The following is a 137,812-nucleotide window of genomic DNA, read 5'->3' as shown; positions in this document are numbered from 1 at the left end:
TTTTTTCGGTAATTATCCCAATAAGAAGTTGTGTATGTAGCGGTAGCGATTCTTGGCCTCCATCTCCATCAGCATGGTATTTTCGGTCCTTTGACCACTTGTCACCAAAGGCCATTTTAAGTAGGCTGTCTTTTGCTTTGTACAAAGGGAAGGTCTAAAAGAGGCCACTCACTAGCATTCGGCTGTCCATGCATCAATGTGGTAGAAACATAGTTGTTAGCACACATTTGGTCGATTCCCAGGGTGATTTGGCATGCTTTTGGCCTCTGGCATTTGGCTGCGCATGGAATACTTTTTGGTCTCTAGCATTTGGCTGTCCAAGCATCAATTTAGTATAGGCTCTTTACCTCGTAGAATTTCCGTTGGTCGATTCTTAGTTTGCTTTGGCGTTGACAAATTTTTTTTTTTTTAAATCTTTTTGAATTTTGAATTTTTTTTCTTTTCGTTTTTTTTTTCCTTCTTACTATGGCCGGCGAGAGTCATCGGGCCCTCGTCTACAGCCGCAATGGCCTTGCCTAGGGCTCTAACCCTTGCCGGCCACTTTAAAAGAAAAAAAGAAAAAGAAAAAAATTTGAAAATTAAAATTAAAATGAATCTAAAATTGTCCACATCAGCTCCGGGCGTGCCACACAGCGTCCCCGTCAACAATTTCATGTTAAAAGTCGCCGGATAGACTAAATTAACACAAATGCAAAACGTTTAGAACTCAATTGGCCAAAAAAAATAAAGATTTAAAGTTAAATTAGTATAATTACAATAAGCCTATGTAAGTTTTTTTGATAATTCTCCGTATCATTTGCGTAGGGGCATTTCGACAACCACCGACACTTCGCACGAAAGGGCATAACATGCTCGCTGACCCTTAAAAACATGCAGGAGAAGCGGATAACCAAAGGGAGAGCCGTCTCCTCCTCCGTCACGAATTGAACTAATTTTTCAGAATCCGGTACAACCCCGTGTTTCGATAGCGTGAAGGCATCGAATGATGATGATGATCGGCAGTTGTGCACAACTAAACTAACCAACCAAGGAATCGACGACATTCCATGTTCGAACGTGCGGACAGATTTCATCGTTTTTTTTTTTTTACATTGGATGCCCCATAAATTAATCCCAGGATTTCGGATATGCATATTTGAGTTTTGGCTGTACAGTCTTTCTTGACCATGCCACGACCCTTGCTCTATTTCATCTTAGATAAGGAGTCAACAGCCATTCGCGGCAATAAATCAGGCAGGCAGCACAAGAACTATGATTTTTTTTTTTTTCCTTTTACAAGAACTTTCGGAAAAATGTTTTAATTCATCTCGAAAAAACATCAAGATAGGGGTTTGTATCGGCGAAACCTCGAGATCTGATTACGGTCCGCATCAAGTCGAACGGTAGCTTTGACCGGACCGATGAAAGCGGCCGGTATATCCACCCGACCGCTAGGGAAAAACTAATGGACTAGGTTAAGGTGGGTAAATGTGATCCATTGACCGGCTTTAAGGACCAAAATCCCGAATCGATGCTCGAAAAGCGTTCAGAATTTCTCCAAGGAATAATAATAACTGGCGCACCGATTTGTAAAACGCGAATAAAAAGGGGAGGAAGGCAATCTTCTTCTAAACTTGAGCAAGCAACCGCCAGGTGTTGCCCGACACTCCACAGCTGTGGTCTAGTAAGCAAAACGACGACGAAACCTCGTACGGAAAAAAACCAGCTCTTTGACCCGCTTCCCCACGTTAAAAAAGCGGGGTAGCGCCACGTGGATGCCGACGTGGCTTTGCATGTTTCTCGCTTCGGCCGAACGCAAGGCCAAACATCTATTGCCATGCACGTTCCGACTTCTCCTTTTCTCCTTTTCTCCCTTTTCTTTCCTTTCTATTCTCTTCCGCAGTTCATTTTGACTTGCGTTAAAAAAAAAAAAAAACGTCATTTAGCGTCAAAAGTAGGAAGAAGTTATGAATGAGAGGAAAGCAGTTTGCTTTTTCCCTCGTTTTAAATTTTTTTATTTTCTGTGATTAAGTCGAGGCTGGCAACGTCATCAAGCGTATGGGATCTCGGGCGTGTATTGATTTCTCTAGCTCATTGGATACGTGGGTATTGAAAATCGTTGGATAGTCCAATCCGAAATCTTAATCTTAGGTTGATATGTTGCCCTAAATAAGTAACGTGGAAATCCTTTGACACCCCCATCTAAATAACCATATTAGAAAATCCAACATAAGAACTTATAAGTTAGCCGGTAAAACAATATCGCGTGAACATGTAAGTTCATACAGGTATCGTGGGCAAGTGATGCGAGATACTTTAAAATCATCGCTCAATCAAGTCGGCCTCGAGTATCGAAAGGGTATTGTCTTGAGTCGAGTCGATTTGAGTCGGGGTATATCTCTTAAAGCGATCCTTTCCTCGTGTACTAAAATCACATCTATGTCAAAAACAAAGGAAAGAAAGAAAGAAACAGTTGTTGAGGAACCTTTAGGTGAAAGATTAGGTCAAGAAAAGGAATAATTTCATCATGGCTAGATTCCCCGGTCCTAGCCACTTTTATTTAAATCAATGCCTAGCACCATATAATAATCGAGTGGCCAAATCCTTGATCTTTGCTCAAATATAATTAACATTTAGAAAATTTGTGACCCTCAACGAAATGATAAATTCTTTTCGGTGAAATTTAATAGTCTATTCGGACAACCCGAAAAAAAAAAGATTTTTTTTTTAAATTTTTACATATTCCGGAAAAAAAAAACCATTTTTAATTACCCATTCTCGAGTACATCTTCCTTAAAACAAGCAAATTCTATCTTCTCTCATCATTGTCCAAAGCAGGCCCGTTAAATCAGGGGAGCCATTGACGGCCAGCTGCACATTCTCTTTCAATCCTTTGTCACCAAATTTATGGACAGAGTTGATTATTGTCTTTGATCGAATTGAGAAATTATGTTTTTGAGATGGCCTAAATTCATCTCGCTCATCGATCCCGACATGTCATATGAATTTGCGAAAGCGGCTCCATATAATACTTATAAAACGCGTTTCGATTCGCATGAGAAATATTTATCTGTATAGTCAGCTCCTCTGATCATCACATCAAATGGGAATTTCGGATTATGCAGGAAGCTTTTCCATTACTCGGGGACTAATAAAAATGGATTTGCATGTGATGATCATCTCAGAGTTAATTAAGTCGGTGGTCATTGTCTATTTCCCTTGATATTAAGGAAAAAATTGTGGTCATTAATATTCTTACTTAATAAGTTAATACCGCATAGAAATTGCAAATTAAATTAAGCTGCTTCCTTTTTAAAAGAAGTAGGGAAAAAAAAGAGCCGGTACGTCTGCCAATAAAGCCAACGGTCGATCGTTGGCCTTTCCTGCCGGCGGTTTTTCTCCAGCCTTCAACTTTGCCTTGCACTTCCCAAAATGCCCTCGTTTTGCGCGCCACAAGTATAGCCTCCCCCCCCAAATCCGTAAATTCGCCTCGCCGCTCCTGGTCCATGAAAGGCGCCGAGCTCTGTTTTAGCGCGAGAGAGGGACACATGTCCGACGTGGCAAGTCACACACGCTCTCTGTCTCTCTCTCTCTGCCATGCCAGCTTTCGATACTTTCCTTTTCAGATTCTGCGTTTCTTTACATTGACGAACCAGACCAATTCTTAACTTCTCTACTCGCCACAATTCATATAAATCTTGATCACCAAGTTCTTTTCTGACGTTTTGGCTCTCTCTCTCTCTCTCTGTGGGACGCTTCGCTTTCTCTCTCTATCTCCTCTGCTTCTTGATTTTTCATGCCATATTCTCTGATTCTTGAATTGACCACCCATCTCTCTGCTCCTTGTTTTGAGCTTCTTGGGTGCAGAATCTTGGCGTAACTTGGTTGCCATTTATAAGCCATGCACCTGTTCTTTCCTTACCTTGGCCATTAGCCGAATCTCCCATTGGGCGATACTTACCTTTTGTTTATCAATCTCTCTTCCTCTCGCATCCCTCCCCATTGAACCCCCCAAAAGTTTCCTCCTTGTTTCCTCTCCCCCTGTTCTTCTTTTCCCCCCCTTTGGAGACCTCGGAGCTAGAAGCGAACATCGACGATGTTGGACGGTATATTGAAATCGAAGTTCCATAACAAATGGTAAGAGGAATTTCTTTTCCTTGTTCCGCCCGCCCCTTTTTTTTTTTTTTTCTCTTTCTTGCATGTGAGCTTCTTGTTTTCTTTCTTTCGAATTCTTTGTTGTCGACCTCTGCTCAATCTGACCTTCTTGGGATCCTTCTTCTCTTTTGGTTTTCTGGGATTATAGCAAGACGGCGATAAAGCTCACAAAGACGCGGTTGGAGACGATAATGAAGAAGAGGAATTCTGTGGAGAGGTACTTGAGGAAGGACATTGCCGATCTCCTCGGGAATGGTCTGGACACCAATGCCTATGGCAGGGTAATTTTGAGTTTTGACTTTTCCTTTTCAAATTCTTAAGTTCATTCCGCGGCTAGCTCTTTTTGCACGGTGTCAAAAAAATAAAAATAAAAAAAAAATAAAGAAGTGGGTTATGACTCAACTCCTATGCTTAAGCTGTGAAATCAGCGACATGTTGTTGTGCTCTGCGTGGAGAAGATGACGGTTTGACCATGTCTGTATGATGCTCGATAGATCTTTCTTTCATTTTATCTTCCGAGTGCTGAAATCAAATTTTAATGGGTTTTGTTCGATCTTTTTCGTTGTATCCTTTTGGGACTCTTATGGACAAACGTTATCAGACATCGGTTGTTTGTCCTGTATCACAGTAAATCGAATCACCTTGTGTTTGGAGTCTTCTTCTTGATCAAATCATGCGATCACATATTTGGAGAATGAGGGCTGTTTCTTTGGAAAAATCATTCTGAACGTGCTGGCTATCCGATGAATGAAAGCCACATTCGTTTATGAAACACGAAACTGTTGCTTAAAATGTCATGCTATTTCCAGTTAGATATAATAGTTGTGACTGTATGCGAACATTTCGATTCGATAAGTCTGGACTAATAAGTTTGAGGTGAATGAGGAAGCAGGCCGAGGGTCTTCTCATCGAGCAGAACATGACCTCGTGCTACAATCTCGTCAAGCAATTCTGCGAGTGCATATCGGATCAAATAACAGCAATGCAGAAGCAGAGGTATGTGCGGATACTGATCTTCATGTTCATGATCTAATTCCAACACGTTCAAGTTTGATTTCGCTCCAAAGTACATTTGTACGTGAACTAATTAGCTCACACCGTTTTCTGGTCTTCCCAGTGAATGCCCTGAAGAATGCCGAGAGGCCATAGCATCTCTAATGTACGCCGCTGCTCGATTTGCTGATCTGCCGGAACTACGTGAGCTGAGAAGTTTATTTGCAGATCGTTATGGAAAATCTCTTGAACCCTTTGTTAATAAAGAGGTAGAGTAATCATCTCCTTTGTCCGGCGCAGTTTTTGTTGTTACATTATACATTGTTGTGACTTATTAATCAATCCCGAACAGTTTGTCGAGAAAATGAGGTCGCAGCAGCGCACCAAGGATATGAAGCTTCAGCTGATGCGCGACCTTGCTCTCGAGTTCTCTGTGGACTGGGATTCCAAGGCATTGGAGCAGAAGCTGTTTAACGCGACTCCACATCAAGTAAGCCTGTTGCAATTATTTGCAGCATCCATTCAACACCAAAATAGCATTGCCCTTCCTGCTTTTGTTGGGGAATCATATAAGTACCCCGGCTAGAAAGCAACGATCTAGCACAAATTGGAGTTGTAGGCCTCATACTGCCAAGAAAATTGATTCTTCACCTCATACTAATGCAAGCCGAATCGGAACTTTCATCTTTTGTCAGGAGGAATCCAAAGTCAGGTCTTCAGGCAATACCGCTGACAATGACTATCATAAGCAGCATAAAAGCGAGGACCATGCTGACTCAAAAAGGGAGAGTGACTATGCTGAAGACAAACCACAGAAGGACATGCTTGACCCTTTTGCATCCAAAAGAAATGGTAGGGACCTTCCCTTCTACGGAAGAAAGGGAGTCACAGACGACACCGATAAGCTGAGCAGCAGCAGCAGCAGCGAGGCCGAAGTGATTTCTCCACCTAAAAAGGAATTTCCTCGAGGAGACAAGCCTAACTACAGTTCAAGTTCATCTGGAAGCCCGTCAGAGGACGACACAAGTCGTAATAAGCCATTAAGCTATAGAGACATCCCTCCCCCTTATGTCAAAGCCAAGATAGAAAGAAACAGAGGCATTACCGATGAAACTCCGACAAATACTGCTTCTGAGCTTGTTGACAAGAACTGCGAAGCTAGGAACCCAGTAGGTGTAGCCAAGCCAAAGCCGAGGTCAGTCAGGCAGCGCCCATTACCACCGCCCCCAGGTCGTGAATCCGAGCTGACCCGAGCCACAGAAATTGATGATGAAGAAGAAAGGAGGTTAGACGGGCTCTTGATGCACTACAGTAAGAAGCAATCGCCCTACGACCTGAGCGAACCAAGGGGGTCTATAAAACCGCCTCCTAAGCTAAGAACGTACCAGGAAAACGGTGAACCTGTGCAGCACAAGAGCACGAAATCTGATGTGTTTGCTGCACCAGCTAGAGGGGCTTCTCTTCCGCTGGAGCCGACGACTCCAGCCGAGGCCACCGAGTCGGCAAAAGGGCACTGCCGGTCCACTTCTCTACAGCCGGACATGTTGGCCGGACATGTTCATCCTAATCTTCCGGACTATGACGATTTGGCAGCGCGGATTGCTGCTCTCAGAGGGAGATAAAAACAGGACACGGTCGAGTCTTTAGATTCTCTACAGTTCTTCCATTCAATATGTTCTTGAATGCTTCTTATCAACATCAGAACATTGTAACATTACTGGGGAATTTACTAGGTGTAGTACCTTTCTAGGTAGGTCGTCTTCTCTCTTTTCCGTTCTTCTTTTTTCTTTTTTTAGAGTTTTACCTGTAAGATCATCCTCACATTGGACAGGTGCTGCGTGGGATGCTATCTTTTTACTCTGTTCTCTTGTACATGTTTCAAAGAGACTTCGTGAATATGACATCCTAATCTAACAGAGAGAGATCATTTCTTTCTTAACACTCTCCATTGGTGACAATTTCGTGTTGGTGCGGCTTCTTGTACAACTGCTGACAGATCCTTACAAAGCGAGCGAGTGACTGAAGTGCAAATAATTTACACGAATGCGAAAAAGTACAAGAGAGCGGGACACCACAAGAATGGTGTCTGAAGATAAGGCACACATGTGATATGTACATAAACCTTGGTGATCCTAACACTCCCAGCGCAGCTGTTGGGTCACCCGATGCAACAGAAACGTTTTCTTCGCTTCTCTTCTTTTTCGCTGCTCAAGTTTATCCCCGCTGTCCTTGGCGGTAAGGTTCTTGCCAATCTCTTTGCTGCAAAACAAAAATAGAAAAAGAAGTAAGGAATCGTGAAATAGTGTAGAGATGTAACCTGAGCCTGAAATAAAGTGAATTCGCGACCAGAAAAAGAAGATAGAAGGGCGAGCGCTGTAAGCAAGATAAGTATTTCGACAGTTCTAGGAGCCTAGCAGTTGCAGTATGCATTGTGTTTTCACAAGGTAAAGCTCACCAATTTCGAAGAAAAGGTTGTTGATATTTCGTGCAGTTTTCGCTGAAGTCTCGATGAAGAACATCCCATTTTCTTGAGCAAATTGTTCTGCATCCTGCAGAGAAATTATCAACAGAGATGAGTATATAAATCCAATCATATCCCTGAGTAACTTCAAGCACCTTTGAAGTGCATTGATATCAAATGCAACACCACAGAAGGTTATCTTGGCTACTTGTCTTCATAAGATGGTCATAGTTCGAAGAACTTTTGCATGATGCCTTAAAAAATTTGGTTAAAGAGCCAGCTCTGCACTTTTCTCTCAAAAAAATTTACTGGTTCCCAAGTAGGTTTTATGTTTAAGTACGATAAACCACTATACTTTTTAGACACACATGGCTATACATGCGCAGACCCGTGCATATACATGTGTATTCCAGAAGATATATGAAGAAGTTGCGTCTGCTGCGCTATCCCTTGCATAAAACCCCGAATGAGATAGTGAGCATTGTGTAAGAAGGGAGATCAATAATAGACGTCTTGCAAAATCTGGGCTCATTAAGCCTCCTCTTTTATTCTTAAGCATGGTAAACAAAAACTTTGAGCACCTCATTTTGCACTTCACGCTTCGGATCCAGGTCAGATTTGTTTGCCACCAGTGCCATCACTAGATTTGTGTTTCCTATAAGAGAAACAAGCATTTGATATGATTGAGAAATAACAAATCAATCACAATTCTACTATCAGAAGTAAAAGTTGATCACGAATTCCGCTATTTACTTATATTTTGCTCTGAGGAAAAGCAATACGATGTATTCTTATTGGATAACAGACGGAAAGGGCCAAGTTAAAAGCTGTACTGTCACAATAATAAGTAAATCCTATACTGGTAAGAGATCAAAATGCTAAGAGAGATAATTCATATAATTGTAAGTTGTGTTCTGGATTTTGTGAACCGTCAAGTTCTATAAGAGCCAAACAGAAAAGGAAAAATGAAAGGTGATATTAACACTAAACAGGATCATTCGGCACTGAAGGACCTACAGTTCGGTCTTGTGAACCTAAGTAGTATACACAAATCGGTAACTTAAATGAGAATAAGCGTTGCGGCCTTACCTTGTCTTTGCAGCTCTTCAACCCATTTTTTGGCTCGAACAAATGTGTCCTGGTGCAATGGGTGCATGCACAACCATCATTAAAGACAAAAGTGCAACTTCCTATTCTAACTCAAATAGCAGAAGTTGCAAGTTTACAATTGTAAGAGCCTAAACAGATGTTTCTTTGTTTTCAAGCATAACTGACAACCTTAAGGCACAGTGATCCATGGGCTGCATGGCAAAATAATTTACAAGTCTAGGGACAAAAAAGTACTATATTTTTATACTTCCTCACTTCACTGATTGCTCATCCAAGGCCTGTATGGCGCGAAGGTTAATGATGTAGCCCTAAGAGATCAGAGCCTGATTATTGTGGAGGGCCAGTTCTTAAGACAGTCAACTCTATACCCATGCACTGCTAAAGGCATCGCTTGGACGACCGGGTTGCATCTCATATATCCTTCGATGACCTAGAGGACTAAAAGCAGAACCCTCAATGTAACTGCTAATGCATAGCAGATTGTCTCAAAGCTCAAGGCACTCCTATAGTTAGATGATGGCGGGTTTATGACTCGCTTTTAGTTGCATGAAATCAGTAGTGCTAAGAACATCTAGAAAACTCTGCAATAACAGGACTGTAAGTAATCTATACCATGCTTGATATGTCATACACAACAACTGCAGCTGCCGCTCCTCGATAGTACATAGGGGCCAAGCTGTGATACCGTTCCTGTCCTGCTGTGTCCCATATGTCGAACTTAACTGTTGCTTCAGATAATGACAATATCTGGGTGAAAAATGCAGCTCCAATTGTTGGTTCCTGCAATTGGGTTTGGATGAGCTGTAAGATTTTATAAGACAAGTGAGACCAAATTCTATGTGAAGAGACAGAAAGAACCTGACCTGGTTATCAAAGAATTGGCCTTTTATGAATCTCAGCACCAAACTTGTTTTCCCAGTTCCCATGTCCCCCAGGAGCACCTAAAATAGACGAGCGTGAAATAGTGTAATTCAACCATAACCTTGGGAGCAGATGGTATTCAGGTCACAATTTTGGCAGTTAGTTAGGCCCAATACCTAAGCAACACTATCAGTTACTATGAACTCTTGACTCGTAGATTTATTTCCGAAAAATCAACATGACCAAGGAAAGAAAAACTGCAGAACCAGATTGCACCTTGCCATTGCAAAAACCAGAAGCGCAGGGAATTGAATGGCAACATGGCAGAAAAGATTTTGTCCGAGCAACGGATTTTCATTCGATGAGCTTAGTGTTGAAAATTGAAATCTTAAATAAGCTCAAAGAAAAAGTATGGCAAAAGAGAGTAACCCAATGTGGACGTGATCGTCAATTATTCTCCTCTTGCTTGTATTAGGTTAAAGGCCTGGAGTCAGGATTCTGCTGCCGACGGATTCACAATGGCATGCACAAGTACATGCACAAAACAGAGTACTAACAGCAATTTTTGAGTAAAAACCCCAGTATTCTAGATTGCGGTATTTGCAATTCTAATCAGGAACTAGAACCAAAAACCAACGTTTCAAATGAACGAGGAACCGAGAAAGAACTCCGCCATTATAATGCTATGGAGCTACATAGAAAACATGCTATCGAAGTTGGAACCCTCCCAATTCAGTTCTAAGAACGCATCCCTTCAAATGCAACTCAACTGCCAATCTACTTTTCCAGGCGATGCGTTGTGATTTCATAGACGAAGCATTTAAGAGGGGTTCGATCCAATTGCATGGATCAGTCCTCATAACAATGAGAAGGTCAATGGACACAGTGTTATCCACGATATACTTATTCCGCACCGTTCTTAACAATCGGATCTCATCCTTGACATGAGACTATCGTCTGGATATCGCTGCAAACCCACCCGCACACAAAAAGAACAAGAGCAAAAGAACATTCTCAAGCACAGAAGCAACCGAGCTCGATGAAAGTTTCGAATTTTAGCTGGATTAGTGGATCCCGTACCCATTTCTCAGACACACAGAAACTGCGCAGTATGAAAGAAGTCGAAGACAAGAATGGAGGGGCGAGACGTACCCACCAGCTTGGCATTAATAATCCTGTTCGCAGGCCTCGCCATTGTAGTCCTTGGGATCGATTGATAACACCCAGAAACTCTCTTCTTCTTGTTCCGCGGAGAGAGAGAGAGAGACGAGGTTAGGAAATGGAAAACGGTGAGCCCGTGGCGACTCTAACCACGGCAAGTTACGAAGAATGACTTGCCGAACAGGGAAAGCTAAAGGGAGTGACGAAGACGAATCTCTTCGGCCGCTTCGCAAGGAATGGTAGTTGGTTTGACCGGTAGGTTCTTGCTGCCGAACCCGAGACCATCGTCATCACCACGGATGAAACCCAGTTTGTCTCAATTCATGGGAGAGAGAGAAAACGTCGTGTTGCGACAAATGAGAGATGAACCTTACGTCGTTGATGGGTGATTTTCAGTCCCAAGTTTCAATGTCAGCTTCTTCCGCCTGCAACGTAGAATCTTCTTATCCCCGGCCCTTCATATAGGACGATGCATATTCTGCCGTAAAAGCACAGCAGAAGCATCTGCTCTCGGATTTAGAAAAGAATTCGCCAAAGCGTCTGCGTCCGCCTTCCCGAATTAATGGAAAAAAAACAGTAATTTATATCCGGGCGGTAAATTTTCACCGATGAACATATTCGTACCGGATTAAATGATCAAATGAGCATGCTGCTAAGTATAGTAATGATCAGGCTATTCTATAAAGTTACTCCCTGAATTGATCTAAATGGTTTGAGAATTTGATCACATTTCTGCCCTCTTTTAAGTTTGCCAGTATGTCTTGTTGATTCTTCAAGTTAATAGGCCCAACAAATTTACCACTTGCAATGATGTCAAAAGCCAGGTTTGGAACTTGGGTTTGAAGATGGCTGGTTGGGCCTTTTCCCTCCAAAAGGAGGCCCTTCATCTGGGTTTGAACCTTCAACATTTGATAGCTTTAAGGTACGAGTTCCTTTTTAGTTCCTTTCGACGTTTTTTTTCATTTAGTTATGGATAAGCAAGTCAAATTGCAGTTTAATACATCAATTTATATGTTATACAACTGAGGAAATCTATTGGTTGATTCGTATGCGTAGTGATATGAGTTGTCTCTATTGCATAAAACACTTTTTTCAAAAGAGTAATATCACGAGAAACTCAAAAAGAAAAGAGTTTCGATATTTCAAACACTCGTGCATTAAATGATTTAATAACTCCCCTCCAAAAAAAAAAAAATACAAGTGTCAAAACATTCTCGTCACAAACTGACAATCCCAATTGCAAAATAATACTACCAATCTTTTTGCATCCGTCAAAATTTTTTATCATAATTTGACAAGACTAATCGTGTTTTTCACTGATCAATCTTGGTACATCAATAACGATTTGACATATCATCGAATCCTCGATTTCTAAAGTAAGAAATGCGTTCATCATTTTGTGTGGTTTCATTTCACAACTCAATTTGGTTGAAATTGAACAATCTTCAAGTGCAAGTGTATCTATCTTCCAAGCTGTCCCAAGAGGGTAGAAGCAAACAAACTAAGGAACCTTCCTTCCCACCTCACCACATTCCATGCCCAGAAATCCTTTACATACACTTTAAACTTTTTTTTGGTAACTATAGACTCAAAGCCATCACGCCCTCTCTCTCTCTTGATCTCCCATGGCCTCCTCCAAAGCCAATCCACCACCGCCACCCCTTCCCATCTACTACACTCCCTTGCCAACCCAACCCGATGCCCCGAGCTACATCCTTTTGCCCCTCCACCGCCCCGGAACCGCTTCCCCGCGGCGGTTCCGTACAATTTGTGCCGCGTCACTAGTTCTTGTGGCCGCAGTCGGCTACATACTTTACCCATCCGAGCCGGACCTCGATGTTGTGCGGCTCCGACTGAACCGGGTCCATTTCCGCACCGTCCCGCAGTTGCTCGTCGACATATCCCTGCTCCTCACTGTCAAAGTCGGCAACGCGGACGTCTACTCCATGGACTATAGCAAGCTCGACGTGGCGGTCGGGTACCGGGGAAAGATGCTGGGGCACGTGAAGTCGGACCACGGCCACGTGAGGGCGCTCGGGTCATCCTACGTGGACGCCGAGCTTGAGTTCGAAGGGGTCGAGGTGTTCAGCGACGTGGTGTTCTTGCTCGAGGACTTGGCCAAGGGCACGGTTCCACTCGACACGGTTACGACGGTCGAAGGGCGAGTCGGGTTGCTCTTCTTTGGCTTCCCTTTGAAAGTAAGGGCATCAATCTTAACTTAGATTAGGTTTCCTATATGTATCTAAAACTCGCTCCGGCGGTACAATAATATCGAGTTCTGATATAACACACTACTTATTCGGATGGTAGCATTCAATAGCATCATAACCATCTTATCTGTTCTTCTCTCACTTAAAGCAAGACTCGAGATTACCTTTCTTTTAAGTTCTTTTTGGTGGGTTTGGACATCATTTACAGGCCAAAGTATCGTGCGAGGTCTCAGTGAACATCAAGAACCAAACCATTGTGCGCCAAAACTGTTACCCTGAGGTTAGATGGAAGTACTCATCTTGCCTTGATCATCTAGGGTTGTTTCTAACTGTTCATACTGCTCTATCCTTTCAGTGATGGATTTGCATGGCCATGATGAGTCAGAATCAGAACGGCCCTGTATTATATTGAGCTTCAGTATGTACTTATACTTCGCGAACAGCTTGTGTCCGCAATATATGTAGCGGGCGAATGAACCATGTGCGTACGAAGCTCGTTAGCTTGTAACGACATAAGGACCTGCAATACTTTAGTTTGTAATACAGCGATTGTAAGATCATATGGTCGTGAAGGCCAACATGATGCTAAAATCACTGTATGGTCCGCTAGAAGATATAAAAACTTGTGCCGGATGTTGTGCGTCAGCACCTACAGCTTGAATAATCACTTGTACAATCATATTTTTCGAACAACCACGTACTTAGAACTGATGATGTCTAACACCTGAATGAGCCCGGGTGTGACAGCGGGCGAGCACAAGCACCACACTCTCGCGCCTTTCGCATCTGCAGTGGTCATGGCAGCCGACGAATGCCGACTAGGAACTTCTCGGGCGGTCATCAAACTAAGCAAGCTGCTTCTGATGGTTCGTGGAGCGACCGGGCGAGGACGGTTGAGGAAAACTAGGGTGATGCAGGAATTGATGTTTGAAAAACTAGGAGGCATCAGTGATTCTTATGGAGGAAGTGAAAAGGCAGGTACTTCGAAGGGTCTGAAGGAAAGCTTGGTGCAAAAGAAATTTTGGAGTTAAGCGACGCGAGGTGCAAAAGCTACTTTTATTAATGGGTAGTGGGAGGATGAGGAGCAGTTTCTTCTCTCTTTTCGTCCTTCTTTCTTTTTGGTCGTGAAACTTTTTTTATTTTCTAGGGTAAGTAAGAGCGCGAGTGACAAAAATTCTCTTTCTTAGCTCTATTTCTAGTTTAAAATAGAGTTTTTTTATTTTTACCCTCTCGACTAATTTTTAGGCCAAAAAACGTATTTGATAACTACACAATTCGTTTGATAACAGCTTAAAATTTCTATTTCCTGAAATAGAAATTCGTTTGATAACAACACAAAACAAAATTTATAATTCCGAAATTTTATTTCCACGTTATGTTATGCTTATCCCAACGTGTGGTAAAGCATGTAAATTGAGAAAAGGTAATTGCAAATATTGAAGATGAAGAGTATACAAATCATTTTGAATAATTTTGCCAATAACACATCAGCATTGGTGTTAACGAATTAATTGGACCACATAGTTCGTCATGAACTCGAGCACAAGTTTTTTTTATGGCAAGACATCCGAAGTTTGTCAAAAACGAGTCAAGTTATAAATGATTCGATTCAAATTAACTCAATAACCCGTTTATGACCATTTATATATAATGCGAATTTTTCGACTCATACCCAATCCGATTCATATTGCTAAAACAAATTTATGAGAAAATTTGTTTCTTTTATATATATATATATATATATATATATATATATATGTGTGTGTGTGTGTGTGTGTGTTAATATATTACTAAAACATTGGACAATTTTTACATTCTTTTTAAAGAATTATGAATTTTGTATTTTGATTTTGATTTTGATTTTAATCTTTATTGCTTTTTCTTTTTTCTTTTTCTTTTTTCATTGGAAGACGGGTGAGGGCTGTGAGCGAGGGTTTGGCTCTCACCAGCAATCGGCGAGGACTTCGCAGCCCTTGCCTTGTGGCCGTCAAGGACCAAATTTCGGAAAATAAAAAAGAAAGAAAAAAATTAACAATAGAAAAATTAGAAAATTCAAAAATTATAAATAAAAAAAAAGTATTCAAAACAATGACATAACGTGAATGGATTGACTCAACTAATAACCTTGATAAGCTAAATGAGTTAGGCCCATTTACAACCCGTATACAATTAGACTTACAACTCAAACACATGGAACTTGACTAACACGTTTGCTACTCATCTCATTGAATATGAGTTAAAAGTGGTTTTCAACCTATTCTGACACCTCTCAGTGAGACTCGACCAAAACGTAGGCTGAGAGTCATGGCAAATTATCGTACGTATTTGAATCTAAAAACCATGTACAATCACAACCATTGAAATTGCAAATTCCACATATATGGATCACGAGAGATCTACATAATTAACGTGGTTTTAAGAATTTCTTAATAAGAAATGGGTCACATAATTAACGGAGTTTTAAGAGTTTCTCAATAGGAAATGGGTCTGCACGGAGATCATTTTAGAGGAGAACTAACGGTTTGGAGTTTGAAAATTGCGAGGAGACAAACGGGCTTCGTCCATAGTTGATGGGCCGGGTCAGAACAGGCCTTTCGCTGTATCCAAGCCCAGCCCATCATGCAAGAGGAATTACCACGTACAAATTTCCATTTCCACGCATACTTCAGCCCAGAGAGGGTCCATGTTATCGGTCTTAACCTTATTCTCTCTCTATGTTTTTTTTTCCGACATTCCTAGAAATGTTGGCTAGAATACAAGGACGCCCTTGTAATTAGAGCAAAACGACCGGGCAAAACCACGACAAAGTGTAGCGATTTCTCCAATTCAAGTGGTCCGAGATTAACTTGAGGAGGAAGTTAATGTGGAGCATGGTCCTCCATCTTCCCACAACTACTCGTGCACCAGAAACCCCACTAAAAGACAAAGCTTCCCCCAGGAGTTGCGTCAGTTTTTTGGGTCGTCCTTTAAGTGGCCCTCCTTACATCAGAGAGTTATGGCATTTTGAATTTATAGTCATAGTGAAGTTAGTAGGTGCTGCAGTGTCTCTCTAAAGCCTCCCCGTCTTGGCTCTCTGCTTTTGCGGCTAGCATGAGCTCGAGCAGGTGCTGCAACATCAACCAAAGCCAAAGACACCACCCGAAGCGTGGGTTTAACATGCTTGTTCCCTTCAATGTGCTGCTGGCTGCCGGATCGAAATTTCCAGCGTGGAGGATTTGGTGGAGGAAGCTCAAGAAGGAATGCAGGAGGATCTTCGATTCCTCTGCTCCGGCGTGTACCCCCTATGATCCCTTCTCGTACGCGCAGAACTTCGATCAGGGACAGACGTGGACCGATCCGGATAGCCTCTCGAGGACGTTCTCTGCTCGGTTCGCTGTTCCGTCGAGGATTCTTGAGAAGACCGAGTCGGTGGGTGGAGGCAAGTTATGACGTGCATAGTTACATAGCAGCAAGGTTTCTCTGTTCAATGCTCAATATTACAAAAGGGAAACTAGAACAGGCCTCTTGATGTGTGTTATTTGAGTACTGTAGCCTATGACAGATTTTCCCTCCTCCTAAATCTCCATCTTCTCTGAAACTCGGTATCTGTCGGGACATGACTTATTTTCATGGGAACGCCTTTTACAATTTGCCTGGCCTAGAAATGTCTCTGTTTGTTTAACCATGAAGCAATCAACCATAACTCTTAGAACCAAGAGCTTTCTTCTTGTGTCCACTCAACAGTATTTTTCTTCAGAGAATCAGAGTCACTTGTGCAACATGAAATAATTTGATTCGAATCCACCCTCGGAAAAAGTATATTTACAGCTTCCTTACTACCTTACATCTGTGTATTAGTAATAGGGTGGTGCTCGAATGTCATCAGTGAATGTATGCGTAGGGTGTATCAGACTGTAAATGTTACAGCTTTCTTCAATTTTGCATTGAGACCCTTGAAAACGTGGTTAGAACTTAGATGGCCCAAACGCAAAAATCTGGAGACCTGTTGGGGCCACAGCTCTGGCTGTTTCACATGTGCCATGAAGCAATTACTCTGCAGCTACTTACCAGCATTAAATCATAGTACAACCGCATCTTCTATAGACAAAAGAGGTCCAAGCTGCTTCGATGAGACGTAAACGAGTCGCATTGGTAGGCCCCTCGAAAAAACCGTACCTCAGAATCGAGTCCTGCTGAGAACTTAAAGGTCATTATTTTGGAACCAACTCCGGACCAATAAATCTCCCCCGGATCTCCATTCTGTTTCCCCATCTTATGGCATTTCTAACAACTCTTTAAGAGCAACAAGAACGGTACCATTTTCTTAGTCGTGCTTGGTCTATCAGTCATATAGATGTTTCAGATTCTTGTTCATCGTCTGACTGTTTTAGAGCCAGAGATTAACAGGATCTGCCTTTTCAAATTTAACAGATTCATCAGTGTCCAGTCAAAGACAAACATTCAGGTCCAACATCTTATCAAACAATTTCACAGGGATCTCTGGTGATCTTGGTTAAACTAGAAGATTTCTTTGAGAACTCGTCACGTGTCCAAGGAATCCAGCCAGAGGAGTGAAAACCATGACTAATCAGAGTCATGGTTACTGACTTTTGTGGAAGGGTCAATTTGGTGTTAAATTACTAAAACATGGAAACTTCAGGTGACTGATCAGCAAAAACCCCTGAATACCGATGGGATGGATACCTCTTGATATCTCACTAATTTTGAAAGGGTGATTAACAGAACGAAGAATGGTCAACAGAAAATCTACAAAATTAGACAAGTTGCACTGGCTTTTTCATTCAAAATAGATCCAAGTAATCACAAAGCATCTCATGATTATCACTTCATCAATATGGTCAAGCTCATCCCATACGCAAAACGAGTCAGCGAAAGACTATACAAATGCCTGGAGTAAAAAAAAAAAAAAACTTACTGCTAGAAGCCCTTGAATGTTAGCCTACAAGCACGGTTTCAACTTCAAGTAGTTGCTTGAGAAGACTACACTACGGAGAGGCAGCAAATAACTATCGCCATGTAAACACTGCAATCTATAAAAACTCCACGCACAGTCTGATACACCGCCAACCCTCTCTCCAAAACTTTAACTGCTCCTCCCCAGTTATCACTATCCTCCTGAGATTCCCCGCTTTCATCCACACTCTCCTCAGCATTTCTTTGCATGTCAAGGTACATTCGGACAAGCACAATTGTGGCATCTGTCACCAGTAGTATGTACAAAGGCCTTGAGGATATCACACTGTCTGACTTTGCTACAATTGGATAACCACTGCAAGATAGAACTACCAAGACCGCAATGATAAGAGCACAGCAAGCGCGTGTGTTCTCTGATTCTATAACGCATGAGTTCAGCCTTTTTGAACTGAAAAAACGAGGCTGGTTCTTCTGCTTTGAACTGGACGAAGATTGTGAACCTGTAGGGATTCTTTGCATCAATGGTGCTTGTATGTGGTGCCCGCTAATCTCAGACTTGCGTAAGTTGGTCTCAGCAAAGGATTCTCCAACATGAGGAAGCTCTTTAGCTGAAGCCTCAGCATTAACATATTCTTTGGAGGATCTAGAACTGACGGCATGATCGCCACCCACAATGCCGCCTATAGAAAGCAAAACAGAAATTACACTTGTAAAACAGTATCAGATTTTACACAACATGTTTGCCGAACTCTTGATTCGAGTTTGCAAGCATTTTTAGCATTACACATGAAGAAAATGGGCGAAAAAAAAAAATAACTTTTCGTGATAGATTTCACTGGAGAAGAGGCAGCCATCTCAAAAAGAAAAGCAGGAGTAACTGTTGGTTTCTTTGTTTAGAATCAAAGAGGTTAGTCCGGTTGGATACATCACAACTATATCTCGGAAACTTTGGATTATAAACAAAGGAGTCACAAAACATCTCAATGCGCGACATGCATATAGCGGGACGTTCCTTCTCGACAAGTAAACCAACACATTTAATTGAAACCCAGGACGAAAGCGTAACATCATTGAATACATCATTTGTAAGCAAAGAGGGCTTTGACACCACGACCAATAACCTGAAGCAAAATAGGAAACATGGGGCAACACATAGTCCCGTGAAACATGTACTTAACAGGACATCTGAAAATCTAAGCAAATGAGCAATCGGGGCATTCTGTCGCAATAAATCCCCTCTTAGAATCGAAACTAATGACTAGAAAACGGAGCTACGGAGCACGCCCCATACGACGAACAGCGCCAAAAATGTCGCAGTCCCCAATTGATCTTAAGCTGCATCGAACGTGCGTGTGCGGACATCAAATCGAGAGTTTACGCCATCGGCGTGGAGAGAAAGAAAGAAGAAAGAAGAAGAAGAATCGAGTCGATCGGGAAATTACCGGCGAATTGATCGTGGGGAGGAGATGGAGTGCGACCGGTGATGAGAGCCAAGCGATCCGATCCTCTGTCCACGATCTTCCTCCGCCTCTCCTCTCTGCTCGTCTCCGTCGCCATTCTCGCGGGACAACAACAACAGAAAGTTTTCCCTCGCTAATAAGCTTGGCCCACTGAATAACCGCAAGAGTCGCGCATTTTCGTGAAAGAGGGAGAGGGGCTCAAAAAAGTCAACGAGACTCGACTGCCTCAAAACGACGCCGTTTCTTCAGGTGGGCTTCGGCCTTGCCTTTGTCTACGGGGATTCGGACCAGACAGAATACGAGGAGGACCGACAAGTTGTTCATGATGTTCGGGCTTTGGAGTAATTTAGACTAGGGTCTGGTTTGGGTCGAAAATGACCAATCTAAACTGATCCATTTAATCCGTCTTATTCATTTTCATAGAATATTAATCTAGTGACTCGTACCCAACTTAACATATACTGGGTCCGTGTCCGACTCGATTCATATTGTTAAAACACTTCTATATCTAACTTAATCTAAGAAAATCAAAACTCAAATTAAGGCGAGCGCGCGGAATGAGCGAGCCTGAATAAAAAATCATATAAGTGAATTAGATCTGAGTAAGTTATGAACCCATTTAAAAGACATATAATTTTAGGATTTACCATTCCAAACTCATTTATAACATATTTATTGAATGTAATTAATTCATATAATAACTTAGTCCATCAAATATGAGTTAAAAAATAGATTTATGATCCGTTTCGACGGGTCGAATTTGAAATTACATCTAGGCCGTAAGCATATTATACGGGCATGTCCTGATCTTTAGTCTAATTCATCGACAATCCTTCCAGTAATTTTTAAAAACGCTGGTAAATCTCCATTATCGAATGCCTTTAGATTTAAAAGGCGGGCCCGTCAATTAGTGAGGAACTTGCTAACAACATTATGTTTTTTTTTACCACACTCTCGTTTTGTAGTAGATTACCGGACTACCCGTTGCTCTAATTTTACAGGTGGACCCAATATTTATCAGCAACGTATTAACGAAGTTACTATTTACGTTCTTCAAAATCTAGTTGTGAATAGTAGATTCTTGTACTTCCTATGATGACAAGTCAATTCAAGAATAATAATCGATTACACTAATGCTTTAGTAATCTATAATTAGTCTCATCGTAACTTACCGGTGAGATAACGAATTTACCACCCCTCTTGAGCAGTAAATTTTCGAGTGCGTTAAAATTTTACTAATGGATATTGACACCTAAATTTTGAATTCTTATTTATGGCATAAAAATTAGGGATTAACATTAGTCCTTAGCAAAAATGTTAAAATCATTTTTATATAGTTATTACTTAGATTAATTTATTTTAGCATGCACTTACATTTGCATTTGAGTGGGACCGACATCGGATGAAATTAATTCAGTTTGGATTAAGCTCGCAAGAATGTGAAAATCAATCAAGCCGATATCCTCCATGTGGTCAAATATCACGAAGGATTGCACGACAAAATGGGACCTTTGGGGCGTGGAATTTTTGAAAAAAAATGATGATAATGAAAGGGGGGAGAAGCAAGATTTTCGGGAACAGAAAAGATATTATCAAATAATAGGGGAATGAAAAGAATGTGGGCACAACGAGAATAGAAGAGAAGCATTTCCCGAAGAGAGAAAAACGGAACGCGAAGCTTCCCTTGGACTCACTCTATCTCCACTAAGGAATTGGAAGAAATCTGAAACTGTGGGATATCAAAAAGTGATCTGGGCAATCCACGGAATCATTCTAGGCGCGGTTGAACACTGCTTTCGTGGCAGGAAAATCTCAGTTGTTTATAGAAGGTTGCCGAATCCCCACAATCAAGGGATTTCACGAGGTGAAGTGTGAAGAGTTTCTCCTCAAAGTGAGAAGTCTGAGGGAAAGTCAGAAAAGAAAGTGATCCAATTCTTCGACATGTCCACCACGTCCTAGCTACGTAGACCAGTCCCTCCGCGACGTGGGAGAGTTCTTTTTTCGTAGATTTTCCAACGTTGCCCCGGGTCGCGCCACTGTCCTTGTCCTTGCATCTCCAGCCGCCTCCTCCGCACACGATGATGCGACCTCATCGTCCGGCGTTGTTCTCCATCGTCCAGCAACCTCCTCTTCGGCGCTACTGATCCAGCACTAATCTCTTGAAGTTTAGACTCAATTCGAGCTTGAACGGTGGCTGTTTTGGGACGTGAATCTGTCAAAGGTGTGCTGCTGGGAGTTTGCTCAGAAAAGGTGAGTTTTCTTGACTTTTGATCACTGATCTATATTTGTTTAACTGATAGCATGTGTATACGTGCATGATCTTGATTGAAGGAACGTTGATTGGTGATAAAAAAAAATCAGAGAAGTTCGTTTTCATGCTCAAAGCCGGAAATTAATGATTCACCGTTGAAAGTTCAGACCTCCTCTTTGGACGAGTTCGTTTTAATCATGGAGTTGCTTGAATAATTTTTTAGAATTGATGTAATTCGATGTGGAAAATCCTTTCCTCAAAAGCTAAATTATTCGGCGGTTTTAAATGGTTCGCTTAAAAAAGGACAAGGTCGGACTTACTTTTCCTAAACTAAAATTGGAATTTTTGGCACACATGCAACCTACTTGGCTGAATCATGTCGTGGATAATAACCATGAAAATTGGACTAGATGAAAAGAAATCAAAGTTTGTGAGCATGATGAGGTTTCAGTAATACACATGTTCACGGCCAAAATTTGACATGCGGATGAGATTCGTTGCAATAATTATCTCTTGATATACTATGTTCATCCAATCGTTTGTTTGATATTGTCTCGAATATTGCATATTCACTTGCCTAGTCCAAGAATTTTGCGTCTTAAGATGCTCATGAAATATTTTTGTGATATTGCCTATCCTAGAAAGTTTCATGACTGCATTGCATGAAAGTGGATATATTTTTTTTTAAAGTTGATTAGGAATCTTTTCCTAATCCGCAACTTGCCACGCGAGTAAGGAAATATTCACAAAATGTTTTCAAAAATCTGTTGAGATATCCACTTTCTTTATTGATTTGATTGGCATAATATATTTAGAATGAATATTCTCTTGCGTGATATTTAAAATTCTAAAAGATATTGCATTCTAGGTAGATATTTGCACGTTTAATTTAATTTTAGAATAAGTTAATTTAGATTTGCATTCTAGGATAGAATCAGCATTTTTGAGTAGATTTTCATGTCTAAACTAATTTACCTTTAATATGTTAGGGATTAGGCAAACTTAAACCCTAAAATATGTAAGATAATTATCTTTAGGCATATTTTTATTTAGGTTCATTCATTAATCAGAAAATACAAAAATAAAATAAGCTTTATATGTCATTTGCATGCTAGGTCTAGATCATATAGAATTTGCATGTTTAGGTCTTCCATTAATTCGTAAGTCATGTAGTCAATTTAATTAGACGGTAACATCATTTGTATTTCATTTAATTGCATGTCATCCAGGTTAGTCATGTAGTTAATTAAATTAATTTCATATGCATGCTTAGGATTTCCTTGCATTTAATTTAATTCATTTGCATCTTAGATTAAATTCATGCATTGCATATAGGTTAGTCTTTATCCCATTAAAAAGTAAAAATTCAAAAGTGAGAACAATTTGTCTTGGTGTATGTTTTCTGCAATTACCTTGACTTCCGGATGTTCAATTAATTGATTGTGCAATCGCATGATAACCTTTGTTAGTGACTTAGGTTAAAATCAATTAATGTTGCCTGACAAAAAAATTTCATAAAATAAAATGGTACCGAAAGGGCGTTAGAGTAATCTAGCGTAATTAAGTCTCCGGACTTAGAATCTACGGTTCGTAGAAGTAATTTAGTTCTCCCGCTAATTTACTTAGATTTCTAATCGACCTACCAAAAATGATTAGTGGCGACTCTAATTCAAATATCTTTACATATTAAGTTGCAATTTGGTATAGACTCGGGAGAGTCCGAGTTAGGTTAGTTGAATAATTGACTTGATAATCCATTAGCCTAGAATCTTCGATTTTTAGATCGCGACAATGGACCCGCAAAATAATAAAAAAAATTATCAAAAAGGTCTTAAACTTGTTTTACTTTTATCAATTCAGTCATAAACCTTTTAATTATAACAATTGAGTCATAAACCCATTTCACAATTTGTCAATTTAGTCAATCCAGTAAATTTTAACGGGAAATCGGTGACGTCAACGCCGATCGTCCTTCGTGACATGGCCGGTGCCGATGTATTCAGTTTTTAATAATATATTTTGATCTATTTGAATTCTTTATATAAATTTTAATTATTTATTTTCTTTTTTCATTTCTTTTTCTTCTCCTTTCCTTATTTTTCCTTTTTATTGTGGTCGGCGAGGACCTCACCCAAATCATCCCAGTCGCAAGCAAGGCCATGATGGCCTTGTTAAGACCTAGGCAAGGGCCCAACAACCCTTGCCAACCACAATGAAAAAAGAAAATACGGAAAAGAGAAAAAATAAAAAATTCAAAATATCATAAATAGAATTAAAAATTTTCATGTCGATATCGGCGGTGCTACGTAGGACAATCGACGCCGATATCATTGATTTTCAGTATGCTTATAGTGCGCTACATTTGCCAACTTTGTAGGATGACCGGCATCCATGTCAAAGACTTATTTACTTTGGCCATTATCGGCAGGAGTGGGGTGGCAAGGGTTGTTCAAGCCCTAATTTTTTTTTATATATATTTTAAAATCTAATTTAATTTTTTAATAGCTTATTTTTAAGTTTAGAAGTTCATGTGGATTGAATTTTCTAAAAGATTTGCCACGTGGGCTCATTTAAAAAAAAATCACACAATTGGTTTGGTTGGAATTTCTCCGATTTAACACTTAAGTGATCTTGTTTTTTTCGATTTGTCACTTGAGTGATCGGCTAAAAACTTTAATACTAAAGCGAGCGTCGTACATAAATTTTAGTCCTGTTGTTTTGCCAGAAAACAGAGGAGAATCCCTTTACAAATCATTTCAAACGTGCATGGATTTGTGTAATTGCACTCGAATTTTTTTTTTTTTTTTTTTTTGGGGGGTAGAGGGGTTGCGTAGCAGTTTTAATGAATACTGTCGAGTCATAATCTCAACTCTCAACTGAAAACTTCAGTAGTAATGAGCATTTACGTTACCTGTAATCAACTAAATTCTCAAAAATCCAAAGTCCCCTCTGCGCCCCCCCAACCAAAAAAAAAAAAAAGAGTCAAATTTCTCCAACTGTATCGAAATAATTCCTTTGTCAAATGCAACAGTTACACATTAATGCCTATTTAATCAACCTACTTCCAAGATCACAAATGACCCAAGCGGTGAAAATACAGATTAGATTAGACCCCATTTTGTTTCCCACAGTTAGTTAATTAAAACCACCCTTAATGCACTTATTTAATAGCGCGTTCAAGACGTATGTTTCAAGCAGCACTTGTATAATTATACGCACAAGTTACATTTTGTTGCGCTCTTGCTTATTTATGGACCAACCCCTCCCAATCTCTTGAGATTCAGTTCAGGCTCCACCCCAAAAAAAAAACCAGAGCTGGGAAGAAAAATGACTAAGAACCTTCAAAGGTCTCTCCAAGATTACCTTTCCAGAATCAAGAAGCCTAACGGCAACGGCGCACCTCCGGTTCAACTCCCTCACAAATCGTCCTTCTCGGCCTCCAGAAGCTGGGTGCTCTCCCGGTGCAAGCACCCGAAGACGCGGTCGTTCGCCATCGATCGGGGCAGGAACGGAGTCGGTAGCAGCGACGGCGACGATGGTGCGGCTACTCTTGACGACGTCGACCGCTTCCTCTTCGAGAATTTCAAGTCGCTCTATCTCCGAGACGACGAAGACAACGATGGAGGAAGAGGAGGAGGAGGAGGAGTCGCTGCCACGTCGCGCGAGAAGGGCAAGGGAAAGGACGGGAAGGAACATGGCGGGGGCGAGCAGGTTTTGTTCGAGTCGCCGAGGTTCGTCGGCCTGCCGGCGAACCTCTGCGGGTCGAACCGGTTCTTCGTGGCCCCCGGCTCGTCGAGCTCCCTAATGGAGGAAGCCCGGAGCAGCTTGACCATGTCGGAGGACGTGGCCTCTAGCTCCGCATCCACCGCGACCAACGCGACTTCCTCGACCGCCACTACAACCACGACCGACGTCACCACCGATAGTTCCCGCGAGAACGAGACGAAAGTCCAGCTCCCCGACGATTGCATCGCCGTCTTGACGCATTCCACGAGCCCGTACGAGGATTTCAAGCGTTCCATGCAGGAAATGATGGAGGCTAGGCTCCAGGGCCATGCAAAGGTGGATTGGGACTTCATGGAGGAGCTCCTGTTCTGCTACCTGAATCTGAACGAGAAGAAGTCGTACAAGTACATACTGAGCGCCTTCGTGGATCTCATGGTGATTTTGCGTCGGGATCGCGGCGGCGGGACTCCGCCGGCGAGGTCGCGGGACAAAGAGGGAAGGAAGAAAATCAGGAGGAGAGATGTGTAACGTCGATCTAGGTCGAGTCGAATTAAAATTTTGCGGAGATGACTTTGGGGGAACCGGCCATAGGTGTTGAATTCCACGGCTTCATCACATGCGATGTACTCGTATGGAGAAGGATCTTAGGTTAAAATATGTGCTTATTGTCTTGAGCTTTGTCTGTTTCTGGTTTTCGGTAAGATTTAGGAGATGGTTGCGATGATTTTGTCCGGGGGTTGTTCCCCATTGCTCTGCCAAAAATTGCCTTTGCACGTTCCATAGTGTGTGGATCTAATTAATCCACTATATATTATATCCAGACCTTAGTAGCCTTGCAAAGACGGAAAAGGCGTGTCGCAAAATGTGATTTATTTAGAATGGTATTTTGCTATTTGCCTTGAATATCGGTATTCTGATTTGGATGGAAGGATAAGAAAATTGTTTGTACTTTTTGCTTTTCTTTTTGTACCGGGCAGAAATTACCCGGCCGGTTTTCTGACTCGGTTCCAAATTTTTGGAACCAGCTAGACTTGGAATTTTAATTTTCTTGTAGACGTGTGGAATCAAACCGGATTGAGAAATCTTAATTTTCTTATAGAGAAAAGGTTATTTTACTAAAGTTCGTCATTTCAAGAAATAAAAAAAAAAAGAAAAAAAAAAGAATTAAACTGTTGCCGAGTGGACCTTGAAACCGAGTCAGACCGATATGATATGTTCTAGGATACACAGGGTAGGCTTTAAGTTCAAAAAACTAAAAATCAATTCCGACCGATAGGTAGCGGCCACCTTAAAGCCGCTCAACCCTACCCAGCACGCAAATCTTGACTGTTGAAACCATCAGTTAACAACAACGCGTTCAATTATTCTCACCAGGAACAACTCCCAAACACGAGCTAATACTAATGAACTGTCGGGAGAAAATTATGACAGCTGGTTAGAAAAGCATCTATTTCCACTAGACTGATAAAAATTCCATCTATACGGGACCATGAAAACAAGGGACTACTCACGATAAACTTGCAGCATGTTAAATTACAGTTACGATGGAAGACACGGTTCCATTGGAAGAGAATGAACTCTCTCAGTGGCCAAGTTATAGCAGTGCCTGATACCTTCAACATCCAAAACATTTTGACACAATTGCTACCGAAATGAAACTGCAGAACTTCAGCCGATTGACATGCAGCCCTTTGCTTAAATCTCCAGCATCCTTGGCTCATGCCATCTGTACTGAACCAAAATATGTGGCATGGCAGGGCTGGAATATTCTAGGATTGCTTTTGCATGTGTCCTCCATCAAAAGAATAGCCTTACGATCGGTCGTTAGTCCAGTCCAAGGTTCATCAGGTGAAACCTCATGTCCCCAGCAACCAACCATCAAGTCTGCCTGAAACTTCAGCTGGAAGCCTACTGTGCATATTTCTAAGACAGGGTGTGTAATACAGTCATTGACGTGACTTGAACCTCAACCTTCAATCTCTCTCCGATAAAATAATGCAGCAGTTGCATGTAATTTAGGCTCCACCCAAGGGCAGGGAACAATGCTCTTCTCCCTAGCAAGAACAAGGAACAAACATTACATCTTTTGGTGCCTGAGATGCATAAGATCTGCACAAATAATAACTGAACGCTAAGGAAAAAGAGTCACAAGCATGTTATGTCCTATCCTTTCCATTTCAAAGGAATGATGGGAAAAAAAGAGAAGATGGATAGTCCAATTTGACTCTTCAAGGCTGATAAGTAGGGGACCATGTGAGTATCTTCCACAATGCTTCATTTGCATTTGACACCACAAGACTTAGTAAAAATAAGTGTGATTCGTGAGGGTTAAAACTTAGTCGCCAGAATCCCACCTAGTCCACATGGAATGCTTCGTTTCTAAACCCCATATCCAGTATATTTGTAGGCTTAGAACACCCTCTCATTTTTGTCATGGATAAAGAACAGAAAGCTTATGAAAATCACTGAAGAGAATGCAAAAATAGGCAACTCAATAAGAAAGTTCAACAAATCCTTACTTCAACAGTCTGCGATGCCATCATTTGCTCCAAGATACTTCTCATACAGAGAGTGATACTTCACAGGAATAAAATCCTTAAATCTGTCAAAAGCGACAATGAGGTTCTGACTAGAAACATACATTTTCAAATTAGAAATAGAACCTTTTAGCTATTATTAGCAAAAGCAACTGACCTTTTCTTTCCCTACCAGATGTTAGTTAAAACTTTTATTCCAGTAAGAAAAGGAACTGCACAGCAAGTATATAGTATACTAAGATAGAAAACAGATCCCTCGAGTAACACCGAAATTCGTATTTTCATCCATGGAGGAAAAAAGGATTACACTGGCAGACTAGAAACAGCCCAGTGTACAGTAGCTTGATGATATGTACTTGAAACAGATGTGGAGGGACACTAGGCTACAAATATGAAACAGATTTATGGCACATCAATAGTATTTCAAATGTTAAGTATCCCAATAATAAATGAAGCAACTGCCCAAATGTCATTCCAAAAATTTCCAAAAAAATCAAGCAACTGCCCATCAACATGACTGAAATGCTTATGCAGATATACCCAAATGCAGCTATTTGTTTTCCGTTTAACAGGACAGATAGAAGAGCCAGTGAATACAAATTAAGCGTGAAGGATGAGACGACTTAAAAAGGGGTAAGAGGAGACACCTGAATGTGTTAAAGCATCTACATATTATACCAAGCCATCATCTAACAGTTTAGGTTTCAGATGAGTTAACAATGGTCCCAAAATTTTAAGCCGTATCAAAACAGGAGGTCTAGTAGTCAAATCTCTCTAGGTTCCTCATTTGCCCCGCTTCTCATCAAATTTTCACATTTATTATTAGATCAAATCTCAGTCAACGCATGAGGGAGAGTATAGGATTATTTACATAACAGACCATGCATTCATCTAATAGCTTGAACTTTTAGATTAGTTGACACTTGACAGATGACCTTCATAGGTGCCTAGTTCTACCAAACGGTTCAATCTGCTTTCACAGACAAGTGTAACATGATGATTTGAGCTATAGTATTAAAACCCAACAGTGCACAAATCGTTACCTTTTAGAAACCTGAAGCCTTTCTGGTCCAGAGAATAGTCTTGCAATCGACTGAAGAACGTAAGTTATTTTCATTGCTTTGGACTTCAGTGCCTTCATAAACCCAATGAAATCTTTATATTCTGAAGCACTAAGTTTCTCCTGAACCTGGGTAAAAGAGATTTTAATGGCAACAATCGCAAAAAGTTGAAGCCAGGCATTTCAATTAGCAAAAATTGAAAAAGGAACACCAACAAGCTCAGGATATCTGAAAAGACTGCAATGCATTGACAAGCCCCACACATCAACTTGACAGTAGGGGGGTGTGCACCAGTCCGGACAGCAAGGGAGTGTGCATCGGTCCAGTCCAACCGGGGAACTGGTCCTACCCAGGAACTGGACCAGATCGTACTGAACCGGCTGGTTTTGAGTGGTTCCCGGCGGGACTGGTCTGGATCCCAGTTCCATGTGAGGAACCGGACCGACGGATAAGCCAAGATTTCTTAATTTTTTCTATTTATTATCCTGAAGAAAACCCTAATTAGTGAATTATTTTTCTCTTTCATGTCGGGAAACTCCCACTTGTAGGGAATAGAAGAAAAAAGAAGAAGAAGAAATCATCGATTCCAGGACCGGGTGGGCCGGTTCCACAAGCTGGAAACTGCCCGGTGCTTTTTTCATAGATATCAACCCTACTTGACAGTCCATTCATAGATATCAGAGAAGCAAATCACCAAGAAGACATTCTCAAAGAGTAAATCCACCCCCAGATCTCGTAGTAACAAAATTGATACATCAAGGACATTTTTTTCGTGCCCCGTCTTTAAAAAATTGGAGCATCAAAGTCATTCTCAGCATTGAAAGAATTTGACAATAGCACTAAGCGTTCATTCTCAGCATACTATCTAACAAAACTTACTTACACTTACAGGAGTTTTTTCCCCCGGATTTGTTTCCAGAAAATACACAAGGGTAATGTCTTATTTTAATGAGCTCTGAAAGGATTGATGACTGTAACACGAATGGAACGACTTCTGCTTTTGGTCACAGAGAAACTCAAACTTCAGATTTATGCTGCAGCAGCATCTTGCAATTAATTAGATTTTGCATACCATACCACAAAACCATCATGGAAAGCAACTTTGTAGAGCCTTGATGAATTTTCCTATTTGACAGGGAAAGGACGCAGTACCCTAGTTTGAACTTTGTAGGCATTCTTACTGGATATTTGTAGACAGTAAACCAAAACTACCGTCATTGGATTTTAATTGAACATGCGGACATATATGGTGGCCACATAGGAAATTGACAAAGCAGTCATGATCCTTTATAACTGAGTTGACCTGATAAGGAAACAAAACAAATATACACCAACTCCATTTCTGGTGCTTTGGAGTTCTGTACCTGCAACAGAAAAGCAGATCCTTTATCTTCCTCATCTTTGCCAGGTGCAGTAGCATTTTGCACACCTTTGTGTCCCTCTGAGAGAGAATTAGCGTCGAAACTTGAAATAGTCTCATCATATTGAGGAAGAGAAATTGAACCAACTTGGGCTTGTTTTCTGCTCCTACCATCATAAGTAGATGAATTGTCCCATTCGCACTCTGATAGCTTACATTTCGCACCATTGGCACACTTACCGCTATTTCCAGCATCAAGCATAACACAGTCCTTTAGTTGAGATATTTTGCGCTTCTTTGTAAAGCAAGGTGCTGTTAGTCCTTTATATAGTTTCTCATCAGCTAGGGAATCAGCAGTTAAATCTACTATTTCATTTTTCTGCTGCATATTGCCCTTCCCTGACATTAGTAACTTTTGTCCCTCACCGGTATAACTCCCTGAAGAACTCCCCATTGATCCCAGTAACTTTTTCGACAATGTAAAAGATGAGCGATTGGCAGGAATAACTTCTCTCAACTGGCATGAGTTGGTGGTTCTTTTCATTTCACAATCTAAAGATATCGGATGTACGATGCCACCGTCATCTGTTGGGGAAGCCTGTAATGACAACCATTATCAAGCAACTGAAAAATAGAAATGACGGGGGCACAAGTTCACAGGTAAGTGCAATTCAAACCTAGAGAAAATGGACAAAAGGTTTACCGGAGGAGTTTGACAAATGGGTATAGGCTCCGCAGTTTTTGTATCTCCTGCATACAGTATCATTTATACATTTATTGCAACATCAACATAAAGCAAATTTATCAGGCAGGGTATACTATTATCGTCATGCAAATTCATATCAGCGACATTGAAAGGATTCTTTATCAGCCTCATAATAAGGTAAATCTGGTGTCTCTCCAGTTGGATAAAAGGATGTCATAAAAAGGATAAAATAAATGGACCAATGGTAGGTTCACATCAAGTGGATATGAAGAAAACATATTTATCAAGCGGTAATTTTACAATATCAAGCACAGAGGAGGATCCAAACTTATCAGCATTTGATGGATTAATAGCTCAGAAAAATGCAGTTAGAGAAATTGATCAATATCTGAAACATAGATTTTATACTATTTGAGAAAGCTCAGAGCTTACCACTGTCTTTATGTTGCAATATCTTTGGCTTTGCAGGGACACGATTCCCTCCATCTCGGAAAAAACGGGTCAAATGATAAACTACTTCCCCAAACTTAGAGTAACACTGCAATAACAGCGATTAGTCATAGAGACAGAGAACTGTAAGAAGTTGTGAGGCACTAGATTTACCTTAATATGAGGCTGTATCCAAAGTGATACTTGGGACTGACGGTTCACATGTGCAAATCTGTACGAGTTGCAAGATGAAAAGATTAAAGACTGAAAGTATCCACGTTGAACTGGTTACAAGTGGTTATTAAAGTAACAGCATGCTTAAGGAGAACAGGAACTACAAGGTATGAAGATATAAGTCCATAAGCGATGTTTGAATTTCTGACAGTGAGAAACACCGTGATTTATTACGCTATCTATTTAAAACTACATGGGCAGTTTCATTTATCCATTTTGTTTGGAATATTTCATCTGCTACCCTCCTCTTAGCTCTCTAACAAGTCTCTCCCCCCCCTCCCTTTTCTAAATCCGCTTTCAACCTACTTCCCTTTTCTTTTTTGTGCACCTCTGTGTGTGCCCTCCTGCTAGTCTATGTAGAATAAAATAGCTTTATAAGCAGTCACAAAATTTTGCATCAGGTGCAAGTTATGATGCTTGGGGCACTCTGCAGCAACAATTTCACAACTGCCTAAGTACATTTTCACCTGCGCCCCACACTGAAAGAACAAATTTGTCTGTAGAAAGACACCAAAGGGCACATAAAAGGGGAGAACTCCCTAGATACATAATTTGTATGCCCAATTTGCAGAAGCATGTGCCAGGCCATCAACAAGCAAGCTTGGAAAGCTTTAAATGCTAGAACTTCCTGATCTTCATAACATGCTTGCAATATGCGAATTTGAATTTGAATTTATTCAAGAAAATGAAGCTATAGGCATGTAAATATACTCTATTCAAGACATGCTTTTGTAAATGCGATACCAGGACATCTTCTCAGGGTTTTAGATGAGATTCATGAGACAAGAACGAATGATAACCTTTCATCCAACATGATTATTGCTCCATAATCATCACGATGACGAATAACACGTCCTACAGCCTGATTCACAGCTCGTGATGCTTGTTGGTTATACCATTCATCTCCAGTTAGAATCTGCGAGTGCAAAATTTAATTGAAGAAAGCAAACATATGTCAACAGAAAACTTTTAACCCAGCATCAAAGACGTACCCTCCTTTCCTTCTGCAAGCGTGCCAACTCATCCAAGTACTCACGTTTCAAACGAACCTGTCAAACTGCTCTATCAGATGAGAAAGTGGGACCCCACATTTAAATTTTGCAAAAGGAGTTCACAGAACAAAAGGAGGAAAACCATTGACGATGGCCTCTAGGAATACTTTCAAACACAACCAGATAACATCTGACAAACTACAAATTGACCCTTTAGATATTCTTTGTCTAATAAGTTAGAATCAAGAGAACCCTCTCCACAAACTAATATATTACACCCTACATAGGACCAACATGCCATTTATTTATCTTGCTCATCAAGGTTGCCCATTTTCTACAATTTTTGGGTGTATATGCATATTATGATGATGCTACTGGAAATACATGGACTATATAGTGGTAAACATCAATTCTTGCTAAAATTTAAACAACCAAAAAATAGATTACACGAAAGAAAGGAGAGACAAAAGAAAAAAATCACCGCAGTATGGTTCATAAGGTTCTTTTGGTCCCATTTACTAAAGAAAGACAGCCAATTACTTTCTTTAATTTTTGTGCAAATAAGCACTCATAGCAAATCTTCACGAAAGAAGTTAAACTAGAGGCCAGCACAATGAAACCTTTGGATCAGTCCTAGTGGCAAATGGCAAGCCTGTGACTACAACAGCTCTGCCAGCACTGTCTGCAAAATCTAATCCTTCGCTTACCTGAAAAATTATGGAAGTGCTATACTAGATTACATTCAGGAGAGTCAAAGATGTAATGTTAATATTCAATCTAAAATCTTTTAAAGTATCAAACAGTAACCAGGATGTACAGCAGAGCAGGAGAGAACTTCATAAAGTAAAATAGAAATGCCAATGCAAACAACTGTAAGCATAATGTTGCGATTTGAGGATGACAAGATACTAAGAGACCAACAGTTTTTGTGCCTGCTTATTCGTCACTTTTGAAATACACAAATGAGGAATTGGAAGTTAGTCACATGTACGGAATGTTTCCATAATGGTAAAGTTCTCCTAGTTGACCTTTTCCAGGGAAACAATATCAGTCCCAGTTTTAACCATCTGAAATCAAAGAGGATAGAGAGGTTGAACTGGATAGGCATCCAACTTCTGTAGCTTAATAAGTACCTGTGGACACTACTTTTGCCACAGAAGGGCAATTCAAAACTTTTACCCATTAACTACCCTTATCATGTCTATTCAAGAACATAATCAGTGTCAGTTAATTCTTCTGGATTCTCCTTTCATAGATATACTCAAATGAAGTTATCATACTAAAAGGACAAGATCATGTCGTCCTGTTGACACATTTCCTACCTGTAGATGGTTACGTGAAGAGTATGCCTATTTTTAACTGGTATGTGGTGACTAAATCATTGTATCATACAAAATAATACGAGAATTTCTTGACATACAACATATCTGGCTGTATAAATATCCATTGAAGATAGCATCACATGTATAATATTAGGTTAATAACATCTGCTAAACATCTGCTAAACATACCAATGAAAGTCGAAGATTAAAACATATTATATATATTGAAGTTGAAATCATGTATAATCCATGGCATGGTTCAGGTCCCAAACCATATGTTATCCAAAGATAATCAGTGAACCGATGCTGTATAGAAGTCAGATTAATTCATAATATTTCAAGTTATAACTTGACAAAATTGACAGAGTCCGAGACCTCCAAACACAAGATGTAACTAATCGACAGTACATATTAATTAACAATTGAAGCGAGCAAAATTAAGTGCTTTGGCTCAAAAATGAAAAATTAACATTTGAAGCAAGCAAAATAAAGGATAATGTTTGCATGAAGAATGTCTGCAATTTGCTTTTTATTCTTGCGAGAATATTATGGATGGCAAAGACACTAGGGACGAGACAACTAGTTTAGGATTGATTAAATATGGAATCATAATTAACTTTACACGCTTCTAAGTATGCTACTTGCTGATGCCAAGTAATAAATTTGATTTCACATACAAAGAAAGCTCCACTTAAGGGTCAATACTTTTTTGTTCATCCAGAGAGACAAGCCCTATGCTTATCCTAAACATACCCCATCTAAAAGCTCAAAGGAATAGAAAATGAAAGAGCAGGATTGATAAATTGAAGACAGTTCAATGACATGACAAGTTTAGAATATTACAGGCTGAGAATCCCCAGATAGCCAGTGTTGTTCTGTGCAAATCACGGCATTATCAAACCTTTTAAAAAAGTCGATACATGATGCAATGTCTTTGGAAACTTGTGACAATCATGTCCATGAAAGAAGATATACCTTGCCACGACAAACTGCAAAGAATATTGCACCTGAGTTTGAGGTATCATTGAGCTTAGACATGTAGTCCTGTCAAAAGAATGAAATAAGGTCATGCTATGATCTTGCACATCTGCAGGAATAGTGGAATTTTTTATTAAACTTGCAATAATGATGACCTCAATTGCTAAAGAAAAGAGTGACGACTGTCGAGGTTCCACAACAGGCTTTTTATGCTTACAAATCCTTTCCCATATGGTGTTAGAGTCCATTGAATTTGGATGAGCCTATTACAAACAAAGAGAATTTATTGGAATCAAAAGTATAAGAATCTCAATTATATACAAGTCATGATGAATGTCTCACCATATTCTTCCAGCACTGAATACATTGATCCAAAATGTAGTAAGAAGGGAAAAAAACAAGCAGTCCATCCGGCACTATTCGAGCGAAATTGACTGCGAAATAAAGATCAAGTATTACAATTGGTCTCAAACCATGTTTTTATAATACGAGACTTCTTTATCAAAGAAACATCACAACCTAATGAATGAAACATATAAATTTTGAAATAACCAACCACAGAGATGGTTTACCAAATTTTCAATTGGACCACAACATTCCATACAAGTAAAGGCATCGGCAAAAACATGGATAGACATGGATTGCATAGCAGAAAATAAAATGTCATAACACATCTTCATAAATTGGGAATTTATAACTTTTGGGCTAATAGATGAAATAATAACTAGCATATTAAGTTCAACTGTAGTACAGGATATCTATCTTGATAAATCAGAACAGGAATAAGGGCTTTGAGGACTAAAATAACCACATTATAAGACACTATCAAGTGCTAGGCTCCGCAATTGCCTTTAAACAATAACAAGAGACTAAACTAAAAGAAATCATCAGAGTTCCCATCAACAAAATTGAGTGGCAAAGTCATCAGTACCAAAGTACAATCGCACCATAAACTAATTAACTTGAGAATGAGTGCTTAACAGCGGTAATCAGACTTACCAATAGCATTACCAAGCTCTTGCTTGTATTCTAAGGAATCCCGATTTCGATAAGAGGAATTAAATAAGCAGCCAGATGGACCAGCTGATACCACTCCAGCCCATATCTGATTCGAAGATATCACATGAGGATTTTCCAGCCGCACGGGAAAATCTCTAAGTCATCCAACAGTGTTCACTTTTCAGCAATATTGACAGTAAAAAACAAGAAAATAAAACTTCACCATTAAGTTACTCACAGATTAAGTTCTTGAGCAAATGAATCCATGGGAGATAATGTGCCAGAGGTCAATATAATAGAACCAACTCTGATCTTTGAAAACTCTTCCATAGCTAATCCAGGATTGAAACACCACCAGCTGAGAGTCCTCGATGTCTTGCCTGCACAACCAAAAGAGATAGACAGATTCTGCTGGTGTAATCATACTATTGGCATCTATACACGTATCGCTAAACGGGTGGTTGTTGGATGGCCATCTATTCAACTGTATATGAACAGGCACAAAAGAATAATTAATTCACTCAAGCATCGAAACTTTCTAAGTTACCTTTTAAATCATCTGAAGGATAGGCGTCAACTTCCCGCACATGAAGCTAAAAGCAAGTAAGAAGTAAAAGAGTTGAAATTAGAAAATGTCAATTAGTTATAAAAAAAATAAAACTAACAGCCAATGTTGATCTTGGCAGGGATGCACATTTGACTATCAAATGATAAGCTTAAAATTCATAAGCCTCTTACGCGATAAAAATTTGCATGAGCATTTTCCTTTTCTCTGAAGATCAGCTTAAGAATTTCGCCCATAGTTTCAAGCCTGCAAATGCCACCCTTTGCTTCCAATTCCTTGGATTCCTCGAGAAGCACAGAAGCCTCCTCAATTATTCCAATGAGCATAGAGGCAGTTTCATGAGTAATGTTTAGTCCAGAAAATAATTCATAGATGTAAGGTCCAGGTTTCGTAAAACCAAATTCCTTGGATTCAACAGGTAATTCAGCAATTCTCTTTTCGAGCTTCAGAAGTAATGCTGCAGGATGAGAATTATTATGTAAGCTTGCTTCAGAGAGAAGAATACAGTAATGCAGCTTGCATATGCTATAATACTCACACCGTCTTTTACAATATGTTTGGAACAAAAGCTACCACAGAAGCCCTCCATCAAGAATAGATAAAGTATAAAAGTATTAGTATCTGAAGTTTACCAAGATATTGCACCTCTAAGAATAGCAAAATTGTCCGGGTTACGAGACTTATCACTTGATTTATCTCTTCTATCAACGGAGAGATCAACACAATTTTTGGCTTCAGAAATGCAAGCCGTCAGAAGGCCAGAAGGTAGATCAAATGAGGCAGCATCTGCACACAAGCTTTCCTGCATTTTGTTGGTCTTATGGATGTGAATAAGCTAAGCTGAAGTTATAGAGCAGCAATAAGAGCAGATTTCTAGTTTCCCCAAATATTTAAGCTCTGAAACTGGGAAGGAGAGAATCAAAACAGACGCTGGAAGTAAATCTATCCTAGTCTGAAGACAAATAATCAAGCTTCGCAGGGACAAATTTAAAGTTTCCTTTACTCACCAAGTTGTGTGCCTCATCAAAAATGAGTATACTATTGTTCCAGTCAAGGGACAACGACTTCCTGTAGCTTTGATCAATAAGATAATTGTAGGGGGCGAAAAGAATATCAACAGCCCTGCGGAGCTCTCTTGATATATAGTAAGGACACCTACAGCAAGTTTGAATAAACGATTTAACAAGCAAAAAGGTCCATAGTGCAGCCAAAATATTAGCATTCCAAAACCAGGAAAAACTATCAAAATCAGAATGATCGAAAGAAGAGAACCTACGGCCCAGATTTTCTTCCAATAGAAACCAAATCCTCTATGTCGATGGGATCGTCTCCAAGCAATGGATTGTGCTTCAAATAGTCTTACAAAAAGCATGGAGATGCACAAAAGTTAGATCCAATTGTATGAAGCCAGATTTTGAGTATGTTACAAGATAAAAACCAATAAAATTGCTAGCATAACAGCGTGGACAGTTGGTAATACATTAAAGTAAAGGAGACAGCTACTAAATAGTTAAACCAGAATAGAATAACAAACTAATGCTAAATATTCTCCATTTTGATATGTCAAGGAAAAACCAGTAAAGTTTTCATATCTGATAGCATCTAATGAATGTCAATGTACTAAAGTTTTTAAAGGAGAAACTACCAACACACATTGAGATTATTTTGTGAGATGAAAAACTTACTTCACGTTATTATAGTTAAAGTGACTAGAAGACCAAGAGTATAAATAAACTGCAAAACACACATATGGTGAATGTGATATATTGCCACCTGCAGAAATGCATCTGCTAAGTAGCTATACTTATGGAGAACTAGAATAACACTCCACTTACCTGCGACAAGAGAATAATGCTTGCAGCGACGCTTTGCGCCCTTTCTGCAAATATAATGGCAGGCATTATTTTGAGCTCTTCCTCGAAGCAAACTAACCTCATCATGGATGCATAATTGCTCTCGAGAACCTAAGACCACCATCTTAGGCCTGCAAATTGGACAAACTTCTAATTCAACAAGTTTGCTAAACATAAGACATGGATAAAATACTAAGAAGCCAGACACAATATTGGCTGTATGTATTTGCTAGGGAAAAAATCTAACAATTATGGCAGCTTCTACTGCAGTGCAACAGGAAATATTGATATACAGCATGTACTAGCATACTGCATAAATGCATATGGGCCAAACCAACACTAATGATGACAAGACCGTAGATTCACCAATGCCAGGAGCTATTTAAGCCAGATAACAGTCTCATAGAGGAACTGATATGCAAATAAATAAATACAGACTGCATAAGAGAAAAACCGTAGAGGTGAAACAAAAAAGTTCTGACCTGTAGTTGCTTCTTTTCAGTTCTTGAATCACTTGGCGCAGCTGACTATGAGTGCGCGAAGTGTACACTATGGTCGGAAAATTATTTACATTGGAATTAGACTGTGAGTCTGGCTGACTACTTATGTCCCTCTTAGCAGAACCAGTTGAGAAGCCTCCCAAGCTCTTCCTCCACGCCAAAGTAGCACAAAGAAGGCATAATGTCTTTCCGGTCCCAGTAGGACTCTCCAATAGAGCATTACACCGCTATAAACTCATAAAATCCACAGATCACGATGAACAAGCTGAGTTGACTTCGTTATGAAAGATTGAAGAAGGGAAATACCCTTTCACAATAGTATTAGCAAGAACTACAAAATTCAGTGAGCTGCATTCAATTTTTCTAAGTCCCCCGATGTCGTCCCGAGGCATTACTGATACTGTTCTCATACATTCAGCTAAAGATGCAAGAGCATGGATGTTTTTGCAGTGGTCAGAGAAAAGTTCATTTAAGTTGTTCAATATGAATGAACAAAAAGATAATTCTTGCCACCTTTTTACAGATTCCGTAAGGTACCAAACATGCAAAATGCAATTATACCATCCAAATCACTGTGAAACATCTAAATCCAAACTAAAGATTGTGGGATGCAACCAAAATAAGCAAGCAAGTAGAGAAGAAGGAAATAGCAAAAGATATGGAGGAACGCCCCAGCTAAGAGCATAAACCTTAGTAGCAGTTACAATACTCCCCCGGAGGCCAGAGTGATCTGTCATACCAAAATATTTTCTCAAATCTAAAACATGTCAATTTAGTCTAATGCCGAAAACCAAACTTGAAGAGACATCAAAAGCTTTTCTCGTCTGATAGAAATCACAACATCAACTGATCGTATCTGATATGTCATGTGAACTTTATGAACAGTGTCGGCTTACTACACAACATAGTGACAAAATTACCATAAAACACAACTCCAGAAAACAATGCCAGTGTCCGTTCGAATCAACTATATGCAACCAAACAAAGCTACGTAAGCATGCACTTGGTAAGGACAATCTATGTGGCACGCAACGAAAGCAACAATTTCCACAACTCACTTCTTGGAGAGCTTGGATGACTTTTTCCATGTAAACGAGCTGGCAATCATAGGCATCGAAAGGGAAATCCACGTCGATTCCCCTTATTTGGTATGTCGGCATTTCGGTTTTGATTCTCCAGGAGCTCGATCTCCCTCGGAGTTTCGGTGAACTTTGATCTTTCCGACTGATTTGGAGCGATGAACGAATGAACCCTAGAAAAAACAAACAAAAAAAATGATGGCGGTGCAGGGGCTATTGCGAATGGGAGATTTTCCCGCCATATCTGCACTAGATTGGGCTTGGGCCTGTACCATTGGGCTATTGAAGGATTGAGATGGTTTGGTCCTGCTCATAGTGTTAAAAGAATATGGGTAAAATTCCTTATGCAATTTTTCCCAATCATATCCTTAAATTTTGATTAAAATCTAGGTAGAAATGGTTCACGCCTATTTCATTTATGTCATAAAACGGTTTTTAAATTTTGGCCCAATGTGTAATGTCATATTTAAACTTTTAATTTATTCAATTTGATCCCTAAACTTTAGTGTGATATGCAATGTCATGAAGTCATGTGAAGATATTTAATGTCGTCCTTCAATTAATTGAAGTTAATTTAGGGGACTTGCTAATTTAGCTTCCAACCTAGTTATTTTGAATGGCGAAATAAATAATATTGCGCATGGTTTATCCACGTAAGATGTTCAACTCGAATTATAATATAATAATTTGTTCAATTTGAAAATTTCATTACCCCTGCTATTGATGATGTGGGTTATTATATCTTTCTTTAAGTTCAATATCTTACATAGATAATTCACATGTATCTTTTTTTGTCCACTGTTCAAACGTATCGAATTGAAAGCCAAATCAGTATTGGGAAAATATATGTCAACAGCAAAGCAATCTAAAAATTGCTCTCAATCAAATCAAGACCAATCAAGCAAGTATTATATTATCAGCAAGTGTAGCGAGAGCTTCCTTTTTTTTTTTTTGTCAGAGAGGGCTTCCAAAATTGACTAATTCATTTTATTTTCTTTGTATATAGGATTTATCTTTCAATGTATAAAGGTCATAGCTCGAGAAAGTTATTGTATTACAGTTTTTCTAGTTAATGTCTTTATAAAAACCATTAGCTAGCTTGTAATAGCTGCGAGAAATGAATAGCAAAGTGTAACTTGTCCAATTCTTCAATGAGGAGCAAACTCGTTAAAGTCAAATCAATAGGACAACATTAACTAGTTTCAAATAATTCACAGACTAAATAAATATTTACTAAAAATTTGGAGCCATTTGAATAAATTAAAAGTTAAGAGAAGACATTGCACATCGGATTAAAGTTTTGAGCCACATTGAACATAGCAAAAGTTCAGTACAGCAGTACCAATGGTAAAATAAAAATAAAAATAAAATTAGTATCACCGGTATGGTCCTTTTATTTTTTTTCCGAAATTCAAAATTGTCTTTATATAAGAAGGCAGCTTAATTTAAGCTTGGTGGCCAACCCATAGGAATCTTACTCATGCAGCACGACGATCCTTCTTCCTTTCCTCGATGTCTATGTTTCTATCTATATGCATGTACACGTATGGATGAGGCGGAACTTTTAGCGTTAGATTTGGGCAAAACATGTATAAAATCTTTTACAAATTACCAGTAACACTAAGAAATTACCTTTCTATGGTCGTAGGTAATAACTTTAGCACAAAATTACCAATCTCGACCAGAGTAAGTTACCAACTTTCCTCCAATGTAGCTAGGTTACGAATGCTTACTTGAGCCACACCACAGCGTTTATTTGATCAACTCCAAATTACTGTCTTGTTTGATAACTTTTTGATTTTTATTTGGAATACCGACTCTTCTTCTAATTTTAACTTTCGATCATTTTTAAGGTACTCTCGAGTCAAAAGTACCTTAAATTAAAAACGATCACAAGTTACAAATTGAAAACAAAACATACAACAAATAGATCCTTCTCTTTGAATTCTCTTTCTAAAAGTTCATAATTATAGCATGATTTTAAGAAGAGAAAATAATGCAAATGATTTCCAAAGTTTTCCTTCATGTGCATTTTGATTCGTGAACTTTTAATTTATTGGATATGGTCCTTGAACTATTGGTAAATATTTAATGCGATCCTTCCGTTTGGTCAAACGACAACTCAGGTGGCACATGACAACACTTCTGCGTCAGAAATCAATTTCTAGCCAAAAACTGATTTTTTCCTTCTACTCCGAAAGTTAATTTTGATCAGAGAAAGGTGTTTGGTAACATGACAAAATTTATGCTTTTGCAATAGTTGAAAATTTATACTTTTGGAATATTATCAATACAAAATCTTCTACGAAAAATTATTAATCTTAACCTAAAATGCATGTTATTTGAGAAAAGTGAGATATAAATACTTGACAATTTACGTATAATTTGTCATTTAATTATTTTATGCAAATGGGGACAATTTTATGGGGAAAATTCTATTAATGAATATGATGGATGAGTTGATGTATCTACAATAAAAGCACAGGTAGTTTCAATGCTTCCTTGCCTATGCCTCTAGCATGGTTTATGTCACAATAAGCATGGTGTATAGACTTTATTCATGCCTAAATCGTCTCTAGTTCAGAAGCACATCACATTCAATAAATGATACCATTGGAAGAATTGGTTCATGACAAGCAACAATGGTTTGCGATAATTTGGTTTGGTACTTGTTGAGAACTTAAAGAGAAATTTCAAGTGAATGCATCTAAAAATGATATTCACAAACCATGCATAATACTTTGAAGGGTATGAAAAATATCAAAAAACGGAAGTGTTGCCATGCGCACCCCTCAGTTATTTGGCAACGTGTATTTTTAAATGTTGAATTGGATTTTTAAAAATAATAAGTCAGCAATTAATTTAAAAATCGTAACTAACAATCCTCTCTAATTAAGAGTATCTAAGATTGCTCATGTAAAACATTTTTTCATAACATCGGTGATCTAGGGCACCCATGACAATACTTCTAAAACAGAAATTCATTTAGTTACGTAATTTTATTTTTCTATTTATGAAGTATTTTTTATTTCAAAAGTAATTATGGAGACATTTTAGAAAGTAAAAAAAAAAATACTGCTTTTCAAAAGTAAAAAATCAAATTCTACTAAAAAATAGAAAATAGAAAATTTAATTTCTGATTTTTTTTTGTCAGAAAAGAAACAATTACAATACCAGAACATTAAGGGTCCTTACAAGAAAAGCCCGACAAAGGAACATCAATACAAAGTAAATTTCAGATCATAAGTTGATTTATATAGTAGAAATGTTTTCTGGCGCGTCCCTAACTTCTCGGTATTAGCACGGAAAGATTTAAATTTTCCGTTATTTATACGGTTTGGCTGGGATATTTTGGTAAATTCAACTTATCTCAACCCTCAACGAACTCAAGTGGGAAAAAGTGCAGTGAGGCAGCTCAAGCAAGCGTTTTGTGCGAACCTTAGCTTAAGCGCTTTATCTTCTCCACCGTCCTATCTCATCCTCAACTCAATCGAGCGAAGAAGAGAGAAGGAGAAGGCGAAGCTCAGGCATGGGCTTCGTGATCGGAAGCTCATGCTCCCTGCATTCTTCTCCGTGTCAACGTCCGTTCCTCGTCCCTTCCCCGTCGTATCATCAACCCCTCTCCTCGTGCTCGAGGAACCCCGGGACGAGGACGAGGACGAGGAGCCCGGCGACGTGCTGCTCCTTGACTCGCGAGGAGAGCTCGAGCGAGGACGCCGTTTCTCGCAGCAGGAGGGCGATCCTCTTCGTCGGCGTCTCGGTGCTTCCGCTTCTACGCCTGAGCGCCAAGGCACTTGAGGGAGCCGAGGAAACCAGTGAGTTGGCGATTTGGTAATTCTTTCCGTTTTCGTGTTGCCGTGGGATATAGTGTGTGAATGTTTGAGGAATTGGCGAGATAGTTGAGCTTGTGGTGTCGAGTTTGTGAATGGATGAATTTGGATGAGTTACTATGCTATCAGTTTCACAGTCCTAGATTCGGTTTGGGCCGATCGGTATTTGCTTTCACTGCACCGTTTGGACCAAACAGGCTTCACCATTGATGTTCTCGCTTCATATATGGGAAATACAGAAGTAGAGTTTTTGGCATTGAAGATGAATTAGGTGAAAATGCATTCTAATTGTCATCTTTTTCTGGGATGGATATTCATGTTTTGGATTTTCTAGGACAGTTTTCTGGTAATTGCAGTCTGGTTCAAATTTTCGATTTTTTCCTAGAGTGTTTGACACCGGTGGCACAGTCACCTGTTCTGTTGAATAACTGCTTTTTCTTTTTTACATTCTTCACTTGACTAGGGGAACAAGTAATCCTAAGATTCTTCCTTTCTCTTGGTGTTATGTGATCTGATGTCTAAGCTCAATTTAGCACTGGGGAGTATTTACATCTCTAAATGCAGATTCCTTTTCTTAGTTTATTAATGTTTTGTCCCAAGGTTGCTCCTCCACATTTTTTTCGATTTCCATGTTGATACTTTCCTAGTGCTGTCTTCTGAATTCTTCCGTAAAATATTGAACAAGTACTTCAAAAAAGCCACTGTAGTGGAGCAGCTTAGCCAACGGTTAGACATTGATGCGTTTTCTTATTTGAATATATGATGTGAAGCTTGGTGGCTTTCAGAGTCAATAGTAACACTTCCTTGGCTGCGTTGTCACATGTCAGCCTAGGGGCAATGCTCTGCTGTTCGACTTTAAGCTGGTTTAAGTGTGTGAACTTTTAGTGGGAAGGCCTATTGCAACCCTCAGACATTGTATATCTCGCATAACCTTGAAATCAAGAAATTTGCGCTTCTGTTGATTAGAATTGTTCTTTCGTGACTGATATCGAACAAGGTGGGACAGAGTTTTTTTGCTGTTGCATCAGTGGAGCTTGGCTATCTCTGAATTAGCTTCAAAACTTTAGCCTCGAATATTGAAGACAACTGCTCTGTATGCTTAAAAATGGCTTATCTCTGTATCAATTTTACTTGTTTTGAAGTGGTCAACTATTCTTTTTGTTTCAGATGAAATCGAGGTAAGGACTACTGCAGATAATCAAAAAGCAGAGGTTGGATTTTATGCCTGATTTGCATGTCCTTTGTCCTTGTCAATGTTGCACTATCCGTTTGATATTACGAAGCACGAGCTTCTCTAATTCAGTTCTCATGGCCAGGAAACAAATCCTTTCTCTCTTCTGAATGGACTAGGAATATTTGGTTCAGGTGTGCTTGGTTCTCTCTATGCACTGGCTCGGAAAGATAAGGCAGCTGCTGATGCCACAATAGAATCGGTAAGCCACTAGCATTTTACAAAGTTAAGCTCCTCTTACAAGCTTATGCAAGTGGGAAATGTAACCCGTCGATGAGAAATCATAAAGTTGCTTGATCGACCCTGTAGAAACATTGTCCCTGTAAACAGAAGAATCAAAATATTGGCCTGTTCGTCTTTGTTCTTTAATTATTGCCATTTTGATCTTTTGCTTAGCCATCGGAATCCGTTGTAATAAATACATGGGCTGGGTATTCAACTGCAGATGAGGACCATGTTGAAAGATAAAGAAGCTTCAATTGTTTCCTTGGAGAAAAACTTTGAAGCGACGCTAATGAATGAACGAGAAGAACGGACCAACACCATGAAAAAGGTCAAGGAAGAACAGCAGTCTCTGATGAATCAGCTAAACTCTGCGAACTCAACAATTGCAGGGTTAGGAAAGGAGCTGAAGAGTGAGAAAAGATTGATTGAGGAGCTGAACATTCAAAAAGATAATCTTCAGACAAGGCTTTCAAAGAGTGAGGAGGATAAGAGATCACTTGAAGAAAGTTTAAAAGAGATGCTTGACTCAATTAAACTTTTAGAAGAAAGAATAAACTCGCTGAGCTTAGAGCTGAAGGAAAAGGAAGACCACCTTCAAGTTCTCAGGTCCTCTCTTGCTGCGAAGGAATCAGAGTTGGAAGATGTTACTTCTATTTCCAGTAAAACCAAGGTTGATTTAGCCAAAGCACAGTTGGAGATCAAGGCATTGAAAGCTACTCTTCTGGAGAATCAGAAAGAACTAGATTCGAAGAACTCTGTAATCGGCGAACTGAATGCAAGAATAAATTCTATAGCATCAGAGAAGGACAATCTTGGGAGAAAGCTGGATTTGATACAAGAGGAATACAATGATCTGAAGTCTTCATCCGAACAAAAGTCAGCTTTGGATGTGAAGCTTTTGAAAGAGAGACAAAATGAAATTCACCGGCTTAGTGAACAACTTGAGCTTTCTCACAGTCAAGTTACTGAAAAACAGAAGATGATTTCCAATTTGACAAATGAAAGGAATGATCTGGAGAAAAAACTGGATGTAGAGGTTAGCACCGTAGAGAATCTGCAACATGAACTCAGTACTGTTCAGGATATGCTGGATAAGTCAAGAAAAGAAGCTTCTAATTTGTCGAAGGAACTACAGTCTTCAAAGAATTTATCTTCAGAACTTCGGGCTGAAATATCTCGGACTAAAGCTGAGTATGCCGAGGAAAACAATTCACTGCAGAGGAGCCTCAATGAGGCCAAACAGAAGAAAGAAGCGGTCTTGATTGAACTTGCTTCTGCAAAGGAAAGTTTGAGCGAAACAATGGCAGAGCTTCAAACAGTGTCTGAGGAAATGGGGGCTTTGGTTGAAAATCACAATGGACTCAAGAAAGAATTGGTTGATGCCTATAAAATGGCGGAATCTTCATCAAATGATTTAAAAGAGGAAAAAAAGGCGGTCACATCCTTGAAGAAAGAAGTGCAAGTTTTGGAGAAGCAACTTCTGCAGGACAAGGAAGCACAAGAGTCACTCAAGACTGAATTGGAGGAAGCCATAAAATCACTTGATGAACTGAACCGAAACGCATTAACCCTCTCGAAGGATCTAGATGCAGCTAATTCTCAGATTTCTACACTTGAGAATGAGAGAGAGGTGCTCTACAGATCACTAACTGAACAAAAGAAAGCATCCAAGGAGGCCCAGGAAAACCTGGAAGATGCTCATAACCTCGTAATAAGGCTCGGAAAGGAGAGAGAGAGCTTGGACAAGAGATCGAAGAAGCTTGAGGAAGATTTGGCATTGGCCAAGGGTGAGATACTGCGGTTGAGGAATGAAATGAATTCGACGAAAGTCATTGTGAACGATCAGCAACCCAAGAACGATGAAGCCGAGGGCAAAGTCACTGTTAATGCGAAGAGAACTGTCAGGAGAAGAAGAGGTGCTTCTCAATGAGATCATGGGACTGACTGCAGATGAGACTAATGTTGCTAAAGATCCTTTCCGCTGGGTTTGCTAATATTTTTGCGGCAATGGAGTTCCATGTGCACCTTCCTTCTGTGGGTGGGAATTTTACCCTATTCCACTATACATGTTGTGAATGTCACTGTATCTCAAGTTCATAAATATGTAAATTGTCACTGGACGCTCATTTCTCTGTTCTTTTTTTTTTTTTTTTTTTTTTGTGCTCAGAATTCTACCAAAGCCTGGCCGTTCTCTCCATCCTTTTTTGCTCTTCTCAAACGGAGGGTGAAATTACGCCTTGCGGAAAGTCTTATTAACCGCTTAAACCGATGCGGCACGAGTTTTGAGTCATTTCTAATAACGAAGGATTTGAAATACGAGCCTGTTGATGTGTTCATTAAGAAGACCTTACCTTCTCTGATACATTTAACCCAAAACCTGGTCCTGGCTTCTTCTTTTTTCTAAACGTATTCCTGCAAGCAATCTAAATATATGACAATTGAGTATGTTCTTCCATTTTTTACAGTTTCCCAATTTAAAGTTGAAAGGCAAAAATGGTTGCGCCAATTTTCACATTTCTCATCCTTATCTAAGTTTATTGACCAACATAAAAAAATTTAAAAATAAAATATAATTAACTATATTGTGTTCCAAACGTATTCCCGCCAGCAATCTAAACAGTGTGAAGATTAAGTACGTTCCACCACTTTTGATAGTTTCCCAATTTAAAGTTGAAAGGCGAAAATTGCTTCGCATTTCTCATCCTTATCTAAGTTTATTGACCGACATAAAAAAATGTAAAAATAAAAAATAATTAATTATAGTGTGTTACCTCTTAAATACTTTTGGTGGTGATATGAAATTGTCTGGCTTCTTTACGAGGCCGTGTAAACCGACTAAAAAAGAAAAGGCTCGTGCAAGGGGTAAAAAACAATAACTCGACCACAGTGGGAGTCGAACCCACGACCTTTTGATCCGAAGTCAAACGCGCTAATCCACTGCGCTATGCGGTCCTCGCTACGCAACGTTACCCCACGAAAATAGATAACCGATAAATGCGCAATTGATTGAGTGAAATTTTATTTCCCCCGTTTCTTTATTGAATTAACGGAGGGAAAAGGTTAGAAAAACGACGAACCCCCTGTTTTTTCTCGATGAATGAGGCAACATTCATCGATCAAATTCTAGTCCGATTATTGCCCATAGAACAAACGTGCATACGACGGGTTCTGCAACTGTCAAGTAGAGTCCGATTAGTCCTAATGACTCCAATACCTTTTTCCTTTTTCTTTTTTGGGATAATGACATAAATAGTCCCTGAACTAGTGTTTGAACTTTAAATTTGTTCAATATGATCCTCGAACTTTAGCGTAATGTTCAATATGATCCTTGAACTTTTAGTTTGTTTAATGTGGTCCTTAGACTTTTGCTACATATTCATTATAGTCCATGAACTATACGAAAATATTCAATGTAGTCCTTCTATTAATTTAAGATCAATGACAATAATGAATATTTTCATATAGTTCAATGACTAAATTGAACATTTACTAAAAATTCATTGACTACATTGAACAAGTCAAAAGTTTAGGGACCAAATTGCACATTGGGTTAAAGTTCAAAGACTACATTAAACAAATTGAAAGTTCAAGGACCATATTATACATTGGGTCAAAGTTCAAGGATTATTTATGTCATTTTCCCTTCTTTTTTTTAAAAGACTAACTTTCATTTAGGCCTTACGTGGCAATGACTTTGGTTCTCTAATTCTGTTCCTTAGAGCAAAAAAAAAAAGGATGAAAGTCATGTTTGGTAACGTAAATAGTTCTGCTTATGTTCCCGATAACAGTTTTGGAACAAAAAAAATTTAAAAAAATCGATTTTGGAAAAAGAATCATTTTTTAAAATCACAAAATAGAATGAAGTCCTACATTTTTCACTTTTCTCTTTTGAGTTCTTTCATCACTTTTCACTTGCCCTAAAACACAACAAGGTCTCGTTTTCAAAAGAAAAATATATAAGATAATAAAGAAATAATTTCTTTAAAATATTAGAAAATTATAGAAAAATCCCAAAAAATAGAAGAAGCTTAGATTATGCTAGTTTGACCTCCTTTTTAAAAATTTGGGCCTAGATTCCCTGTATTTCATAGATTTTGTTCTTTTTTATGAAAATCATAAACTCATTTGAAATTAAACATGAACCACATTTCTCTAAGCCTTTAGGGCTTCATTGAGATTTTATGATTTATTGATTACGCACTTGATTTCACCGGTTGTGATTTGTCTAAGTTTAAGTACTTTAAACTTAATCTAGTTTTAGAAAATTTGAAAAAGACGAAAACAACCCGCATGAACACTTAGTATTGGCTTACATCATAGGTTTAAGAATAGATTGAAAATTTGCATGGAACACATTTAGAAAACACTTAACTTTGATGTCGAAAGGGCGTCGGTGGAAACGCCGACATAACCAAATCCTCGGACCATAGATTTTTTTGGTTGTGTAGAATTGAATGGTTTCTTTTGACCGTTCGATAATGTTCTCGATCTATATTCCTTAAAAACCGATGACGACTCCATTTGCATGTACACATACATGTGCCATCGGTCACACTAAGATCGAATTTGATATTTCTTCATTGGTATTTGGTATAGACCTACAAGGGTGTGAGCTAATCCGAAATCACACACTAACCCAACATGGTCTATCATTTTTTTAAGCTTAAAATAACTCATTATGACATGATAATTAGACGGAATAACACGAAAAAATATTATATGCAATATATTAAATAAGAGAATCAATATGAATTAATATTCAATTAATTTGAAATGTATAATGAAATTTCACAAAGTAACTTCGTGATTATTTGACTAAAATGGCAAAAATAGGGAAGAGAAATTATTTTTAGGAACACAAATTTTGTGTAGTTACCAAACGTGTTTCTGTTCCAGGAATAGAAATTTTGTGCAGATACCAAACACGTTCTGATTATCTAAAACTCATCCAGTGAACAAAATCGGGAAAAACAATTCTAATCAAAATCACTTCTTCAAATCAGAATCGTTGTCATGCGAACCCTTATTCAAATATAACCTGAATGACAAGATAGATGCGCCTCCGAACATATAATGTCATGTAAGGTTTGAGTAGGTTTAGAGAGCCAATCACAAGGTTAAAACTTCAGGCATGTTGGGCTTTAACAACCCAGTGTGCCACACGGTTGGCCTCTCCGGCACAATATACTACTCTGATTTCTTTAAATGATCTCATTAAATCCCAAATGAGTACTCCAACACCTTTGACCAATGCAACTTTTCCATTGCGGTCTCAATTGGAATTGCTTACACGAGCCGCAATAACACAAGAACAATTACTTCACAAAATTAGTTCTAACGATAAACAAGTCGATTGCATTATTTTGTCCTCAATTAAATTGTAAAATTTTGAAACTTCTTTTGTGCTTTGTTCCGAACTTTTGCATTTGTTTTCAATTTTAGCCCCGACCAATTTTTTGACAGTAGGATCGAGAGTCACTTGGAGGGATCTCTGTTCGAGCCTCCTCTTGAGTTTGGAAGCAAACACAATTCTGTTCATGTCAATCGCTGTTATAATTAAGAAGGGAAAAAGAAAATCTGATACGATGAGTATACATAACAGGGAATACCTTGTTATTTCGTAAAGAACGTGAAGTGAATGCCCGATTTTTGTTGCGCCTGGATTGATAAATTTTTTTGCGGAACAAGAGAATCCACGAGATGTTCATTTGACTTGCATGCCGTGTCCGAGATCAAGTGCTCGACTTCGTTGTCTTTGTTTTCTCGAACTCTGAAAGATGCATTTGATACGATATTAAAAGAACAATTTCCTTTTGAATTTTTTTTTTTGTTTGGAAGTGGGATGAACGTGGGCTTTTTTTTCATGGGCCTGATCCTTGTCTTCCCTCGGCTCGAAGTTCGTATCTCTGGGCCGCCGTCGTTTTAATGCTCGACGAATCAAAACCGAAAAGGGGGACGAAACGGCATGGCGCACACGACTGTAGAGTTTGAGGTCTCCGAGGGGCAAAATCGGCAAAGTGTCGCAAAATTCACTTCCCTTCACTGCAAAGCGTCAATCGATCTGGAGAAAAATAAAACAAATTGAAGGGAAGGGAAGAGAAAAAAAAATAAAAACTCTCTTCATCGGATTAACAGAGCTCGCCTCTGTAGTTCAAAGCCTCGTCCTCTCTCTCTCTCTCTCTCTCTCTCTTCTCCTCTCTCCCTTTCTCTCTCTGGATCACTCCCCGAGGTAGCTGGATCTCCAGATTCCGCCAATTTCAGATCGACCTAGCGATCCCGATCAACAATGGTGAGCACGCCTTTCGGAATTTCTCGGTTTTGCTGATTGATACTGCTTAGATCTGGCGTAATTAGGCTTCGGTGTGGCGTTTCCGGATCGTTTCGTGTGAAAGGATGTCGGTTTTGGGTCCGAGGAAGGTCCGGGTCGAATGCTAGAGTGTGGATCAGTGGGCTGTTGGGGGTAGAAGTCAAGGAAAGCCGTGCCGAACGAATGATTCGATAATTCTCGTTGTTGATTGGAGCTGACGCGATTATGTTAATGTCATTGAATCCCACTGGTTTCGGTTTAATGCTGTATGAAATGCGTGGTTTCTTATTTTGGGAATGCCTCGGTTGGCATGAAATTTGCAATTGGAATTTTGTCTTTCTGGTTTTCTTTCTTTTTCCTCCTGTGGAATGGATTATTGGACTGGGTTTGTGGCGTGTTTGTTGATTGATTATGGACTAATTATTCTCTCCCTTTGTTTTCGTTTGTGTCAACAGCCTCTCAGACTCGAAATCAAGGTACTGCTGTCTATCTCTTGAGTTCATGTTCATTGTTCTTGATGCGTTTGTTCTTCTTTGTTGGAGTAACAGTTTTCTTTCAATCATCTGTTATCAGAGGAAGCTCGCGCAAAGATCAGAGAGGGTAAAGTCCGTCGATCTACATCCTACGGAACCATGGTATAGCACAGTCTTTGTACTTGAGCTTGTACCCATTTTTCTCTCCCCAAGACGATTTAGTTATGCTAGATTCCCCCTGTACATTATTTTCACAGTATAGGTATTTTAATGTCACCTTCTGGTTGCCTTTTTCTCTGATGCATTATTTTCAATCACAGGATCCTTGCGAGTTTGTACTCGGGAACTGTTTGTATCTGGAACTACCAGTCACAGGTATGGAATTAAAGTTTACCTTTCTTGGAGAGGATTCTTTCTGTGCTTAGAGTATTGTGTATTCACTTGTCAGTTGAAAGAAAAAGTGAAATGATTGGTCGAACTTAAAGCATGCTTGTCAGGGTTTTTGATGCATTTCTGCCATCTATTCAGTCAGTAAAAGAAAGTCATTTGAGATAAAATTGAGCTGAGTCTGCACATTACTAATACTTAAATCGATTCAAGATCCTTGAATTAGATTCAGTTTAAGTCGATTCTTTTGGCTTGAATGCGATGGTTATTAGACTTACTCGATATAAACAAATTACTAGAAACAAGTTGATGTTCAAGCTCTTTTGAATCTAGCGTGTAAATTTCCTATGGTACTCTTGTGGTGAATTCAGTTTGCACTTGCCTTCTAAACACCGAATTGAGTTAAAAAGTTCCTTGTCTACTTTTAATGAGCTTATACTTGGAGAAAATTGCTTAACTGCTTGAGCATGGCTTAAATGAAGCTAAACTTGATAGAGTCTCAGCAAGTCGAATGGACTTCAAGAAAAGTAAGAGCAGCAGATAATTAAGGACAGCTCACATTATTTTATTCATATCACGGGCCTTTATAATTGATGTCTCCTAGTGACTAACCTGCATGACATATGAACTTTTCTCCAACATAAGATCAGATGACAATATTTGATGCATCTGCATATATGCTTCCGTGAAGTCAGACCCATTTTTTTTATGCAAGAAATGTAGTTAGTTAGCAGTCTCTACACAAATAGGATATAATTTGTTGATTGTGGCCACTGTGTCACTATGATATCTTCATTCGATTAGCATTTATCAGTTGTCTTCTTTGTTTAATATGCTCTAGCCAACTGCTCTGAAAACTCTATTTATTTTGAAAAACTATCATTGTTCTTTTATCCGTATGTTGAACTCATGGAGAAGCTCTTCTTGGAGGAGTAATGGTAAGATATATTGGCAATGTACTTTCGAATGAACATGTGTCAATGATGTGGAATATCTTAGCTTATCTTGATGATGGATGAGCGATTTTGCTAACTTAAACTTTCTTGATGCTATTAGACCATGGTGAAGTCCTTCGAAGTCACTGAACTTCCAGGTACTTAGTACATGATTTAATTGCATTTGCACTTACTCTAGAGGGATTGCTATTTGCATTGGACATTCTGGTACCAGCATTTTTGTTATCCATCCTTTCTGAAGTCCTCACCCTTTGTATACAGTTAGATCAGCCAAATTTATTGCGCGGAAGCAGTGGGTTGTTGCTGGAGCTGATGACATGTTTATTCGCGTTTACAATTATAACACCATGGACAAGATAAAAGTATTTGAGGCACACACAGATTACATTAGGTGTGTGGCTGTCCATCCCACTCTCCCATATGTGCTCTCATCATCTGATGACATGCTGATTAAACTCTGGGACTGGGAGAAAGGTTGGGTGTGCACGCAAATATTTGAGGGACATTCCCATTATGTCATGCAAGTGACATTTAACCCAAAAGACACCAATACTTTTGCTAGTGCATCACTTGATCGTACAATAAAAGTAAGAACTTAGACTTTTTGTTATTTCCTGCTTGTGGTTTCTGCTTTAATTGGTAATCGTGCTGATTCTGCTATGTTATCTTGTGCAGATCTGGAATCTTGGCTCACCTGACCCAAATTTTACTCTAGATGCTCATCAGAAAGGAGTCAATTGTGTGGATTACTTTACTGGCGGTGATAAACCGTATCTCATTACTGGTTCTGATGATCATACTGCAAAGGTGTGGCACATTCTCTCTCCGAGCCATGCATTAGTTCTGCATCCATACTGTTGTTATTCACTTTTCAGTTGTATTGAGCAGGTCTGGGATTATCAGACCAAAAGTTGTGTCCAGACATTGGAGGGTCATACACACAATGTCTCAGCCGTGTGTTTTCACCCTGACCTGCCTATAATAATTACTGGTTCCGAGGATGGTACAGTTCGCATATGGCATTCAACAACTTATAGGTGAGTTCATTTGAGGGCATAATATGTCTTGTTAAATTCATAGTGTTTTTCTTTTTCTCATTATTCGTATTGGACTGCACGTAGTCCATAACCCAACATATGCACAAAATAACGGGCATACTATCAATCGCTTGGATTCTGTGACGTCTGAACATAAGTGCTCAAATATGGAGCTTAAGTGCTCAAATTCTAGTAAATGCGAAATCCATCAATTTAGTTATGGAACTATTATTTTAATGCATGATTCATGTAGCCTTTTTCTGTTCATCCTGCTAAACAACAATAGGCGTGGAACTATTTGCATTATCTGCACTTCTTTTCTTGACTATAATTATCAGCGCTTGTCATTCTCATGTTTTTCTATCTGGAGCTTTCTAGTGAAGAATTGAGTTTGTGCAATCCTACTTTATGTAACTCTGTCTTGGCAGGCTTGAGAACACATTGAATTATGGTCTGGAAAGAGTTTGGGCTATTGGGTATATGAAGGGATCGCGGCGGTAAGTTTTAATGTTGAATTCACTACTAATTTAGCTTGATCACTGTAGGGATTTTGCTGTCTATGCTATTAACTTGTCTTTGGAAGATTTGGCAGTTGATTTTGCAATTTCATTTGAAATTGTCTTCAACTTCTCTATTTGCTTAGAGAATACAAAAACAATATAGAGCAACAGGTCAACAGCCATATCTCCGTAGTTCTCCTGCATAGTGTTTCAGCAGCATATTTAAGATGCTTTTGTCTGTAGTTAATACACATGTCATTTTCCTTTTCAAGTTATTGCATGCTGTCTCTCATCTTTATATTGCTTTAAATAAGTTGCATGCAAATAGAGTAACTTGTGCTCTCCTTACAGGGTTGTGATTGGTTATGATGAAGGAACCATCATGGTTAAACTTGGTCGGGAGGTTCCTGTTGCTAGTATGGACAACAGTGGGAAGATTATATGGGCAAAACATAATGAAATTCAGACAGTGAATATTAAGAGTGTGGGAGCAGATTATGAGGTTTGAGGCACCTAAAATAATGCATTGTTGTGGTTGATGTGTTTTGATTAGATTTTCACAAGTTTTGTTCTTCCTTTTAGATTACTGATGGAGAAAGGCTGCCATTGGCTGTTAAGGAGTTGGGGACCTGTGATCTTTACCCTCAAGTAAGTTCCTATACTCTAAGGTACTTTGTCATTGAGAGCGAGACTCCATTATGACACAGGTTCTCTCACATTTCTCAACAATGTGGGCTCTGATAGCTACGTAATGTATCTTCATTGAGAAGATATTTCATACAGAAGTTCTCTCAACTGTTATTTTTAATATCATGACTTTTCATTCCTTCAAGTCCTGTTTATAACTCAGCTGTGAGTAGAAATGCATTTTCTGCAGCATTTGTACTTCATCCTTTTGGAAAGATTTGAGATCAATTTCTGCATTGCCTGGCATGCAGTTTCCAGTGGAAGTTTGAACTATGTTTCACTTTCCAAAGTAGGAACTATTCTGACAATGTAGGGAATGCAGAGATTAATGATAATTGGCTATTAACCTGAATGTTGTGTTCTTACTGTCATGAACATGTCAAATTGTTCATCTAAACAGCTTCTTTATTTTTTAAGTATGAACAGCAAACAAGGTTTTTTAATGCATTCCATCTTCTTAAAGATATTTGCTGTTTTCAGAGCTTGAAGCACAATCCCAACGGGAGGTTTGTTGTTGTTTGTGGAGATGGCGAATACATTATATATACTGCATTGGCATGGAGAAACAGGTCCTTTGGTTCTGCGTTGGAGTTTGCCTGGTCATCTGATGGAGAATATGCTGTTAGAGAAAGTACTTCAAAGATCAAAATTTTCAGTAAAAGTTTCCAGGTTTGTATTTCCAGGTCAGAAATCATAGTGTTTTTATAGTTCTTTATTGGTGGAGATTCTGGAAGTCCTCATTGAGCTGTTTTCTACTAGCTTTTCTTTTCTTTTAATAAACATGATGGCTGAAGCTTAAATTTCCCGAATTCTCTGTTTCTACTTTAACTTTCTGCCATTGTTTGTACTTGTGTCATATTAAATGACTCCCGAAGCTCAGAGTTTCTTCTTGTTATGGGTGATTCTTGATTAGTTAATGTCCTTCTTCTCTCTCCATTGTGCTGACCCGTACGAGAGTTTATGTAGATGGATTAGTGTTATCTATTTATTGCATGAATTGGAGGTTGGAAATGGAACATAACAGAGGTCAATTTTCAGGAAAAAAGAAGTGTTCGGCCAACCTTTTCGGCGGAACGTATTTACGGTGGAACATTGTTGGCAATGTGCTCCAATGACTTCATCTGTTTCTATGATTGGGCTGAATGCAGGTTGATCAGAAGAATTGATGTCAACGTGAAAGTAATGTTACCAGATACCTTTATAATTTCTATTCATGTTTCAGCCACAATTCTCTGCCTTCCTAACATGTTGCTCTGCTGTTTCAGAACCTCTACTGGGCTGACAGTGGCGATTTGGTGGCCATTGCCAGTGATACATCTTTCTATATCCTGAAGTACAATGTAAGGATCTGAGGTTCCACATTTCTCATTGGTCTCTCTGGGAGAGCTCACTATTCATTTGGTCAATTTATTGTCTATTGACATCTAGGTTATATTTTGTTTGGCAGAGGGATGTAGTTTCTTCTTTTCTGGACAGTGGAAAAGCTGTAGACGAACAAGGAGTTGAAGATGCCTTTGAGCTTCTTCACGAAACCAATGAACGTGTCAGGACTGGTATTTGGGTTGGTGATTGTTTCATCTACAATAACTCTTCCTGGAGGCTTAATTACTGTGTTGGTGGCGAGGTATAATGCCTTCATCTTGTACCTGCATATTGCTCTTATCTTTCTCCCCTTGCTACTGTCTTATCATTTAGTGATATTACATTATTAATTGATAATCTTCTTGACCAATCTGTTATGTCAGGTGACGACGATGTTTCATCTGGACAGGCCCATGTACTTGCTAGGATATCTTGCAAGTCAAAGCCGGGTGTACTTAATAGACAAAGAATTTAAGTGAGCATGTATTTCGTAATTCTCGGACTGTGAGTTTCACATGGCCAACACTCACCAAGCTTTTGTTGGTTTCTTATACTATTTGTGCAGTGTCATGGGATACACTTTACTTCTCAGCTTGATCGAGTACAAGACTCTAGTGATGCGTGGAGATCTCGAGAGGGCAAATGAGATTTTACCTTCCATTCCGAAAGAGCACCATAACAGGTAAAGCAATAGCCGACATTGAGAAAACCTCATTTGCACACTATATATATGTTCGAAGACGCCGTAAATATTTCGAAAATAATAACTCAATGCCTTTGACGTTTTGTTATTAATGGCTGCGTTGGCCATGTATGATTCAATGAATGAAGTAGTCTCTCCTTCCTTGGCCTCTTGTGAACACATGCAATTTCTAATACTGATTATGATGATTTAAGCATTGTCATTGTCTCTTTTAACTTCATTTTGGAACTCATGTCACATTTCAGTGTCGCCCGTTTCTTGGAATCACGAGGTATGGTAGAAGATGCACTTGAAGTGGCCACAGACCCAGATTATAGATTTGAACTGGCCATTCAACTTGGCAGATTGGGGATTGCAAAGGTGAGTGACGTATTTTGTCATTTGAAGTGTCACCAGAGAACGTAGGATGGTATTAGTAAAACCTGTTGTAAAAGCAGTGAAATTGCTACAAAAGACCTACATTTGCCGTATTAGCTGTTATGTCAATACAATTTCATTTGCTTGGCTACAGGAAATTGCTGCGGAAGTCCAGAGCGAGTCGAAGTGGAAACAGTTGGGAGAATTAGCCATGTCTACTGGAAAGGTTCTTTTTCTGTTGAACACAACTTTTGTGGTTCTAGTTTTATCAGCTGCAAGTTTTCTAAAACCGTTTTGTGATCTATAAGATCAAATTCTGTCCGGATGATGTGACCATGAAAGCTGAATTTATAAATGAATCTAGTCTTTAAAGGGGAAAGGAAAATTTTGTTAATATGGAAGACTAGCGAATTGGAAAACAAGAAGAGGGAAGGGAGAGGGGGCTTTAGGAAGTTATGTTTCTGGTAACTAAGGTTTTTGTTTGTTTGTTTTTTTTTTTAAAGTTCTGTTGAAGCTGTGTACATCTTTTTAGGGGACAGAAGTGTGTTTTTGCACAAACTAAACGTCTTTCTTTTTGTTTGATTCTGGTGATCTTATTGGAGTGAGGATTGCGTAGGAAAATAATGTGATGCGTAGATGAGATTCAATGAACATTCAGTCTCGATCTGAGCTGGACTTTTCAGATTTGTGATTAGAGTCTTCAATATTTATTTCCTTTTCTATCTCTAAACATTTTACTGAGAGACATTTTTTTTTTGCCTTTTATCAGCTTTTATGATTTTGGCTAATTTTACATTATTCTAATTGTCATCATTTATCGCAGTTGGATATGGCAGAAGAGTGTATGAATCACGCGATGGATTTGAGTGGTTTGCTACTGCTCTACTCTTCCTTGGGTGATGCGGAAGGAATTTTAAGACTTGCATCCCTTGCTAAAGAGCAAGGAAAGAACAATGTTGCATTCTTATGTCTGTTTATGTTGGGAAAATTGGAAGACTGCCTCCAGCTCTTGGTGGATAGGTAATCCTTATTTTATTTACTTAAAAGTACCTCCACAAGTGCCATATTGAATATGAAAAATCAATCCAACCATTCTTTTGGGCAGCAATCGGATACCTGAGGCTGCTCTGATGGCGCGATCTTATCTGCCTAGCAAAGTTTCAGACATAGTTGCTATTTGGAGAAAAGACCTCAATAAGGTAACTTATTTCTGTATTATTTTCCTGATTGTACAGCAACTGGTGCTTGTCATTGATTGCTTTGACATATGCTTTTACTCGTAAACAAGCAAAGCTTTTCGTAAGTTTCCCCAGTGCCTGTTTCAATGTTTTACACCTAGATCCAAAGTTTGCTATAGATACTTTTAAAGGTTTTCTCCCCCTTAGCAAGCTATCTTGACTATTTGGTGGAAGTTCTGCTCTTATTTCAGTTATTTTTCCCTGTTAGATGCATCATCATAATAGATGCTTTCCTTCTAGGTATTGTGAATGAGTTCCAATTCAGTTGCTTGTCTGTTTTAGATATATTGAGTTGATAACCCATATATAGAATAGCCTATGCGCTCTTATGTTCTTACTTGTTCACAAGTTATTTTATTCTTTTACTCAGCAAAGAGCCGTGAATGTTTCTTGATACTGTGGTAGTATATGTTGCTTAGTGTTAAAATACGCAATACACCTAATGACAGGTTAATCCAAAAGCCGCTGAATCTTTGGCTGATCCTGAAGAGTATCCCAACTTGTTTGATGATTGGCAAGTGGCACTTTCGGTTGAATCCAAAGTTGCAGAATCCAGGTACTAAGAATCTATCATTTGCGCGAATATTATCTCTCTTCTGCATTATAGTTTTGAGGTCTAACTGGGACCTGCTTATATACTCTTCTCTCTAAGCACTTCCATTTTTCTAGCTCCTTGTAGCATGTGACTCCCATAATTCAGCTGTTTCTTTAGTTGTCTCGTTTTCTCTTGCATGATATGGCATCACATTTTTCCTAGTTAGTTCTTTGTGGTCACATGCTTCGTTCGTGGGTGTTCATCTCCATCTACTTGGGCTGATTATCCTTGTGTTGTTCAATAGGGGTGTTCATCCGCCAGCTGAAGAATATCTCAATTACACTGATAGATCACACGGTACTCTCGTAGAGGCTTTCAGAAACATGCAAGTGGATGAGGAAAATGAACCTCTCGAAAATGGTGACTCAAATCATGAGGTACATTAAAGAATCCTTTATTTTTTCAGAGTATTTTTATTCACCTGTCCGATATTTGGGTAAAAATTGATCAGGATATTGTGTTTCTATTATAATATGGCAGTAAACATACATTTGTTGATATTTGTCATCTATGGATGAATTGTTTTCCTCCTAAATTTGACATCTTTCATTTCAGCCGTTAAAAGATGAGGGAAGGAGAGCTTACTTACCTATGCATTTGTGTAGGTCACTGAAGTAGATGGAGAGGAACAAAATGTTGAGGAACATTATGCAGAAGAAGAGAGCCAAGAGGAGGCTGTCGTAGTGGATGCCGATTCTAATGATGGTGCCGTGCTCGTTAATGGCAACGAGGCTGAAGAAGAGTGGGGTACGAATAATGAAGGAACTCCGTCGGCCTAAAAGCAATTGGTTGGGCCAGTGTGAAAATCCAAATTTTGTCCCTGGTGATTAATTGATTCTAAAGTGCCATTTCCAACTCCCATTTACACAAGATATTTCTGCATTTTGAGTTGTTTGACCTTATTTAGATATTTCTACATTCTTAAGTAGATGGAAACCAGGAGATTCATCGTAATGATAGATGTTAATGTAGGACTTCTCCTGCTGGTGCTATTTCTGCTATTATACTATTCTGAGCATGCTTTTAGAGGCTGTTTACGAATGGCTCATGGCAAAAGAAGTTGGCATATCATTTGACATTCTCATTTTCTTCTTTCCTGCTATGTTCTTTGTTCACAAAAAATTGGAATCTCCGTTCTGTTTATCTCTGAATTTTAGGGTTTTCTGTAATTGCGCACTACCCAACTGGCCCCTGGTTTAAGAACCGGTTCGTCGGGGTGCTGATAACTCCTAGGATCTCAAGATACCTCTGAAGTTTGATAAAAGGGCTTATTTCATCGCATGAGATGCATCTTGGTCAATTAGAGCTGGATCTTAGTCTTATGAATCGATATTTTCATCATATCAACTATATAGAGTGCAGTCATTCCCTGTAGCAATTCTATTGAGATACCAATGTGCTATTCTGGCCTTTTCCACTAATCTGGGAGAAGATGCTTACTGTTTGGTGCTATGAGACGTATATGCCATTTCAGACTTAGTACGAATCTTGGTGAATGTTGCTAAAGTAGTTTTGTGAATTTTGAGCTTTGAGCCATTGTAATGCAACTGCCTATAATCTTCATGACGTGCTTTCCTTTGCAAATGGTGACTCAGTGTTCTATATGAATTAAGTTGTTTCCTTAAACCATAGAGGAGGATCTAGTTACTTTTTGTCTCTATTTTATGTTGTCACATCTGATTATTTTTCCTTGTGAGGTAGATATCAATGGTTTTAGAGTTGCTTCTTACATTTCTTTTTCCTTTGTCGGCAGTGCTCACGCCACATCATTAGTTCCCCTATCTTCGAGAGAATTCCTTGCCGCTGTACTATCCTTAAGGTGAGAACAAGTACTTTCAATTGGCTGATGGGAGAGGGTTGGTGGAAAAGAGACTTGGACATGCTCTGCACATTTCCATCCTCTTCTGTGGCAGTAGAGAATTATGAGATTTTTCTGGCGGTAGTTCTTTAATGGAAAGCGTGCTTAGCTAGGGCATAATACATTGGTAGGAAGTGTACGTGGCGGATTTTGTTGTAGAGTATAATATTTGAAGTACTTATCAGGAGTAATTTTGATGATTATTTGATTGTGTTTGTCCCAAGATACATACCTTGGCAATCAATTGGAGCATTCTTACTTAGGGTACAAAGCTTGTGAGATCACATCTTCAATTGGAAGTGGAACTACAGTGCGTTCCACTTGGATTTTACTATTGAAAAAATTCGAAATAAATTTGGTAAGGTCTCGGATTAGATCCATGCATTCAGAAACTTGATTCCTTTTTCCCGCCCTGTTCTTTCGCTGCAGATATTCCTGAAAAGTGTTCACTAGGATTTTTCTCTATACCTGGCGATGCTGGTAGTTTGGCGACTTGAGTTGTGTATTGCACAATGTGTTAGGCTTCTTAGTTTCAGTTGCTTTCTTTTACTTGTTACGTTCTTCGAGGAGTTGTTCCTTATCAATACTTATTCCAGTCATTGCGAATTGGCTGAATAGTGGTTATTAGTTATCCAATCTATCAGCTCTCGCACTTCATTATGGTTTTCCAATTTCTTTGTGATCGCGATAATCATCTCTCTTTCCAGTCGAGCTTTTGTTGTCATTGCGAATTGGCTGAATAGTGGTTATTAGTTATCCAATCTATCAACTCTTGCACTTCATTATGGTTTTCCAATTTCTTTGTGATCGCGATAATCATCTCTCTTTCCAGTCGAGCTTTTGTCGTGGTTTCTGCATAATTTCTGCCTTAGCCGTAAAAGGTCCTTTAGACGAAACGCGTTTACATCATACAGTCTTCTTCATTGCGGTAGAGGAATTCGATCACTTGGCCGAATTCCGCCCTTCAACGAGACGAAGGGTTTTCCTTTAATTTTTTGCTTATTCCAAAAAGTGTTCGTCCCGATGCTTGGATCTTCCAAGTATTTTGGAACATGCAAAGCCTATGGTCCTTTGCTGCGGGGGCTAATGCTGGAAAGTTAGAACTAGCAATGCGATAGTAGTGGACAAGATGAGACCAGACATCTGAAACGTTCTCTCTTGTCGGGTCGAATTGGACCGTGCGAACCTGCTTAGAGAACGATAGAATCAGGGAGCTTGTCATCTCTAATCAGGTTCGGTAGGGGCAGAGGATTTAACCCGAGATATTGACACGCATGATATTTGAAGTTTAGCTCAATGTACAAGGATCCTGAACTTTGAATTTATTTAATGTAGTTTATGAACTTTAGTTCAATATACAAGAACTCTTAATTTGTTTAATGTGATTTCTGAACTTTTGGTACATATTTAATTTAGTCCTCAAAATGTACGAATATGTTCAATATTGTTCTTCCATTTATTCAAGTTCGGGGATAATATTGAATATTTTCATATAGTCTAAGAACTAAATTAAATATGTACTAGAAGTCAAAGGGCTATGTTGAACAATTTAGAAGTTCAAAGTTAATATTGCACGTTGAGTTAAAGTTCAAGTATCACATTAAATAAATTTAAATTTCATGGACTACATTGACCATTTGTGCCATTTACCCATTTAACTTTGGTTGCTTAAAGTGCGCATGAAAACACTTCAGAAATTGCATTTCTCTGCGAAAAGCCCATATGGCAGAGAAATGTGTTTGATAAAAACCTGATTGAAGTAAAAATCCGTTTGGTAAAAAAATTGACTTCCTGTGGGATTTTTTATTTCTGATAAAATTTTTCACTTCTGATAGAATTTTTGGCAAATTTTGAGAAGTAAAAAATTTTAACTTTTTGGCTTCATAATCACTTCTTGGACCACACCCGCCTCCGCCAACCACAGCGGTTGTGGTCGCCGCCAACCACCGCCGATCGCCGCCGACCACCACGACCGCCGTTGCTTTGACCGCCGGCCGATCGCCACTGACCACCGCCGACGGCCGCCTCCGCTCGCCGCCACCACCTCCACCGACCACCGCCACAGAAGCCGCCGACCACCGTCGATTATCGCCGCCGAAGATTTTGTTAATAATGTTTCAAAAGTAGAAATTTTAACCGCTATCAAACAAATTTTTCTGATTAGAAGTCAATTTGGAGGAGAAGTATAAAAATCAACTTCTACTTTTGAGGAGAAGTAGAGAAATCAACTTCTGATCAGAAGTTGATTTCTCATAGAGAAGTATTTTCATGCGCACCCTTAGATGAGCTTCAACAAATATAAAAAAAAAAGTATTTACCGCTTTTCGGGACAGCTGTTTCGATTTTTTTTTTTTTTTTTTTTGGAAGATTTTACACACAAAACTGAAAAAGGAAAAACAACTCCAGATCGACGTGTCAAGACAACCCAATCAGCAATCGCAAACCAGAAAGCGTCAGAAACATTGGCGAAGTTCCCAAAATACCCCTCGAAGTACCCACAATTCACTTTGACAGAGTACCAAGTACCAACCATCCAACGCTTCCGACCTCCTCTCTCTTCCTGCTCATCTGATGACGCGCACCCACAAAAATCTCTCCTCCCCCTTCTCTCTCTCTCTCTCTCTCTCTCTCTCTCTCTAAAAATCTAGGGTTTTCGTCAGTACGAATCGTTTCTCCGATTGCGGAGCCAAAATCAACCACCCCCTGATTCGTTCAATTTCGAGCCCTAATAACGATTGCCGCTACGGCATCGAAGATTTTGGGGATCGTCATTGGTTCGGGATTTAGCAATTTTGGCACTTCCGTTTCGGCGACAGTGGCTTGTGCTTGCGTGCAATCCGTTCTGCTAGGTGCGTGGTCGTTGAGAAACATTCGCTCTCATTCGATCCATTGAAATTTTTGTTTTTTCCCTCTCTCCTTCCCTTTCCTAGTGTTGGCGATTTTGAGTGTGGCGTTCCGGTTGAGGCCGAATCGATGGCTACGGGGAGAGAGGATGAGGTGGAATACGAGAGCGATCCCGATGAGACGAAGCAATCCCTGGCGATGCGGAGGCGAAGAGCTGCGAGTGACGACGAGGAGAGTGAGAAGGAAGAGGCATTGGAGGGAGAAGGCGGGAAGGAATCTCGAGCGGGTCGGGTTCGCTCCGAGGAGTCCGACAGCGAGGGTGGGGCGGCTGATTATGACGATGAAGAGGGTGAGTTAGAGGAAGAGGAAGAATTGGATGGAGAAGAGGAAGAGGAGGAAGGCAATTATGAAGACGCGGAAGAAGTGATTGATGAAGAAAAAATGAATGAGAGGCGTGTTGGGGAAGTGGAGAGGAATGACAACATCAACATGGGGCATGAGGAGGAGAAAGAGGTGGTGGATCGAGATTTCAAGGATGAGGGTCAGATAGCCGTGGAGGAGCCTCTGGGTGAGTGGGGGGAGGATCAGGCAGAAGATCAGGTGGAGAAGAAGGAGAACGAGCCTTACGCAGTACCCACTGCTGGGGCTTTTTACATGCATGATGATCGATTTCGGGACAATGTAGGTGGCCGCAACAGGTACTGCTTGTAAATAGTTCTTTTATGGCTTTCATGAGTAGGATTTGATAGACTATGCAATAGACGCTGGTGGAATGAGGCAGGTGTAGCTTTGACAGTTTTTTAACCCGCTTGCATTTGTTGGTTATGTACGAATGTCTTGTTAGTAGGAGGGATGTCCTAGGACTCAATTTGTTCTTTATGTTTGAGCTGTGGATGTGGGAACCTTTGGAGGAATTATTTGCTCTCTTTTTTATGGTAGACATTAGATAGGTTGGAAATGTGATGATACTATTACATCAGCAGTAGATTTGTTGTTGTAGATATGATTTAGTTTTGTTACAATGACTTTGTAGTGTGGTTTTGGGATAAAGATTTAGGATTCTTTTGAGGACAGAGAACGTGTTCTTTTTTTTTTTTTTTTATAAATTTTACGGGTGAAGTGGTGTTTGCTTAGGTATTTTGACAATGTTCAACAAGTGGGTCTGCTAGGGCCCCCAGAGTCTCTAGACTTTGCTGGGTAAGTACGGAAAACATAGTGGGTCTGTGCTGGCACATTTTGTTTGATATCTCTGAGGAGTCTATGCAATTGACCATCCTCATGAATTCATCTAGCAGTTTGTCAGTCTTTTGCCCGATTAAAATTATTGCATAGAACATATTGTATCGACATGACCCCCTCACTCTGTACACTTTGTTTTTGTTCTTAACAAACCAATCTTTTCCTTGATATCATTCTTTATGGACCCTATATTTTTCTAGCTGGCAATTCTTAAGATGATTCTACGTTGTTACTATCATTCTTCTGATTTAGAATGATGATGTTGAGAGCAAGTTAGTGACCAGTGTTCTTTCTGCTCGTTTAGCTGGTGCATGTAGTGAGACATGAGTGTTTTCTCCTTGTAATCTCTTTGTGCATCACTTTTTTCTAGTATTACTATCCTGCATTAGATGTTTCTCTGTGTCTAATAGGTTTTAAGATTCAGGAAAAGACGTCATTTACTTTCCACGCATTTCCTTCTTGTTTAGGAGGACTTTTGGTGGTAGGAGGCTGTGGGAGTCAAAGGATGAAAGGAAGTGGGGCCATGACAAGTTTGAAGAGATGACCATGCAAGAAAGGCGCTATGATGAGGTGGGTATATGCTCAGGAGTGGTGCTTTGTTGTCAAGAGCATGTTTTTTAGGTGAACTGATGCTTACCTTTTGCTTTATTGTCATGACATCTAGAGAAGGAGGACTTCCAGAGGTAATTATCGAGGTCGTGGTAGAAATCGGGCTGTTGACCGTGGATATGTTAGAGGGAACAGAGCAAGAGCTTTTGATAACAATAGTCCAGTTGGCACAGGTAATAACAGTAGCAATCAGAACCAAGTACCTAGAGGTGTGAGAGGGAGAGGGCCTAGAAGATATGAAAGTTCTCTGAAGAAGAGCAGTCATGCACCTCCAAATCATAACAAACAGTGAGTACTGTTTTCTATGTCGAGTTAATTAGTCTTTTCCTCTTGCTCAAGCTAATACTTCAATATGCTTCTGGTCGCCCAAAATTTCAGATCCAAGAAGCCTGTTGAAGAAGCTTCGCAAGATAACTTGGGGCAAGTGTTTATATCCACTTTGAATACAGAAGCTGATCAAGCTCCTGCAAAAAAACAAACATTTGCATCAAGTTTGAATTCTGCTTCTCCACCTTTTTATCCTTCCAGCTCTACTAGTAAGGATGTTGCACCAACACAGAAAAAGGATGGGCAAGTTGGAAATCTTAGTCGGAACAATCGTGCTTCTATGGTGGATGACAATTTTTCTGGGCCTCCTCCTAATGCATTGTTGCGAGGAAAGAACATAGCTAATTCAGTTGGCATAGATAAGCTCTCCATTGATGATTCTGTCACTACTTCTGCTGCGAAACCTTTGGCCACTTTGCATATTGCTCCTACTGGTTCATCTGTCAATGCTTCTCAGTCTTTTCAGACTAGGGCTCAAGGAAAGGCAATGGCTCCCCCTGCAGGACAGATGCCTTATCAAAATAACCCTTCCCAGGGCCAAAGGAACAGACTATCGCCACAAGTGCAGGTCCATGCTGGTCAGAGAAATGCTGGCCCAAATAGAGTTCAAACTTCCCCTCAAGTAGCAGGACAGCGTCCTGGTAGTGGATCTCAAGCGTCCTCTCCACCTACAACAGCTGCTTCCGTAAATTCATATGAAACCGCAGAGATGGAAGCTGCTTCTGAAGCAAACAAGTCAGCTGGGGCTTTGGTTGGAAAGGGAAAAGGCAGTGTTCAAGGAGGTGGGAGGGGCTCTTTTGTTTACAGTGGTGCTCATGTCGTGGGGGCTGGTGGGAATATGGGTGTTGGTCATGGCGATCAAAACTTCCCTGGTACTCCCGCATTTTTACCTGGTAAATTTCTTGCATCTTTCTATTTGTCTGTGTTATTTTGAAGTTCGGTAAAATATCAGATCCAATCAGCAGTCGACACTCCACGGTGTTTTCTTCTTTTGTGATAATTTAGGATTTGTCTGAGTGTTTCTGTCGCAGCAACCTTTATTGGAGTAAGGATTTCATCTTAGTTGAGGGACTTGATTGCAAGGACCATTTTGATCATGCATTTCTGGTTAACATGAATTTCTGTTGCATCTTTCTATTTCTCTGTGTTATGTTGAAGTTCGGTAAAATATCAGATCCAATCAGCAGTCAACACTCCACAGTGTTTTCATCTTTTGTGATAATTTAGGATTTGTCCGAGTGTTTCTGTAGCAGCAACCTTTATTAGAGTAAGGATTTCATCATTGTTGAGGGACTTGATTGCAAGGACCATTTTGATCATGAATTTCTGGTTAACATGAAGCATATGCATTTGCAGATTTGGGTCCTTATTCCGTTTAGCTTACAAAATTTGTCTCGTTATGCTGATGAATGGCCTGCAGTTATGCAATTTAGTGGTCAGCATCCTGGAGTCCCGACTGTTGGCATGGCATTTCCAGGATATGTTGCCCCACCTCAACTTGGTCTGGGGGCAAATTCTGAGATGACATGGTACAGTAATTTGTCTTATATTGCCCTGTTTCTGTCCATTTGCTTTCTCCTGTTTCCTAAAGTTGTATGTGTGCAGTAAGACTGATTAGTTGGCATGCTTTGATCTGTTTCTGAAGTTACGCCGGACTGAGTGCCTTATTAAGCGTCTTGATCGAGCATACAAATGCAAAGTCATTAACTCGGTCAGAGGATGTTAGAATAGATTGGGCACCTTACTTATCTGTCATGTTGTGTTTATGCAGATGGTTACTTTTACTTCTTTCATAACTAAACTAGTCCGTAGTCTGAGACCTTTGCACTCTGTAATTGCAGAAAAACTGAAGTAGTAAATAATTTTCATTGTCATCAGGTTACCCGTACTCGCGGGTGCCGCAGGAGCTTTAGGGGCTACATATTGTTCGCCGTACATTGCTGTTGATGGTGCTTATCATGCTCCTTCCGGGCAGACAACTTCAATGGCCACGTCAAGGTTAGTTTCTCGACTGGGGATAGCTAAGGTGGTTTTAGAATTTGTTGTGATGTTCATTAGGTATTTACTACTTGTTTCAGCTACATTTGGTTTTCCATGCTTGAAGATGTGATATTTTGATTCGCAGGTGGAAAAATGGAGTAGACGTGTTAGATTTGACTCTTGCAATAAGTAATTTGCCTGTGTAAACATTGAAATTAGAGATTATTTATAGTTTGACTGCCATCTTCGAGAAACTTGACAGAAGTCAAGATTCGTGTCAGGTTCAATAGGTTTATGAAAACATGAAACGGATTAAAGGTGATTTTAGAGGAAAATCACTTTAAGGTGGTAGTACACTTCATTTTTTAAACAAAAATACTTCTCTCATATCGTTGCTGGTTTTTCCAAATGCTTAATCCTAAAGGAAAGTGGACTATGTCGACAGAAGTTGACTTTCGCAGTTTGACATGTTGAAGTCGTGGCTGGCTTATTTTACAGTCATATAAACTCCTTTACCTTGATGTTTCGACATCATGTTATTTGATATGAGGGTGGAAAGTAGCGATCCATTCTTTTTATATACCGAGGGAGTTCTGGGAAAATGATGCTGAGACTTGGTTGCCTCTGTGTCTTTATATGCAGCAAGGAAGGTCAGTCAAACAAAACTAACTCTGATTGGAAGCCCTCTCAAAAACCTGGTAAGAGATGAGCATACACATTTGCAGTTGCGCTCTCTCTATGTTGGCTTGAGCTTGGTTGAAATCAAAGTTTGTAAACTGTGACCTTTTAGGATATGAAATTGAAAATACTGACTTCTGTGTGCAGAACTTTTAAGTGAGGAACATGGACAGCGACAAAATAAACCTCGTAGGCAAGTTGCTCAGTCTGCTGCAAACCTCTATTTATTTAGACTTTGAAGCCCTCTTACTAAGACTACAGAATGTTCTTGTGAATTATTTTTCATACAATCTCCTCTTATAGATGTTTTTTTTAAATGACTCTCTCTCTCTCTCTCTACACACATGCGTTATGCCTCAATCCCGGTGATATCTTTGCATGTGCAGATACTCAGAGATGAATTTCGGCCAGTGAAGCTTCAATAATGTGGAGACTGAATTAGCAAGTTTAAGGTCGAGATTTCCCCAAATGTTTTTTGGGCTGATTGGTGCTCTATGAATCTGAACAATGGTCTTCTGCTCTTGCAGGCCGTCTCTTAGGCCCTTGTGATTTCCAGCTTTTGGTCTGGTGCACTTTGGGCCAACATATGTTCCCAGATAGGTTAGGTATGGCCTTTTTTTTTTTCCTTGCTTGCATGTGTATATGGTACTATTCTTTTAGAAAATATCCTGTTATTGTTAAAACTTTATTAGTTTATCCATCGATGTCTCAATAAAAATGTGCAGGAAAGTTCAATTTCTTACATATTGTTCGTGGGTTGGTAGAAACAGTCTTCTTGCATAGTTTTGTATATGGGTGGCTTCTACCTGAAGCCGTTCTATACAGGAGTGTTACCTTCTAGGTACTTTCTTGATGAAATCTTTTTATCATTTGAAGAAAAAAAAGAAGAAAGTGTCAGCAAAAATGTATTGGCCGGTTGTTTGTGGGTTATCTCTTATATCGAGTCTGATTGGCATATATGGAATACAGGAGTACTCAAACTATGATTTAAACCTGAGCCATGTTTCCAACTTACGCCTACAGTTTTTTAGATGTATGTTAAAAGTTGGCTTGCTATTGACGGACTGAAAGCTTTGGGTTAGTTGACCAAATATTTCAACTAAAGATGTGAGGGTATGATCAGATGTGTAAATAGAGTTGAGTGGTGTCACAGTCAGGTTCATTGAGTTGTTACTATGCATTCTTATGGGCTTGGATTGAAGTAAATTGTCTTAAGGTTTTCGTTAAACTCTCGGTGTTTGTAGGTTAAGTGGCAAATACCTGGTCATGCTGCAGTCAAGTTGAGAACCGTATTGTAGCTTGACGGGTGGTGTCTTCTTGTTTAATGTAAGGTATGGGAATCGACCCAAATGCATCTCTTTTCTCCTCCTTAATTATGTTTCTGCAGAAGTGGATGGAAAATAATTTTTCGCCCTTAATCTGTCTGCTAGGTGTTCTGTTACTCGTCGGTTTACCTGTGGTTTGATTTCTGAAAGAAGCTTTTGTGTGAGAGAGAGAGAGATGGTGACAGGCTTTTTCAGAGAGCTATAAGAAGATGAATAAGAAGAATCAATGTGCAGCAGCAGCTGTTATGAGACATGAAGTTGATAGTATCGTGTGGTTGAGTTCTGTGTTCCCGAGATTTGCATTTTCTGATGCCCTGTTTTCTGGTTTGGTTAATGCATGGTTTTTACTATTCTTCCGGGACATGACTGGGCTCTAGTGCCATAATCCAAGTGTTATGTTAATTGAGTTGGTCAATGATTCTTTTCCATAAACCATCTGTACCAGCTACTTTCAAACTTCAATTGGCATTGGAAGCATGTCTTCTTTACATTTACCTACTGTGCTTATTTGTGCATCACACGCACACACAAAGCACCTTATTGCACACAATTTCTCCTTGGAAGGTAGTGTCTTTCGTCCTTTAAATGTGCCCGTAAAACATTTGAGTGTATCTTTCAAGCTCTTTTTCATTGGGTTAATGGAATTTCGATGGGAATGGTAGTTCTTGTCCAGTCGTGTTCTTTTCCATGCGAAGCCAGTTCTTGTCTTATTTTTGTCGTTCTCTTTTGTAATATAGAGGAAACTTGCAGCATGTTCACGACGGTGAGATTGAAATTATGAATGTTTGAATTTCTCTCACCTTAAGGTTCAGTTGGGATGTTCTGGAAGCTCAATAATTTGCGTTACAGCCACGTCCTCATCACTAGCGAAGAGCTATTTGACAATTTCTTTTATTCTGAGCATCTACCTGAATCACTCTACAGAAAAAGTGGGTTGACTAGATAAAACGCCATCATTTTTGTACGGTACAACTAAATCGAAGGTCAAACAAAAAACGGAACCATAAAATAAAAGGCGATGATCAAAATCTTGGAAGGTTGTTTCAGCTCCTTTCAAGGGTCTAGTAAGAGATGCTTGTAATTTATGACATTTCACTAGCCTATAAATCGGCAGATGGTCATCGGAAATCTATGGTCATCTGCGTTTTGAAAGCCAACCCAAAATTTCCAAAGCAATCAATGTACTTTCTCCCTTTTCCAAATCCCAAAATTTGCAAAACCGAGAGGATTTGGCATTTTGGTAGCCAACCTTGATAGCCTAAATGATTGGGCACCTTCAATATCCGGAGAAGTGAAGGGTTCAATCCCCCACCTCCTTAACTTGTCATTGAGGCGCGTGTATTGGCATTGTTTAGATCTAACCTATGCGTGCCGGGTTCAAATCCTCCCACACTTGTTCGGTTCGGACTTACCCGTCACGAGGGATGGATATCCGCGTCTACTAGAGTTTAACTCGTGGCAACCGGCCAAGTAAGGATGGTGTGGATTTTGCTCATATCTTGAAATTAGAAAAAAAGTTATAGGAACACCCTTTATACTGATGAAATCCAAAACAGCTTTCTAAATTTCAGTTTTGCTCCCCGGAGGCTCTACTACTTGGAAACTATAGACGGATTACATTTACTAGCACATTCCAATACTTGCTCGCGCAATAGTGTTTACTTGAAAATTTGCCACCGTCAACTGAAAATTATAAGTCCTTTATGTTTCGATAGGCCATCAAAAATCACCGTTCACTAACATCTTGCCCATTGTTCGGACAACTGACCCATGTAATTTTGCCTCACACAAAAGAAAATTTTACTTACATTTTCACTTTTAAGATTTGTGGATTTTATGTGTTGAATTAGTTTTGTGGTCTTTTAAACAAAAAAAATAAAAACGAATTGAGTATGTGGTCTATACATAACTCTAAAGCATTGAGTAACAATTTGCCTTGAGCAAGCTATGATATGATTTTTAGTAGGAGTGAGAGGTTTCGGGTTCCACCTAAAACTTGAAACCTACTCGTCGAAACATGTTTTTCATTTTTGAAACCCGGAACCTACCTTGTCGAAGGTTCCACCTATATTCTTAATTGAATGATTACAACGAATCATCACTTTTAATGAATACCACTTGCTGCAACAATCCATTAACCACGATTCAAACTTAGACACGTGAATAAATATGAAACGTTAACAAAGTGAATGCCTCAATCATAAGTATCACGGAAAATTGAAGTTCAGACTACCGAAAATAGAAGCTCATACTAGTGGTTTCAAATTACGCACTTATCATCGGACGTCATGAAATATTCCAAGATTGCACGAAAACATATACCAAGAAAAATACAAAAACATGTTTCAGATTCTAGATTCCGGGTTTCACCTACCGAAGCGCAGAACCTACCCGTCGAAACAAGCTCCCCAATTTTTAGAATTTGTAACCTACCATGTATACCTTGAAACCTAGAACCACACCACTTTCCCACTGGTTCGATCTTGGGTCCTAGGTTCTACCTCGGAACCATGCTCACCTCTAATTTTTGGCATGAACTTCAAAAACAAAAAAAATCCTCCAGCAAAAAAATTCCAAGGAAAAACTACAATAGTCCCGCACGTAGGATTGCTCATGCTACGTACAAAATAAGTACCAGAATTTTCCTCTTAATCACATAAAAGCAGATTGGTAAGGAATCGGAAACTTCATATTGACCGTGCCTAAATTTTCGATTCCATCTACCAACAATTCCTCATTTGATAAATGATCCGTAAGTCCATGTAAATACTCAACATAGAAATGTCGCATATCCTTACCTTAAATATTATTCAAAAGGGCAAAAAAGAAAAAGGAAAACGAAGTTATTGATCTGTCATTACCGACTGCAACTTCTCCCTCTCCCCTCACCATCTTCTTCCTTAAAAAATTCAAAGCCAAGTTGTCGGAACTCGACCTTCCCTGTCCTTGTTCATGTCGAATGCCACCTCTCTCTCTCTCTCTCTCACCCATTATGGGTTGATCGGTCAAACTCAACGGTTCATCTTCTAGTTCTGCAGTTTTCTTCCTACCCTTTTGGCTGCATAGCTCATCTTCTTCTCTCAGGATTTTCTTTCAAATGGTCAACTCTTATGTTTAACATCCTGCAACATGCCTCGTTGCAGTGCCGATTCCGGTGACTATGTGGCACGGAAGCATGATAGAAGATGGAAAAGCTGGAAGCAACCCGGGAGGATATGAACGGAGTGGGGTTATACATGAAATTAGTCGGACAGCCTTCCTTGATGCAGTCTAGCAGTCATGTTTATACTTCCTCCACCTTATCAGGAGTTTCGACGCCTATCGATGTTCCGACGTCCCAGGGACTGCATTCCGGTCGGCATCCTAGAAGAGATACTAGAACCGGCATAGCAGGTTTCGAGTGGTTCCGAAGCCAAAGATTGCTGTATTGGTTGCTATTGATCGTTCTGTGGTCTTGCCTACGGCTCTATGCGCAACCCAGGTGGGCTCAAGGCGGCAAGAAGGATAATGTCATGGGTTCTGTTGATAAACCAAGCCACTATGAAAATGGAGAAAATAGTAAGAACTTCTTGGTAGGTAAACAGGGGAGAACTGCGGACAAGCAGAGAGCAGATGGTAGATCGCCGAACTTTTTAAGGAAGAGGAACACAAGAGGTATCCGACATTCACGTGGGAGATTGGGCAGGAAAAGGAAGGCCACGGCGGCAATGAAAGCCATAACTTAGAGGAGAAGGAGATGGTTCTTACGAAGAATGCCTCGTATGGTTTGATTGTTGGTCCATTCAGCGCAATAGAGGATAAATTAATCGGCAGCATTGGGAAGAAACAATCAGGAACCTGCGACTCGAAGGGGGATTTCGGACAGGCCGTGGGGTCGCGGACATTCGTGTTGATAATTCATGAACTCTCAATGACTGGTGCTCCACTGTCCATGATGGAGTTGGCAAATGAGCTCTTGAGCTGCCAGGCAACTGTGTCGGTAGTGGCCCTCAGCAAGAAGGGCGGTTTGATGCGGCAACTCACTCAGAGACGGATCAGGGTGCTTGAAGATCGTGCAGAGCTCAGCTTCAAAGCCGCCCCGCGGGCCAACCTTGTCATGGCGGGATCGGCCGTATGTGCATCATGGATTGGTAAGCAGTTCTTAGCAATAAATAGCGAATCGAAATTTTCTCAATTTTCATGGTTGGCTATACTTTTCTTTTGTTCCTTTCTTTCACTTTCAATATGTTCATTCCATCCAATCTTAAGCATTTCAATATCTAGGCACAGCTTAAATATGAGCCAAGGCATAATTTCATACAGCACATCTTTGAACGTTTATCATTTACCATGCTTCCTCTTTAGACAAGCGTAAGTTCAATGGTGAATTTACTTTCAGAACAACATACCGATCGATACCCTGCTAGTTCGAGTCAGATTGTTTGGTGGATCATGGAAAATCGATGCGAGTACTTTGATCGTTCTAGAATGGTGCTAAACAGAGCGAAAGTTTTGGTATTTCTCTCCAAGTCACAGTCTAGACAATGGCTAGCCTGGTGTGAAGAAGAGAAAATTAAACTGAGATCAGCACCAGCAATAGTGCCATTATCAGTGAATGATGAACTAGCTTTTGTAGCTGGGATTGCCTGTTCTCTAAATACACCATCCTTCACCGCCAAAAGGATGATGGAGCAAAGGCAGAAGCTGAGAGGTTTTGTGAGAAAGGAGATGGGACTGACAGATGAAGACATGCTTGTGATAACTTTGAGCAGCATAAATCCGGGAAAAGGACAGCTTTTGCTTCTTGAATCGGCACGTCTGGTCATGGAAAATCACTCCTCGTAAGAATCAATTAGACTTCGAGGAGGACATGTTAATTTGGTTACTAGGCATCACTCAAGGTCATTAGGATTGACAGATGAACAATCTATCCCCTCAGATCTTACCAACCAGACAGAGAGGAAAAACTTGAGGTTGTCTGGTTTATCAACTGCACTGACTGACAGGATTGCTGCGCCGTCTGAGAGAGGTCGCTGAATAAGGAGAAAAGTACCATCAGAGAACGAAAGAATGACCGGCAACACATTGAAAATATTCATAGGTTCAGTGGGATCCAAAAGCAATAAACCGCCTTATGTCGAAGAAATGTTGAGATTCTTATCCCTGCATTCAAACTTCTCCAAGTCAGTGCTATGGACTCCAGCAACTACACATGTTGCTCCACTTTATTCGGCTGCTGATGCTTACGTCATGAACTCCCAGGTAGGGAACCTTGAGAAGTACCTCTATTTGTTCAAATGAACGGAGAGGAAGAAACTTTCAATTTCATTCTGGACAAGTTTTGACATTAAGGCCAGTAAATCCTGCATATCGCTGAACATTCATATTGAATCTGCTTGACTTTTGAGTATTTGAATTGTTAGAATAATTAAATATTAAACCACGCCTTCATCTATTGAGAGTGGTCCCGCAAAATCTCGCATGAATAACCATACAAGGCATTAGGGTTTTTCACTCATCACTTGCTTCTAGTTGAAAACATGGCAGCGTGATGGATGTATCCTTCAAGTCTTTCCATAGACTTGCAGCTCTATGATTGCACTCAGTCTTGGTTATCACCCTGATTTAAACCTGAATCTCGTGGTTCTGTAGTGCAATGCAGAAAAACAATCAAATAGCAGAGAATATGCTGATCGGAACCGATAAACCAAACAATATGGATCTCTATATTCAGGGATCTCATCTCCTTCTCTCTTTTTTCTGGTCAATGGATGGTATTGTGACTTTTTCAATGGCCAGCAGGGGCTAGGAGAAACATTTGGGAGAGTAACACTTGAAGCGATGGCATTTGGTCTTCCGGTAAGAACAACTTCCCAGTCCAGGAAATTCGTTGAACATCGTATCAGCGATCGTTTGTTTTCTACATGAGTTCTTAGTGTTTCTTGTTTCTGAGTTGGAGATTAGTTTTTGTCTTTTCCTAGGTTTCTCTTTCGTTTGTCTGTCTGCATAAATATAGCATCACTAGTTCCCTTCCCTGTCAATATTGATAGGATGATTCTGATCCATGGACAGCTTCCTTCTCTTTAGCCGTATTTCCGACTTTTAGTAGGTCCTGTGTCACTCCCTAAAAATGCACCCTGTGCCCCTCTATATCCACTTTGCATCCGTCTGAGAGATCAAAATGGGTACAACTTTTTGCCATCACGTAGCTGGAATGGTGCAGGTGCTTGGAACTGATGCAGGGGGCACGAAGGAGATTGTCGAGCATAATGAAACAGGGCTTCTTCACCCTCTTGGTAAACGAGGAGCTAAAGCTCTCGCCCTTAACCTCCGGTTTTTGCTCAAGAACCCATCGGTGAGGGAGCAGATGGGGATGAGAGGAAGGAGAAAAGCGGAGCGGATGTACCTATAACAGCACATGTACTTGAAATTAACAGAGGTTCTCTTCCATTGCTTGAGAACAAAGTAAACTTCTGAAACTGGCAATGTCTTATTCCCATTCCCTTGATCGTACACAGTTCATTCAGAGAGCACTAATCATCGTGCGACAGTATGTATATTAACTAATTTAGCGTAGTGGCAGAGGGTTTTCAGATCCATTCACTGTGATAAGGAGCAAAAGAAAGTACATTCATGGATGCTTGCTCCTGGTGTATTTCTTTAGCGGATTCCTTGGATGAATTGCATTTTGCTGGTCATGACTTGTGGCCTTGTGCTTGTGCTGGGTGTGACCTTTACATATGCTCATTTCAATTGAGACTCAGAAACTTCTACAAAACTATTTTGAACTCTGTACAATTAAGAAAGAACACCCCACCAGCTTTCAACTGTGGAACTCTTGCCTTCTCAATTATGTTGGGGTTAACTTCTAAAGAAACAGAAACATTTACTGGGGACAAAAAGCACCAAACACAGCTAATGTTGGCCCAGCACGGCCGGACTCAATGCTTCGAAAAGGGCAAACCATTCCGCTCATGTGTTTGACATTGACTACGTGGTTGAGGAGATGGCAAGGGCTTCTTACGGCTGAAACATGAATTCAAGGAGGAAAGCGATACGTACAGATACATCGGGAAATGACCTTGGCAGGAAAGCAAGAAGATTGGTGAAAAAGCAAGAGGAAAAAAATAATAATGAAAAGAGGATGTATGCTCAAGACAAAGCCAAGGATATGCTGTTTTGGGTTGCTCCTTGGGAGTTGGCAGCAAGTTATGGTGATAATTCACTTTAAACTGTAAAGAGTAGGATCTGTGTTTGACATCTTCAAGGGGACACTGTTGAACATCAAGGACAAAATAAGCACCCGAAAATGTGAATTCTCCGTCATGCTTCTCATTCCAAAAGGTGAAAATTTTCTTTGCTGCCTGAACCTGAGATGATCCTGACAAAGCATAGCCAGGAGAAGGAAAAGAGTTCTTTCCTTCATCCGGACTACGCAAACTAAACTGTAGTATGCCTGGACCTAATATGGCACATCTCATCTCTCCCGGTTTCTTTGAAGCTCATTTGTCATCGTTCAACCATCTAAACAGATGATTCCTTAGATCTCCTACCCTTCAAACCCTATAAAGTATAGGAATCCTATCGCAGAATTTGGCACCCGTTTATTGCTTTTTCCCAGCAATACTTTAGGCTACATTTACAATCTGAGAGATAATGTCAACACGTGGCCATGAGGGAAGATGTGAAAAGGAGAGTCAAACTTGAAGAGACAGAACTATACACTGGGATAAGTTTACTGAACATCAAATTATGTTCAATATGAACTCAACCAGTCATGGACAAAAGTTTCCCAAGATGCAAACAAGAGTACAAGACCACATGGCATCTCAGTGAAGCGATGCTAGTTCAACAAGCTCCTTGTATTCATCCGAAACATATGACTTCACCCTCATAGTGGATTTTCCATCAGCCTTTCCTGGAGATACATACTTTATGCCAATTACAGTGGCTAAACCTGCAACAAGATTGGCTAAGGATTAGGTTTTCCACACTGCAGGGTAGGGATGAAAGGGAGAAAATCCAAGATTCTGACAGTTTTATAGCAATGACCAGCATTTATCACGTCAAATGAATTTCCAGTTCTTGTGATATTATAACAGGACGTCCATTCATGGCAGTGGTCAAATTTAAACAGCTTTCTATAGCTTGTTGCAGGTAGTAATGCGGTATCTCATATAAATTTATTCAATGGGAAACTTTATAAGGATAAACAGAACTGTTCAGGAAAATATTGCTCAGCTCTTAAAGCACAATAAGTGACCTTTTATCACTTGCCATAAACCTAACAGACAGTGGCACGTTGCAAAGCACCGATATGCCGTAACAGACATTCGGCTTCAACCTGATTGCGTAGAGATTGCTTAATAAAATCTTTCTCAGACCATTTTTAAAACATTTGAGCTATAATATTAAAAATTGGGGAAACAGGAAAAAAAAAACTCCGATACTATTGATAGTAGACGCAATAAATTAGGGGCATAAAGCAAAGAAAAGAAAACACTCAGTTGCCAAGCAAGAGAATTCTGACACGGCATATGATAAACAACCTTCCTGACCGGAACAATTTCCTCAGATAATTCAAAGAAGCATGTGAGGGGCCCTTACTCTCATGCACGCGACCATATAAAAATCGTTCACCCTTCCAATATTCTAAAGGTCTTGATCTGATTCTGGTGCTTCTCCTTACTCCAGAATTCCATGAGGTGCCAGCAGCTAGAGGGGAAAAAAATCAAGATATGGCATAACAATACAAACATGCAAGTGGGATCTCACTTCAAATATAAATGCTAGCAAAACTACCTGCAAGGCTTTGCCTCCTAGAAAGTCCTTTCCTAAGGCGATCCTTGGATGGACGTGCCTTTGACTTTTTGTGGGCACTTAATGAATTCTTGGGAGCACCAGCAAAGTCAATTAAAAGCTAGTATTTGCCCAAAAAAATAATAATTAACAGTTAGTCAAGACAATGGGCTAGAGAAAGGTACACTTTAGAGTACCTAAAGTGAAACAAAGGGAGGTGGAGGGAGCACAGATCAAAGCGTAACAACAAAATCATATTTCTGACGCAAGATATCGGACATAACGAACAGAAGCTGTAGTGTCTCCTCTCCAAGTAACCCAGAAGTGTTAGCTGCAGGCCTTCAGTGAATAGGACCAGCCCCAAGTTTAACAAGTAATGCTATGTCTTGTATTATCTGTTAAAGATTAAATCTCTAGTAGAGCATTCTTTCTTGCAAACACCGTTCAGATACCATCACATGCAAGATCCAAAAACAGATTCACAATAGCATTCAATGCTGTCAAATATCGCAGGCTTTGTATTTTTTATTTATTGTTAAATTCTTAGAGCTGCAACATCTTAAATTAAAAAGGACCAGCTAGTGTGTTAGCACTTAGCAACTAATGTTGTTTGTGCATTTCTGTCAATGATAGGTCTCTCATAGAAGCGGAAATGTTGCTCCAGCACAACGACTATATTTCATGGCAAGAACTCCTAATATATCATGTAATATACAGAAACAAAGTAAAAAACTAAGAATTAATATTCAGAACCATTAGGAAGATCACTTCAATTTATACACAAAACTAGGAATATTATTAAGCAGAATGGAGTCATTCTTCATCTCGATAACATTTACTGATGAATAAATTGGAAATCATCTTTTATTTTTGTTTAGTTTCTTTTGTAAAAAAAAAAAAATGATAAGGCGAAATGGGCTTTTATTTCACCTTTAGCATGATTTGTATATTCAGAATATATCCAAAATGCAATTGGCTATGTATCTAGGGAAAACTCACTATAAAATTTACAAGTTCATCTCAAAGAAATTTACTGGATTTGTTCTTTTCTCAATTAATTAAAGATGCCACTGAGTCATTTCGTGAGCATAGATTTACAAACTCTGGAATTATAACATAGCAAGACAGTGTCAATGTACACAGAACCGCCAAATGCAAAACCACATTCTGCCACACAGACATTCATTGTTGTCTCAGTAACAACGCATGCTGCACTGCACATAAGATGCAAACAACAAACCCATAAACTTAAGAGAGCATTGAGCAATAACCAACGATCATTTCTGTGGTACAAATTTAACATTCAACCCATAGACACCATTCTGCACTTGTTTCTAGATGCCCAAAAGAACCACAACAGCAAAGGGATTACCTCAGTTTGCTTCTCAGGAGCTCTGTCAGTACTTGCAAAGGTTCCACCTGTTCCATCATCTTTCAATGTAGAACGGTGTGAAGTATCTGTTGGCAAAAGATGTCTCATAGTATGCGAAAATTTCTAGATCAAAATTGACGTACTTGCGTGAGGTGAGCTTTTTCAAAACTACAAAAGAGAAAATCAGTCTACTGAAAGTCTCCATTGACTACAGTACCAGACGAGAGCTTCATGTTTTAGAAAGCTGGGGACATACCCTCTTGATTATGTTCATTGTGATTCACTTCTCCAATGGTAGAGTTCTGCATGCCCACATCAAAGTGGGGAGATGTGACTGCTACCTGCAGCAAATTGTTGTGCATTACTTATCCCAAATAACCAAATTAGAGCACTCACGAATTGAGAACAAACAAAAGAGGACGTTTCACCTTCTCTGTTCGACTATCGATATCAGCAGAAGAATCGGGTAAGTCCTCTTCTAATGTCATGAAATCCAACTTAAACCTTTCATTGCTATCATTGGAACTGTACCGGGACAGACCTGTAATTGAAACATTAGAATAGTATCCAGTAATGTGCTTGAAATGATGCACATTATCTACTATACCGGCATCTTCTTCAACCATTGGTGATTTGGACTTTCCAGAAGTACTAGGGTCTTTCCTCGTGCCAGTGCCGTCAGAGTGTATTCTCAAGCAATTAGAGAGGGGAGAATTCTTTGTGGCTGCTACATCAATATTAGCAGCAGAAAATGGGTCAATGGAGTTATCCTTAAACTTACGTCTCTTCAACAATATCAATGGGGCAAGAGGACTCTTTGTTTGGGGTGAGGGTATGTTTTTTCTAGAAACATCCCCACTTTTTGAAGGTGATTTACTGTGAAGCCCCTTCAAAATGTTCTGTATATCAGAAAGCGCCTGTCTATGCTGTGATGTCTCTCTCTCTGAAGCATTCAAGTCATTCCCCCTAATATCTTGCATATCAGGGAGGCTCAAGTTATCGATGTTAACAGGTTTAATCTGCAAGCGCTCTTGTAAAAGATTGACCGCACCATCTCCATCAAAATCTTCACAATTTCCAGATAATAAATCATCCAAAAGTTCATCAACCTTGTTTTCTGCCATCTCAGAACCTATCATGGCAGATATTATCAGATCAGGTACTGAGAATGTGGAATTGGAAAGAATAAAAAAAGCCACCTTGAGATTTAACACTTGACAACCACCTCTACTTACCAGCTAATTCAGTTTCTTCAGTCAATTCAATTGCTTCAGGTTGTGTTGTATAGACTGGTCCAGGGACAATGTCATTTTGAGATGTCACTTGCGAACATATGACAGATTGATCAAAACGATTTTTGAAGGACTTCCTGGTTATATATTTTATTCTCAAGTCAGAATGACAATTTGATTATTCATATGTTACAAAAATCAAAGGAAAAAACTTCTTCTCTATCTTGTTGCTCAACCAAAAAAAAGAGGAGAAAAAAGCAAAGATCATACCTCAAGGTTTCTGGTCGGCGTGGACGTGCATTTCTCACAGTATCGTACTGATTCTGATGCACTGGAACTCCAGTCTGTCTGTGTATTTCGCTCCTGGCATCTTATGACCAATACCAAGAGAAGAGTTAATCCACATAATTCATGAAATACAGGAAGATTTTATGAAATGCAGGAGAAAACATACTGTCAAACATCTCAAAAGCCTGAAAAAATTCATCTGGATCTTCATATATATCGACATCAAATGTTGGCTCCAAGGTCACCATGGGATGGCTGTGAAATGAAGATTTACACGACTTAACAGAAGCTGACGGACAAAAGCTAAAGTCGATACTCTTTGAGGATTCTGAACAAGTTTTACCTGGAATCAAGCTTCAGAGAAAATCGAGGTCGCTCGCGCCCCGAAGCAGGCCTTCTTTTTCTAGTAACTTCATTTGCCATCACTGCATTTACTCTGTTCTTGTCTTCAGATGCTACCTTAGTTGGGATACTAATGTTTACGAGTTCTGAACTATTGCTGACAATAGCCTTGGCTTGATCTAAAAGTCTTTTGGGACTTCGTAAGGCCTGTAATGGTGCAATAAGAAAATCAACATTTCCCATTGAAGTCCTATAAAACAATTAAAAGATGGGCAATGAGTGAAGGCTTCACAGCCAGTTCTTAATACCCAAATGTTGAAGTCAAGATATGACAAAACTTATCAAGTGGACCGAGAATTTAATTCTTAATACCCAAATGTTGGAGTCAAGATATGACAAAACCCGCAAACAAGAAGCAAAAGTGCCTGATATTTCGTAGATAAACACTTCCAATACAGAAGAAGTAGTACAATAATGAAGAACCCTACCAAAAGAACAAAGAAAAATTACGAAGGACAGTTACTAGAAAACAAAACGGTTCCGATAAGTTTTTCTTAGCACTTAAATTGCCCTTGTATATCCTCGCCAACCAAACAGTTATCCCAAAATCACTTTACCCCCGAACACAATAGAACAAAGATGTTAAAGTGAAATAAGAAGAAAGGATAATTCGTTTATTGGTGGCAAATGCTACTGATCAGATTGATTTCCTCGCGCAATAAGCATAAGGCTCCCTACTAGCGTCAACCGCGCGATACTCAGGAACTCGTGTCACTATATCTTGTAAATTATCCTGTAGATCGATTACGGGGTTAAACAGGAGGAGTCAATCGGTGCCGACACATTGCCCAAGCATATCAGGGCCGATCCCTGTGTTCACACTCTCTGTCTTCACTCCGCACCGCGCACCAGTGCCCGCGTAAAACGTCCCGTTCTCAAGACTATCGAGCAAAAAAAAACACACGAAAGACAGGCAGAGAGCCGGCAAAAAAAAAAAAAGCAGCACAGGAGTCTAATTAAACGCGAATAGAGGGCGGAGCAGGCGGAGAGAGGAGACGGTACGATGGATTTGAGGTGGTCGTGGAGCGAGTCGAGGTCGCACTCGAGGTCGTAGGGCTTCGGGGCCTCCTTGAGGACGCCGAGCGTCCGGGGGAAGAGCGAGAGAACGGAGTACGCCGCGAGCGGATCTGCCGGCTCCGACCGCCGAGGAGCTTCGCTCGCCATTCGGGCGTCGATCGAAGCTGTGGAGGGTGAAGAGTGAAGCAGATGGAAGGTTCGTGGAGAGATGAGGAGAGAGAGGGAGAGGAAGAGAGAGAGAGGCTCCGCGATTTCGAAAAGGAAGGGGAAAGAGCGGGAGCGAGGCCCAAGGGGTATTATTTGCCCCGACTCATCAAAAGAAAATAACTTCCTATTTTCTTGCCAAAGAATTAAAATATTATTTAAATTTAGAAAAATTTCAAATAAAGATCCGGAATACTTTCTTTGTTATAAATAAGAGTTTGAAGCGACCATGACTATTTTAAATAAAGGCCTAATCTAGCCAACCGACTAAATAGTTCGATCGATTAAGGGCATTTTTATCAAAATATAATTCTAACCTAATTTTTAGTTAAATTAAAAATTTAAAAAAAGTAAAAAAAAAGGGAAGAAAATACACATCAGAGGGGACCGCCCTCCCACCTATGGCCGTGGCGATGGGGCTGCAGCTATGGCCAACGAGGCCACCGGCGCCTCAAGAAGAGTCGACGATGGGGTAGCGCTCTCCTACCTATATCTCCTTTCTCTTTTTTTTTTTTTAAGTTTTAGTTTTTTAAAAAATTTTGAAAAACAATATGTAAAAACTAAAGAAAAAAGAAAATCACAAAAAGCCTCTATCAACAGGTGAGTTAGGTCTTTTTTTTAGATTGATATGGAATTCGGGCCATTATTTGAAACAAATATTCATTTTAGGTTCTTATTTGAGACAATAAGGGCACTTCATGCCCGTATTTGAGACAATGAAGACACTTTAGACATTTATTTAAAACAAGTTTACTTGAAAAAATGATAGCACTTTGAATCCTTATTTAGAAATTTCCCTTTAAATTTTAAAAGATCGTGAATTGGTGATGTGTTAATTTACGAGTCAACTTTTATATATTATGTAAATTCCATATGTCTAAAATTAAGAACAAAGTTAACATAGGTGTCGTAAAGAGATTGAATGGTGGGGACGCTAGTATCATAAGTGCGGGATTCAATCTTCGTGTTCTGTATATAGACAAAGTAAAAAAGGAGTGTTAGAAATAGGATAGACCTCCCAAAAAATAAAATAAAAAAACGTGTCATAAGATTTATAAAAAGTCAAAAGCTAAAAGCTAAAATCGCTCCAAACAAGCTGTGAATTTAAAAAAGTTTCTCCACATCGTGAAGTCTTGTCTTTGATTACGTGAATAAGTCATCGATCCCATTAAATTGTCGTTTTTTTTTCTTTCGAGAAGGTAAGTTTCTCATTGTTTTGGCTCTTTTTTAATGTGAAAAGTCGCCCTAAACTTTGGGAAATTGCAAACTCCAGATTAAGCCGAAAGTTGTGTAAATTTTAGGTCCGTTTGAAATGACTTTCATTTTTAAATCGTCCGCCCGATCTGAATCTTTCGAGCAACGTATTTTGACTATCTTCCATATTCAAAATTTCGAAACTCTCACATCACTCAGCATATTGACGCATCCCAAATTCGTATTTTATTCTTGTTTATAATGTGCTGAATTTTATGTAACACTAAATTCCGATGGGAGAGAAAAAAAAATATCACATGAATAATTAGCAAAAAGTGCGCAAGCACATACATGTGAAAATTTGAATATTCGCGACATCAAACAAGAATTGTCCGATGAGAGTCGAAAAGGTATTAAGTTCAAGTTCAAACGTGCGACACGAAAGATTTATGAGATCGCGTTACAAAGATCCAAATAATTTCAAATTACAAACTTTATTCATTTTATAAATTGCATTTTGATCTTATTATTTGATATTTTGGATGGGCTTTCATTGTTAAAAAAAAATGGATTATGATCCCACGGACGAAAGCTTATTATTGAGGTGAAGGACAATAGAAATTAGCATCCAGCCAAATCGCACTTAAGTAAAGGAACGGGGTTAATAGTAATAAATCAAAGTGTCAATAAAAAATTGGAAATAAAGCATATCAATTCATGAGTTTGTATTCTTTTTTTTTTTTTTTTCACGTATCCAATTAATTCATTATAGGATAATTTGACTTTTATTTAGAGTGAAATATTTCAAATCTTCCGGAAGAAATAAACAGTAACGGGAATATTTACCATGCCATCCCTTGATTTTGAAAAGCATTTTAAATTTTAACAGTGACTATCGATTGCATCTTAAAAAAAAAAAATCGAAAGAACCTTTTATAATTTTCCTTAGAAACTTGAAATATTCGTAATTTCTATAAAAAAAATGAAAAAAATCATCTATCACAACAATTACATCACGGGTGCGCCTAGAACAGAGAATCGATATTGTGATCTTCGGTTCCTAAAGATTACAATCGAAAATCGAATAGGTCGGTTTTGAAACTGTCGATTTCGGTTCGGTTTTAGGATTCTATTTGAGAGTCGGCATATTACATGTTTTAGATAAAAAAAAATTAAGTTATTGTAATAAAATATAAATGCACAAATTTCTTATAAAAAGATTTATGGTTTTTTTTTTTGGTGAAAAGATTTATGGGGTTAAAAGGGTAACTTTGAGGGAATATTATATATATGCACACACTAAAAAAAAAAAAAAACAGAGCAAAAGCAGGGAAACATGCAGGGGAAGGAGGGAGGAAGAAATTGCTTCACTTCACAAAGTGCTGGATTCAAATGGAATCGCTCCTGCTGGTTCTTTGCCCATGACGCTAAGGCTTTGCCGTCCAGCTTGAGAAACGATTTCTGTTCCCAAAAGTGACGTCCCCCGCACCACCATCTTGCTTGCTGCTGCTGCTTTAGAAGAGGGAGGGTGGAAATTTCAGCGCTTGTTCCCAGGAGAAGCGAGGAGGTACTCCGATCTTTCTTCCCCAGTGCCTGCCGAATTCATTGCAGCTTTTCTTGTTTCATTCTGCTGAGAATTTGGCTTCCAGCTGATTCGAAAAGTTCGTGGAGCGATGTGTGAGCTCGGAGTTCACGCATGAAATCGGGAAACCGGTCGTGGTGACTTCGCTCCCCCCCAAAACCTCCCTCCCGCGGAGGAGTCACAGCCTTCAGCATTTTTTGGTGAATAATTTTGTCAGCGCTTCGTTGTGATGATTGAATCGATTCTGCCGTTGCCTTGATTTTAGAACTGTTGGTTTTTGATTGGCTTGATGCCGCCCCTTATAGCTTAAGACCAGAGAATGTGCACATTGATTTTCACCGAGAGCTTCAGTGGATGCGTTGTCTGTGGTATGCCCTATTTCACTGTATCAGAAGCGGGGCGGTCCTCTATTTGATTTTAAAAAAGCTGTTCTTTGATATGGGGTGTGATGCAATTTTCGCTATCGTTATGATAGAGTTGCTGAGTGAGAGCTGGGGATATGTTAATTCTTGTTCTAGTCCATGTTTCCTCGATATGCAGTGTGCATCAAAATTTCGCATTTCCTTGTCACTGATACCAGCGACTCTTGCCGTATATTTAAATTTCGATAATGTTGCTTCCCATGCGCTGCACATTATGGTTGTTGCCTGGCTGTGTCAATACTTTGTGCAGCCTGTGATTGAAAGAATCCTGCTAATTGCAGGTGTATCTAGACATGCCCAATTCAAAAACGAGTCCGAGTGATGAGGGGGACAAGACTGCAAAACGAAGTCTTCCTTCCTGGATGACTTCCAAACACAAAGGGAGTTCCAGGAATGGCAAGAAAGCAGCTGGTTCTGGTGAAGATGAAGACAATGAAGAAAACGAGAGGCCTGAACAAGACAAAGGGCTTGATGGAGAACTCATGAGCAGTACACTGGCCAAGAAATCTGAAAGCGGCGGGAAACCTTCTTCATCGAGCTTGGACACCTTGCAATTTTCCAAATTTCTGGTACCAATCTTTTCTACAATGATATGTATCCTTGGCAAGGTCTTTACTGACTTGCACTTCAAGTGGGCTCAGGTTGCAAATTATTCATACAGGAGGGCGTGGTTTTTGTCTTATCGGGTTTCGTCAATCCAGAGCGCAGTACGTTGCGATCCCAGGCCCTTGAAATGGGAGCAGAATATCAGCCTGACTGGAACTCTGATTGCACACTACTAATTTGTGCTTTTCTGAACACTCCAAAGTTTCGACAAGTCGAGGCAAACAATGGAACAATTGTTGCAAAGGTGCCAATGTCACACTACCTGATGCAATTTGTTAATTGGTTAAACTGACCTTGTAGTAAGCAGGTATTTTGAATGGGAAGTATCTTCTTTTACATGCATGTGTCACCTAAACCAACTGCTTTGGTCTAGACATCTCGTTACTCTAGAAAGATGGAGTGGGATGATCAAAATAGTCAACGTGTTTTCTACGCTATATGCTTCTTTCTTGATGTAGATGCTTTCTCCTGACTTCATGGACAGATTATTGTTGATATGCTAGTAGGCCGTTATAAGATTCCCTTAGTTATGAGCAATTACGTCACTAATTATAAGGGACTTTTGCAGGAGCTTTTGATATTGTGCACCGATAAATGCTCTTTTCTTGCATTCAAGTCAAGTAATTCCACAAAGTATTTGATTTCATTTTCTGATGACCTGCATGAGTAGGTGGCCTGTTTAGCATCCCTTGTTGCCGCTTTCCATAAGCGACCTCCCTCTGTCCAGCCCTGGGTAGCCCTCGCTTAGTGAGGATGTTGGAGGAATAGGTACAAGCTGAAAGGGCTGCTTGATTGCTCGATGAACAATAAAAAAGGCCCCAACTGTTTGATTAGTGAAGACCTTTTGCATTACTAGTTGTTGGGCTTACTCATTGAGGAATAGACTTTAGAAAAGTGGTTCAGGCAGCTGGGATGGAGCAAATGAATGAAAATCCCTGCGTCAGTGCTTTCTATCCAAATAGTGAAATTGCTACCTTTTCTCCTTCGAAGCAAAAGAAAGACTTGTGTTCAACTGAAGAGAGGAATGTAACACTACTCTGTTAATCTCTTGCAGCAGATTCGATTATAAGAAAATATAGGTAGACTCATTTGTGAAGTATTAATTAAGGGCTCATCCTTTCAAGTTGTATATAGTTTGTTCATGTTGATCCTAGCTAGTTTGGCTTGTCAAGGCAGGCAAATCTGGAGGACTAGCAGTACGGGGAAATCGTGGTTCTATAAAAGTATTCGTGCCTTGCTCAACGGGGCTGATAGACTGACTGGGTTGGCAACATAATTGTCTTACATCTGAGTGTGTATATGTGGACGCCATCTCTCTCCCTTATTATTTTCAGTTGTAAAAACACTGTAGAGACAGATTAAGAGCTGAGAAGGGTTCACATACCCTATTTTCTTAACAGAGGGGCTTAACTAATAACTTTTATTGTGAGAGACTGCATTTTGCTTGAGCTCATCAAACTATGCTCTCCTACATTTTCCCTACTTTTATCACTTTCATTTGCATAGTAATTATGAGTAGTGGTGGTTTAAACCAGCATCGTTTGATCATTTGCTTGGGTATATTAGGAGTGGATAACGGAGTGCTACACCCAGAGAAAACTAGTCGACATCGAAAGCTATTTAATGCATGCTGGAAAACCATGGAGAAGGAGTATTTCAGATAAATCTGGCAGAGGTAGTCTACCTTGGTAGAAGCTACCTTTGGGATTGAATGGATCTATATATGATGCCCATGTATCTTTTCCTCTCTGGAATGTTGATAGTAAAGCCCTATATTTGGTGGTTTTCAATTCTATCACGAGAAGGATCATGGAGCATCACCTGATGCTGCAATCTGTGGGAAAACCCAGTCTCTAACTCTCTGCAATTTTTACTGCAAGACTGGAAAATGTAAAGTGCATCAAGGAGCTGGGAACACAATAGATGGTTGCATAAGGGGTTCATGTTATGATGGACTTTATTTTGGAATGGCATGACAAATAAATTAAATGTGATTTGGTAGCTTAAACTTTTGATGACATCTGTAAATTTGATGCCCCGAAAGCCTTCTTTCAGGTTCAGAGATTTCACCAAGTAGAGGTTATTGTAAGCACGTTGAGAAAAGATCACAGTCCAGACAATCAACTGCTGCCTCCTCCAAGGTTTACTAATGTATATCGTTTGAGGATGTTGAATTTCTCAAATATTTGTCTGCACTGATTGGACCTTTTATTTGCTGATATCTCTATGCATGCGTGCTTCCTTAACTGTATGAAGATGCTAGACGTTCATGCAGTTATCTTTAAATCGACTTGTTTACAGTACTTATTGTTCTGTTGTTCTCTTGAGCAGAAGGCTAGTTCTAATGTTACTGAGGACTTATTGATTCCTTCAAAAGTGAAGAGCTGGGCTATTATTGATCTGAGCAGAACAACCACATGGCTGGAAAGTCAAGAAGAAAAGGTTGGTGGCCTTAAGTTCGGTGGATTGTCATGTTTGATGAATACTTTGTGTAATCTACCAAATTTTGCTCTGACCAAAAGGAAAAATAAAACAATTCTGGGTTTGCCACTTGTTCCTTGGCATATGCTTTTGACGGGCGAACTTCCTACATCTGTACTTGTTGACGAAACATTGTATGGGCTCTCTCGCAATGGTGGATTACTCTCATCTTTGATTGCTTTAGCTTTCTTCTTTTCCTTGTTGTTTGTTTTGTCACTCATTTTTTATCATTAGATTTGAATTTGCACTAGATCATAAATTCTTCATAAATGTCTGCTTTTGGTGGGATCAAGGTTTACACTAAGAAAGAATCCATGAATGTACTGGGAAAGTATCAAGAAGCAGGAGAAAAAAAATGTATCATAGTTGAAAGTTCCTTTATCTCATTATTTTTGTATCCTTCATTGTAGATATTACTTAAACCATGAGCTCGAATCCGTGCATCTTGGTGCCTGTTAATTCATTTGACAAAGTTTTACCTTCCATCAAGTGGTTATAATTGCTTTGACCTTGCAGCCTCCAGCAGATGAGATAAAGAAAATAGCAGCTGAAGGGATATTAACTTGCTTACAAGATGCAGTTGATGCCCTTGAGCAAAATCAGGTGTAGTATCCTCACATAAACTGGTGTGTTCCCAAATGGTATTTTAGTATCCTCACAAAAACTGGTGTATATTTCTATGCATGAGCTTGCATCTTAAATATGAAATTTAAGCACAAACTTGCATCTTAAATATGTCTTGGTTGGTGTATCCGTATGTTTTGATGAAGAGGAAAAACACTGATTTTTATAGGAAGTGAGTGAAACAGCTTGAACTTTGAGTTGTCTGTTTTGATCGGCATGAGCCTGATATCCAAAAAGTACGTGTGTGTCCTGGCATGGGATATTCGAGCTTTCAGTTTTGCTGATGCATACATGACTTGATACAGGATGTCCAACGAATTATTGAACAGTGGAACATCGTTCCTCGCGTGGTGGAGGAGCTGATTAAGCTTGAGGGGTCTGGAAATACTGCTACTTCTATCTCAAATGCAAATCTCCACAGAAAGGCCGTGGACTGTAAGCAAATTTATGAAGCAGAATACAGTCATTTGGAACATGATGCTTCAATGAAGCGAAAGAAGCCTAGCACTGATGATCGGAAATCCAAAGGGAAAAAGGAAGCCATCTCTGCTGATGCAGCGGCTGGATACGAGAGCGACGAGACCATCGAAATGACCGAAGAAGAAATAGAACTCGCATACAACACAGTGGCTGCTGAAGTTCCAGCCGCTGCAGAACACAGTCATTTGGAACATGATGCTTCAATGAAGCGAAAGAAGCCTAGCACTGATGATCGGAAATCCAAAGGGAAAAAGGAAGCCATCTCTGCTGATGCAGCGGCTGGATACGAGAGCGACGAGACCATCGAAATGACCGAAGAAGAAATAGAACTCGCATACAACACAGTGGCTGCTGAAGTTCCAGAATTTTGAGTATTAACTGGATCTGGTTTGTTTTAATGGTGTAGATTTTGCGACTAATAGCTAGCTACATCGTATTTAGTGGCAAGTTTCGCCTTATTCCAACATTGATTCATTCAGACGTGTCGATTGGAAAAATGCGTAGGTTTGCTAGCAGCTGTCTCCTTCCTTCCCGAATGGTAAATTTCTGTTGAAGGTGTTCTCAGTTAAGAAGTCTCTCTACATGCTGAAACAGCATGATGCAGCATAAGTGATATTAGGATTCAATCGGACTAATTGCCGATTCGAGCTCCATTGTTAGCTTCAGCCTTATTGAAGATGACCTATCTATTGGGACGATGCCGGTATGAACTACGCTCGGTTTGACATGTTAGGTGACTTGCCACGTAGAAAATTCCCATGAAGATGTCTCGGGAATTTGCCCGGTGGCACTAGCACGGGCCCAGTGGGGGTTGGATGGCATAGAGCCATAGACCGAGGAAAGCTGTCCAAAAAATTTCAAACCCTTTGCAGTTTGATCAATTCAGTCGTAAATAATTTAATTGTGCCAATTGAATCTTAAATCTTTTAATGTTTTGCCAATTGAATTCATGCGATTAATTTTGATCGGAAATCGCTAACGTGAACATCGCCCATCCTACGTGGTTCACTTGACATTGACGTGGTAATGTTTAATAATATTTAAACATTTTTTCAAAATTTTTATTTATTTATTATTTATTTTTTCTATTTTTCCTTCACCGGGTGCTGGGCCATTGGCCAAAGGCTACGATCGGCAAGGGCGACCCTTGCCAGCCTTAGGTGAGGCCGCCCTCACCGACCTCGGGGTAGGGTCGCTCTCTGCATAGCCTTGCGAGGGTTGGCAGGGGCAACCAATGGAGGTTGAAAGGTCAAAAAAAAAAAATGAAAAGAAAAAAGAAAATTAATAAAATACTATTAAAAGTTATTTACGTTAGCGCTTAATTAGCAAAACGTGAAAAATATTTAAAACTCAATCGATACAATTGAAATGTTTAAGACTGAATTAATAAAAAAATCCAGTTAATTTATGTTATTTTGGACAATTTTTCCCATAGACACATCTTTCCTTTGTTTGAAACTACATTATCATTCAACTATTCGTGGGTTAGACTGCTCCTTTACCGGAACATAACTGAAAATGCTGCTTGTGTTAAAAGAGTGTCGGTGTGAGTGTGACATCCCGAAGGAAGGAAATGGTAGGGTGAAATGAGGAATAATATAATGTAATTTTGTATCGGTTATTTGAGTATTTCTTTTTCGGGGTGGATAGTTTAGTGAAAAACTGGCGTCACGTGACGTGGAGATTCAACTGAGGTCAGCGCAAACGTGCGTAAGCATGAAAATAAATTCAGAGTAATTGCATTGAAACTCAGAAAACTTGTTACGAAATTACAATTGAATTTTAAAACTTTCGAAAAATATAATTGAGTCATAAAATTTATCACGAAAATACAATCGAGTCCTAAAACTTTCAAAAAGTGAAATCTACGTAAGGAATTAACTTCATAAATTTGATAAGTTTTAAGCCTTGATTGTACTTTTTGAAAGTTTTATAACTCAATTATACTTTTGTGATAAATTTTTGGACTTTATTGTACTTTTCAAAATTTTTAGGATTTATCGTACTTTCTTGATAAATTTTAGGACTTCTAACAGACTTATCCACAAACTTGAGAAGGCCGTGCCTCCGCAGTCCTTTATTTATTATTTTATGAAGAATCGTATTTCCTAAGTCGGGGTTAATATAATGCGCAATTAAAAGTGGGATTTTAATTTGACGGCTCGAAGCCTTTTAGGTGCAGCTATGTTTAGAGACATCTTCGTTGCATATGAATGAAACTTCTTACTCCAAAGTAAAAATGAAAAAAACACTTACGATCAATTGTCCAATTAGATGATTTCATGCATTAGATAGGTAAATTTACAGTTACACCGTTGTCAAACATTTTGTGCTGAAGCGCTATGTTTTAATTATAATGGAGAAAATATTTAGCAGTATCAAAGTGTCAAGCCATCGGTGGACTTGGTTGAGTACATTTGCCTGGTTAAATTCACTCATGACTTGACACGCGATAAATATATGATAATTACATAAAATACTCTGAAAATCCGACCATCTGCATTCATAAATGCATTGTAGCTTCTTAGGAAAAAATTTTGAAATGCTTGTACAACTCGTTTCTCTCTTCAACTCTTTTTTTTTTGCTTTTCGTTTTAAAGAGATTCTTGTCCCTTTCGTATGGACACCATTAGAGACAAACAAGCTTTCCTTCCAATTTTTTCTACCATTTTTCACTTAGAAGACCTTCGCAGAGCACCGTCACACCTCACGGTGCGTCGCTCGACCACATGCCGTTCCTTTGATCTAGCTGACGTGGCGTTTCGACACCATCGAATGTTTTTCACCTCGTGGCGATTTTTAAATAACTCGCTTAATACATGAGATGGAAACGAGACGAAACTCTCTCGGTAGCATGTCTTATCAAGTAATGAGAGAACCGACCAAACACATCTGCTAATTGAACGTTATATACTAATATGCTAGATGGAAATTTTGCAAATTGTCGGACAAGAGAGATTGTATTCCACAACAGGATGCACGCTTTATCGATAAGTAGCGAGTACATTATAATTAGGGAAAATTCCATTTAAGGGCCCGAAGTGGACCTTATTTTAGATAAGAATCTGAAGTGCCCTTTTTATTTCAAAGAAGGGCCTAATCAAAGGCATTTTAGTCATTTCATTTTTGTGACTTTTTTCCTTTTTTCCTTTTCTTTTTTCCCAAACCTAGCATTCCTCTTCTTCCTTCTTTTGTTGTGTCCTGTGCCTGAAATTAAGAGAGAAAGGGATGATTCTTGTGTTGGCAAAGATTCAGCAAATTTCGTTGCAAGATGGAAGATCACTCCTCGCTCTCAGAACCGTTCGAGTCCGATGTTTCGACTTGCTTCAAGAGCCTGTTCTTGAATTAGACACCCGTGTCGGAGCCCATCTCTTTCTCTTGGATTCACCGACGCTTTGAGCTCTTGCCTTACACTTGGGCGAGCTCGTCGAGACTAGTCCTCGGCTCTCTCGGGTGAGGCCATCGTCGGGCTCGAGGACATTTCGAGGGCTTCCCTTGCCACTAGATTGAGCTCTGATTCGGCTTCCCTCAGGTACGTTCGGCCTCATGGGGTGGGCGAGGCCGCGAGCCAAGGCGACCCTCGACTCACCCGAGCGAGGCCGGCGAGGGCCACCCTCGGCTCCTCCCGGTGAGGCCATTGCTGTAGCCGGCGGCCTAACCCAACCCTCCCCGTGGGCTGGCCATTGAGGCCGACCACCGGTGAGGAGCTAGGCAAAAACAAAAAGGAAAAAAAGAAGGAGAAAAAAACGGGAAAAAAAGTTAAAAAAGGAAATGACTAAAATGCCCTTGATAAAATCCTTTTTTGAAATAAAAAGCGAACTTTGGGCTCTTATTTAAGAAAATGATTGCATTTCAAGCCCTAAAATGAAAATTTCCCTTATAATGATGAAATAGAAAGAAAGAGGGAATAAATCTTTTTTTGTTTTGGTCAGAAAAAAAGGAAAGAAGGAATAAATCGCAACTGTCCATCATTTTTGTGTTTACCTGCTAAGAAAGAAAACTATTTTTAATCACGATTTATGTAAAACCCGGTTAATTATTAATTTGTTTTTTTTTTTGGTTAATTCATTTGCTTCCACAAGAGCGCACGCGTGAAGAGAGGGAGGGACGACTCCGAAAACCCTCCCACGATTCAACCCCAAGCTCGCTCGCTCTCTCTCTCTCTCTCTCTCTCTCGTGGTCGCTGCACTTCACGAACTTCGCTTCTTGTTCGCAATAGGGTTGCAGCAGATAAACGCCACCACTCTCTCTATCTCTCTCTCTCTCTTCTCTCTCTCTGTGTTACTCTCTCTCTGACTAACAATGGGCACGTCTCTGCCTCAGAAGGAGGCCAACCTCTTCAAGCTCATCGTTGTAAGCCTTCGATTCTCTCTCCTCGATTTCAGTTCTCATCCGGGATAATCACCTGTTCGGCGCGAGTTGATTTGAAGTACAGTGAATTGCGCCTCGCCGTTGCTTTGCCTGGTTCTTAAACCCTAGGTTCGTCTAGCTGTCTCCGTTTCCCTCGGTGCTTCTAAGGTAGGGACGGACGAACCTGACTAAAGTTGTTCGTCCCACTCGGATTGTTCGCACGATTGGCTGAGAGCGAGTTATTCGGTCGGACCCTCACGTGGAGGAAGTTGACAGCTTGCGAAGTGCTGGAGTTTGTGCATATATACCTCCTCTGGTTTTGTTGTTGGCTAATGGGAATGGTGGATTAAGGTTATGAGTTGCTGTTGTTGCTTACTGGAAATTTTGGACAAGGCAGTCGTGTGATGAACAGGATCCTTTAGTAGTCATTCGTTTCATCGTTTGGATTTTTGACTTTGATCGGATGACGGGTTTTTGTAGACAAAGTCTGCCTGCTATTTTATTGTATGCATTTAGAGGGTTCATAATTTGGCAAGAGAAGTTCATCACTGGAAATTAAATTTCGATGGACAAGATTTGCAATGCTGCTGGGTGGGAGTATTCGGTGTTATAATTTTCATGCTTGAAGCATTGATCTAGTATCATCTCTAGTCGTCGCTGCTCCATGGGCAGTTACATAACCTAGAAAGCCATATTGTAGTTTCTGATTGGGTTAAACAATCTGCCACCTCCAAGTTTACTGAAGTGCTTATTACATCCAGCAAGTTTACGTTTGGTTAAACTAGTGATCAATTTTATTTAGATTGTAGTGATATCAAGTTCGTTATCCAGGCGATCTATTGTTTGGTGCAGATGCATCTTGCCTGCACTATGATATTGGCTCTACTCTCGATTATGCTATTTTACTTGTGTTATCAGATAGATCCTAGAGGCGAGCAAGTCTCTTATTGTACAACTGCATGCCTTCTTCTCTGATCCGACCATTCAAAATGTTTTGTGTGTTGCAGAAATCATATGAAACTAAGCAGTATAAGAAGGGATTGAAGGCAGCAGATTCCATTTTGAAGAAGTTTCCAGAACATGGAGGTAAATTTACACAATTTGGTGTTTGGATATGCAATACTCTCTGTCTTGCTGTCATATAAGAATCTTGCAAGTGGAGCAGAGACGTTGCTTTTTGCGTATTGAGATGGTTCTGTTTGTGCAATCTAGGAACTTCTTGGTTTATGCTCGTTAAAAACTGACAAATTGTGTTTTTATGTTTTAACTGAATTGGGGGAGAATGCCAGTGATTAGGCTAAAAGGTGGCAAAGCAGACTTTTGTTCTATTGATAGCTTGATAAGTTTAATGAATTTTGTGGTACTGATTATTTAAGTTCTATAGACTGTTCAGTAAAATACTTGAGGAGTTTTTATGGTAAAATCTCCTTGAAATGATCATGAACCTGTCTAACGTGAAAAGAAGCAGAAACTAATTGGAGGTGGCTAAATTGTGGGAGATGCTGATAGATATTTTATTGCTTTTGAAATTGTGATTGAAGTCATATAGAGTTTGAGTTTAGTAGATCATCCAGGTAATGCCAACAGATTGAAAAGATGGTCAATATGCCTTTGTTCTCCTTAACCTGCAGGTTTTTACTCTTTTCAACTTGGTAGAAACTTGGATTTTTCATTTATTTGTTGGCTATATCAATTCCATGTGGTCTGCTAAGTTTACTCTTGAAGACTGAAAGGCTACTCTTTAAGCGGAAGACGAGGAAAGGGAAGGACGGAAAGAAAAGTTGTGATTCATAATTGAAAAGTGATGCATCAATAGCCATAAATGTTCTTATTCTTCCTGTCGTAATTTTCTGCACACTCTGTTCTAGTACTTCAAGGAATTCAGTCGGAATGTTCTATCTTGACTTAATTTGAGTTGCTATCTACCTTGATGATTTGAGTACTTGTCCTTGTCAACAGAAACCTTATCAATGAAGGGCTTAACCTTAAACTGCATGGATCGTAAAAGCGAAGCATATGAACTTGTACGACAAGGTTTAAAGGTTCGGATTTTTCCCTCAAACTTGCCTGTAATGTTGTATTTTGGGGGTGGTGATGATTTTTTTTACGAAGTCTCCTGTTGATGCAGAATGACCTGAAAAGCCATGTCTGTTGGCACGTGTATGGTCTCCTATACCGTTCAGACAGAGAGTACAGGGAAGCAATCAAATGCTATCGAAATGCATTGAGAATAGATCCAGACAATATTGAGATATTGCGTGACCTCTCACTCTTACAGGTATGTTCACGTGTCGATACTATGTGGGACAGACTGTAAGTGAAATCTTTGGCTTGGTATTTCCGACACTGCACTAGCATTATTGTTAAAACTTGAGGCCATTACTTGAGATTTCAAATCTCCTTTGACAGAATTTGACTTACAGACTTATGGGGCTCATGGTGTTCTGCTTCAATGCCCGCCATTTGATGACACTTTTTTTTTTTTTTGGCAACTAATTGGTTTTTGATTGACCCATATAGATGCTTTCATTTCAATGTACCTGATTATCCTGTCCACTTGATATCTATATCTAAATGTTCTATTTCTGTCTTTAAATGATATAAACCTCACTTAGATACAATTCACGCTATTTGCTGGCAATCTTAGGAATTGCTTCCCCAAGAAAATTTTAAAATATGGACTAATATAATGATGATATCTTAGTTTTATAAGCATGGCAAGCCTTGAAATGTTGGAGGATTTACTCTTGTCAAAATTTTTCTTCTGAAGGCAGATGTATTTGGTTTTGAAATCTTCACGAGTGAATAGTGTCGATTCTTGAAGGGCAGGCAATGTTATCGTCGTTGTTAGTGCTGCAGCTGTGGTGCTTTACTATGTTTTGATGTGATGTTGTGACTAAAGTTGGTGTCGAGCTTCAATCTATTGTAGTGATTAACAAGATAACTGCTGTATTTAAGATATCTTAATTTTTATGTTTTCAGGGTGAAAATAAATGTCTCAAGTGTTTTACATATATAAAGACGATTCAGAATTATAGAGACATTTGAATATGATAATTGACACAGCAGAAGCTGCAAAAGCTTCTTTGGACTGTCTCTTGAAAAGCAATAACGAACTGTATTGTTTTAGTCTTCACTTGCTTCTGCTTTTAAAAGTATGCATGGTTCTCCATTAGAGTTGCTGCAATTTTTTGACAGCAGAAGCAGCTCCTACAAGGCAATGGCGATCATTTTCTTGTAGCTATGATGCTTGAAATTGTTATTATGATGTTATTTGATCGTCAATCCTCCTTTGCGTTGGTTTTCTAGATTTTCAAGATATTGGGCTGCTGCTTTTATCACCTTCCATTGTATGACCTTATCTACTCTTTTCTTTCATCTCAGCTTATTGGAGATCGCCATTTTATTTTACAGGCACAAATGCGTGATTTGACAGGCTTTGTTGAAACCAGGCAGCAGCTACTGACTCTGAAACCCAATCATCGAATGAATTGGATAGGCTTTGCAGTTTCTCAACATTTAAACTCAAAGTATGCTTCATCCTAAGATCTTCACAATAAAATGCGCGTAAATACAGTTATATTGTTTATGAGATGTAAATCTGTTTCCTGTCGGTTAGGCCTAAAGTTCCCTTAAATCCGCATGCTTCATATATTATTGGTACTAATTTGGACTGGCTGAAAAAAGTGAGCTTGTGTTGTGCCCGATGTAATTAAGTTGTCATGACTTTTAAGATTATGAAGCAGGAAAAGATCTGTTTTCAACAGTGAGCTAATGCCCCGCTTTTTCTGGTTTCTTTTGTTTTATCAAGAAGCTTAATGCTTTCCGCAGCTATTGATGGTCACAGATTACCGTGAGCTAGTGGGTTGATGATTGTTAAACCCCTAATCTTTTTATTTATTTATAAATTCTTTGTTTAATTCTTCTGCTAAGTCATGTACTTATGATTCTGCTCTTTTCTCTTTTCTTGTTTTGCACCTTTGTGGGTTTTTGATTGGTTTATTCTTCCACCTTATAAAGATTATTAGCATCTCAGGACGTGTTATCTCGCTGAGTCAGTGAGAGTGATTGTGGGTGGCAGAGCATCTTAATGTGCTTGACTCTACATATTAAGCAGTCATATAGGGTGTTTACTGAGTGTATCAGGTTGAGCTTCTCTTCTTGTGTAGATGATATGAAAAAAGTTTCAGTTGAGCTCTTTACGATTTTATGCTTAGTTGGATCTCCCACATTTTGTTTTTTGCGTCATTGCATTAAATGGAGAGATGCAACTCTGTCTGTATGTGTGCGGTAGACATACCAAAATTACCGTACCACAGTTGCAATTGAAATTCTTTTACTGTTTCAGGCCGTCAGGTGTCACTCCAATACTTTCTGTGAGCACCGATATTATGGAATAGTTTTTTCTTTCTGTATGCTTATTGTGCATCAAACATTTCGTGTGGTTTTGCTAGCCCCTCAAAGGCAATTGATATTTTGGAAGCATATGAAGGGACACTGGAAGATGATTATCCTCCTGAAAATGAGCGTTGTGAACATGGGGAAATGCTACTATACAAGGTATTTCATGTGTGCTGTACCGACTTGAATTTGTTTTATTTGCCTTTCTTTTGATTCTGATGCGTCTTGATTCTTGACTCAGTGGAGGAAGTAACTCATTACTATATAAAAGTCAATGTTTATTGGAATTTATGTTGCTGGAGCATTCTGTAGACCTTAGTCATACACCATGATACCTGGAACATAGTTCATTATGGTATGTGGTGGTACGGATTCTAATTCATGGATTCGCTAGTTTCCTTGGTTCACAGAACATGGGTGGGCTTTAGATAGTTAGCTACTTGGGATCACTCTAATGTTATGCACATATACCTTATATAGTATATTACACTTTTTCTTTTCTAAAATTACATACTCTAAGTATGAATTGGTTCGAGTAGTGTTCATGCAGACTCTACTTTTATTTGGACGTTTTCTTTCTAATTAGATTAGTCCCTGTCTTTCCATTGCATTTTAGACAATGGCTTGGGTTAGATAAGTTACGTCCTTTGGGCCCTTCTGAAGTTAAAATATGAGGAGCCCATGATCCCTTCTTCATTGTTGATGATATGCCCAATAAAGATAAAAGAAGGATGAAAAAGTCAAATCTATAAGTTTTGCGCATTGCTCGAAGTCTGGAAAAGCAGAGCTATCTATCTCTAGACTCCTCCTCCTCCTCTTCTTCTTCAGCTCACGATCAGTCGACACGTTCCATCTCTCTGATAGCTTCTTCCAGATTAAAAAGTCTTTTGACTTATGATGGGATTGCCTAAAATGGTGGTGTACCAGATCGCTGTTTGGAGGAGGGGGGGAGTGGGTAGCGATCCTGGTAACACTGGTCATAAATATCTCCTTTTAAGGATGTGATTAACTATGCAAGTACGAAGACAATTGAGAAATAGCTTGGCATAAACTCCATCTGCACCTGTTGTGTCTTTACCTCTGCCAACCAATTCTATTGTAGATGTTAACTACACTTAAACAGAGTTACAGTTTTGTAAATTTGGAGAGAAGCTGCACTTTGTGCTTAAGTATGCAAATGAACAACTTCTGTCGAGAGTTGATTCACTGGCATCTAATTACGTGTTTCAGTCCTAAGATATACCAGGAATGTGACTTGATTTGGCCATTTCTCCCTAGTCTGTTAAATTTGTTTTTTGTATTTTGTCTGCTATGTTGTGCAGATTTCTTTGATGGAAGAATGTGGATTTCTAGAGAGAGCACTTGAGGAATTGTACAAGAAAGAGCCAAAAATTGTAAGCATCAACTTCTCAATTCATTGGCTTGCTAGCTACTTAGCTAAGCCTGGCGACCTTGATTGCTTATTAACTCTTTGATTGGGTATCTAGCTTGACAGACTTGATTATAAAGAGCAAGAAGTTTCTCTCTTGGTGAAGCTTGGTCGCCTTGAAGAAGGTGCTAAATTGTACACGCTGTTGCTTTCGATGAATCCAGATAATTACAGGTGATTTTTTTTGTTCTCTCTGTGGATTTAAAAAGGCAAAGTGGAAGAATTCTTCTGTCAGATAAAAATAGACAATGATGTCAAGTTTTGTCGATAATAAGCTGAATATATAGCTTAAAGGTCAAATCTTGGATGATTCCATCATACATTATGGAGTTGCGAAAACTTCTGGATGGGTACCCTACATCTGAACTGAATTCTTTTTGTCCTACATTTTCACATTTGATGTACTCGCTTGTCTTTGGTTATGTCTCGGATTCGAACTATCTTGTCATCTCTTGTCGAACTAGGTGTTGGTGAAACTAAAGATCGGTAATCTGCAATAACTTGAGACTTTGAACTTCCATGTGCGCTAGCGGGAAAAGAAATTCCATGTGCATTCACTTGCATTTATACAGGCAAATGCTTCACTTCAAGTGCTAACTTCACTCTTTCTTTTGGCTGTCAGCTGTTATGAGGGTCTACAGAAATGTGCTGGGTTATATCGAGCAGATGGTCAGTACTCTTCTGATGAAATTGTTCAGTTGATCTCCCTGTATGGATCCCTTGCAGAGCAATTTGCTTGGTCCTCTGCTGTTAAGGTGAGAGCAGTATGTTACTTTGTGTTTCCTAAACAATATACTCGGTTCAAGATCCAGTAATTCCTACTGAGATGCATCATATTTGGCAATGGAGTGAGATTTCTTGGCATTATTGCTGCAAATTTTAGGTGACCAAGTTATCGCCTTACATCGTGGCAATCTACTTCTTGAATATTTGGCAAAAGTTTGCTTTTTACTGAACTATACCTGTTAGAGAGTTAAAAGTTTAGTAGGAGATTCTTTGTTAGGCTACTTAGCTTGAGAGAATAATTGCATGCCTTAAATTTACTTTAGCTGAAGTAGAAAATGGTAGTCTGTCAATGGTTTATGGTGGACTAAAATTTTGAAATAAGTTTTGTTGTCTTAATCATTGATATTTAAGTATGACATGGGAATATTACATCACACAACCAAAATGAAAAGATGAATGTCTTTTTTAGTTGGATAAGAGAGGTCCCAAGTTGTGGTTTCCTGTTAAACTATATCTCTGTAGTATGTACCCCTGAATAACATTGTTTGTTCATGGATAAAAATCAGTTAGTATTAACCAAAGCATGCGTCTTCTCTGGGTTTAAGTGTTGACTTTTCTCAGAAGCAGGTGGTCTTCCACTTTTTAATCTGTCCTCTTGCGGGATTGGTGTAGTGACAGGGTTTTTACTATGACAATAGCATCTTGCTGGTTTTGTTTACCAGCCTGTAGATTACTAAGGGAATTTGTGTAGAATCTCGCACGGGCTTTTGAACGTGTTTTTATGAAAGATATAGATCAGTCCCTTCCTCTTTTCTACCGACTAAATTAGAAGTTTCTTTTATTCTCCCCTTCATTCGTTCTCTGGGTTATTTTTTTGGTTTTGATTTATGTGACTTTCGCCATTTCCAATTTATTGTAGCCATTTTTTTAATGCTGTTTTTCCATCAGTATCCATTATAAGCAGAATAACATTTTGTTGATCGCATCGTAAATCTGTTCTCCTTTTCTTTCAGAGGATACCTCTTGATTTTCTACAAGGTGACAAGTTGCGGGAAGCTGCGATTAACTACATAAGGCCTCTCTTAACTAAGGTTATGTCATTCTGTTACGTGGAATAATTACGGTTAAACTAATTGTGACAGTTTCTTGAATTTTTTGTTTGGTTTGCAGGGTGTTCCTTCATTATTTTCTGATCTCTCCCCATTGTATGATCACCCTGGAAAGGTTAGTTTATGACAAGGATCAAATGTTAAGACAATTTGGCAACCTTTTACTGAAGTGGTTCTTTGAGGTGCATCCGTGAGAACTTTTGTGGTCGTTGGATATTATTTTCTTGGTTGGTGCTCTCTTGCAGGCAGACATTTTGGAGCAATTATTTCTTGAGTTGGAGCATTCAATTGGGACCACCAAGGGATATCCAGGAAGGTCATTACACCTGACTGGCTCATTGTGTCAATTAGAATGTATAATTATATAAATTGAAGTTTTCGTGTTGCAGATGCTGAATACATGAAAATACTAGAAAACACGCTTTTGGTGGTAAATCCACAAATTAACACCTTTGTACGGTGGAACTATCTTAATTTCTTCCCAGGATCTTTTTTATTCCTAAGGGGCAATTTCTAAATTAATAACTTGATAAAGCATTTTTATCCGTACTTAAGTCGTATACTTGTGGTGGGTCACTTGCTAGTTTTTCTGGTCTGCTAGCAATGCAATACGGCTTTCATGGTTTGTATAAAATCCCTTAATGTTTCCGCCCCTCGGGGGGGGGGGGGAGGATGTGGTTGACACATGCTGCAACATATTGCATGATAACCATAATTAATACAAAAAACTTTGATGTTGATTACGTCATTGTATTAAGTATTCTGTTTGATTCCTCACAATTGTGGGTTCAGGGAAGAGAAAGAGCCACCTTCAACTCTTATGTGGACTTTGTTTCTTCTGGCACAGGTGGGCTCTTCTCTAGTCAGCTTCCCTTGTTTCATTAGGTGGCTCTCTGCTGTGTCTTATTTTCTTTCCTTCCATGAGATTTCTTACGGACCGTGTATTGGTGCAGCATTATGATAGAAGGGGCCAGTTTGATGTTGCTCTGTCAAAAATTGATGAGGCTATTAAACATACTCCAACTGTAATTGATTTGTACTTGGTCAAGGTCTGTATGCTTCATTGATGATGCACAATAAATGACATTCTGGGCTTTTTTCTTTCTTTTTTACTGTTTTTAGTTATTTTGGATTTTCAACTTCTTTACATTTTTCTGTAATCTACAGAGTAGAATATTGAAGCATGCTGGCGATTTGGCAGCTGCAGCTGCTTTGGCAGATGAAGCTAGGTGCATGGATCTTGCTGATCGCTACATCAACAGTGAATGTGTCAAGCGTATGCTGCAAGCTGACCAGGTTTTAAGTTGTTAAATCATCTCTGGTATTTTCTGGTAATCTTTCTATCTGCTATGTGCCTGTCGGGTGAAGAAAAAATTCCTTTTTGAAGGTGAGTTTGGCGGAAAAAACTGCTGTCTTGTTCACAAAAGATGGTGATCAGCACAATAACCTTCATGATATGCAGTGCATGTGGTATGTTTCCATACTATACAGGATAGGTTTTGCAGTTTTCTGTAAATATTGTTGTGGATGCTAAGGGATGTGTATTTTGGAGGTATGAACTTGCTTCTGGTGAAAGTTACTTCCGTCAAGGTGATCTTGGACGAGCATTGAAGAAATTTTTAGCTGTGGAGAAGCACTATGCAGATATCACAGAAGACCAATTTGATTTCCATTCATATTGCTTAAGAAAAATGACTCTTCGTGCATATGTGGAAATGTTGAAATTTCAAGACCGTTTGCATTCGTATCCATATTTCCATAAAGCAGCTGCTGGAGCTATCAGGTGAGACGTCTATTCGTGCATCTTCTAGAATGAGGATCTTCTTGTTTTTTGGGTTTCTGTTGCAACTCGTGCTTTGCTTTCTGATGCTATAAGAAAATGCACCAGTTCATCTTACTAGATGGTTTTGCGGTCCTAGTCTGTAGAATTTGGTTGCATAGAGATTGATGGTTATAAAGTATTCTTTCTCCACCTAACACCGATGCTTCATGCCTAGTATATCCAAGGAGTTCTTGAACAGTTCACTCGTTGCTGATTTATGCTGGCATGTCTCAGTTACTCTGAGCATTGTAATTCACCCATAACCCATCGGTCTTAGGATTGAAACATGGCTTTGTTACTATCTGGCTTAACCTACTTCACATGGGACAAGCCCCGAGAAGGGTTCTCAAATGTGGCCACTTAAAGTGGTGACATGTGGGGGTTAGGTTTCTACTTATGAGCCATTCAAGAAGGCATCTCCCAGCAGATGTGATACTCGAGGTGTTAATTATTTTTTTGGCCAAAATGATTTATATGATAGGCTGAAAACGTGGAAGAACCATGGTTTCCTAGACAGGGCATCCCCCTTTTTGACTTTACTGGTGATTCTTTGCCTCAATTGACTGGGAAGTGTATGCCAATATTTAAGTTTGTTTTGTGAAGGGATAGGAGGCATTTTATAATAATGTGTAGCATCCTTCTTTCTTTTATTGTTCCCCATTATGGTGTTAAGTGATCTCTGCGACACCTGTGTCAAGCTATATGATGTTTCTAGATACGTTTAATGAGACTCAAGCTTCAATTTTTTTTTTTTTTAAACTTCAATTGTTAAGTTGCATGTATCCACATAAATTTGGTGTGTGGATTTGCATTTGCATTTGGCTTTATCTCTTTGCTGTCAGCTATTGGTTGTCATCTACCTGTGCTATTACCAATCAACTGCTAGGTGGCTTCCATTTGAAATGCCTTTTTATGGTCCAGATGCTATCTTAAGCTGTTCGATTCTCCTTCCAAGTCAGCCACTGAAGAAGATGACGAAATGTCGAAATTGCTTCCATCTCAGAAAAAGAAGCTGAGACAAAAACAGAGAAAGGCAGAAGCACGGGCTAAGAAAGTACTTATAGTTTCTAGTGCTTCTATGCTCTCTTCCTGTTAAGTTTTCTGATTGTTTGCATCTTTTGTAGGAAGCAGAAGTCAAAATTGAAGAGTCAAGCAGTACTAGTGTCTCAAAGTCTGGGAAAAAGCCTGTCAAGCCTGTTGATCCTGATCCTCATGGGGAGAAGTTATTGCAGGTTTTTGTGCGCCAATTTTTTCTTTGTAAATGCTTCCCTTTTATTAATAGTTAGTTACTGCTGTGGCCTGGACTCCATGAACCTTCTTTATGAATATGTGGTGGTAGGTTGAGGATCCACTATCAGAGGCAACAAAGTACTTGAAGCTGCTTCAAAGGAACTCACCCAATTCTTTGGAAACACACATTCTTTCGTTTGAAGTAAATATGAGAAAGCGGAAAACTTTGCTTGCTTTTCAGGTAATTCTGCTTGGGGTTACTTTGCTTTTTCTTTTTTTCTTTTGTTCAGTGACTTCTAGTATGATTTTAAGTCTTCTTACTCTGGAAACTTCTTAAATCATATCATTCGGAGTAACTTTACTATGAGCTGGTAAATGTTCTCTTTTTTTTCCTATATATGTGGTGCTTGTAATTTAATTTTCCACTAGACTCCCTTTTAATATATGCATCTTCTTGTGCTGCTCCCTTTTCATGGATTCAGGCAGTGAAGCAGCTGCTCAGGTTGGATGCTGAAAGCCCTGACACACATAGGTGCCTGGTTAGTTTCTCTCTTGTTTGCTCTCAAGATATTGCATAATTCTCATATGTCCTCTAGACTCCTTGGGTTGAGCTGTTTGATATATTTGTTGCATCTTTTGGGTGGCTGTAAGTTTTATGGAAGTCATAGTATGTTAATCTGTCTCGCTGCTGCTTTTTCCTTAACTCTTTTCGGCGGTGGTCTATATTGTTTCCCCAGTTCCTAGAGACTTTGAGGGCTTGTTACTGTTTCTGATGGCTCTCATATGTCCTCTGAACTCCTGGGGTTGAGCTGGTTGATATATTTGTTGCATCTTTTGGGTGCTCTAAGTTTTTATGCAAATCATAGTATGTTAATCTGTCTCGCTGCTGCTTTTTCCTCAACTCTTTTCGGCGGTGGTCTATATTGTTTCTCCACTTCCTAGATACTTTGAGGGCTTGTTACTGTTCCTGATGGCTGCTTCTTATGCTGCAGTTACGGTTTTTCCATGAAGTTAGTTCCATGGCTGTCCCAGCTACTGACTCTGAGAAACTTATTTGGACTGTATTAGAAGCCGAGCGACCAGAAATCAGGTTCTCCAGATCCTATCTTTCGGACTTGCTATATCTTGCTTGTTTGTTTGTTTTATATGACAGTCTTAACACACACGACCGTTCATCTTGCAGTCCGTTGCATGAGAAGTCTCTGTTAGAGGCAAATGAGTCATTCCTTGATAAGCATAAAGGTATCATCAACCTCAGACGATTTGTTATACATGTGTTATAACATGTTCTGAGCATGCTTGGCCTTTTTTTTAAATTTTTTTTGTGTGTGCAGATTCGTTGATGCACAGAGCAGCTGCTGCTGAAATGCTCTATCTTTTGGAACCAAGCAATAAGGGCAAGGCTGTGACATTAATTGAGGATTCAAGCAGCAACTTGGTTCAAAGGTAAGTTTGGTACAACGAAGTTCTACCATCTTCCTTCATTTCATTTGTTTTGGACTATTTTACGCTGCCATCCCCTTGATAATCTGTTGAGCATGTCCATGTTATGTTGGGTAGAAATGGAGTGCTTGGAACAGTTGGGAAATGGAAACTCAAGGACAGTATTGCGGTTCACAAGCTACTCTCCTCAGTGTTAGTTGATCTGGACGCTGCGTCAAGTAAGTTTTGATCCCGTCAAGTGTTACCAATTAAAGTTATCAATGTGGAATATCTGTTGGAATAATTGAAGTATTAGCAGTCTAGGATAGAAAGTGTGTGTGTGAGAGAGAGGGAGGGAGGGAGCTATTGTCTGTATTTCAGGGGACATAATCATGATCTTGTCACAAATTTCGTTACTGAATAAAATAAAGGGTACTGAGTGCTGCCGTTTTTTTCCATTTATATAGCTTTGAAAATGGTAGAGGCCTCCTTACCAAAAAGAAAATGGTAGAGGCCTCCTTACCAAAAAAAAAAATGGTAGAGGCCTGATGCATATTTGGTTGCAGCGATGGTTAAATCCGGTCAATGGGATTTCTTCTGTCCCTACTTGCTTATTGGCTTACACATTATCTTTCTGCAGCTCGTTTTACTCAATACGGAAGTGAAATATTATGATGCTAGATTTGACTTTTGAGATGGTGTCTCTGACACTCGCACGATACTTCTTTAACAGGATGGAAAGTTCGTTGTGCCGAATACTTCCCGTACTCCACATATTTTGAAGGAAGTCGCAGTTCTGCAGTTCCTAATTCCTCATACAACAAGATTTCTAGTAATCCTGAAAATGGAGTCAACCATCCTGTGGCCGGCATAGGCATGGATTCTCTTGCACCAAATGGAAAACTGGAAGCATTTAAGGACCTCTCTATCTAACAAGTGGAGTTGAAAGCTCACTTTGGGCAATGTAATTCTACATTCATCAGTATGCGTGAGAGTTAGGTCACAGCGACCAAGCCGCGGCTTTGGAGATAGTGCGTTCAGCCATTGGGCAAGTATCATTCATATGGCCTTTTCCAGTTCATGGCCATTCTGTCGCTTTATTGGGTTGGCATTTACTTATGTTCTTCTTTGCCCTCTCTCCCTTTCCCTCTCATCTAGGAATTTCTTTTTCTAATTGTGTATAATCTTCCTCCACTTCCGTTTCCGGTCAGATTTCATAGCCTTGCGTGTCTGTGGGCATGAATGAGAAAAGGTGGTGGGCTCCATGGGAATGCATTAAACTAAGGTTTCCCTTTTTATTGTTAGTCTTACAATCTATAGGAGATCCTTGAGGAGGAGCGACAGGAGAAATTTTTGAGAACTGATGCTTCGTCAGCATCAAGAACAAGTGGCCTCTGCAAAACTACTTCTGGATATATGTTGTACTTCCTTGTTTATGTCAACCATTGTTTTCCCTTTGTATAAACATTGCATTCTGTGAAAAATTTTGGAATGAGAGATGTTACAAATGATAGATTTTGCATCAATAACACATGCTCTTCTGGGTTGGTTCTTGTTCTTTTTTTTCTGTGCTAGGTAAGGGAAGTTCCCCTTTTTTTGGTGTAAGTATGCTAGTGACTGATTCGGGCCTCGGCTCTATGTTATCCTCGTCTGGTCACTGTTGCTAATACGAACCTCCTTATTTATCTTCTCTTTTGGTTTTTTTCATATCACTGATGAAGTAGATGGATCATGGAGAAAAATGATGGTTTGCTGATAGTACTGTTGTTGAAGAGGGGCCATGTAATTTGCTAAACTTGATCGAATTTCTGGTACGGAAATTTCCCTGGATTGTGAAAAGTTAAATGTCTTTTTTCGTCTAAGTCTTCGTTTTACAACCTTCAGAGAAATTCTCTGTTGAGCCCTTTGGACAATTTCTCTTGCTTTGAAGTCGGTTGAAACTCTGAAAATAAAAATTAAAAAGGTATGCCGTTTCTGTTGTTCTCGCACCAGCATAAGAAGGTGCACCAACATAAGAAGGTTGGAATTATGTATACTCTTCTCCCCATTTGAGATCACAACCCGCATAACAACATAAATGGTGTGAAATATGTGAAGGGCCGCTTTTCCACTCCTAATCTGATTAATACACTCCCCAATTAAGTGTTATGACTATATTCATTGTGAGACTCACCTTTCAGCATCTTAAGCTTTTCCTTGATATCTTTTTTCTCATTTTCTTCTTTTGCAAGTCTCGCTTTCCTTCCTCTTCATCTCACTTTCGGCATCTTTCTCTCTCTTGTGGAGAAAATGCCACCATAATCACCTTTATAAAAGTATAGAACTTGGTCGAATGATGTATTCTCGGTCTAATTGGTGGTCGAGCAATATATGGAAGCCATTTGCTATACAAAAACGAACTCAATATAACGCAGAAGAGGGATCCAACCATACTTTGCATTGCCACCAATGAACTTTACTAGCTAATATCGAAAATGCATTTAGCGTGACCACTAGATTTCCACTTTATTAAGAAAAGAAAACAAAATGGTAAAAGTTTTCAATTAACCTTATGAAATGAGAAGAAAATTGAAATTTCATTCAAACAAAAATTCCCTCATCATTTACGGAGTCCGAACCATAATTAGACCAATATAAGGGGGATATATCAAAATGTGCATCTTGAAATCAATTTGCAGAAAAGAAAGAGGTCAACAAAAATTAGTTCAAAGAAATTTTCAATAAAAAGAATACTCAAAATTCATTCAAAAAATCAGATGCATTCTCTATTCAAACAGGGTCAAAGAATTCAGTAAGCTCAACAGTTAGAAGTTAATGGGATAGAAAACCATTTTTACTTGGTGAAAAGCAAACTCTTTAGGATAGGACAAGACTTGATTTTCTGCTTTCCACTCTTCCCCCCACAATTTTGAAACTTGAACTAACAGAATCCCTAGGAGGAGGAGAGAAATTTAGCAATGCCAAAAGGGCCTCACTAAAGATTCTCCCAAGATCAACTTTAATAATATTCAACAGTAAATAAGGAATGAATCAATATCAAATTTTCCCTGAAATTAAAAAAAAAGAAATGAAAAAAAAGAAGAGACACCTTTGCATTACTCAACATTAATCAACATTCCGAATTTAATAAATTTATCCAACACTCACCTTGAAAAACGTAGAAAAAACCATCTCAAATGTTGAAGGAAAGATAGTAAAAGGAGAGAGAAAGAGAGAAGGATAAAGATGAAGGAAAGTGGAACCCCCAAAAGAATAAACCGAAAAAAGGACACCAAGAGCATGCATGATAATCTTCTGTTTCTCATCCAAACTTGTTTCAGGTTTGAAAGAGGAATCCGTTTCATGATGCAATTTCATGTTTCTATTTCTAAAATAAATTTTTAGTCCAGAAATAGGTTTGGAATAGAAATGAGAATTAGAAATTTTCTGCTTCTCTATTTCTAAAAGAGAAATAGAAATAATAATTCTTCTCATCTTTCACACACTCTCTCTCTTTTGTGTGCGATTTTCCTCTGTCTCGCGTCTGTCTCGTTGGCCATTGGTCGCCGATCACCGGTCGCCGGCCGCTGAGACCTCGCTAGTAGCCGGTCGCCCAACCGAGGCTCGACGATCGACCACCATAGAAATTTTATACTGTTATCACACGAATTTTTGTTCTAAGAAGAGAAATATTATATTGTTGTCCAACACGTTTCTCTGCTTCGAAACTCATTCAGGAACAAAAATTGAAAAATCTATTTCTATCCAGAAATTGTTGCTAGGAATAGAGTGGTTATCATTTGGATTCTAAGAGAATGCTGAAGATATTGAAAGGTGAGACCCACAATGAGTAAAATGGTTACAATACTTTGTTGGGAATGGTTTAGCCAATCTAGGTGTGAAAAAAACGCGGCCCCATATGAATTGAAGAATAGAGCAAATTTTCCTTTTTCTATGAAATCCCAAACCGACCCAGCTGCGGAATGCTCTCTCATTTCTTGCATACGGTGCATTCAAAAGACAAGACTTAAATGCTATTGCTCTATCTATCATCAGTTTTTGTCCATCATGTTCTTCCCAATTCTATTGTTCATCCGTCTTCATTTTTTTTTTTTTTAAATTTAAAGCTGTTCGCATTTGTTCATTTGGTTGTGGAGGCAGGGTATGTATTTCATGTCTCGAAACTACTTTTTTATTTGTTACTTATTACCAGAATAAGCAGACTTTTAAGAGCCATCGACCTCGTCAGTTGCAACATGTCTGGAAAAAAAAAAAAAATACTCTATTCCACTCTGTTTTCTACGACACAAAAAGTGAAAATAAAAACTAAAGTTGTTCTCAGTGCATATCAGCAATTTTTGTTCATATTGCGAGAAGTTTGATTGAACACTACAGCCTGCTAGTTATTTCTTGACCAGCGTTGGGTAAATGTAACAACAATAATACTGAGGTCGTCCATCTATCATAAAGCATGCCCCCTCTAGGGCGCCAAAATAGAATCACACGACATGATGAATACTCACGGCTTGTCGCGATTTATGTGATTCAATACACCATGTGCTGTGTTCTCGAAGAAGTTATATACATCATTACTGTAAAGAGAGAAAATTTACATCTTTATTGACAAAACTCAATATACATATGTACGTACCCTAGATAACCAAAGACCATTTGACCCTTTTTATATCTCTAACACTCCCCCTTAAGCTGAAGCATAAATATCAATCATGCACAGCTTGTTACAAATATATTCTACTCTCCCATTACCCAGAGGTTTAGTAAAAATATATGCAAGTCGTTCACCAGTCCTAATGAGCCTAACGAGCTTCTCTCGAATAAAATGAGAGTCAACCTCGATGTGTTTTTATCTCTCATGAAACACAAGATTGGAAGCTATATGTATTGTTGCCTCGCTAACACACCAAGAAACATAGAAGTCGAAGCTTTAAAGCTCTGATATCATGTAAAGAGAGAAAATCTACATCTTTATTGATAAAACTCAATATATATATATACATAACTCTAGACACCCAAGGACAATTCTACTCTTTTTATATCTCTAACAATTACCATTATCCTGAGACACGTCGATCTGTGCACAAAGATTCCTTTGCCATTGCAGCACCCTCCCAGATCGTTTCACGGGACACCCAGCAAACGAGTCGAGCATTCAACTTCGCACTCACATTTATGTTTCCTGAGAAAGTGGGATCTCCCCTCAGCAAGCAATTCACTTCTCAATAGTGTAGCAACGGCAAATCACCCGACGAGAGGACCTCTTTGCAAAGATAACCTCCAGCTACCTGTGCACCTCTCTGCTAAAGAGGCCCTGTTTCATCGTAAGTCTGATGGGTACACACGGCAGTTGGCCCATTCATAGGCAGCTCCCTTATGCAAACTCTTGAGCTACTTAGAACTGTGCCCTTGCTCTTAGCTGTCTCTGTCAGATTGCAAAAGCCCGCCGCTTTCGCTAATCTCACTTTTGCAGAGGGGGCACGAAGCATTGATCTTTAGCCATTTATCAATGCAGTCAACATGGAAGACATGGTGACAAGGTAGCTCTTTTAGTTCATCGTTATCTGCATATCTAGACAAGCAAATACAGCAAACCTGCACAAATACAATGGCAAAACATCACTTTGTCTGCTTGAAGATAACTATCATGCCTAGCTGCCGATAGTAAGCATTTGCCACTTGCTGCTATTGTGATAATTTCAATATGTTAAGGAACAGATAAGCAAATGTGAGGTGAAGCATTCTTTAAGGACTAGAAATCAAATGCTAGCCCTAGATTATAGGTCAAAATTCAGCAGGTTCAGAATTGGAATGGGAGGACATAAGTGGGTATTAAGCTTACTGCATCTTCTCCCGCCAAGAAACGCTCCTTTTCTGTCCCCGGAGCCAAGACCCCACCTTCACTTCCTCCTGGGTTAAAATCCCGGCCATCAGCATTTAAGTCTTGCTTCAACTTGAATTTGTAGATTGGAAGAGCATTGATGGATTCTGAGGTGGCTCCTCTTGTCTGCGAAAAGTCTTCTCGGATGCCCAGAACAGACATTATGCAAGGTAGGCAGCAACAAATTGTCGCACAAAGTATGAAAGGCATGGCATACCCAATACAGCTAAAAGTTAGAAATACTATACATAACCTGCAAAAGGGCCATAACACATATATGTGATCAAGCACAGGAATTACATGTATAGACAGAACAGAACAATGTCACTGTAAATTGGTACCTATACAGTTTCGGAGCATCAGAAGGTGAAGAGTGACCTCCAAAAATCCACACATTGCCGACAACAAACCATACAGCGAAAAAACAGTCTAAGGCCATCTTGAAATGGTCCACCAGTCCACTAAGTCTGCAACAAAGAAATTAGCTCTTGATTCCATTTATCGTAGATCGTACAGACAAGGACGTTCCGAACATTGCCAATAATGTCCCATGATGTGCAAAATGAAATCCAGTTTGAATAGATGAGAAGCAATCATCAGTCCATGAGCAGTACAAGAAATAAAACAACAGTTGAACTTTACCGTAAACTCAGAGTGTCTGCAATTTGGCCATTCCATGGAGCCGATTCTTCAAAGTGCTGATTGCCCTCATCTGTGGACTGTGTGACAGAGATGGCTGTATAAGGTCTAGGCTCCGATTGACTGCTATGAGAAGTACCTTGATGGGATCGATTGAACTCCTGATCACGACCACGGTTGCGAGAACGATAACGCCAGTAAAGAATGGGCAGCGTTGCCACACAACCAGATGCATAACCTACAACCCATGCAAATAGTGGAGCCTCTGGATTTTCATGTCTTGACAATGACAACACCACTATGGATGCTATAATTTGACCCATGGTAACAACTAACTCAACTGAAATCCATAGTCCAGAATTCAACGGACTTCTGCGATGCTGGTGGTAATCATCACCTCTCCTTGTGCTAGAGGAATTTGTGGAGTTCAATCTGTTTGATGAATTTACATTTGTTTGATCCACAGGGGCTGGCATGCTAGGCGAAAGTTCATCCTCATCCTCTGTTGAGTCTACGCTGCGTTGCTGATCATCATGAGATGAGGTCAATGGGGTGTCCCCATTTCTCTCTACATTAATTATGTGCTGATGATCACTATTACTCTCCACTTGTTCCATTAGCAAAGGGTACCGATCTATTTGGCTATCTCTATGTCGTTCAGGAGCTCCAACATCCATCTACGTTGACCCAAAGACAAACCTATGGCAGGAGTGTACAACTTTGTAAGTTATAAGTCATGAGCTTCCTGTCTTACTGAACTTGCTCCAATGAATAATAGATCCAACAACACATATGAAAATTTTATCATCTTTCAACAGAACTCCCGACACTTGGCATCAGTCGATCTCGACAAATTAACCGATCGTCGAGCTTCTACTCTTAGAACCCTCCAGAATATGAGCAATATAATTCATTAGCACAAGCTCAATCAACCCAGGAAAAGCAATTAAAGAATAACAGCAAACAGAGAGTTAAAAGAAGCACTAAAATCTAATGGTAGGACCATGTAAAACCTAAGATCCGGTTGGAGAACCGAAGAGGTTCAAGATGCATCCTAAACCTATTCAAGAGGAAAATTCACAATACTAGGGAACCAGACTAAAAGTCAAGACCCGGTAGTTCACGAAACCCCCTAATTCCTACAAAATTCATCTTAAACCTGTGAAACTGCACAACAAATCAACATTAAGGTCAGTCTCAAAGCACAACGAGTCACCAGCCAAAAGCTTAAAGTGATCACGTACGCAGAATTCGCAAATCAAGATTCGATGTGCATCAGTCGGTCACATCGTTTCCAAGAAAAGCTACCCGTCACATATCACGAATGCCCAGCGATTCCAAGATCCACATTAGCCCAAGATGGAAGAAGAAAAGAGCAAACGCAGCCCAGCGAAGTGAACCGAAGATCGAGCGAGGGGCTTCACCCGCCTCCAATTCACATTCTCAGAGAAGATATGACGTCAGCTCCATGATCAGAGAGAGAGAGAGAGAGAGAGATGATCAGGGCATGAGGTGTGGCGATGACCGAGAGACATCTGGTCCGTTGGATTAGAGGATGGAAGGCCCCGGACGCCCGACCAGATTGCAGCCCCTGTCTGATCCACGTGGATTGAAGTAGGTCCCACATGTTGTGTAGTCTTTTTCATCATCATCGTCCTCCTTTTAGTTGCAAAGCAGGATCTGTTTGAGCCCATTGTCAGCTCTGTGGATCGATGATCCTGGCCTGGTCGTGGACTACTCAGACCGCTCCTTTTGATTTTGGTTCTTCTCCAGAATTGTTGGGTAAGGGCCCGGTCCGAGGTGGGCAGGATCGATTGACGGGATAAAAGAACGGCTCATGGCATGTTTTTAGGATGGCGAAATGGAAAAGAATGAATCGAACTCTGCTATAAAATTGAAATTAAGTCAAGGATGACAATAATTAGTTTTGAAACTTCAAAGTTAAGCGTGTTCAGACTAGAGCATTACCAGAATGGATGATTTATGAGATGAACCAAAGCGGATAATATCTCAAGCGAGGTAATCTGGAGATGTCACATGTTATTTATGTATGAATGGTTGAGCACTTGATGCGAATGTAATGAATACTTGTTCGAATCACGGTGTTTTTCACTCGATACAAATGCGCAAGGCGGCTTTGTGTGCAACCGTGATTATCCAATATATTATGGCTAAGAAAAAAAAAAAAACAACCAAAATCAGTAAACGGAATGGAGGAGTGCTTCATTTGGTGTCCTCTAGTCATTTCCATGGAGTCCTAAACATCATAACAGTACAGTTTCTCAATCACAAACGAATCACTCAAAGGTCAATACGTCTCCCACCATCCTTCTACCTTTAACCTGGTGATCTGTTGTCTGGTGAAGTGCTCTCAGCATTTCTAGATGTCCTCTGGCTTCTATGTCAGATGTAGATTGCTGGTCTCTTTGATCATTCGATGTTTGAGTCCGCCTAGCTATTTCGCAGCGACCTCGTGAGCTGCGCCTTCACTCGCATTCATGTGCGTTCCTGTTGGGGGTGGACAATGAAAGCGCACAGAGTGCAATTCCTTTTGGTGATTCACCAACTAGGCTTAGAACTAGAGAAATGCTGCTGATTTGCCTTAATGTCAAACCGCTTCCAGAATCCCACACCACATCTTTGGAAAGTGTTTTTGTTTGACTACGCGGGGAAAGAGAACATATCGAAGATAATGACTAGCTGCTCTCAAAAAAATTAGGAAAAAGAAGATGAATGGCTTCATTTTTGTTACCATTGTGTAGTTTGTTTTACTCGACGGTTAGTTCGGCTTTGTCTTTGGAGCAAACCTCGCTGAAACCTGGTAATAGCTTCAGCTTGAAATTTCTTTCAGTCGTGATCAGCGGAGCTGCCTGGAAATTACGTTAGGTTACAGGCAAGGGCTATTTGCAGGCATCCTACTCAACAATGCCAAAGGACTGACACAAATTGGGGCACAGAATGAACGATGAAGAAGATCTGAGTTATCAGTTTACTCGCGATGTAGAGAATTTGCTGTTTTTTCATCTGTTGGTACATTAAGCAACTGCTTTTTCTTTAGCAACTCTATCCACATTGTCTAGGTTCCAGGACATCTAAGGTGAAAAAGTGTCCTGAGAGGCGAAATTGTAGTTTCCATTTTCGATTCTGACCTTATACGTTCTGCCCATGATTCAACAGAAGAGGTAAAAACGGGTTGCAACGATTATAGCTAATGAATATGAATGTTCCCAAGCTTGTATGATATGATGGAACTTGTCTCCTTCAGGATATGCCACTCGCTGTCCATTTGCTTCCTGTCAGAAGAGCTAACCAGAAAAGTTTATGAAAACATTGCCTTTCAGATGAGGTAAAAACAGCACCCATCCATCAATCAATACCTAGGACAGATTGCAAAATTAACTTACAGGTTTGGTTTAAGTTTTGCACTCCTGGTTTTGGTGGAAAAATTATCCAAAATTATGGGATAAGATTAAAAATGTACCTGAACGAACCAAATCGAACTATGAAACTCGCATAGTTCAAGGGGAAGAGAACCAAAATAGAGTGAGAGGATGTCTAAATGGATCTTAGGACATATTTATAGGAAAGAAAATGGCCCTTGGGAATGGCTATCCGTAGTCTACCTGTTCTGGGGACACAGCCCTGCTTCCAGGACAGCACGAGAAGAAGGATCCCCGATGCTTATACATGAATGCCACAATCTTCAGGCTTAAATTAAGCTTGCAAATCAGTTAAAGATACTTCGTTTCTTTGTTTGAGTTGTTTTCCAGCTGGAGGTGTCTTTCTATATGCTATCGTGTTCAACCTTGAAGATAAAGAATGGAGATGGAAGTCTATACAATGCACAGCAACCGATGATTGACATCAATGATACAAAACTACGACGACTAGATACCGAGACAGCAAGTTACATTTGAACAGGGCTGGCTGTAAGTGCTTCCGGCTTTCTCAACTCGACAGCTTATAGTAGCATTCCAATTCTTGTCGTGCTGTCTTTTCTTACGAGGGGATAGTGCAAAGTGACCTCCATTTTTTTGCACTCAATGCACCAGCCAACTTGGAATGATCTGGATGTCGACTACCCCGTGAATGATGTCAATCGGCTGGATTCTTAGGTGAAGTCTTTCTCTCTACAACTACAGTTTCGACAGTTCCATTTTGTTACCTCCGTGGAACAAACTTCTGGGTCGTCAGGGTGTTCCCTGACCGCCATTCGAAGACAATGAACTTCGTGTTGTTAATATAGAGTTCTGAAGAGACTCTGGGAAGAATAGTTCGTTGCGGTCTCTATTGGCAGAAGCAAGAGACGGTCCTGGACACTGTGCCCCTGGTGAAGGAATCAAATTTGGTCACTTGGTGCTTTCTTGACAATGGATCAGAAATAGAAAGGGCTTCAAAAGATCAGGCAGAAATTTTGTACCCACCATACCATATGCCGCTGCTGCCAAGAAAGTGACAACACCACCTAACTTTTGGTACCCAAACACCACCTTCATGTGCGTTCGAATGTCGGCTTATTTTTTTTTAATCTTCAATTACGCATGCGGAACGTGCACTCCCCAAAAATCAAATCAAATGACAGGGATAGTTAAACAGATAGTTACACTAACCAAATCACAACATGTCAGCAAAAATCATCTTGTATTTAATTATCTTTATTAATCCAAGGATGTGAAATAACCACAAGCCCATTCTTCGAGCTACTTTCTACGGCCCTCCGAGATACCAGGTCAAAATTTACACGACTCCCTAACCTATCCCATAAGGTCCACATCCACTTCCCATTCTCCACGGCTAAGGGCTTGAAAGTGTTTAACAACGACATGGTGAGATATAAAATCTCCGTGAGTCAACGCCTAAGCCCGATTAGGACGTTGATTCGTTTAGACATCCTAACAATCAATCACATCAAGATAGAGCAGATATTTCAACCACATGCAAGCTTACCCTTCAGGCCACACATAATGCGATGCGGACTTGACTCAACAATCGGACCAATTGCACTAATCACCCATTGGCAAAGCATCACGGCACTTGTATGCACATGACACCACACGTAGTCTATTTATTAATCGGTGACCCACGCGACTAGCGTGATCGGCGCACACGATTGGTGTGGCCCTAACACTACGACCGACGGTGTCTAACGGCGGGACCAGGCATCGTCTCTTACTTTCGCCGATGATGACCGAAAGCTATGTATCTAGTGCGGCCGACACGACATAGCGAACAAGCATTCCAAAAGGAGCGTCGGTCCATCACAAGCTGCAACCGGCATCCGACAATTCGAGTGATATGTACGACCGGCACTGGGCACGAATTGACGTGCTTTTGACAAGTCATGTGGTTCCGTGCGACTGGCACGATATGAACTTGTTGGGATCTCGCACGACTAGCACGGTTTATATCCATCATATGACCACTCAAGCACATTCGACAACCAACCGGTTCATTTCTTTGAATTAGGTCGAGTGCTCATACACGCATGTTCAAATACTTGGCCCAAGACCGTTTTCGTGATAAAACATGCAATTTGATCCCATACGTGGTCATATGAATGCACAGTTCAATCGACAAACAACTCGACAATTTGGGGCGATTAACCTCTAATCGGACCCCCACGGCAATCAACAGTCAATCCGACTTTCACACCCAATAATTCATAAATCAATTAGTCAATTGCGACCAGTCAATTATTAATTCCAATTTCAATTCCAATTGCGCACTTGTCTCTGACCTATCGCTCGCTCGCGATCAACCAACACAATCAGTCAAATCAATCTATTCTATTCATTAATTAGCCATAGACAACCTAGTTAATTGACTAATCTTAACTAATTACGGTTATTTAGTCCGGACCACGTTTCTATCTAGCTCGATCGTAATTAATCTACCTAAACACCCTAATTAGCTAATTAAACTAATCCGAACGCAATTAGCGTCCTAACCAAGAGTTAGAGGCTAACTCAATTTTAAAATAGCTCGGGTGGTCTTAACTCGGGCGGCGGCAACACGAACTCGGCCCGGCCCGGCGACGACGGTCGGCGACCCACGATCCAACTTAAACTCCGGGTTCCGAACTTAGTCAAAGGCGGTCCGATGAGGCGACAACACTTCGAGACAATGGCACAAGGCTCGAGGGTGGCGGCCGGAGCTGGCCGGAACAGTCACGGGCGACGGTGAACAGTGCCGGGACAGAGAAAAACAGAGCAATACAGAGGCGTGGGGGGCTGTTTTGGGCTGTGCAAGGCCGGGGGAAGGGTCGGCCAAGGTTGGGTGGTGTCCGGGGGAGCTGTAGGTGGCGGCGACGGCGCCGCCGGACGGCCAGAGGCGGCTGCACTGCCGATGGGCAGAACCGGTGCAGAAATAGGGCAACTTCGGGCAGAACAGGGGAGGTGGCTCCGGGGTCAATCCAAGCTCTACGGGCGGCGGCCGGCCTCCGGTAGCCTTAGGGGACGGTGAGGGGTGGTTGGCGGTCGATGGAGGCGACCGGAACAGTCGCGACCAGAGGCGACCGAGGACAGGGCACAGAACAGGGCAGGCCGACGTCGGGGGCTCCTGGGGCTGTCCGGCGAGTCTAAGGTGGCGTGCGACCGTCGTGGCGGTGGCTGGAACTAGGCTGGAGCAGTTGGAACAGCCGCGGTGATTGGGTGACGCAGAAACAGAGCAGGGGGGGTCGCCGGGGCTTCTGCGGGCTGTCCGGCGGCTTCGTGGCGGCCGGAGGTGGCGGCGAAGTGGCGACGAAGGAGGCTGGTGGTCGGAGGTGAAGGCTTAGGTCGGTGGTCGCGTGAAACAGCCAGGGGAGAGGATGGGTGCGAACGGTGGGGGGTGGTATTGTGCGAAGTACAGGGGACAGAGGAGGGGCAGATGGGAGAGAGAGAGAAGAGGGAGGAAAGAGAGTATGTTGACTGGGTTTGACTGAGATGGGTCCCACGGGCCTCATCCAAATTAATTTCTTTCGTCTTATATGCATAATATCCAAGGGCGAAACGGTCTTTTGATAAATCGGGACTGGTCAGATTTTTGGCTCAACCGATTGGGGATAAAATTTGGATTTTCACGGGCTAGGTTCGGTCCGGTAAAAGTCTAGGCGCGAGGATTAAAATCCTAAGTAGCGGCGACTACAATTTCGAGACCCAATCGAAACCGAACGACAAATCGGGAAACGTCCAAAAATCGTCACTTACTTCCTTTTTGATTCGAAATTTTATACCAAATTGGAATTCAATAATAATCTTTTTTATTGAACTCGGTCTTTTAACGGACTACGAATTTCCAGAGCGTCACAAAGTTGGCCACGCGAAAAGAGCTCTTGCCAGTGATATTCTCATTCTCCACGCACCACTGAATGATTTGGTCCGGCAGGACAACATCTCTTTGCTAAATCCCAAGCCAGCGAGAATTTTTTATGCCTGAGCCTCAGCAGCATCTGATCCCAAAATCTGCAATTTCTCATACAACTCGGTAAGCTATTCCCCAGCATCATTTCCATTACTGTCTTCACCTTCTCCATCAGCACTATCAGCGGATAATAGATCCTGTAATAACGCTAGCCCTTGTCTAACCTTAACCAGCTCTTCATTGGCAGAAACAACTGCCTCTAAAGCAGACCTGTTATTACCCGTTGCCTATTGTTCCACCCAAAGAACATCGATATTCTTAGGGACTTGTATCTTCCTCCAAGCAAGCAGCTTTAACAATGTAGATTTGCCCATACCATTTGGTCCAACCAGACCATACCTCTTCCCATGTGATATATTCACCGATGCATTCTTTAGAAGTTCTTTCCCTCTGGCTGAGACAGAAATTATCAATGGTGATATCCTTCACATTAGCACGCGCTTCATCATCACCATCAAGAACGGAAGCTCGACTGCCGATAACAACAGTGAAAGCATCGTGATCATCCTTCAGAGCTTCCAACTTAGCTTGTCCTGCAGCATAGGCAGCAAGCACGTCCTTCTTCTCTCTCTCTCTCTCTCCTCTTTCTCCGCTTAAGGAGTTGTTAAGGTGCTTTGCTTCAGATCCCTGCTGCCGGCAGAGTCGTTTATTAGTATCACTGTGCACTTGCTGGTCATCAGGTGCATGCTCCTCTTCTTCATCATGAGAGGGAGGGAGGTAAACTCCATCCGTATAGGATGGGAGTTTTGAAGTGGCTTTTGCTTTAGCAGCATTAGTACTCCAGGCAGACGATGATCCCTTCTTTGGCTTATCTGGCTTTTGGTCCCTGCTGGCTAGCATGGCTGATACAGATAGCTTCTCTCTCTTGCCATCTTTCGTTCCATTTCTGCTGCCTTCCTTCACCTTCACAGCAGACGCACATTCCCCACTTTTTTTCTTCCCCATAGCAGCGGTTTCTCCACTTAAGAAGGACAAATGAGGTTGTCTTAAGCCTACGGACATTAGAATTGTTATAGACTCAAAGTCGGTACAAATTCCTGATAAAAGATTCAGCTAGCAGGACGAAAGACAGGTCAAGAAAATCAAGGGAAATGAAAAAGGAGAACTTGTAAGTGTAACTCATCTCTGGGAGGATTCAGAAGCTGGAAGCCTCAGAAATCCACGAAATATCCATCTTTCAATGAGAAGCTGCCAGAACAGTCTAGGTTGCAGAAAATTCAAACAACTCGATCCATTTAATATGACACTGAACTGGATGACTCTTATAGGCCCAACTTTGGCATGAATGGGCTAACGAGCCCACCCACTTGCCCTCACCGGTTGTGTGGGCTTTGGATTGTAATTGAAAGGAATAAATTACACGAGCACACGTAGGACGGTCGGTGGACCGCTGACATCTATGTCATCAATTTTCTGCCAAAACTGACCGTACAGACTAAACCGACACAAATGCAAGAATTTTAGCATTTAAATGGCAAAAAAAAAAAGTTTAATACTGAATTGGCATAATTCTAATAGATTTATGACTTTTTTGGTAATTTTTTTTTCCATATAGGTATAATGTAACAAGACGGTCAAGTTTAATGTACTCCACAAGACAATGCCATATACCTTAATTTCTCTTCCTGATATGCGTCGACATTAATTTCCTAATCCATATTATGTTCTATCCAAGCAATTACGGTATGTAAATGCTAGATAGGAGGATTAGCCAATAACCCTGTCCAACCTGAATAGTTTACCAGAGACTTTCTTTCTCATGCTACGTTTCATTTCAGCACCGAAATCAAGAGGCTATAAGTCTGAAAGGCAATGTAGAAAGACATAAATTACTGATCCAATACCCAAACTGGTGGAACCCTCTTCGAAGCACTAATCGAACGCCTTCCACCGAGACCATCCATTCACTCGTTCGTCATTTCGTCCGCAAGGAAATTGTAGGGCTTTTTTTCAAATTACATGCAAAAATATTTTTATTTACCATTTTAGGGGAGATAAAAAGTATTTACCGGGTAGGGGTCCGCTCGGCGGTCATTATGCCGAGCGGATACCGCTCGGCAATCAATGTGCCGAGCGGGTAGCCGCTCGGCACTTATAGTGCCGAGCGGCTCGTATTGGAAAAGCCGCGCGGTCTTGACTTTAGCGAGCCTTGCTCGGCACTTACAGGTCCGAGCAAGGATCCGCAGCGTGCTAAAGCACGCTGCAGAGTTGTGTGGTTCTTCTACCCGCTCGGCATTTAGACCGCCGAGCGGGTAGGGGCCCCTTGCCGCCGCCTAAAGGGCACGGCGACGTGAAAGGTGCTGCAGGCACCTTTCACGCGCACTACAGAGCCTTCGGCTCTGCTTAAAGCAAAGCCGAAGGCTCTCCCCTCACGGAAGCTTTATTTCTCTTCACGTAAGCTTTCTTTCGCCCCTCATCCACAGTAGCTCTCTTTCGCCCCTCCCCTCATCCACAGTAGCTCTCTTTCGCCCCTCATCTACGAAAACTCAAGTCTTTCGCCCCTCCTCCACAGAAGCTCAAGCCTTTCGCCCCTCCTCACAAAAGCTCAAGCCTTTCGCCCCTCCTCCATAGAAGCTCTTGTTCCGTTCGTATTATTGGGCTTCCATACTCTGCGGAAACTTTCTTCTAATTTTCTTCCGATTTTAAGTGATCTGGATATTAAGTGAACAGAGTGTGGAGTCCATTGGGAGCCCTCCCCTCGCTTTGATTAACTTCGGCGAGATTTGTTCTTAATATCCCGACCAAGTTTTAATCAGACTCTCCTCTTATACTGATATAGCTCACGAAGATTTTTTCATATCCTCCTCTCCTCGGGTGCCTTTATTGATGTTAGTGTTTTTATTTTATTGCAAATATTTTCGTCATGTTTTAATTAAATTGTGACTTTTTTATTTTTGCAGGAGTTGAGACAAAAGTAAAGCCGGCCTTCTTACTCGGTGCTTCCTCTTGATAGTTCGAGCTCTACATTCGGTGCGTGATTACGCTCAATAGTTTGAGGTAAACCTCATTATAGCTATTTTTTGCGGTTTCGTAAGTATTGTTTTATTTATTTGATTATTATTTGTACACTGAATAGTTATAATGTTTACGAGTTGTAGTAAAAAAAAATTACCATAATAATACTTACAATATAGATATGGTTACGATAGTCAAACCATTGACAGAGTTTTAGATGTTACATTTAAAACCATTCTATGTCATGTTTTTAATAATTCTAAAATTCGAGTAATAGAAAATTAGAAAATACAAAATTGATAAAAAAAAAATGATAGAGACTTTCAAAAAAATGAAGGAAAAATATTAAGAAATTTGGAAAAATAGGAAAATAGCCACAATGAACCGACGGAAGACTATTTTGGCCGGTGACTTAAAAAAATGACGAATTAGCCCTTCGGGCAAATTATATCCCAAAAAAATTTTAAAAAATTCAAAAAATTAGGAAATGGCCGCAATCAACTGGCCATGGATGATTCAGGGTATTTTTGAGGATGAATTTTAAAAAATGACGATTTTGCCCTTCCGGCAAATTGTCTCCCAAATTTTATTTCAAAAATCCCAAAAATTAGAAAATGGCCATAATCAACTGGCCATGGCTGATTCAAGGTATTTGTTCCAACGAATTTTAAGAAATGACGATTTTGCCCTTCCGGCAAATTGTCTCCCAAATTTTTTTTAAAAAATCCCAAAAATTAGAAAATGGCCACAATCAATTGGCCATGGTTGATTCAAGGTATTTTGACCAACGAATTTTAAGAAATGACAATTTTTCCCTTCTAGCAAATTGTCTCCCAATTTTTTTTTTAAAATCCCAAAAATTAGAAAATGGCCACAATCAATCGGCCATGGTCGATTCAATGTATTTTGGGCAACAAATTTTAAGAAATGACGATTTTGCCCTTCCGGCAAATTGTCTCCCAAAATTTTTTTTAAAATCCCAAAAATTAGAAAATGGCCACAATCAACTGGCCATGGCCGATTCAAGGTATTTTGGCCAACAAATTCTAAGAAATGACGATTTTGCCCTTCTGGCAAATTGTCTTCCAAATTTTTTTTTAAAATCCCAAAAATTAGAAAATGGCCACAATCAATCGGCCATGGCTGATTCAAGGTATTTTGGCCAACGAATTTTAAGAAATGACGATTTTGCCCTTCGGGCAAATTGTCTCCCCAAATTTTTTTTAAAAATCCCAAAAATTAGAAAATGGCCACAATCAACTCGCCATGGCTAATTCAAGATATTTTGGCCAACGAATTTTAAGAAATGACGATTTTGCCCTTCCGGCAAATTGTCTCCCAAATTTTTTTTTAAAAATCTCAAAAATTAGAAATAATTGCAATATACTAATACATTTATTTCATTTGATATATTGATAGTGGTTATGTTAATTTGATAACGTATACGGGACAATATTTACGAAATTGTAGTTTAGAAATAATTGCTAATTTATTTAAATCTCAGAATGTCGTCTACATCGTTTGCGATTGTGCAATCGGGAGGTACAATAGTGCGAACCGCATTTGGAATTGATTACGAAGGTGGACAATCTACCATGTTCGGGATTGCAAATATATGGACATTTCATGAGTTACGTATGTCGATTGAGAGCGCATTGAATATAACAGGAAACCAAGATATTCAAACAGTGCTATATAGATATCCGTATGTAACACACAATTGTGTTATATATGATATTACGGAGGTGCATGATGATGCTACGATTACGATGATTCAACAATTTGCACTTCAGGCTGGTAGTACGGGGTTCTTGCAGCTTTATGTAACCGTAGCAGAACACCAAATGAGAGATGATTTCGCGGAGGAAGCTTCAAATGTTGGTGAAGATGATGATGGTCCGCATAATCGATGCGTGCAGCCGATGATAATGATGATAATGCTGATAATGCTGCTGCCGATGATGATGATGATGATAATGCTGCTGCTGATGATGATGATAATGCTGCCGATGATGATGATGATGATAATGCTGCTTCTGATGATGATGATAATAATGCTGCTGATGATGATGATGATAATCTTGCGGCTGCTGCTGCTGCCGATGATGATGATGATGGTGATGAAGAAGATGATCCTTGGATGGACTCCGATGACCATGACGAAGAAGTCATCGGATGTGATAATATGGAGGCTTATTATAATACGCGGCGCAGCAATCCCATTTTGCCTTTGGTACATCCACCGCCTTATTCGGAGATCGACTTTGACATGATGCAAGACGACACTAGAGCCAAGCCGGGCCGTATGCTATTTGATCCATCAAAAGAATTTGATGTTGGCATGTTGTTTCCATCACGGGACGCGGTGCGGTTGGCTGCGAAAGAGTACTCCCTTAGGAGAAATCAAAATTTTCGCGTTAATTTGACAAAGAAAGACGAATATGTGATAAAGTGTGGCAATTCAAATGGACCGTGTGGTTGGAGGCTCCGCGCGATTGCTAAATCGGGTGGCATGTTTTGGAAAATAAGTAAATATAATGGGCCACATACATGCAGCTCTCCGCAAATGTCACGGGATCATCGGCACCTTGACCAAAAGTACCTCTGCAGCCAAATAGAAGCAATGGTCGCTGCCCAACCCGATATCAAAATCAAGCCACCGATGGCGGAGATTCAAGATAAGCTGCAATTCGAACCTACTTACCGTAAAACCTGGAAGGCCAAACAAATGGCGATCGCCGGACAATTTGGAGATTGGGATGAATCATACGGTAGGTTGAGGACGTGGATGATCGAAATGAAGAGTCGGAATCCAGGTTCACATTTTGTAATCGATGATGATATCAACCTAGATCGTAGCACGGTTTTGAACCGGATGTTTTGGACTTTCAAGCGGACGATTGAAGGCTTCGTAGTTGTCGTCCTGTGATTTTTGTTGATGGTACATTTTTGTACGGAAAATACGAAGGAACCCTCCTTTGTGCGGCCTCCCTTGATGGAAATAATCATATTTTCCCGTGGGCATTTGCTGTAGTCGACATCGGGAAAATATTGATAATTGGACTTGGTTTATGAATCTATTGCGGAGATATGTCACTAGGAGAGATGATATTTGTGTAATATCGCATGGACATATCCGGTATTCAACGAGCAATGGAGACAAGACCGGTGGCGTCCTCCACATGCCCACCATAGATATTGCATTCGGCACATTGCCAAGCAACTACAACAAACACTTCAAAAATGCTGAAGGGAAAAAACTTATTCGGACGGCGGGTAAATTCTCGAATTTGTAAATTTTAAGAAAATACGTATGGAAAAATTTGAGTACAAAGTACTAATTAATGTTGTGTTGTACAACCTTACGCGAACCAACGTCGAAAGTTCGACCAATTCATGAGCCAAATTAGGGAGTTTGATCCAGCCACACCGCATGGTGCGATCGCATTCCAAGAGAAAAATGGACAAAGGCTTATGATGAAGGGAGGAGATATGGATCGATGACGACAAATTTAGTCGAATCGGTCAACGGGATGTCGAAGGGTTTCCGTGGTCTACCAATAGCAGCCATGGTCGACAAAATATTCTATCGCTTGGTGCACTATTTTGATACGAGAAGAACAATGTATGGATGCAGAAAGACAACCAGTGGAAATATACGGAATTTGCCGGTGTCACGCTCCGGAAGAACAATCAAAAAGCAAATAGGCATGTCGTCACGTGTTTCGACTCCGATAGAGGCGTTGCAAGTGACAACTGGACGTGACGGATCCAGAGGTTCAGGGGGCCACAAACACATAGTGCGCCTACACTTGAGAACGTGCACATGTGGGAAATTTGAAGGATTGAAAATCCCATGTTCACACGTCATGGCAAGCATGTCAAGCGTATGGCATTGATTACGAACCATACGTAGATGAATTCTATACTTTAGAGAAAACCCTTCAAGCTATCGGTATATGTTTAATCCGTTAGGGCATCTTCATTACGAGCTTGAACCCGAAGAACCGCCATTAGTGCCGGACCCGAGTCGTATTCGGAAGAAAGGAAGGCCCCGTACATCACGGATACGGAATGAGATGGATTGGAGAAGCGCGAGCAATGGCTCTTCGCGAAATCATTGCACACATCGCTGGAAAATCGGGGCACAATAGGAAAACTTGTGCACATAGATCGGCCGGAGAGTAGATCATACTTGCTCGATCCTTATGTATTTCGTTCCTATGCGTTGTAAGGATGATCGTATTTCTATGTTATAAAATCTCTTTGTCTTAAGTCAAATCATTAAATAAGAATATCTTCATATGAGAAAAAATTGTATCATGAAATAATTTCTATGTTATAAAATAATTTCTATCATTGTGTCGATCCTGGGAAATCAACGAATAACGAATGTTGGCGCGTAAAAAAGACACGGGACGTGACAAGTATCATGAATTTTTGTAATGTTATAATATCACAATTGCACGATATTTATTCGGTTTATGTGTTCCATGTTATATATACATATGGAAATTTGTTGTAATGTTATAATATCACAATTGTGTAGATATGGCACGTAGTACGTACATTCAGCCTGGCCCAGAGGATGATTCACTACTTACTGGGCAAGCCAAACATAGATCTCGAGCTATATGGGACGCTACGGTAATTGAAGATTTTTCAGTTGATCCGTACTTTGTAACAATATCATCAAAATTGCCACTAACTGTTCATGTTACATGTCACGAATACCTCCGACGCAAGCCCTTCGATGTCAGTGAGCGATGCTACACGTAGGTGATCTTGATCCGCGGATAGTCCCGTATCTGCAAGCTCGAGGATTTTTTGGCGTCTATTTGATGGGATTCGTGCAGCTGGATTGACACTTAATTACCGCATTGGTCGAGCGGTGGAGGCCCGAGACCCACACCTTCCATATGCCGGAAGGTGAATGCACTATCACGCCGCAGGATATTGCAGATCTGACAGGCCTTCCTATAGATGGACATGCGATTACGGGCCCCAGTGTTATGAATTGGACCACCGTATGCGACGATCTACTCGGTGCTCACCCAGCCCGGTTGCGGGGCACACGAGATCGCTTTTGAGCTGGTTGAGACAGCGCTTTGAAGAGCTTCCGCCGACGCCGATGACGTCGCCATAGTGCAAGCATTCCCGGGCTTTCATTCTCCGTCCTGCTAGGAGGATCCATTTTCTCGGACAAATCGTGTGCCCGAGTTAGTTTGCTGTTTCTTCCATTATTGGCGAACCTTAACCCCACGCAATATAGTTGGGGTTCAGCAGCACTTGCATGGTTGTACCGAGAGTTATGTCGTGCAACCGACCCACAGACGAAGCAAATGGGCGGTGCCTTACATATACCGCAGCTTTGGGCGTGGGAGCGCTTGGATGTGTCTCCCCATCCCCGACGGTTGAGGTTCCTTTAGGACTTGCACCTTTCGGTAGTCGGTATGTGATCTATTATATTTTTAGTTCATGCGTTATTAATTCCTTCCAGTGCGTATAATATAAGAAAATTGAACGTTTTTTGTTTATGCAGTTGGAGTCACGGTCGAAGTACGACGGAGATCCCCACGCATACGTTGGTACATCTGCGCTACCAACTTGATAGATTGGCATCCGAAGATGTAAGTAATGATAGCAACGAATGAGTTTAATATAATGTTAGCTTTTAAATTAATTCTTCATTTAATTTCATATGTTTTATTATGATAACAGATTATTTGGGAGCCCTATGGTGGCGACATTCCGGAGAATGTACCGGCTTACCGCTTGCAGGGACAGGATATTTGGAGGGCTCGTGTGCCACTCATCTGTTTTTGGATAGTTGAGTGGCATTATCCAGATTATTCCCCGGCTTGGTATGCAACGAGGCGATACCTACTCCTCCCCGCGATCACACAAGGTTGCATGATATTGATAATAGGCCACCCGGGAAGGATTGGGCAGCTACACACGGACGATTGATCGCTATGTGGGACAAGGCGTCGAATATGTAGTTCATGCCGATCCTCCCCCCGGAGGAACTCCACTTTCACTCAGGATATATGGAGTGGTTCCCATGGATTTATATACGGAGCTGCAATGGGTTCAATGGTTAGTGCAAATACTTTCAATTCAATTCATTAACTATATTTTTACTAACATAAGTTATTGTAATTTTATAACATTTGTTGCTTGTCATATCATTACCGGGGTGATGGCGTGGAACAAATCTTACGTATATTAAATTCACGTCCATCTCGTCGGACTTTGGGAGATGTGGGGAGGATAGCTAAGGCAATGTTACACGCCCAGCATGAGGAGAGGCGTCTCACGATGATGCCACCACCCCAACCAAGCAATTCAAGGCAACCGTTGGCCCTCACGATGATGATCCGCCTGAGCCTGTTCGGTCGACCCGGAGGACTCCTCGAGGTCATGTAGTTGGCGATGCCGTCCCTTACACCTTCGAATATCATACGACGGATTTCGCTCCGGGTTTCGCTCCAGGATTAGACCAGACAGGTTTCAATGTTGGATTCACCCCTTTTGCCGCTCCATTTCCCGAGGGATCTACTTTTGCATTTCCCGATCCGCAAACTCCAGCTCCTTCTCCTACTTCGTATGTACCCGATTTCCCTTCTTTTTATTCAAGCTTCTCTACGAAAGGATATGTGGGGACTATATTTTCACAAGATATGCCTTCATCATCTACACATCCTCCTCGGTCGGATCCTCCTCCTCGGCCTCCTCCTCGTCCGTACAATACTAGAGCCCGAGCACCGAAGAGAGCCACGTTGGAACAGAGGTCATGTAGGAAGACGACATCGTTAGTACATGTAATTGCGACAATTATTAATTATTATCTATTATGAAAATAACATGTTTTTCATATATCTCAGCACTTTCATTTTATCAATATTCTGAATTAATTACACTAATAAAATAAGCTTCAAAAGAAACAATTTATAAATAAAATAATAATTATTAAAAATTTAACAAAAATAATGATTTCCTTTTTAAAAAAACGCCGAGCAGGAACAAAATGCCCCGAATCTTCCATGGCCAATTGATTGTCGCAATTTTCTTTTTACAATTTTTTTGGGAGACAATTTGTTGGAAGGGCAAAATCGTCATTTTCTAAAAGTCGTCGGCCAAAATACCCCCAATCGTCCATGGCCAGCTGATTATGGTCATTTACTAATTTTTGAGATTTTTTATAATTTTTTTAAAAGACAAATTGCCGGAAGGGCAAAACCGTCATTTTCTAAAAGTCGTCGGCCAAAATAACTTGAATCGTCCATGGCCAGCCGATTATGGTCATTTACTAATTTTTGAGATTTTTTATAACTTTTTTGAAAGACAAATTGCCGAAAGGGCAAAACCGTCATTTCTAAAAGTCGTCGGCCAAAATACCCCTAATCGTCCATGGCCAGTTGATTATGGTCATTTACTAATTTTTGAGATTTTTTATAATTTTTTTAAAAGACAATTTGCCGTAATGGCAAAATCGTCATTTTCAAAAGTCGTCGACAAAAAATACCCCCAATCGTCCATGCTAGTTGGTTATGGTCATTTACTAATTTTTTGAGATTTTTTATAATTTTTTTAAAAGACAATTTGCCGGAAGGGCAAAATCGTCATTTTCAAAAGTCGTCGGCCAAAATACCATAAATCGTCTATGGCCAATTGATTGTGGCCATTTACTAATTTTTAAAATTTTTCACAATTTTTTTGGAAGACAATTTGCCACAAGGGTAAAATCGTCATTTTTTAAAAGTCATCGGCCAAAATACCCCTCATCATCTATGGCCAGTTGATTGTGGCCATTTATTGATTTTTGAGATTTTTTACAATTTTTTTCAGCACAATTTTCCGGAATGGTAAAACTATTATTTTCTAAAAGTCATTGGTCAAAATACCCTGAATCGTGCATGACATGTTCATTATGGCCATTTTTGACATTTTTTACAATTTTTTTCGAAGACAATTTGCCATAAGGCCAAAATCGTCATTTTCAAAAGTCGTCGGTGAAAATACCCCGAATTGTCTATGGCTAGTTCATTGTTGCCATTTACTAATTTTTCTCGGCTTTTATAATTTTTTTAGAAGATAATTTTTTTAGAAGATAATTTCCTACGAGGACGAACTCAGGATCGGGGCCGGGGGGGGGGGGCGCGGGGGTGGCGGGGGGGCTAGGATCGAGGCCGGGGGTGGGGAGGGGCAGGGGTGGCGGGGAACGGCGGGTGGGGGGGGGCGCCGCTCGCGCATGGTCGCTGCCGAGCCCAAACTGGCGAGAACCCTCTCGCGGTTAAAGCTGCCGGAAGCGGCCCGACAAGAAGCACTAAGCGAACGGCTTCCACCGGACACCATGCATTCGACCCCTAATCGCTAAATACTTTTTATCTCCCCTAAAATGGTAAATAAAAATATTTTTGCATGCAATTTGAAAAAAAGCCCGAAATTGTACGGACCATCAATCTCTTGGGTCCCTTGTATCTACAGGGTGGGCTAGGTGCCCTTCAATTTCACCCAAAAGTTTGTCCATTTTGGACATGATGCACGACCACGTCGAGGGCCGTATCTACAGAAGCATGTGAACGTTGTTCTCGTTCGTTGAAGCCCATTCACGTGGCGAAAAAACATGTTCGTTTGGAGGACAAATTGTTGCCTGAATCTTAGGTCCTTCCATGGAAGAAATTATTCCATTTCTTGCAATTGGAGTCCTGTTCGACCCGCACGAACGGGACGTTTTGCCTGCGCTCCGACTGAAATTTGGATGTCTCGTGCCACGGAAAGGAGCCGCTTACATTCTCAAACCCCCCCGGATGGGCTATGATCAGCATCGTTTTCTCGCCTCGCTGCGCATGTCTTCATCGTACCCATTAGCATACACCTAGAATTCCTGTGCTCATCAGTTCCAGACTGATCAATCATGCTGAGCATTTCTCTTCCCTCACAGAAGATTAAGCTCTCGTGTTAGTCCTTTCGAACAAAAACAAGAACTAAAGGAATGTCTCCGCAAAAGATTCCCTTTTTTCGTGGTGATTATTCACGCCACACGTTCTCTGCAAAAGTGCCACTGTGTAGGGCGTCTTCATCCGTTGGTTTCCTGCTGGGGCTATGCGAAAACGCAAGTAACTGATCCAAGAATCGAGTTGCCTCTGTTCATCTCCTTGTGCGTTGCATGGCGAATATCATCCCTAGAATTAGAGAGTTCACGTGCTGTCCACGTATGCGTAGGGTTCGATGTTTTGCATCTTGCAGTTGCAGGTCCCAACCCCACTGTTCTAGGACAGCAAGCAGGCTCAATCATGCGATGATTTGTTCTCCGAGGAGCAAAAAGCAAAGTGGCGGACGCAAGAGTTTCAAAGCATCGACATGATGGGTACGAAATTTATGCGAAACTTCGGCTTAGGGGGAGCGAAGAGTAAGATTTGGGGGGAAATACTTCAATGACAGTGTGATCGCGTTATGCAAGTCACAAATTTTTTTTCACAATTCCTTTTTTTTTTGTTACTGCTATGTGCAAACACGCTGTCGTTTGACACAGGACGGTCACCCTAGCAGTCTCTTAAATTGGGAGAGAAATGAAAAAGGAATAGGTTGTGAGGCGTGTAGATCACTTTCTTAAATGTGATATTGCTTCATTGTAAAACATCCCAACAGTACAACATAATCTCTAGAAAACTCAAACTCTCTTGATAAAATTGAATGAAAATTTAATAATCTATACGCATTTCTTAAATTAAGGATTATCATATTTATATCGGTGTCACCTGTTGAACAATTGCATTTTTCATATTATATGACTCTTTGGATGCAATCAAGATGGCTCTTCGCAAGTCATTGTTTCATTAGATAACCCTTCTACATTCTAACTTTTGGCAAGTCATGATTTCTTGGGACAATTACCCAAAAAAGGGCTCTTCGCAAGTCATTGTTTCATTAGATAACCCTTCTACATTCTAACTTTTGGCAAGTCATGATTTCTTGGGACAATTACCCAAAAAGTCTTAATATCGTACGGATGTTAATTCAGTCTAAAATCTTTCAATTGATCCATCTTTTGATAATTTGCCAATATAATCCTTGGTGAAAAATCACTAACGTAGACGTTGACCGTCCTACGGATAGTCGTTGCTGACACGGACAATTCTTTAATTTTTTTTTTTAAAAATGTATGCTTCTATAACTTTCTCAATTTTTTTCCTTTGCTTTTTCCTTTCCTTTTTATTTTATTTTATTTTTCATTGTGGCCGACAAGGGCCATTGACCCCCTTGGTGATCTCTAGTGAAGGCTTGCAAGGCCTCGCCCTCACTGACAACAATGAAAAAAAAAAAAACAATTGCAAAAAAAAAAAAAATTGTCCGCGTCAACGCCGATCATGCCGCCTAGGACAACCGGCATCCACGTCAGCAATTTCGGCCAAGAACTGTATCGGCAAACAATGTTTAGAGCTAAGTTGGCCAAATTGAAAAGTTTATAACTAAATTAGCATCCATACAATATGTTTATGATCTTTTTGGTAATTTTTCCTACATTTCCAGTAATAACAAATGTCTTCAATGATCCGCTAATACCATGCCCATCACTTTAGCATTTGGTGTCAAATTTGGAAGTGGCAGCACTTTTGAGTAAAGCACATACTTGAATCCGTCTCCATGGAATAACACCTTTAAATTGTCAGGAAAAAAAAAAAAACCCTTCGATGGAAACGGGGGATAGACTTTGAGGCATGTAGATCAGTTTCATAATGTGTTATTGTCCTCAGCATAACGGGAGAAGAACAGAAAAGCAAGATACCACCATGACTTTTAATAAGTGACTCTTACACAACAAGTGTCGCGGATGATCGACTAATGCGATCAAGTTCAACATCTCAAATAACTTTTCTTGATCAATATCCTTACAATGTTACGACAAACTCCGACAAAAGACTGTGTTGGGTCCCGGCCACTTGCCCAGGCCAAAAATGTGAACTTAATCGGTTCATGACGCTTGCAGAGTGTTTCATGAGCCTCTAAATAGCCAGATCACCAAGCTCGTACTCCTGGATCATCAGAAAAAGAAGTAAAAATTTGCGTGAAATCAGAGAGCCAAAACCGATAAAAATCACGCCAGACACCTAACGAGCTGTAAAGGCTGTGGCCACCATTAGCCCGTTTGATCCGTCCTTGGATCCAACAATAACAAATGGACTCAGATCTTTAATGTTTCTCCTAGCCCAATTATAGCGATTGAAGATTTCATTGACGCGAGAACTAAGGGGTTGACACAGATACGAAAAAGCTTATAATTTCGAGGTGAAAGATTGTAGACTACCGGAGGGATTCTTGTCAAAGACGACGGGATCCGACCGCTCCGGAAACTCTTCAGCAACTGCTACCAAACGAAGATCAAGCTGTACCATCTAGGGCGCCTCTTCCACGACAGTGTGCATGCAGCCAAAGTTCACTCGAATTGTGATCCGATTACAGCTATATTCCCATCCCAGCAATAAAGAAAAGAAAGGAAGATGTCCCACATGCTAACTTTTTCCCCAAAGAATGAGATCAAAGGTCAATGGAGACATGGAGTAGAGAGAGAGAGAGAGTAATGGCTGGATACTAAGGGGCATCCACCCAACCTCCAAATCGATCCTGCTTGCGAAGCATATCTCGAATAATTGCGGTACCATTGTCCGAGCGCGAGGAAAAAGAAAAACTGACGCACAGTTACGCTTGCCGGATGGAACTCCATCACGTGTGCCCAGTTGCGAGGATTTATAAACCCCCTCCCCATCCCTCTCTCTCGTTTAAGTGCTTTGTCCCCTCCCCAGGAAACACATGCTCGGTTGGGAAGAAACATCTTCGGTTCAGACAAGAGCCCCATTTTATACACAAAAGAAAAAGAAAAAAAGAGACAGCCCGCACCCAGCACCAGCACCAGCACAAGCTGGTCCTTTCTTTTTCCCAAGTTCGTATGACAGATTCTTCCGCACAGTCGCACAGGACATGAAGCCATAGTGAAAGCACCGCCCTTGCCGATGTGAAAGGTTTAATTATTCCATAGCGCGTGAGCTCAGTGTACATATGCAAATGCAAAATGAGGAGTGGTTTTCCTAATTTTACTCATATTTTCGTGAAAGTTTAGAGAAGGGTTGGAGGAAAATGTTGAGATGCATGTATGAGTTGTGTTAGAAAAGTCTCACGTCATTTGGCATGGAGCAGTTAATATATTCAAGTTGGCCCATAACTCATTGGTCGATTGGATTCATTGATGGGCTCGGACTTACGCTCCCTTTTGGCGGACTCCTCGGGTATAGGTATCGGACTTTTACTGTGCAATTATGCCAAAGATGGCATGCGTCCATGTTAGAGATTTCCTATCAAAATTGGGCGGATGGACTAAATTGACATATATGCAAAATATTTAGGATTCAATTAGCAAAAAAAAAAAAAAAAGATTGAATTGGCGTAATTACAAGAAGTTTATGACCTTTTTGGTAATCTCCCCTATTGATTGTCGTAAGACGGTGTCTAGAGATTTTGCGCATTAAATTCATTTGTCTCTCGTTTAAAGGCAGGCCATCAACCCCTGATGATCAGAAGGTGTAATTATGTTTTGTATGCAACAAGTCCATGCATCGAAGTAGATGCACTTCTCATTAAAAGGCAAACTCATCCACATTCTACTAAGGAAATCTTATTGCTTGTAGTGCATGGCATCCTGAATCTATTTGAACTATTGCAATTAGTGCAATCCGTTCAAATGTAAAATCGTGCTGCGACACACGGCGCATGCTCTCGGTCTGTATAACAATTTTCTATGACTAGGGAATTAGTGACGGGTTATCTCACAAATTCTTTACGCTTCTTGAACCGAGAAATCGAATTGTTCGGGGCCAAGTAGCTCCCCTACCGACATATATAGATAGAAAAGAAATAAAAAGGACAACACATTAATTGATCGAAATCAGCAGCTCCACTGCTGTTGCCTAATGTCCATAACATTCGAGAGCAACATATTGATTGATGGAAAATGAGAATTATAAGCATAAGAAATGAATTTGGATTTGGACCCGCAAAACATGCATGAGGCAGTCACCCATGTAAGGTGCTTGGCAAAAGCGGTTTGCTACTTTACTTTTAAGCTTAGT

The 137,812-nt window shown here is 40.0% G+C and overlaps 14 protein-coding genes, 1 long non-coding RNA gene, 1 other non-coding gene and 2 pseudogenes across 30 annotated transcripts; 10 read left to right on the top strand and 8 right to left on the bottom strand.

Moving 5' to 3' along the window:
* Window positions 1–3,580: 3,580 nt before the first annotated feature.
* On the top strand, window positions 3,581–7,066 carry LOC115737519 (hepatoma-derived growth factor-related protein 2). Its single transcript, XM_030669679.2, has 6 exons — window positions 3,581–4,116; window positions 4,283–4,415; window positions 5,027–5,130; window positions 5,252–5,396; window positions 5,480–5,617; window positions 5,823–7,066. Exons 1-6 carry the CDS (start codon window positions 4,076–4,078, stop codon window positions 6,747–6,749), a joined length of 1,488 nt encoding a protein of 495 aa, XP_030525539.1. The 5' UTR covers window positions 3,581–4,075; the 3' UTR covers window positions 6,750–7,066.
* LOC115737524 (ras-related protein RHN1-like) lies at window positions 7,039–11,007 on the bottom strand. Of its 2 annotated transcripts, none has more exons than XM_030669686.2 (7): window positions 10,712–11,007; window positions 9,562–9,639; window positions 9,311–9,478; window positions 8,678–8,726; window positions 8,170–8,243; window positions 7,583–7,676; window positions 7,039–7,386 (listed from the first exon to the last, which is right to left on the bottom strand). In XM_030669686.2, exons 1-7 carry the CDS (start codon window positions 10,724–10,726, stop codon window positions 7,286–7,288), a joined length of 579 nt encoding a protein of 192 aa, XP_030525546.1. In that variant the 5' UTR covers window positions 10,727–11,007; the 3' UTR covers window positions 7,039–7,285. The 2 variants fall into 2 exon arrangements, with proteins under 2 accessions (XP_030525546.1, XP_030525545.1); XM_030669685.2 differs by having other exon boundaries at window positions 10,716–11,006.
* A 1,267-nt stretch (window positions 11,008–12,274) lies between these two features.
* LOC115737523 lies at window positions 12,275–13,432 on the top strand. The gene is made up of 3 exons (XM_030669684.2): window positions 12,275–12,918; window positions 13,139–13,210; window positions 13,286–13,432. The coding sequence occupies exons 1-3, from the start codon at window positions 12,346–12,348 to the stop codon at window positions 13,286–13,288; spliced, it is 648 nt and encodes a 215-aa protein (XP_030525544.1). The 5' UTR covers window positions 12,275–12,345; the 3' UTR covers window positions 13,289–13,432.
* A 4,295-nt stretch (window positions 13,433–17,727) lies between these two features.
* On the bottom strand, window positions 17,728–19,471 carry LOC115737597. Its single transcript, XM_030669787.2, has 2 exons — window positions 19,287–19,471; window positions 17,728–18,524 (listed from the first exon to the last, which is right to left on the bottom strand). The coding sequence occupies exons 1-2, from the start codon at window positions 19,399–19,401 to the stop codon at window positions 17,911–17,913; spliced, it is 729 nt and encodes a 242-aa protein (XP_030525647.1). The 5' UTR covers window positions 19,402–19,471; the 3' UTR covers window positions 17,728–17,910.
* A 5,403-nt stretch (window positions 19,472–24,874) lies between these two features.
* Window positions 24,875–26,166, top strand: LOC115737501 (transcription repressor OFP14). The gene has a single exon (XM_030669655.2). It carries the CDS (start codon window positions 24,883–24,885, stop codon window positions 25,807–25,809), a length of 927 nt encoding a protein of 308 aa, XP_030525515.2. The 5' UTR covers window positions 24,875–24,882; the 3' UTR covers window positions 25,810–26,166.
* Window positions 26,167–26,771: 605 nt separating this feature from the next.
* On the bottom strand, window positions 26,772–40,065 carry LOC115737558 (regulator of telomere elongation helicase 1 homolog). 3 transcript variants are annotated; one of them, XR_004015035.2, is made up of 23 exons: window positions 39,876–40,065; window positions 38,800–39,044; window positions 38,300–38,448; window positions 37,741–37,822; window positions 37,472–37,619; window positions 37,110–37,266; window positions 36,638–36,921; window positions 36,447–36,492; window positions 36,138–36,279; window positions 35,900–36,054; window positions 35,243–35,334; window positions 35,056–35,163; window positions 34,898–34,966; window positions 33,221–33,307; window positions 32,601–32,657; window positions 32,409–32,524; window positions 31,549–31,606; window positions 31,378–31,483; window positions 30,943–30,989; window positions 30,244–30,837; window positions 28,862–29,007; window positions 27,801–27,906; window positions 26,772–27,335 (listed from the first exon to the last, which is right to left on the bottom strand). XR_004015035.2 is itself a non-coding variant. In XM_048273726.1 (23 exons), exons 1-22 carry the CDS (start codon window positions 39,975–39,977, stop codon window positions 27,802–27,804), a joined length of 3,072 nt encoding a protein of 1,023 aa, XP_048129683.1. In that variant the 5' UTR covers window positions 39,978–40,065; the 3' UTR covers window positions 26,772–27,339; window positions 27,794–27,801. The 3 variants fall into 3 exon arrangements, 2 of the variants coding, with proteins under 2 accessions (XP_048129683.1, XP_030525595.1); XM_048273726.1 differs by having other exon boundaries at window positions 26,772–27,339; window positions 27,794–27,883; XM_030669735.2 differs by having other exon boundaries at window positions 27,801–27,883.
* Window positions 40,066–43,321: 3,256 nt separating this feature from the next.
* LOC115737562 (MAR-binding filament-like protein 1-1) lies at window positions 43,322–47,358 on the top strand. Its single transcript, XM_030669739.2, has 4 exons — window positions 43,322–43,711; window positions 44,894–44,937; window positions 45,043–45,159; window positions 45,403–47,358. The coding sequence occupies exons 1-4, from the start codon at window positions 43,426–43,428 to the stop codon at window positions 47,110–47,112; spliced, it is 2,157 nt and encodes a 718-aa protein (XP_030525599.1). The 5' UTR covers window positions 43,322–43,425; the 3' UTR covers window positions 47,113–47,358.
* Window positions 47,359–48,060: 702 nt separating this feature from the next.
* On the bottom strand, window positions 48,061–48,134 carry TRNAR-UCG. The gene has a single exon. It is a non-coding gene; the product is annotated as a tRNA-Arg (tRNA).
* A 3,133-nt stretch (window positions 48,135–51,267) lies between these two features.
* Window positions 51,268–61,909, top strand: LOC115737559 (coatomer subunit beta'-2). Of its 3 annotated transcripts, XM_048273727.1 has the most exons (26): window positions 51,330–51,348; window positions 51,384–51,471; window positions 51,945–51,965; window positions 52,063–52,124; window positions 52,283–52,337; window positions 53,406–53,442; window positions 53,567–53,892; window positions 53,981–54,112; window positions 54,194–54,342; window positions 54,771–54,839; window positions 55,194–55,344; window positions 55,425–55,490; window positions 56,010–56,198; window positions 56,568–56,708; window positions 56,795–56,869; window positions 56,977–57,153; window positions 57,275–57,366; window positions 57,457–57,573; window positions 57,840–57,954; window positions 58,106–58,177; window positions 58,775–58,971; window positions 59,057–59,150; window positions 59,639–59,745; window positions 60,029–60,161; window positions 60,390–60,607; window positions 61,538–61,909. In XM_048273727.1, the coding sequence occupies exons 2-25, from the start codon at window positions 51,469–51,471 to the stop codon at window positions 60,561–60,563; spliced, it is 2,754 nt and encodes a 917-aa protein (XP_048129684.1). In that variant the 5' UTR covers window positions 51,330–51,348; window positions 51,384–51,468; the 3' UTR covers window positions 60,564–60,607; window positions 61,538–61,909. The 3 variants fall into 3 exon arrangements, with proteins under 3 accessions (XP_030525597.1, XP_030525596.1, XP_048129684.1); XM_030669737.2 differs by having other exon boundaries at window positions 51,268–51,471; window positions 60,390–60,531; XM_030669736.2 differs by having other exon boundaries at window positions 51,269–51,471.
* Window positions 61,910–64,229: 2,320 nt separating this feature from the next.
* Window positions 64,230–69,777, bottom strand: LOC125313756. The gene is made up of 2 exons (XR_007197335.1): window positions 69,660–69,777; window positions 64,230–64,278 (listed from the first exon to the last, which is right to left on the bottom strand). It is a non-coding gene; the product is annotated as an uncharacterized LOC125313756 (long non-coding RNA).
* Window positions 64,259–71,138, top strand: LOC115737566 (protein MLN51 homolog). 5 transcript variants are annotated; one of them, XM_048273738.1, is made up of 13 exons: window positions 64,259–65,184; window positions 66,193–66,295; window positions 66,390–66,622; window positions 66,713–66,754; window positions 66,863–67,554; window positions 68,082–68,190; window positions 68,540–68,659; window positions 69,284–69,339; window positions 69,467–69,512; window positions 69,706–69,771; window positions 69,847–69,924; window positions 70,564–70,650; window positions 70,750–71,138. In XM_048273738.1, the coding sequence occupies exons 1-10, from the start codon at window positions 64,616–64,618 to the stop codon at window positions 69,731–69,733; spliced, it is 1,998 nt and encodes a 665-aa protein (XP_048129695.1). In that variant the 5' UTR covers window positions 64,259–64,615; the 3' UTR covers window positions 69,734–69,771; window positions 69,847–69,924; window positions 70,564–70,650; window positions 70,750–71,138. The 5 variants fall into 5 exon arrangements, with proteins under 5 accessions (XP_048129695.1, XP_048129693.1, XP_048129691.1 ...); XM_048273734.1 differs by having other exon boundaries at window positions 64,262–64,486; window positions 64,572–65,184; window positions 66,713–67,554; XM_048273736.1 differs by having other exon boundaries at window positions 64,261–65,184; window positions 66,713–67,554; window positions 69,706–69,760.
* A 2,492-nt stretch (window positions 71,139–73,630) lies between these two features.
* LOC125312483 lies at window positions 73,631–74,685 on the top strand. The gene has a single exon (XM_048273781.1). The coding sequence runs from the start codon at window positions 73,830–73,832 to the stop codon at window positions 74,367–74,369; it is 540 nt and encodes a 179-aa protein (XP_048129738.1). The 5' UTR covers window positions 73,631–73,829; the 3' UTR covers window positions 74,370–74,685.
* Window positions 74,381–77,092, top strand: LOC115737563 (annotated as a pseudogene).
* A 1,216-nt stretch (window positions 77,093–78,308) lies between these two features.
* LOC115737564 (centromere protein C) lies at window positions 78,309–83,984 on the bottom strand. Of its 2 annotated transcripts, XM_030669740.2 has the most exons (12): window positions 83,719–83,983; window positions 82,658–82,863; window positions 82,481–82,569; window positions 82,297–82,396; window positions 82,030–82,163; window positions 81,402–81,926; window positions 81,223–81,335; window positions 81,051–81,135; window positions 80,795–80,880; window positions 79,426–79,543; window positions 79,231–79,338; window positions 78,309–78,580 (listed from the first exon to the last, which is right to left on the bottom strand). In XM_030669740.2, the coding sequence occupies exons 1-12, from the start codon at window positions 83,878–83,880 to the stop codon at window positions 78,453–78,455; spliced, it is 1,854 nt and encodes a 617-aa protein (XP_030525600.1). In that variant the 5' UTR covers window positions 83,881–83,983; the 3' UTR covers window positions 78,309–78,452. The 2 variants fall into 2 exon arrangements, with proteins under 2 accessions (XP_030525600.1, XP_048129697.1); XM_048273740.1 differs by having other exon boundaries at window positions 79,426–79,513; window positions 81,223–81,926; window positions 83,719–83,984.
* Window positions 83,985–86,464: 2,480 nt separating this feature from the next.
* On the top strand, window positions 86,465–92,015 carry LOC115737429 (DNA-repair protein XRCC1). 3 transcript variants are annotated; one of them, XM_048273751.1, is made up of 10 exons: window positions 86,465–86,698; window positions 87,427–87,704; window positions 87,797–87,985; window positions 89,308–89,416; window positions 89,797–89,882; window positions 90,073–90,183; window positions 90,739–90,825; window positions 91,152–91,320; window positions 91,519–91,787; window positions 91,828–92,015. In XM_048273751.1, exons 2-9 carry the CDS (start codon window positions 87,429–87,431, stop codon window positions 91,695–91,697), a joined length of 1,206 nt encoding a protein of 401 aa, XP_048129708.1. In that variant the 5' UTR covers window positions 86,465–86,698; window positions 87,427–87,428; the 3' UTR covers window positions 91,698–91,787; window positions 91,828–92,015. The 3 variants fall into 3 exon arrangements, with proteins under 3 accessions (XP_048129708.1, XP_048129709.1, XP_048129707.1); XM_048273750.1 differs by having other exon boundaries at window positions 86,466–86,698; window positions 87,417–87,704; XM_048273752.1 differs by lacking the exons at window positions 89,308–89,416; window positions 89,797–89,882 and having other exon boundaries at window positions 87,417–87,704.
* A 3,481-nt stretch (window positions 92,016–95,496) lies between these two features.
* Window positions 95,497–109,368, top strand: LOC115737560 (N-terminal acetyltransferase A complex auxiliary subunit NAA15). The gene is made up of 26 exons (XM_030669738.2): window positions 95,497–95,679; window positions 96,684–96,762; window positions 97,636–97,718; window positions 97,805–97,954; window positions 99,091–99,206; window positions 100,131–100,236; window positions 101,400–101,471; window positions 101,565–101,680; window positions 102,129–102,261; window positions 103,246–103,323; window positions 103,403–103,456; window positions 103,587–103,657; window positions 104,134–104,188; window positions 104,295–104,390; window positions 104,509–104,637; window positions 104,729–104,811; window positions 104,894–105,124; window positions 106,085–106,217; window positions 106,288–106,395; window positions 106,503–106,634; window positions 106,876–106,932; window positions 107,386–107,483; window positions 107,577–107,635; window positions 107,728–107,839; window positions 107,954–108,054; window positions 108,549–109,368. Exons 1-26 carry the CDS (start codon window positions 95,629–95,631, stop codon window positions 108,746–108,748), a joined length of 2,703 nt encoding a protein of 900 aa, XP_030525598.1. The 5' UTR covers window positions 95,497–95,628; the 3' UTR covers window positions 108,749–109,368.
* Window positions 109,369–112,865: 3,497 nt separating this feature from the next.
* On the bottom strand, window positions 112,866–115,892 carry LOC115737565 (E3 ubiquitin-protein ligase At1g63170). Of its 3 annotated transcripts, none has more exons than XM_048273747.1 (5): window positions 115,564–115,892; window positions 114,333–115,030; window positions 114,032–114,157; window positions 113,652–113,943; window positions 112,866–113,404 (listed from the first exon to the last, which is right to left on the bottom strand). In XM_048273747.1, exons 2-5 carry the CDS (start codon window positions 115,004–115,006, stop codon window positions 113,225–113,227), a joined length of 1,272 nt encoding a protein of 423 aa, XP_048129704.1. In that variant the 5' UTR covers window positions 115,007–115,030; window positions 115,564–115,892; the 3' UTR covers window positions 112,866–113,224. The 3 variants fall into 3 exon arrangements, with proteins under 3 accessions (XP_048129704.1, XP_048129705.1, XP_048129706.1); XM_048273748.1 differs by having other exon boundaries at window positions 114,333–115,028; window positions 115,574–115,892; XM_048273749.1 differs by lacking the exon at window positions 115,564–115,892 and adding an exon at window positions 115,122–115,553 and having other exon boundaries at window positions 114,333–115,028.
* Window positions 115,893–121,612: 5,720 nt separating this feature from the next.
* Window positions 121,613–122,675, bottom strand: LOC115732526 (annotated as a pseudogene).
* Between the last annotated feature and the right edge of the window lie 15,137 nt (window positions 122,676–137,812).

The sequence above is a fragment of the Rhodamnia argentea genome, chromosome 2 (assembly GCF_020921035.1).
Source record: "Rhodamnia argentea isolate NSW1041297 chromosome 2, ASM2092103v1, whole genome shotgun sequence".
In the NCBI taxonomy this organism is placed as follows: domain Eukaryota; kingdom Viridiplantae; phylum Streptophyta; class Magnoliopsida; order Myrtales; family Myrtaceae; genus Rhodamnia; species Rhodamnia argentea.
The sequence above is the reverse complement of the archived record's forward strand: the minus strand, read 5'-3'. Positions and strand labels throughout refer to the sequence as shown.

Bases quoted from the DNA above. Each gene is read 5' to 3' on its own strand.
- LOC115737564 (XM_048273740.1), bottom strand. From the start codon at position 83,880: ATGGCGAGCGAAGCTCCTCGGCGGTCGGAGCCGGCAGATCCGCTCGCG. The intron at 82,397-82,480 runs GTATGTTTTCTC...ATTGGTCATAAG, and splicing joins GGCTTTTGAGATGTTTGACA to ATGCCAGGAGCGAAATACAC. The intron at 81,136-81,222 runs GTGAAACGTCCT...AATTTGCTGCAG, and splicing joins TCGATAGTCGAACAGAGAAG to GTAGCAGTCACATCTCCCCA.
- LOC115737559 (XM_030669736.2), top strand. The intron at 57,574-57,839 runs GTAAAGCAATAG...GTCACATTTCAG, and splicing joins CCGAAAGAGCACCATAACAG to TGTCGCCCGTTTCTTGGAAT. The intron at 60,162-60,389 runs GTACATTAAAGA...GCATTTGTGTAG, and splicing joins ATGGTGACTCAAATCATGAG to GTCACTGAAGTAGATGGAGA.
- LOC115737558 (XM_048273726.1), bottom strand. From the start codon at position 39,977: ATGCCGACATACCAAATAAGGGGAATCGACGTGGATTTCCCTTTCGAT. The intron at 37,620-37,740 runs GTAGGTTCTCTT...AACTTGCTGTAG, and splicing joins ATTGGAAGAAAATCTGGGCC to GTGTCCTTACTATATATCAA. The intron at 32,658-33,220 runs GTTTCATTGTGC...GCAGTTTGACAG, and splicing joins CCACTAGGACTGATCCAAAG to GTTCGTTTGAAACGTGAGTA.
- LOC115737501 (XM_030669655.2), top strand. From the start codon at position 24,883: ATGACTAAGAACCTTCAAAGGTCTCTCCAAGATTACCTTTCCAGAATC.
- LOC115737565 (XM_048273747.1), bottom strand. From the start codon at position 115,006: ATGGATGTTGGAGCTCCTGAACGACATAGAGATAGCCAAATAGATCGG. The intron at 114,158-114,332 runs GTAAAGTTCAAC...TCTTTGTTGCAG, and splicing joins GCAGACACTCTGAGTTTACG to ACTTAGTGGACTGGTGGACC. The intron at 113,944-114,031 runs GTACCAATTTAC...GCCCTTTTGCAG, and splicing joins GATGCTCCGAAACTGTATAG to GTTATGTATAGTATTTCTAA.
- LOC115737523 (XM_030669684.2), top strand. From the start codon at position 12,346: ATGGCCTCCTCCAAAGCCAATCCACCACCGCCACCCCTTCCCATCTAC. The intron at 12,919-13,138 runs GTAAGGGCATCA...CATCATTTACAG, and splicing joins TCTTTGGCTTCCCTTTGAAA to GCCAAAGTATCGTGCGAGGT.
- LOC115737519 (XM_030669679.2), top strand. From the start codon at position 4,076: ATGTTGGACGGTATATTGAAATCGAAGTTCCATAACAAATG. The intron at 4,416-5,026 runs GTAATTTTGAGT...ATGAGGAAGCAG, and splicing joins ACACCAATGCCTATGGCAGG to GCCGAGGGTCTTCTCATCGA. The intron at 5,618-5,822 runs GTAAGCCTGTTG...ATCTTTTGTCAG, and splicing joins TTAACGCGACTCCACATCAA to GAGGAATCCAAAGTCAGGTC.
- LOC115737560 (XM_030669738.2), top strand. From the start codon at position 95,629: ATGGGCACGTCTCTGCCTCAGAAGGAGGCCAACCTCTTCAAGCTCATC. The intron at 96,763-97,635 runs GTAAATTTACAC...CCTTGTCAACAG, and splicing joins GAAGTTTCCAGAACATGGAG to AAACCTTATCAATGAAGGGC. The intron at 97,955-99,090 runs GTATGTTCACGT...TTTATTTTACAG, and splicing joins GTGACCTCTCACTCTTACAG to GCACAAATGCGTGATTTGAC.
- LOC115737429 (XM_048273751.1), top strand. From the start codon at position 87,429: ATGCCCAATTCAAAAACGAGTCCGAGTGATGAGGGGGACAAGACTGCA. The intron at 87,705-87,796 runs GTACCAATCTTT...TTATTCATACAG, and splicing joins TGCAATTTTCCAAATTTCTG to GAGGGCGTGGTTTTTGTCTT. The intron at 90,826-91,151 runs GTGTAGTATCCT...GACTTGATACAG, and splicing joins ATGCCCTTGAGCAAAATCAG to GATGTCCAACGAATTATTGA.
- LOC125312483 (XM_048273781.1), top strand. From the start codon at position 73,830: ATGGAAAAGCTGGAAGCAACCCGGGAGGATATGAACGGAGTGGGGTTA.
- LOC115737566 (XM_048273736.1), top strand. From the start codon at position 64,616: ATGGCTACGGGGAGAGAGGATGAGGTGGAATACGAGAGCGATCCCGAT. The intron at 68,660-69,283 runs GTTAGTTTCTCG...CTTTATATGCAG, and splicing joins ACTTCAATGGCCACGTCAAG to CAAGGAAGGTCAGTCAAACA. The intron at 69,513-69,705 runs GCAAGTTGCTCA...TTGCATGTGCAG, and splicing joins CGACAAAATAAACCTCGTAG to ATACTCAGAGATGAATTTCG.
- LOC115737562 (XM_030669739.2), top strand. From the start codon at position 43,426: ATGGGCTTCGTGATCGGAAGCTCATGCTCCCTGCATTCTTCTCCGTGT. The intron at 43,712-44,893 runs GTGAGTTGGCGA...TTTTTGTTTCAG, and splicing joins TGAGGGAGCCGAGGAAACCA to ATGAAATCGAGGTAAGGACT. The intron at 44,938-45,042 runs GTTGGATTTTAT...TCTCATGGCCAG, and splicing joins CAGATAATCAAAAAGCAGAG to GAAACAAATCCTTTCTCTCT.
- LOC115737524 (XM_030669685.2), bottom strand. From the start codon at position 10,754: ATGGCGAGGCCTGCGAACAGGATTATTAATGCCAAGCTG. The intron at 8,727-9,310 runs GTATAGATTACT...CCATTGCACCAG, and splicing joins TGTATGACATATCAAGCATG to GACACATTTGTTCGAGCCAA. The intron at 7,677-8,169 runs GTGCTCAAAGTT...ATTTCTCTGCAG, and splicing joins AGCGTGAAGTGCAAAATGAG to GATGCAGAACAATTTGCTCA.
- LOC115737597 (XM_030669787.2), bottom strand. From the start codon at position 19,401: ATGGCGACGGAGACGAGCAGAGAGGAGAGGCGGAGGAAGATCGTGGAC. The intron at 18,525-19,286 runs GTAATTTCCCGA...TGCTTTCTATAG, and splicing joins TCCCCACGATCAATTCGCCG to GCGGCATTGTGGGTGGCGAT.